This window comes from Delphinus delphis, chromosome 3 (genome assembly GCF_949987515.2).
Source record: "Delphinus delphis chromosome 3, mDelDel1.2, whole genome shotgun sequence".
NCBI classification, from domain to species: domain Eukaryota; kingdom Metazoa; phylum Chordata; class Mammalia; order Artiodactyla; family Delphinidae; genus Delphinus; species Delphinus delphis.
The window spans coordinates 4,360,670-4,483,614 of record NC_082685.1 but is presented as its reverse complement, the minus strand read 5'-3'; the positions used below and the strand labels follow the sequence as shown (position 1 = coordinate 4,483,614).

The 122,945-nt window shown below is 44.1% G+C and overlaps 4 protein-coding genes and 1 pseudogene across 4 annotated transcripts; 4 read left to right on the top strand and 1 right to left on the bottom strand.

Annotated features, from left to right (window-relative positions):
* The first annotated feature begins 21,971 nt into the window (after nt 1–21,971).
* LOC132422620 (zinc finger protein 555) lies at nt 21,972–36,317 on the top strand. Its single transcript, XM_060007431.2, is given in 5 exon segments — nt 21,972–22,054; nt 32,520–32,646; nt 33,079–33,262; nt 34,039–35,441; nt 35,444–36,317. Coding segments are annotated over 5 exon segments (1,758 nt in total). The 5' UTR covers nt 21,972–22,051; the 3' UTR covers nt 35,485–36,317.
* A 6,422-nt stretch (nt 36,318–42,739) lies between these two features.
* On the bottom strand, nt 42,740–53,071 carry LOC132422625 (zinc finger protein 709-like). Its single transcript, XM_060007440.1, has 4 exons — nt 52,966–53,071; nt 47,510–47,636; nt 46,598–46,658; nt 42,740–46,207 (listed from the first exon to the last, which is right to left on the bottom strand). Exons 1-4 carry the CDS (start codon nt 52,966–52,968, stop codon nt 45,166–45,168), a joined length of 1,233 nt encoding a protein of 410 aa, XP_059863423.1. The 5' UTR covers nt 52,969–53,071; the 3' UTR covers nt 42,740–45,165.
* A 5,743-nt stretch (nt 53,072–58,814) lies between these two features.
* Nucleotides 58,815–87,160, top strand: LOC132422622 (zinc finger protein 77-like). The gene is made up of 4 exons (XM_060007434.1): nt 58,815–58,922; nt 82,550–82,676; nt 83,727–83,904; nt 84,310–87,160. The coding sequence occupies exons 1-4, from the start codon at nt 58,920–58,922 to the stop codon at nt 85,499–85,501; spliced, it is 1,500 nt and encodes a 499-aa protein (XP_059863417.1). The 5' UTR covers nt 58,815–58,919; the 3' UTR covers nt 85,502–87,160.
* A 5,885-nt stretch (nt 87,161–93,045) lies between these two features.
* LOC132422626 (heterogeneous nuclear ribonucleoproteins A2/B1 pseudogene) lies at nt 93,046–95,140 on the top strand (annotated as a pseudogene).
* A 2,756-nt stretch (nt 95,141–97,896) lies between these two features.
* On the top strand, nt 97,897–114,317 carry LOC132422623 (zinc finger protein 77-like). Its single transcript, XM_069540542.1, has 5 exons — nt 97,897–97,969; nt 108,577–108,703; nt 110,763–110,943; nt 111,359–112,050; nt 114,136–114,317. Coding segments are annotated over exons 1-5 (1,005 nt in total). The 5' UTR covers nt 97,897–97,966; the 3' UTR covers nt 114,138–114,317.
* Nucleotides 114,318–122,945: the final 8,628 nt, after the last annotated feature.

Below are 122,945 nucleotides of genomic sequence, written 5' to 3'. Positions count from 1 at the left end.
GGTTGAGAACCGGGCTCCTGACCCTCACAGGCCTCTGTTGAAGAGTCTCAGAACAACCACCACGTCTGGAAGGGGTTCCGTGTGTGTGTATATATATAGTAACAGCTTTACTGAGGTAAGATTTCCGTAAAGTTAATTACACGTGCTTAAAGCACACCACTTGGTAAGCCTTGACGTCTGTGTACACTCCTGGAAGCCGCGCCACGGTCACATGACGTGCGCACCCCTTCAGCTGCTGCGTGCCTCCCCAGTCCTCTCCACCCCGCCCATCCCTCCCCACACGACCATTCGTCTGCTTCTGTCACTGGACATTCACTTGAGTTTCCTAAGGTTTTATAGAAAGGAAACCACACAGGATGTCTTCTTTACTAGGTTTTGTCTGGTTTCTTATGCCGAGGACAATTATTTTGAGAGACGTCCAGGCGGACCCCCTTTTCTTGGTGAGCCCTATTCCGTAGTAGGGGATACACGTCTGTTTATTCACTCCTCTGGTTTGCCCTGGGGTGGGTTCCAGCTTGGGACGATTATGAATTAAACTGCTGTGGACATTTGTGTACATGACCTACACCTTCATCTTTCTTGGGGAAATCCCTGTGTATGGATTTTAGCCGTTCTCAGGTGTGACACGGCATCCCGCTGTGGGTTTACTTTGCTTTTCCCTCTTGACACGTGGTGCTGAGCACCTTTCCATGCGCTCGTTTGCCATCTGTGCATCTTTGGTGAAATGTCCGAATCTCTTATCCATTTCTATATACTAACAGTAAGCACTTGGAAAAGGAACTATTTACATGTTTAAGGTACCGTTTAAAATAGTATCAAAACCATCAAACACCTTGGAATAAGTTGGACAAAAGACGTACAGCTGCTTGACACTGAAACTCAAAATATGGTTGAGGGAAACAAAAGAAAACGTGAGTGAATGAAGGGATACGATATACCCATGGAGGTGGAAGGTTCACAAGATGTCAGATCTTCCCCAAATGGATCTACAGAGTCAACGCAATCCCAATTAAAATCCCAACAGACGTTTTTTTTTTTTTGGTAGAAACTGACTAAATGATTCTAAAATTTATATTAAAATACAAAGAACCTAGAATAGCCAAGACAATCTAGAAGAAGAACGATACATTTGGAGGACTTACACTATTAGATATCGAGACTTTTAGAAAGCCGCAGTAATTAAGGGAGTGTGGTTTTGGCCCAAGGATGGACAGGCAAGTTGACTGATGGAACCAAAGAAACAGACACACATGTGAACGGTTGCTTAATTCACACAGTGTGAAAGGCAGAACACTAAAGCTTTTAGGAAAAAACTAGGGGAATGTCTTCAAGACCTTGGCACTTGGCAAATATATTATAAATGGAAAGTAAGGAATATTATACATCAGCAGAAAGACTGGACGTTGTAAAAGTTAAGAACTTATGTACATCAAAATATACCATTAAGAGAGAGCATAGGCAAACCACAGAGGGGGAGAAGAGATTTGAAACATTGACCAGCAAAGGACCCATAGCCTTGACAATTAGAAAAAGGACAGACACACCAATAAGAAAAAGACAACCATTTTTTGGTTTAATGGGCAAAAGACACTTCGGTAAAGAGTCAATCCAAATAGTCACAACCTTATGAAATGGTATTCAATGTCAATTGTCATTAGAGAAATGCAAATTAAAACCACAACAGAATATGCCCTATATGCCCATCAGAAGGTCTAAAATTAGACAGTATTTTGTGCTAATGGAACAATTTACACTTCACAAAACTTCGGCTGCATCCACCCAAGATGTTGTTCCGTTTGTACAACACAAGACTACACGACAAGGACAGACAAGGACCATATACAGAGCTGGGCTGCCAACAGGGAGGAATCTCACCAACGTTGCTAAGCGAATGAAACCAGAACAAAAAGAGGACGTACCGTAAGCTTAGATGTCTGTGAAATTCAAGAACAGGCAAAGACCTCACCTATAGGCTCTTCACAAAGCTAAACATAGAATTCCCATACGAACTAGCAACTCCACATCCAAATATACACTCCAGAGAACTGAAAGCATTTCCCCCCTCAAACAACAAGAAATCTCGAGATGGGCAATTCAGGGCTGCGGGTGCCGGTGCCCCTGTTCTTGGTGGCATTTGTCCTCATGGTTGCAAGGTGGCTTCTGCTCATTCAGATATTGCAGCTGTATTCCAGAGAGGGGGAAGATGGAAAGACAGAGGCAAAATGCACGTGCCAGCTTTGTCTTTTTTTTTTTTTAATGTGGAAAACAATTGCTTTCCCAGAAGCACCACCCGTGGGGCATCTGCTAACTCAGAGTTGGCCCCTCAGCTGTGGGGTGTGTCCATGAGGGTGATGCAGTGACAGAGTTGTCCCCAGTATCCACAAGACATAGGGAAGCCTGTTTGCAGTGGGAAGCAGGGTTAGCTCAAGACAAGGAAGGGGAGGGGATGAGGGATGAGTAACCTCGGCTGTCACCTTCCTGGGCTTCAGTTTCCTCAACTGTCAAATGCGGCTTCAGAAGCTGTCTGGCCCCAGCAGGAAAGTGAAGAGGAAAGCGTTTGGAAATACCCCAGGGAACATTTGCACCTGCTTTGCTTTGCACATGCGTGTTCATGGTCCCCTCCCTCCCTTTCTTCATGCCCCCACTCAGATGTCAAATCCTCAGATAGATCTTCCCAGACATCCCTGGCTACAGGTGCAGCTCTTCTCTCTGTAGGTCCCGTATTCTCCTTTCTATCCCTCCACACACGTATCACCCCTGAACCTATGACATATTCACTCATGCATTTACCTGTATCCTGTGAACCTCCAGCCCCACCTGCCTCACCTCGTATGTGGTCTTAGTGGGTTCAGTGCTGCATCCCCCCCTGGCACTGAGCCTGTTGTCAGTGCATAGGGGTTACTCAATGAATATTTGCAAAATCAGTGAACTGAGAAGGCAGGCTGCAGTACTGGATGTGTCCAGCAGGTGGCAAGGCCTCACCACAGGTCGCCCTTCCAGGCTCATCCAGAAGGTACCTGGATGAAAGTCATCCTACGATATAGGACAGGTGTCCTGATCTCCTGGACCAGTGCCAGAGAAATACAACATGGACTATGTGTCAGTCTAAATCTAGTAGCCAAGTGGATGGAAACAGGTGACATCAACGTTGACAATGTGTTTTATTGAACCCAGCTTATCCCAAACATCATTTTAATGTGTCATCACTATAAAAAGCTATTGGGGGCTTCCCTGGTGGTGCAGTGGTTAAGAACCCGCCTGCCAATGCAGGGGACGCGGGTTCAAGCCCTGGTCCAGGAAGATCCCACATGCCGTGGAGCAACTAAGCCCGTGCACCACAACTACTGAGCCTGCGCTCTAGAGCCCATGAGCCACAACTGCTGAGCCCGCGTGCCACAACTACTGAAGCCCGCGCGCCTAGAGCCCGTGCTCCACAACAAGAGAAGCCACTGCAATAAGAAGCCCATGCTCCGCAACGAAGAGTAGCTCCCGCTCACAACTAGAGAAAGCCCGGGCACAGCAACGAAGACCCAACGCAGCCAAAAATAAATAAATTAAATAAATAAATTTTTAAAAAAAGAGTAGCCCCTGCTCGCCACAACTGGAGAAAGCCCGTGTACCAGCAACAAAGACCCAATGCTACCAAAAATAAATAATAAATAAATAAATAAAAATCATATTAAAAAGCTACTAATGAGATTTTTTTAAATAGTTAGTTAGTTGTGCCGGGTCTTAGTTGCAGCACGTGGGCTCCTTACTTGTGGTAATGAGATATTTTGTATTCTTTTTTGTTCCTGAACAAAGGCCTCAGAATCTGGTATCTATTTTATAACACTCACAGCATAGCTCAGCACAGAATAGCCACATTTTTTTTTTTTTGGGCTGCACTGTGCGTCATGTGGGGATCTTAGTTCCCTGACCAGGGATCAAACCCACACCTCCTGCATTGGGAGTGCAGAGTCTTAACCACCAGAGTGCCAAGGAAGCCCCTGGAATAGCCACATTTCAAGACTCAATAGTGCCGGCTGTAGTGGACAGCGCATTACTGGAAAAAAAGATGGCAGATGAAACCTCAGACTTGAAGGCTGTCTCTGCAGATACTGGGCCGAGCCACGGCTCGGAGGGAACGCTGCTTTGTCTCTCCCTGTGCCCTGCTTCCCCTGTGTTGTAATGTGGATCTGCCTGTAATGCCTGTGTCTCAAACCCAATGTGTTGAAGAGGTCCCTGATGATATGACCCACTTTGGTGGGTGGTGAGGTCCCCCATGGGTGGCCTCACCAAGTCACTGAAATGGACGATAGGGTGAACTTGTCTCATGGATGATGTTGATGAGAACTTATTATTTTTTTTTTTTTTGGCCGCGCTGCTTGTCTTGTGGGATCTTAGTTCCCTGACCAGAGATCAAACCCTCGCCCCCTGAAGTGGAAGGGTGGAGTCCTAACCACTGGACAGCCAGGGAAGTCCCGATGAGCACTTGAAATAATTAACCCCAGGACCATGGCTCTCTCCATGTCCTGTTAAGGGATATAACAAATTTCCTCCTTAAAAGGATAGTTTGAGTTGGGCATTGTGTTTCTCATAGCTGCAAACTACAACCCAACACTATTGCATATTTTATCAGTCACCGAAAGGAATGGACCCAGAATGACGCATCCAGAGAGGGTTAGAAGAAATCACATTTGCTAAATGCTGCTTGGAACCCTATTTATCTGCTGAATGAAAGGATGAAAAGACAATTGATATGGTCATTACCAAAACAATACGTTTCTTAGGCAGAGAGCATTGGATTCCTTCAGTGAATCTCTGCACATCACCTTTGATTTAAAAATTCAACATATTCAATTAACTTTGAATCACTGCATAATTTTACATTTGCCCAAATTTGGAATCACAAGTTTGTTCTTTAAGTATGATGAAATAAAATTTATATTTTAAGGCAGGATGAGAAAACTTATAAAATTCTCTCTGTGTCCATTTGGGCCTCCTCCCTCCCTTCCATCTGCATTACACATGAACCAGACCTCCTCAAAGATGGAAACACCTGCTCAGCCTTAAAGATCAATTTTTTTCTTGCTTCTGTCACTCTCAATGTAACTTCTTAAAAGAATAGTGTTCTTTCCCAACTTTGTAGAGAAGGTCATGATGACTTACTACTCGCTTTGTATGTGCTTACCTAGACTATGTGTCTTTGGTGAACTTTGTATAAAATGTCATTATGTCATTTTGATGTACGATCTCTTGTCTTGAAAACGTTATGTGACCGTGCCTTCCACTTTAACAGGTGGAACAATCCTCACAGCTTCTGAGAGTCTGTCTCCTGGGTTATAATCCTTACTTTGGCTCGAATTAAATTCTTTTTTCTTCTTAACTTGACTGTTAATTGAATTTTCATTGCCAACTACATAAATATTCAAAGCTTTAATTTGGCAAATGTCACCATACACAGGTAGAAGAATAAAATGAAACAATATTTTCAGATTATATAGTAGGGAGGATGGTATTTATAAAGAGTTGTTAAAATCAACAAGAAGATGACAATACTCTGATAAAATATGAAGCATCGGTTGGGGAATTTAGCTAATACATATAGGAAAAGATATTCAGCCTCACTAATAATCCAGGAATGTGCTATAAAATGACGGCATACCATTTTATTAGCAAAAGCTGTTTACAATTGCAAACCCTAGTGGTAAAGGGATGAGGTTTTTGGTAAGTAGGTACAAACATTTGAGAAAGCAATTTGGTAAAATGTATCGTAGGGCCTTGAAATGATGAGTATGTACATATGCAAATGACTCAGCAATTGCATTTATAGGCATTTATCCTACAGAAAATCAAAATGTGTTTTTTTTAAACTTTTTATTGGGGTATAGTTGATTTACAATATTGTGTTAGTTTCAGGTGTACAGCAAAGTGAATCAGTTATACATATATCCACGCTTCTTAAGATTCTTTTCCATTATACGTTATTACAAGATACTGAGCAGACTTCCCTGTGCTATACAGTAGGTCCTTATTAGTTATCTATTTCATACATAGTAGTGTGTATATGTCAATCCCAATCTCTCAATTTATCCCTCCCCCCTTAGCCCTTGGTAACCATAAGTTTGTTTTCTACATCTGTGACTCTATTTCTGTTTTGTAGATAAGTTCATTTGTACCCTTTTTTAAGATTCCACATATAAGTGATGTCATATGATATTTGTCTTTCCAAAATGTTGTTTATACACTATTGGCCCAAGTGTGCAAAAATACATATACAGGGATAGTCACTGTATCCCTCCCCTTCACTTGCAATGAATTTCCAGTCTTCAGTTCTAATTCCCTCCTACGAGTGCACCACTCATGAAGTGACTGCTTAAGCATGCAAATCTGATGATGCAATTGTTTAAAATTGATCCTATGTGCTTCTGGGTAGAGTTCACACTCTTTAGCCTATAGCAGGACATGCATTTTATCTACTTGAAATCCTCCAAGCTTGAAATGCTCCTGGCTCATTCCCTCCCCTGTGCCCTGGCACATGTTTTTCTCTGACTCGAGTCTCCCTCTCTGTTCATAAGGGTGTCACTAGAAAACAGATGGCACCCTTCAAGAGAGTGATGGAAGAACGTTCCCTGAAAAGACTATGTGCAAATACGTGGATACTTTTAAAGAAAGCCAACAAAGGATTCTGTGGCATTCTGCAGTGGGCAAGAGTGGGAGCGGTTACTACCTTTGACCTCAAGGGGAAAAAGGGACTAAATCATGGAACCCAGCAAGACCTCAACATGACAGCAGCTGAAGCTTTCACTAGACCAAGAGCCATGGCCAAACCATGACCCAGCGTGGAGGGAGACAGGAAGACATATCTCTTAATTATTTCCCCTCCCTGCCGATCTTGTGCTGCCGCTCCCAGTTGGTCAAAGCCAAATGGAAGTCAGGAGGCAAATGACCTTGGTTGGTGTGATCCATAGAAGTCAGTTTCCCAGGGTAGAGGGTGGGGCAGAAACACGTGTACAGTAGGTCTGGCGGAGCAAAAGTTTTCTACTTGGCTTCAAAAACTCAGCTCAAACTACATCTCCTTTGGGAATCATTCCCAGATCTTTGAAGACTGTCATGTTCAAGTTTCTTGTGCAAGCTTCTTCTCATCTAGCCTTTTGCACGGTGGTGAAAGAATTTGTGTATTTGCCATGCTTCATTCATTAGACTATAAAATTTCAAAGACCGTGTGATGTAGTTGAAAGAGGAGATTTTGAATTCTATAGACTCAGAATGAATTCTGCACTCTGCCGCTTACAAAGGCTTTGCTTTTAGACGTACTTCCCAATTCTTCGCGTAAAATGCTGGTCATGATAGGACTCACCCCATGGGGCTGTTGTGAGGACTAGACAGCAAAAGTTTCTTTAAAATAACTTACGTGACTGAGGAGATTCTCAGTGAGTGAAAGTGTATTGTATACGTTATACTGGCGGCTGGGCATAAATTTGGGATTAACCTTCCTGTGTTTGGAGAAAGTCAAATCTTACAAAAGCCAGTCTGACTGGAAAGCTCCCCATGTGGGTGAGTGGTGCAATCAGCACAGCAGATAGGCTTCCCCTCCTGAGGGGTTTTCATGAACCCAGGACCACAGCCCTAGCTGCACACAGAGTGGGGAATCAGAACAAGAGAAGTTCTGACAATAAAAATGTCTTATTAGCAGCAGGTGAAGTATCCATGGATCACAAGGAGAATGATAGTGGCTCTTAATCTTTGCACTTAGAATGATATTTCATTGAGTTCAAAGTACTTTCTATTTTCCGTTTTTTTTTTTTTTTGCGGTACACGAGCCTCTCACCGCTGCGGCCTCTCCCGTCGCGGAGCACAGGCTCCAGACGCGCAGGCTCAGCGGCCATGGCTCACGGGCCCAGCCGCTCCGCGGCATGTGGGATCTTCCCGGACCGGAGCACGAACCCGTGTCCTCTGCATCGGCAGGCGGGGACTCTCAACCACTGCGCCACCAGGGAAGCCCTCTAATTTCCGTTCTTGTGTCTTCTTTGGCTCCTGGTTTATTTGGATGTCTGGTATTTAGTTTCCAAATATTTGTGGGTTTTCCAGAGATCTTTTTGTTATTGATTTTAAATTTAATTCCTTTGTGATCAGAAAACATCTTGTATAACTTGGATCCTTCTGAGGGTATTGAGGTTTGTTTCTTTCATGGTCCAGAATAGTCTATCTCTGCTCTGTGCACAATCGGGAAGCACGTGTATCCCGCTGTTGTTGGGTCTAGTGTTCTATAAACATCAGTCAGGCCAACGTGGTTGGTAGTGTTTTCCAAGTCTATATCTTTGCTGATGTTCTGCCTACTTGTCCTATTAATTATTGAGAGAAGGGTGTGCTGGTTACTTTTTTGTGTCTCCTTGACTAGGTTATGGTACCCAGTTGCTAGGTCAAACATCAGTCTAGATGTTGCTGAGGTCATTTTTAGATGTGATTAACATTTAAGTAAGTTGACTTTGAGTGAAGCTGATTGCCCTCCATATTGTGGGCGGGCCTCATCCAATCAGCTAAAGGACTTGAGGAGAAAACAGGCTGATGTCCTCGAAGGAAGAAGGAACTCTGCCTCCAGAATGCCTTTGGGTCTTCATCTGCAATACCAACTCTTCCCTGGGTCTCCAGGCTGCCTGCCTGCCCTGAAGACTTGCCAGCTCCCACAATCATGTGAGCCAATTCCTTAAAATCAATCCCTCTCTATATCTCTGGAAACCTTGACTGATGCAAGGAGTACTGAAATATTCTCCAACTATAATTGTGGATTTATCAATTTCTCCATGAAGTTCTATCCATTTTTGCTTCATGTATTTTGAAGCTCTGTTATTAGGTGCATAAATGTTTTGGATTGTTATGTCTTCTTGATTAATTCGAACCTTTTATCATTATGAAGTGACATTTATCCCTCGTAACATTCCTTGCTCTTAAATTGACTTTGATAATAATATAGCCAATTCTACATTCATTTTGTTCTTTTGCAATTTTTTTTGGGGGGGCCACACCCCTTGGCTTGTGGGAATCTTAGTTCCCTGACCAGGGATTGAACCCGGACCCTCAGCAGTGAGAGTGTGGAATCCTAACCACTGAACCACAAGGTAAGTCCCCAAATCTACCTTCTTTTGACTAGTATTGACATGCTATATCTTTCCATTTCCTGTATTTGGTCTTCATACTTAAAGCACATTTCTTGAAGCCAGCATATTTTTGGGTCAACTTTTTTCTCTGACAATCTGTGACTTTTTTTTTTTTTTTTTTTTTTTTGGCTGTGCCACCACACAGTAAGCGGGATCTTAGTTTCCCACCAACCAGTTATCAAACCCAGGCCCTTGGCAGTGAGAGCATAGAGTTGTAACCACTGGACCGCCAGGGAAGCCCAACAATCTCTGACTTTTAATTGAGGTATTTATACCAGTAACATTTAATGTAATTTTTACTTTTTTTCTCCCTTTCTAAATTTTTATTTTATTTATGTTTTATTTAATGTTATTTTTAATATGGTGATATTTGAGTCTATCATCTTGCTCTTTATATGCTACTCACTCCATCTTACCCTTTTCTCTCTTTTCCTGCCTTCTTTTGGAGTAATTGAGTATTTTATTTATTTATTTATTTGGTTGTGCCTGGTTTTAGTTGCGGCTTGCTGGCTCCTTAGTTGTGGCATGTGAACTCTTAGTTGTAGCATGCATGTGGGTCAGTTCCCTGACCAGGGATTGAACCCATGTCCCCTGCATTGGCAGGCGATTCTTTCTCTTTTTTTTTTTTTTTTTTTTGGCAGGTGGATTCTTAACCACTGCACCACCAGGGAAGTCCCTGTAAGTGTGTTTTGACATTTTGTTTGTCAGCTACTTTAGGACTTAGAGTACATGTCTAACTTGTTACAGTCTATCTTCACTTGAAATTATAGGACTTTATGTGTAGTATAAGAACCTCACAATAGTGTTATACGTTTCCATTTCTCCCCTTCCTGCCTTTAGGCTATTTTTTTGTTTTGTTTTGTTTTTGTTTTGGTTTGGTCTTTTTTGCGGTACGCGGGCCTCTCACTGTTGTGGCCTCTCCCGTTGCGGAGCACAGGCTCCGGAGGCGCAGGCTCAGCGGTCATGGCTCACAGGCCCAGCTGATCAGCGGCATGTGGGATCTTCCCGGACCGGGGCACGAACCCATGTCCCCTGCATCGGCAGGTGGACTCTCAACCACTGTGCCACCAGAGAAGCCCACTGCTATGATTTTTTTTTTTTTTTTTTTTTTTTTTTGCGGTACGCGGGCCTCTCACCGCTGCGGCCTCTCCCGTCGCGGAGCACAGGCTCCGGACGCGCAGGCTCAGCGGCCATGGCTCACGGGCCCAGCCGCTCCGCGGCACGCGGGATCCTCCCAGACCGGGGCACGAACCCGCGTTCCCCGCATCGGCAGGCGGACTCCCAACCACTGCGCCACCAGGGAAGCCCTAATTGAGGTATTTATACCAGTTAAGTCAGTCTGAAAAAGCGGGGTTGGAAAATTGTTCAACACATCGTCCTATACCATTGGGGATGCTCTAACGATTACCATGGACTGGGTGGCTTAACCACCAATTTGCTTTTCACAGTTCTGGAGGCTGGAAGTCTGAGGTCAGGGTGCCACCATGGTCAAGTTCTGATGAGGAACCTCCTCCAGGTTTCAAACAGCTGACTTCTCCTGTGTCCTCACGTGGTAGAAGGGGAGAAGGAGCTTTCTGGGGTCCCTTTATAAAGGCGTTAATCTCACTAGTGAGGGCTCTACCCTCATGACCTAATCACCTCCCAAAGGCCCTGCCTCCTAACCTATCACATTGGGGATTTGATTTCAACTTACAAATGTTGTGGGGTCACAAACATTCAATCTATCACACACATCATGTTTATTATTGAGTTGGCTTGGGCCATATGTCACACAAATTCATACAAACATCAGAGCTTTCTAACCGGATGTTTATTCTATCTAAACCAAAGCTTGAAACAAGTAAAATGTAACTTTAGAGAAAGGATCCTAATCCATTTTGCCCAAGAATCGGTTGATCATATGGCAAAGTCACAATGAGAACGTTTATAATTACATAGCACATAAACACCATCAAGTGCCAGTGGTCATCAGTTGTAACGGAGGAAGCACTGTCAACTTCTCTGCACTTTCTGGGGACTTCATTTCTTCTCTAACATAAAACATGCTGTAGGGACTTCCCTGGTGGCGCAGTGGTTAAGAATCCGCCTGCCAAAGCAGGGGACATGGGTTCGAGCCCTGGTCTGGGAAGATCCCACATGCTGCGGAGCAACTAAGCCCGTGTGCCACAACTACGGAGCCTGAACTCTAGAGCCCGCGAGCCACAACTACTGAAGCCTGCGCGCTCTAGGGCCCGTACTCTGCAACAAGAGAAGCCACCGCAACGAAGAGTAGCCCCCGCTCACTGCAACTAGAGAAAGCCCGCGCGCAGCAACGAAGAACCAATGCAGCCAAATAAAACAACAAAAACATGCTGTAGGGGAGAGGACTTGGGATATTGCAGAGACAGCATCATATAGAGAGAAAAAGAGTGAGAGAAGTAGTATCAGGGAAGAGAGATAACACATTATGGCTTGGTCCAATAGTAACAATAATAATAATTTAAATACATAAAAATATTTATATAATTTATTAAAAATAGCTATTGTTTTATCAGTGAATGATAACATTTACTATATTATATAATATATAATTTAATAATATATTATATTGTTTTAAGAATATATTACCAACCTATACTATATTAATTATGGTAGTTTTATTATTTAACAGAATATTATTAACATAAATCAATATATTAATATTACTAATAAATACACATTATCATTAAAACAATTTTACTAGGTATATAATGGATTATACACTTATTAATGTGTTAATAAATAATACTGGTTATTATTATTGTTTTATTGGCAAAGCTATGTTTTGGGCGTGGCGCTGAATATACCGTATTTCCTCCCTTATTTAAGAAAAGGCCGCTCATGTGTTGTAGTTTTTCTTAGGACAGGGCCGAAAGTCAGCTCACCACACGAGATGAATTGTGCCGAAACACAGCAGTAGAGGGCTGCCGCTCGCTCAGGCAAAACAGCGCCGTCTGTCCTGCTGTGGTAGCTTTTATTTAAGCATTATCTATGTTTACATTTTAAGACTTGTTTTCTTAACATTCCAGAAGTGCCAAAGCAGCAACATATGCTTTTATTGATTATACAAGCAATAATGGGCTTTCTTGAAAACATGCCGTGCTTCGTCCTTGAGCGCAAAAGCAGCACAAGGACATTGCCTTGTGTTCCCACCATTCTGATTATACTGAGGACATCTCATGGATCAGTGCCCAAAGCACTCAATGCTTATTCGCAGGTCCCCGGTTTGCCGGGGGCGCTCAAAGCAATCAGGACTGTTTGCAGTTCTGGCTTATTCGCCGGCCCCCAGTTTGCTGGGGGGGGGGGGGCTCATGGGTCACGTCTCCTTTCCATGTCCTCAGTTATTCCACTACACTCATGCGCCTGAGCTTCTCAGGGAGCGCGCGTGTGCGCCTGGGACCGGAGGAAGTGCTCAGCTGCAGGAAGCATCTCAGTCCTGAGGAGACACCGCCGGCCCTCAGAGAGAGCTGTGACTCAACTCGCTGCCCCCGGAGGGACGGGGACCCTGGGTCGCGCCCGGAACCTTCTGGGACTTGTAGTTCACGGCCTCGTGGCGCGCAGGCGCACTGCCGGGTCCGTCCTGGGCGCGCGTCCGGGGGCGGCGGCAGCGACGTGAGTTAGCTGGGGCGCCAACGTGGGGCGCGGGCGGGCGGACGGGGTGCTGACGGGTATCCGGGACAAGCTGCACCGAGGGCCTCCGCCGCGGCGGGACCCGGGCAGGACCCGGCGGCGCCGGAGCGCTCCCCCACACCTGGGGCCGCAGCACCCGGGCAGCGTTTGTCCGGGCCGCGCAGCCGCGCTGGGATGCAGACTCCGAGCCTGGCCCCCGCTCCTGTGCGGGTAGTTAGGCGGGCGTGGGTTTGGACGGGGTCTGGGGCGGGGTCCCGGGCGGGAGGGGTGGCCTGGGGTGTTCCCCTTGGGTTTGCTCCGCCCGTCACTCTGCAGGCGGCAAAAGAGAGGCAGAGAGGTCGAGCAGCTTGCCCGAGGCCACCCAGCACCCAGAATGGCAAAGTCCGAGCCCTGCCCTGTGGAAGTGCCCCTGGATGACAGGTCCATGGGGCAAACTCTGTCGTGAAGTAAACGGAGTTTCCAGAGGCCGGACGTTACAGGGAAACGAGGTAAACCGAACGCCCGGAATCCAGGGTGTAGACTTAGTGGGCACTTGGGCTAACCCAGGGGTTCTCACTTGGGGTGGTTCTGCCCCCAGGCGGACACGGGGCGGTGTCTGGGGACATTTGTGGTTATCATGACTGGGGGGGGTCTCCTGACATTGAGTGGGTGGGGGCCGGGGATGCTGCTCAACACCCTGCAGCGCCCAGGATGGACCCTCAGAGAACGATCCAGACCCAGGTCGCCCGTGCCAAGGGGTCTTACACCTTAGCATTGTGATTCTAGTGATAAGGTATCAAGAGTCCACTCCATTGATTCCTGACACACCTGCTCAGGAATGAGCTGACCATTCTGCCAATGTCCCAGCAACAAGCTCACCGACCTCTCCCCTTCCCTGGGGTTGATTGCACTTTTCCCTGCCAGGAAGTCCTCATCAGCCCTTTCTTGTGGAGAAAGGATGAGTTTCAGTGGTTTGAAAACTGAAAGGGAAGACCCTGAACCAGGTGCCACAGGCCTGGGTGAATGAGGGTCCAACGGGATCACTGACATCAACCACGAGGGACAGAGGGTCCTGCAAACCACCCAAGGGTGGGAGAGGATTGGTCTGGAAGAGCTAGGAAAGGACGGGGGTCCTGGACCCATTGCCATCAGCTGCAATTTAAAGTCCCAAGAGCAGAGAGATCAGGGTGTCCCAGGGCTCTGCTCCCTCTGAAGGCTCCAGGGGAGGGTCCTTCCTGCCTCTTCCAGCCTCTGGTGGTGGCCGTCATGCATCACTCCAGTCTCTGCCTCTGTAGTCACATGGCCTTCTCCCTGTGTGTCTGTCTCTCTTTTAAGGACACCAGTCATATATCGCATTAGGACACTCTCTGCCCCAGTATGACCTCATCTTAACTAATTACATCTGCAAACAGCCTTTTTGCAAATAAGTTCCAATAGTAATAGGGTCAGGACTGGAACGTATCTTTTAGGGGACGTGATTCAGCGCATGACAGTCTTAGCAGCAGATGTTCCCCCTGTGTCCTCGGGGTGCATCTGGTGCAGTTTGGGGGCATGGCTCGGCACAGCATTGTGCGCCCACAGTTCCCACCACCCACGTGGAATGAGTCAGAGCCAGCTCTCGGGAAGAGAATTTGCATCAAATCCCCTCTGGTCCCTCGGAAGCTTAGCGAAAGCTGCCGTCATTTTTAGATTTTTAAACTTTTCTATTTTATCTCGATTTTATTTCGAGAAGCTGACTGCACATCACGTTTTCCTTGATACTTTTCATAATTCCAGGTCCTTGCTGGAGGTAACCGTGATATCGTTTGGTGTCTATCCTTGCTGGCTTTTTGCTGTATATTTACACGTGTGTGTGTGTGTGTGTGTGTGTAGTTAGATTATGTCTAACTCTGGAGCATTCCATCACCCCAAAAAGAAACCCCGTCCCCATCAACAGTCATTCCCCTCCCCCTCCCCAGCCCCTGACAACCAGGAACCCACTCTCTGTGTCTGTGGATTGGCTTGTACTGGACATTTCCCATCGATGGAATCACACACTGTGTCCTTCTGTGTCTGGCTTCTCTCACAGAGCGTCGTGTTCTCAAGGTCCATCCACGTTGTAGCGAGTGTCAGGGCTTCTCTCCTTATGGCCGAATAATCTTTCATTGTGTGGATGTGCCTTATGGGGATTATCCATTCCTCACTTGATGGACATTTGGGTTGTTTCCACCTTTCACCTGTTGTGGGTTATGCTGCTGTGAACATGGGTGTACAGGTTTTTGTGTGGATGTGTTTTTTTTTTTTCTTTTCTTTTGAGTAGATACCTAGGAGTGGAACTGGGTCTTATGGCAACTCTAACCATTTGAGGAACTGCCAGACTGTTTTCCACAGTGGCTGCACCATTTTACATTCTCACTAGCAATGGGTGAGGGTGCCCTTGGCAACACTCATTATTGTCTGTCTTTTGGGGCTTTTTGTTGTTGTTGTTTTAGACAAAGGGGTAATGTGCTATTAAAATTTTATTATAGTGCAGTTTTATTTCTTTGTGCGTGAGCTCTTTACATTTTATTACACCTCTCTTTATTTATTTATTTATTTTTATTGGAGTCTAGTTGCTTCATTTGTCTGTCTTTTTTTTTTTTTTTTTTTTTGCGGTACGCGGGCCTGTCACTGTTGTGGCCTCTCCCGTTGCGGAGCACAGGGTCAGCGGCCATGGCCACTCCGCGGCATGTGGGATCCTCCCGGACCGGGGCACGAACCCGTGTTCCCTGCATCGGCAGGTGGACTCTCAACCACTGCGCCACCAGGGAAGCCCTTGTCTGTCTTTTTGATCCTAATCATCCTGTTGGGGAGATGAGGTGCTATCTCAGTGTGGGTTTGATTTGCATTTCCGTGATGGCTGGTGACCATGAGCATCTTTTCATGTGCTTATTAGCCATTTGTATGTTGTCTTTAGAGAAGTGTCAATTCTTTTTTTTTTTTTTTTTTTTTTTGGCCTCGCCCTATGGCTTGTGGGATCCTAGTTCCCTAACCAGGGATCAAACTCAGGCCCTCGCAGTTGGAGCGCAGAGTCCTAACCACTGGACCACCAGGGAATTCCCTTCTTTTTTCTTTTTTTGGAAGTGTTTATTGCCAGGGTGGTACGGAGAGTTCCCATGTACCTTCACACAGCTTCCCCTTGGGCAGTGTTCTTAGCCTTTAAAAAAATTATCACCCCCTTTTTAGGCATTTTTTCCCTAATCAACCTTTCCTATGAAATTCTTTTTTTGGGGGGGGAAACTACTATTTTTTAAAACTTTAAATTTTAAACAAATTACGGACTCATAAGAAGTTGCAAAGACAGGGCAGAGTCCCATATAGCCACCGCCCTGCCTCCCCCTCGGTGGCAGCTCATATAACTATAGAAACAGAGGGCAGGGGTTTTCACTGAAGTCACTTAGCAGGGTTTTTGCCAAAACTGTGCAATGCAGAGACAAACTCGGGAGCCCAAAGGTCGAAGCCTAGTTGGGACGAGGGATCCGAGGGGCCTAACGTTTGGTCAAGGACAGAGTCCTGTCACTGTGGAGAATTCCAGAATCAGCACAGCCCAGATCCACCTGGAGCTCTCACGCTGGAAGGCAGGGGGTCCCCTGGGTATGTGGGGAGCTCAGAATTCCCCGCGGGCATTCAGGGCCACGTGCTCCTGTTTCTCATAAGGTGGGGCAGGCCCATCTAGATCCTTCCTGCTACAGCATGGAGCAGTTTGGGCAGTTTGACCTAAGAAAGGAGGGCGGAGAGGGATTCGGCTGTGGGGAGGAAGAGGTGAATCTGATTGCTGCAGAGCCTGGGGATGGGGGGTCTGAACTGAGCCTTCCAAAACGTGGGCCTGGGAGGTCCTACTGGTTTGAATTGTGTCCCATGCCCCCAAATTCACGTCCACCCAGAAACTCAGAATGTGACCTTTTTTGGAAACAGTCTTTGTAGATGTCATTAGTTAAGATGAGGTCATCCTGGAGTGGGGTGGGGGGGGTCCCTAAGCCAGTGGCTGGTGTCCTTATAAGAAGAGGAGAGAGATGCACAGAGACAGAGGAAGGGGAGGCAGAGACTGGAGTGATGGGGCCACAAGTCAAGGATGCCTGGAGCCCCCAGAAGCTGGAAGAGGCAGGAAGGACCCTGCCCTGGAGCCTTCAGAGGGGGCACGACTCTGCCACACCTGCATCTCAGGCTTCTGGCCTCCAGAACTGAGAGAAAATAAATTTCTGAGGTTTTAAGCCCCCTAGTGTGTGGTGATTTGTTACAGCTGCCCTGGGATGCTAATACAGAGCGCTTCACAGTAGAACTTGTGTGCTTCCAAGACCTTCTGTATCTTCATCCAGAAAATGGAGCCATTAAGGCCCCTGGCCTGTCCTGGCTTCCATGACCATCCTCTGTGGCGGGGGTCATCTCAAGTGGTGGAGGGGATTCTGGGGTCTGGGGACAGGCTGGGTCTGGTCTTCACTCTGCCTTTCCTCTCCTGCAGCCCTTCCTGCCCGGGAAGCTGCTTTTGCCCAGGAGGGTGGAGAGGATGGCTGCTGGGTACCTGCTCCCCTGGCCCCAGTGGGGTTTCCTCTTCCCCCGAAAGGCACCCAGCATGTCCAGAGGGAACACACCTGTCAGAAGCGGAGTGCCCTTGCTTTGTGGGAAAGGTGGGAGAGTTCACCATGAGTGTCTAGGTCCAGGCACTCAGGCTCCTCCTAAGTGTAGGGAGAGGTGCACTGTATCCCCAGAGGAGGGCTGTGCTTCCTTCCCAGGGTCTGGAACATCTCTGTACCACCTGAAGACCCTGCAGTTTCCCCCATAGGGCAGGGAGGGCCCCCCCCCGCAAGGTGCCATCCTCTTTAAAACATATTTTTAAAAATTGTGGTGAAATACACATAACATTAAATTTATCATCTTAACCATTTTTCCTCTTTCAAAAAAAATTTTATTGTGGTTAAATACATATAAAGTTTACCATTTTAACCATTTTTAAGTGCACAGCTCAGTGGCTTTAAGTACATTCACACTGTCGTGCAGCCATCCCCACCATCCATCTCCAGAACTTTCTCATCTTCCCAAACTGAAACTCTGTTCCCATGAAACACTGACTCCCCACCCCTCCCCCAGCCGCTGGCCCCCACCATCTACTTCCTGTCTCTGTGGATGTGACCCCTCTAGGGACCTCTTGTGAGTGGAATCAGACAGTATTTGTCCTTCTGTGTCTGGCTTATTTCACTGAGCATAATTATTCTCCACATCAGAAAAACAGGGCTGGTCCACAGTTCGGTTTCAGGTCCCCTAGGGAAACAAGCCCTTTCTCGTGGACATTTGCAAGTCTCCCAGATGGTCCCCGCAGCATCCGTGAGATTCTCATAGTTAGAAACCTTGGTCAGGTGTCCTGGATCTGCTTTGGTCCTTGAGTCGAAGTCCTGGTTTTTGCGCCTGGACCCGCTCTCAGGTCAGCCTGGCTGAAACAGCCCACACGGACACGGTCAGGTTTCAGCGCGGAGCTTTGCAAAAAGCAAAGAAGTTGTGTCCCACTAAGACTTTTTTTCCCACCTTTCCCTGATTGGAATGATCACTCTGTTATGAAATTATAATAATTATATCATTTATTATAATAATCAGAATAATGGATTATAATAATACTATAATGCTTATACTTATTGTAATATATTATTGTATTTAATAAATGCAAACCAATAACATTTCACACTAATTTTTTATTATGCATCCTATGTTAAGAGCCATTCAATACAGAGCCATTGACATTTTTTTCCTTGCAAATTCACTCAACCCTTTCAGTGATTCAGCAATTGCAGGGTTAACATTAAAGCCGCCAGCTGGAATGCAGGGGGCCCTGGGGGAGGTTGTAGCAGCTGCAGCCACTGGGGGAAAAAGGCTGTTTTTTTCTGCTAGGAGGAATAGGCAACATGGACACTGAATATGTTTTGTCCACTTCCACGCCACCCTCTTTGGGAATGTCTGAGCCCTTGCTCCTCCTGGAAGAGGGAAAAGACCAAAGGCATCACCAGTACTTGCTTTTTCTTTTTTCTTTTCTTTTTTTTTAATTAAAAATCCCCTCATTTTAGCCCGAATGGCCCAAACCTGCCAGGGGATCCAGCACTCCAGCACACCCACTTTCCTGAGGTCGGGTCTGTCACTGTCCAATTCCACAGGTAGTTTTCCTTCTCAGGACAGCCAGCAGCCCAGCCAGCCAGGTACCATGCATCTGTCATCCCCCGCCCCTTCATCCTCCCTTCCCCAAACTCGGCTCTCCCCGAGTATTTCAGGGAGCAGGTGAGTCTGGGGCAGGTAGCAAACCCCACTCCTTACCCCTCTGTGCTTTGTGACGTGGAACTCCAACTCATGGCACCAAAGAACCAGTATCTACGGACCTCAGGTTTGGGGTGAGGGTCTCCCTGGTCAGACAGATTGCTCGGTGTGGCTTCTAGGCTCTCTGGCTCTGTGGGCAGCAGAGGCCACGACCCATGTGAACTCATGAGCCCTCATGACCGCCCTGTGAGGTTGTCCAGGAAGAGTCAGTAATAGACCCTCCATCGCATGACCCTAGAGCAGATCGATCACGAAGAAGCAGGAGCAGCTTCTCAAGTGGGAAGGTCATATTCACGGATCCAGAAGGTAGAATCACCAGTTCAGCAAGAAATGGGGAAAGCATTCCCGGCGGCCCGCGTGCTGGTGGTCCGTGCTGCATTTACTGCGGGCCCAGCGTCTGTCGGTCCCTGAGCTGTAAGCCAGACAGGTACCCACCAGGCACTAGTGGAGTCTGACTTCTGGTTCTGCTGCGTCTGAACTCCCTCCTCTGGACGTTGGTTGGGAATTCCCCCTTTTTTTCCTTTTGGCCGTGCCCTGCTGCATGCAGCACCTCAGTTCCCCCACCAGGGATCGAACCCAGGCCCTTGGCAGTGAAAGCGCCGAGTCCCAACCACTGCGCCACCAGGGAAGCCCGCAGCCAGTTTATTCTCATTACAGTTCTGCAGGGCAGAAGTCCAAATTCAAGGTGTGGGCAGGGCCGGTCCTTCCGGAGGCTCCAGGGGAGCATAGGTTCCCGCCTTTTCCAGCTTCTAGAGGCGCCGCATCCCTGGCTTGCGGCCCCTCCTGCATCCTCACAGCCAGCAGCGCAGCATCTCCCGTCTCTCTCTGCCTCTGACCCTCCCGCCTCCCTCTTATAAGAACCCTGTGATGACACTGGGCCCCCCGGGGAATCCAGGGTCATCCCTGTCTCAGGGGCCTTAATCCCACCCGCAATGTCCCTTTTGCCACCTAAGGTGACAGTCACAAGTTCCAGTGATTAGGATGTGGACATCTTTGGGGACCTTTAATTCTATGGGCTGAACCAACCCACAAACCTTTTGCTTTGTGATGTGGGTGAAAACGCTGCAAACCGCATTTCTGCTTTGCCAGCAGCTTCTGCCAACTGGAGGGGGGACGGAATCTGGAGGAGGGAGAGGGATTGGCCCCTCTCATTCCTTGCGTGGTTGAGGATGTCTTTGTTACCTCTGTGCATGAATAATATCCCAGCGTGGCCTAAATATCTTGCATCGCCCCTCCTTTCCCTCAGATGGCTACACGTGTTACTCTGCTCTCTTGTGGCAATGGGTGTTTGGTGAAGAATTCAGAAACCAGCCTCATTTTTCACCTTAATACATGAAATGACGTGTTCTTTATGTGTGAGGCTCACAGGATAGATCTCTGAGCACATTATGGCAAACAGACAGGAGTGCTTGAGGGCCATGCCAGGACCCGATCTTAAGGCAGACTTCTAAATTCCATGCTGATTTATTGAAACTCGGCATGCATTATTAACCCATATTTTTAAAAGTATATATTTTATCTTTAATAGTTTATAAATCCAATGAGTAACTTATTTTTGCCTTGAAGCTTTTTTATATGTTAATTCTCTAAACACTCATTTTAATGAAAACATCTAAAACCTTTTTGAAAACCGTAAAAAATAAAATTTTATTTTATTTATTTAGTTTTTTGGCTATGCCCCACGGTTTGTGGGATTTTTAGTTCTCCGACCGGGGATTGAACCCGGGCCCTCGGCAGTGAGAGCTCGGAGTCCTAACCACTGGACTGCCAGGGAATTCCTAAAAAAGGAATTTTCAAAGTTCTGTCTGTAAATAGAATGACAAACGATATCAGAATTTGGGCATCCACTTAATGTCAAATGAGAGAATGTTTTCTAAAAGAAGCAGGCATATTAAATGCAGTCGGTGTTTAGCCCCCATCTAGTAAGTGTACTAAGAGTTCTTAGGTCCATCCTAAATTTATATAAGCTTTTTTTGTTGTTGTTTTATATAAGTTAAAATAGGAATTCAGGGACTTTCCTGGTGGCGCAGTGGTTGAGAATCCCCCTGCCAATGCAGGGGACACGTGTTCCATCACTGGAAGGGGAAGATCCTACAGGCCGCGGAGCATCTAAGCCCACGCGCCACAACTACTGAGCCTGTGCTCTAGAGCCCGCACGCCACAGCTACTGAAGGCTGCGCACCTACAGCACGTGCTCTGCAACAAGAGAAGCCACTGCAATGAGAAGCCCGCGCGCTAGGGGGCTTAAACAAATATATGTTTCCACGGTGACCTCGCCCCCGGGCCGACTGCTGACCCCGGAAGTCACTAGACCCTCTCCTCCCCCGTCCCATCCTGTCCAGTCCCGGCTCCGGACAAGGGACGCTCCGCGTGGAAACTGAATCAGGACTTCCCGGTCCAGAAGGAGGACAAGGAGGGGCCGCCGAACTGCGGGAGGACGCCGGGTTCGACCGCCCGAGAGCAGGTTCTGCTCGGGGCCCACGTCCCGCGCGGGCGGGTCGGTCCACAATGTGTTACGAGGGCCTGTCACTCAATAACCAGAGGGCGGGCCTGGGAGGAATGTCCAATCAGATGCGACGGGGCGGTGCCCGGAGAACAAGCAGGCGCTCGCGGGCCGGGCCCAGAGAACTGTCCAATCAGGGGCTCCAGGGGCGGGTCTCGGGAAACCGTCCAGTCAGGGGGCGGGCCTCGGGAAACCGTCCAGTCAGGGGCCCGGGCAGTAGCAATGCCCGAAGCACTGTCCAGTCAGGACGGTGGGGCGCGAAGCATCTCCCAATCAACAGCCAGATGGAAGAGAGTGCCAGGAGCACCGTCCAGTCAGAGCACACTCCCAGCCCGTGAGCGGGTAGTTCTCGGCCAGCCGTGCCGCTCCTGCGTACCTGCGCCGCGTGGGCCCAGGTGTCGGTTCCTCGTACCTCTCACCTGCGCGGGCTGCGGCAAGGACGCCTGGGAGAGCCGGGAGCCCGGCAGAGATGGTGAGTCCGCGGGACCGGGGCCCGAGACCGGGAGGGGCTGTTACGAACCGTCCGGAACCGGCTGGAAGCGGTCGCGGGGTGGGGTCCCGGCGTCCTGTCCGGCCCCCGCTTGTGGGGCCGGTGTCTCAGGACTATCTGGGTGACCTAGATGTGCACAACTGCTCTCCTCTCGGGGGTCCGGGAACATCAGTCCCTGGTCGGCTCCTCCCAGCCGACAGCCTGCGGGGGCGGGCGGGGAGCCTGGGGTGACCTGCTTGGGGGCCCTGGGCTGGGAGGGCGTCTCCCGGTAGGTCCTCCGTCCTAAATGACCCCAGCCTCAGTTCTCATTCCATGGAGGGACACTATTTGTCAGCTGACTGGACGCCTGAGGGGAAAAGGCGGAAATGATTCCTGCCCCCTGGGTTCTCACAAGAACCACACAAGGGAGAAAAACTAACGCAAAGGTCAAGGAAAGCCCACTGTGAGGTGGGGCAGCACCCCTCACCCCCTCCCACCCCCCAAGTCAAATGCACTGGCGACACAGCGGGGACACAGCCGGTGTCCTTTGTTCAGGGAGCACGTTAGCAGTGGTGCCCCTCGTGGTAGCGTGGTTGCACTTGACCCTGAGTCATCTGTGTCTGGGTACCAGTTCAGCACAACCCCTCCGTGGGTTTTTCACCTTGAAAAGATGTATTCACTTACTGGAACCTCAGATTTTCAGCAAGTGTAAAATACATTGAATTAGTACAGCAGGAAATATAACATAAAATACTTTCAAAGGGGTGAGTTTCAGGTAAAAAAAAAAGAAAATGTCATACATTACGTTTGTTAAACATTCTTTTAAAATCTCCTCCTGTCTGTAGTAAGTTTGTCAGGTCTGTCCCTTCCTGAACAGCTGCAGAGAAGTGAATACAGTACCACATAGTGTGGTAGGTGAAATTTCACCAAAAATACCAGTTATTTAATTTGTGACAGTAGATGATACTGTTGTTTTTTATTATCTGCAACACACTTTGCTTAAATCTGCAGTAAATTAGTTATTGCCCATGGAAGAGGTGGGAATACACGGATGTTACTTAGATATCAGTTTGTCCTGTCCCATGTGTGGAAGTGTCTATCATTTCTGCTTGGCTCCCCGTGGGTACCCTGTGGTGAATCAGGTCTCCCCCTCCCCATAGCCACAGGCCTGCCTGGGGCTCTGTTCCCTTCTGTAGATTTAGTCATCCATTCCTTTACCAATTCCGTCCTGTCAGGAGTTGCTGCTGCTTTAAAACCCTTGCAGTGTGATAGACGGATTCCTGCCTGGTACTTCAGAATATTTTGGCTGTTTGGGGGCATTTGTGTGTAAAGTTAGTATTTGTCAAATCCTAAAAAACATCTTGTTTGGCAATTTTATGGAATTTCATAAAGACTCTGTCTTGGGAGGGTTGATATCTTGATAACACTGATTTCTTTTTAAGAACATGTGCCATCTTGTCATTTATTTCATTTTGCTTTGTTATTATCCTTCATGTTTTAAAATTTTTGTTAGGTTCTTTTTATAGCCTTCATTAAACTGATGTTGTACTACTTCAATTTGGTTTTTACCATGGTATGTGTTATCTTTTTTTTTTTTGAGTAATAATTTTTATTGGAGTATAGTTGATTAACAATATGTTAGTTTCTGCTGTATGTGTTATCTTTTTTACCTTTTTTAAAATTAATTTTTATTGGAGTATAGTTGCTTTACGATGTTATGTTAGTTTCTACTGTACAGCAGAGTGAATCAGCTATACATATACATATATCCCCTCTTTTTTGGATTTCCTTCCCATTTAGGTCACAACAGAACACTGAGTAGAGTCCCCTGTGCTATACAGTAGGTTCTCATTAGTTATCGTTATTTATTTATTTATTTTTTGCGGTATGTGGGCCTCTCACTGTTGTGGCCTCTCCCGTTGCGGAGCACAGGCTCCGGACACACAGGCTCAGCAGCCATGGCTCACGGGCCTAGCCGCTCTGTGGCATGTGGGATCTTCCCGGACCGGGGCACAAACCTGTGTCCCTTGCATCGGCAGGCGGACTCTCAACCACTGCGCCACCAGGGAAGCCCTAGTTATCTATTTTATACATAGTATCAATAGTGTATATATGTCAATCCCATTATCCCAATTTTCCCCCCCCACCTCTCCCTTGGTATCCATACGTTTGTTCTCTTTGTCTGTGTCTCTACTTCTGCTTTGCAAATAAGATCATCTGTACCATTTTTCTAGATTCCAAATATATGTGCGTTAATATACAATATTTGTTTTTCTCTTTCTGACTTAACTTCACTTTGTATGACAGTCTCTAGGTCCATCCACATCTCTACAAATGACCCAATTTCATTCTTTTTTGTGGCTGAGTAATACTCCATTGTATATATGTACCACATGTTCTACATTTAGGTTGCTTCCATGTCCTGGCTATTATAAATAGTGCTGCAATGAACATTGGGGTGCATGTGTGTTTTTGAATTATGATTTTCTCTGGGTGTATGCCCAGTAATGGGGTTGCTGGGTCATTTGGTACTTCTGTTTTTAGTTTTCTAAGGAACCTCCATACTGTTCTGCATAGTGGCTGTATCAATTTACAGTGGCAGTATCAATTTATTCCCACCAAGAGTGCATGAGGGTTCCCTTTTCTCCACATTTATTGTTTGTAGACTTTTTTCTTAAGTTAAGTGTTTTTAAAATTAATTAAGTTTTTTGGCTGCATTGGGTCTTCGTTGCTGTGTGTGGGCTTTCTCTAGTTGCGGCGAGCGGGGGCTGCTCTTTGTTGCGGTGCATGGGCTTCTCATTGCAGTGGCTTCTCTTGTTGCAGAGCACAGGCTCTAGGTGTGTGGGCTTCAGTAGTTGTGGCTTGCAGGCTCAATAGTTGTGGCTCGCAGGCTCTAGAGGGCAGGGTCAGTAGTTGTGGCGCATGGGCTTAGTTGGTTCACGGCATGTGGGATCTTCCCAGACCAGGGTTCGAATCTGTGTCCCCTGCATTGGTAGGCGATTCTTAACCACTGTGCCACCAGGGAAGTCCTGTTTGTAGATTTTTTTAAAAAATTAATTTATTTATTTTTGGCTGCATTGGGTCTTAGTTGCTGCGCGTGGGCTTTCTCTAGTTGTGGTGAGCGGGGGCTACTCTTTGTTGCAGTGCGCGGGCTTCTCATTGTGGTTGCTTCTCTTGTTGCAGAGCACGGGCTCTAGGCGCATGGGCTTCAGCAGTTGGGGCTCGCGGGCTCAGTCATTGTGGTGCGTGGGCTCAGTAGTTGGGGCTCACGGGCCCTAGAGCACAGGCTCAGTAGTTGTGGCACATGGGCTTAGTTGCTCTGCGGCATGTGGGATCTTCCCAGACCAGGGTTTGAATCTGTGTCCCCTGCATTGGCAGGCAATTCTTAACCACTGCGCCACCAGGGAAACCCTGTTTGTAGATTTTTTGATGATGGCCATTCTGGCCGGTGTGAGGTGATACCTCATTGTAGTTTTGATTTGCATTTCCCTGATAGTGATGTTGAGCATCTTTTCATGTGTTTGTTGGCCATCTGTATGTCTTCTTTGGAGAAATGTCTATTTAGGTCTTCTGCCCATTTTTTGATTGCAATGTTTGTTTTTTTGATATTGAGCTGCATGAGCTGTTTGTATATTTTGGAGATTAATCCTTTGTCCGTTGCTTCGTTTGCAAATATTTTCTCCCATTCTGAGGATTGTCTTTTCATCTTGTTTATGGGTTCCTTTGCTGTGCAAAGCTTTTAAGTTTCATTAGGTCCCATTTGTTTATGTATGTGTTATCTTTTTAAAGTGAACTTTCCAACTTGCTGTTGCTATTAATTAGAAAGGTAATGAAATTTATTTTTATGTTGAATTTTTATCCTGAGATCTTGTTCAGAATCTTATTGTACGATTATCTTTGTGTTCTGTTGGTGTCATACATGTGCAGCTGTTGAGTTAGGCATTAAGACAAGTGTCTCCTGGCATTGCACATTTGTGCATTTTCCAGATTGGATTGCTAATGTAATGTTGACTGAGAGTCAGGTCATCTGTCCACACTTCATTTGTACCTGATTGTCTTGGAGAAAACAGTGAATTTCATACCATTTATATGTTCTTTGGTCTCGTTTGAATATTCCTTTGTCCATTTTCCTTTATCCAGTCATGCACATTACCATCTATTCCCCATTGGTAAGAGTGTTTTTTTATGTATGACTGTTGAATATTATAAAATGGCTTTCAGCAGCTCTAAGATGATTACAGGTAGATCCTGTGAATTGATTTTAGAGTTTTCTGTTGTATCATATAACATCAGTGCAGGAAAGTGCATGTGACATATGTACAGTTGACAGAAATGTTTAAAAAAAGTAATCCTCTGTTAAATGAAACTCAGCCCTAAATGTAGAACAAGCTTTCTTAAAAGGCTTGAAATGAACCCCAGTGGCAGGCCCCTCTGCCATTCTCCAAATATGACCAATATGTTGAATTACGTGAAGATATATGTAATTATATGTAATTATGTGTGTATATATATGTATATATTTGTTATTTAGATTTTTAGGTGCCAGTTTGCAGTCTTATCTCAAATGGTTATTTTACTGTTCTCCCTTACTCTGCCCTGCAGCCATTCATTCATATATATGTGTATCGATATCAACGTGTATATACACACATGTGAAAATCTCTGCCCCCCCCATATATATATACCCCTCCAAATCCCCTTGCTCTGCCACATTTTCCTCAGTAATTATGTTTGATTTGCTTATTTACTGCTTTCCTCCAAAAGAATTTAAGATCCACGTGGTTCAGAATTTTTGTTTTGTTAGTGCTGTAGCCCTAGTGCCTGCAAGTACTGTAACCTAAACAAATTTTACTAAATGAAAGAGCCAGAGGTCAGGTCTTCAAACAAAGCGTTTTTGCATGGGCACGGGGCTTTGGCAGGAGAAGCAGTGTGAGATGTAAGGATGGAATAGGATGTTTCTGTTGGCTGCTCTCCACAGCGCCCGGCAGAAGCTAGTTTATCTCCTCATCACAGTGGGAAGTAACAGTCACACTAGCAAAACAACTGTGAGGTGTGTGTGAAAGAAGGGCAAGTGTGCCAAGCTGGCATGATGTTATTAATTCACTGTTCTGCATTTCCTCTGCTGTGAACTCGTTTTAATCATGTCTGCTTTACAGAGTTATTATAAATATATTTGTCTTTCTCATATAATGTGTGCTCAATGGCACATTTTAAAAATTAGTATTGTAATATAACAAAAAAATTTTTTAAAAAAGAACGAAGAAAATCTCACAAAAACAAAAGAAAAAAGAAAAAAATTAATATTGTAAAGTGTTAAATATTTGATGGTTTCAAGCTAGGTGTGTTGGGAGTCCCTGTCTTAGTCAGCTGGGGCACCTGTAAGCTGGGTGGCTTATACACAGCAGACCTTTGTTTCTCACAGTTCTGGAAGTCCAAGATCAAGGCACCAGAAGATTCGGTGTCTGGTGAGAGTCTGCTTCCTGGTTTGTAGGTGGCCATCTTCTCACTGTGTCCTCACACAGCAGAAGGGTCCAAGGAGCTCTCTGGGGTCCTTTTTATAAGGGCAAATCCCATTCCTGGCCACCTCCAAAAGGCCCACCTCCAAACACCATCACATTGGGGATTAGGTTTTGACATGAATTTTGGGGGGACACAAACCTTCAGTTTGTAGCAGTCCCCATGACCACTCTAGGTTCAGAGATTCACTAGGAGGCCTCCCAGGCTTCGGTGTATAGTCTGCTCATGGCTGTGATTTCTGACTGCAAGAATAAAGCAAAGTCAACAAGATTGGGTACCTTTCTCCCTGCATTGAGACTGTCCTAATCCCTTCTTGTCTTGTCTGCCTTAGAGTCCCAGCTAAGCCCCTGCTGGGCAATCAGCCTCTGAAGGTCATCCGAAATAGGTTTTCAAAAGAGCTTTTTAGCAAACTGAAAACTTCTACCTAAAATTCCAGAAGTATATCTTTACTTAAAGATTGCCTGTTTTTTCATTTTGTTTACCTCTTTTTTAAAATAATTAATTAATTAATTAATTTTTGGCTGTGTTGGGTCTTCGTCGCTTCATGCGGGCTTTCTCTAGTTGCAGTGAGTGGGGACTACTCTTCATTGCGGTGCACGGGTTTCTCATTGTGGTGGCTTCTCTTGTAGCAGAGCACAGGCTCTAGGTGTGTGGGCTCAGTAGTTGTGGCTCATGGGCTCTAGAGTGCAGGCTCGGTAGTTGTGGCACATGGGTTTAGTTGCTCCATGGCATGTGGGATCTTCCTGGATCAGGGCTTGAACCCGTATCCCCTGCATTGGCAGGCAGATTCTTAACCACTGCACCACCAGGGAAGTCCCTGTTTACCTCTTTTTGAACCTCCAGTGGGTAAAAGTCATAGTAAAAAATCATTTATGGAGACCTAATCTTGTTTCTGATACTTAGGGTTCCAATTCCAATCCAGGCACCAGTTGGAAACAGCAAGGAAGCTGTGTCTCATTTTTCTTAGCACTGATGGGGATGATCTCTCTAGCATTTATAAAATTACAAGCAGATACCATCAGTATCCATTTTTACCATCCAAGCAGGTGCAGTAGCCACAAAACAAAACCATATTAAGTATATATAAAAAAAAAATCCCCCCCCCTTTTTTTCCCTCATTGCAGTCAAACCTTGTGTTCATTTCCGAGGGCTGCCATAACAAATTACCACAATGTGGGTGTTCTCTCACATTTCTGGAGGCTGAAGTCCGAAATGAAGGTGTTGGCAGGGTCATGCTCCCTCAGAATTCTCTAGGGTCCTGGGGTCATTTCCTGTCTCTTATACCTTCTGTATCCCCAGGCGTTCCATTGCTTGTGGCAGCATGATTCCAGTCTCTGCGTCCATCTTCTTCCTCTGCTGTCTTCTCTGTGTGGCTCTGTCTTCACATGGCATTTTCCCTGTCTCCTATGGACACCAGTCATTGGATTAGGGCCCATCCTAATGACCTTATCTTAGTTTGATTACATTTGCAAAGACCCTGTTTCCAAGTAAGGTCACATTTATAGGTATCAGGGGTTAGGATTTCAGCCTATCTCTGTAAACGTATTTAGCGTTTACAGGGATAGCGTTACAGCTGGGAAGATACTGGCTGGCACATGTGGGTGGGCCAGGAGGCCCAGCAGCTAGGCTGAAGAAAGGCTGGCTGTCCCCTCCCCTTTGGTTTGTCTAAAATTTTGTTTCAGCCCTAGGAACTGATTTAACTTTTTTTCTCCTGATGCAGTACAATCTTTTAATATTTTTTGCCTATCCAAAGCTCATTTTTGGGAACTTGCCAGCCCTTTCTCCTCCTGCCTGGAAGAGAGAGCAAAAATCACAGGTGTCACCTGTGCTGAACTTTGATTTTCTTCTCACTTGGCCTCCATGGCCACAGGCAGCTGGTATATCCAGTGAGCCAGACCTCCTGGAGTTGGATTGCTTATTTCTACCTCAGTCAACTTTTTTTTTTTTTTTTGCCCCGGCACAGCTTGTGGGATCTTAGTTCCCCGACCAGGGATGGAACCCAGGCCCCAGCAGTGAAAACGCCGAGTCCTAACCACTGGACAGCCAGGGAATTCCCACACCTCAGTCAACTTTTAGCCTCACACCAGACAGCTGCCCTTTCATACCCTGGATGACTCCATAGCTACCCTGCTGCAAAGGTTTGCCATCCCCTCCTCCTTCACTCTCCCACTTCCCAGACAGTGCTTTTGCCGTATTTTAGTGAATCAGGGTTGCTCTAGCAAATCCCAGTTCTAATGTGTCTGGTGACCCCAAAACCACCCCTAGGTCCTGCAGGTAGGACTCATGTGACAGCGTATCGTTGGAGTCATGACTATGATTTGTTACAACAAAAGAGCACAGCAGAATCAGCAAAGGGAAAAGGCGCATGAGGAGAAATCTGAAGGAAACCAGGTGCAGGCTTTTAAGAGTCCTTTCCCAGTGGAGTCGCACATAACACACCTGATAGCCCCAGCGATGAGTTGTGACAGCATGTGAAATACCATCTACCGGAGGCTCACTGGGGACTCAGTTCACCGGGGGTTTTTATCAGCTCACAGCTGATCATGTGAGCATCCTCTGCGCAACAAGGACCCAAAGCCCAGACTCCCAGGCGAAAAGCAGGTACTCAGCACTAACAGTGTTGTCTGCACAGTCAGAGACAGGGAGTAATAATTAGGGTGATGTGAAACCTTCAGAAAATAAATTTCCCACACACTGGCCAAGGCCAACCTTGCTAGCAGTCACTGCCAAGGATAAAGTTAAGGTTTGCAATGTCAACTCCTTTCCTGCACACTAAGTAGAGGAAACAGTACAGATAACTGTACAGAGAGCATCTCACCTCCAGAAGCTCCAGAAGCTCCTGTTGTTCCCTGTACAGTAGAGATATTCCTGTTATGCTGCTACTCTGTTGAATATGTACTAAATACTGGCATCAGGATTATTATATGAGAGTGTTTTCTTTCCCATGCTCATGGATGTCAGCGGGTTGATGAACTTTTTAAAAAACCATGGCTTAAGGGAGACATGCAGCTCAGTGGTCCCTGTGCTTAGGGGTTGGCCTGACACGCTCATGTGCCCACCAGGGGAGGGACACGGACGTGAGAGAAATTGAGAATGCAGCCTCTAGGATGGTTTGTGTGGAATCACTGTCTCCTGGAATTTGAGGCAAGGGAATGTTTCCTTTGTAGGAAAGCACTGCTGAATCCTCTATATATTTTATACTCAAGGCTAAATTTGCTGTCAGATGTTTTCTTTCTTAAATTAATTAATTAATTTCTTTTTGTCTGTATTTGGTCTTCATTGCTGCACGTGGGCTTTTCTCTAGTTGTGGTGACCGGGGGCTACTCTTCGTTGTGGTGCGTGGGCTTCTCATTGTGGTGGCTTCTTTTGTTGTGGAGCACGGGCTCTAGGCACGCGGGCTCAGTAGTTGTGGCGCACGGGGCTTAGTTGCTCCGCGGCACGTGGGATCTTCCCAAACCAGGGCTCGAACCTGTGTCCCTTGCATTGGCAGGTGGATTCTCAACCACTGCACCACTAGTGAAGCCCACTGTCAGATGTTTTTGATGTTAAAGTCCTTTGCAAAGTACGGCTCTTAACCTTATCCTCAAGGTCAGCAAGAGTACTCTTTTATGGGTCTGGTAGAAGAGCTGTTTTGGCATCATGTAATGTGTGTGTGTGTGTGAACTCAGAACTGGTGGGCAGCAGCACTGGCTCAGGAGTGTAGGGAACATATGCAGTTCTGACTTCCTATTTTCATGAAAATACACAGAGGAAAAGAGTAGAAACTGAGCTGGTGATAACTATTACACAAAAATGTTAAAATAAATACTTCTTCAAAAGAAATATTTCATTCAGCCAGTTGGACTGTCCTGATGGCCTGGAGTTCTTTAAGACAGTATGGCTTGGATGGACCTAGAGTCTGTCATACAGAGTGAAGTAAATCAGAAAGAGAAAAACAAATACCATACGCTGACACACACACACACACACACACACACACACACACACACACACACATATATGTATATGGAATCTAAAAAAAAAAGGCTCTGAAGAACCTAGGAGCAGGACAGGAATAAAGATGCAGATGTAGAGAATGGACTTGAGTACACGGGGAGGGGGAATGGTAAGCTGGGACGAAGTGAGAGAGTAGCATGGACATATATACACTACTAAATGTAAAATAGATAGCTAGTGGGAAGCAGCCGTATAGCACAGGGAGATCAGCTCGGTGCTTTGTGACCACCTAGAGGGGTGGGTTAGGGAGGGTGGGAGGGAGACGCAAGAGGGAGGAGATATGGGGATATATGTATACATATAGCCGATTCACTTTGTTATACAGCAGAAACTAACACACCACTGTAAAGCAATTATCCTCCAATAAAGATGTTAAAAAAAAAAAAAAAGACAATATGGCTAGCAGGCCCTTGCAGCAAGTTGGGTTCCCACAGGCCCATGGGCCTCTCATATTTGGTGGTGGAAAGAGAAGGAAAAGTTCCCAGTCCTTCATTGTGTTTGTATTCCTTAAACCTCATCCAGGTTGACCTTGGGCTTCATGTGCTTATGGATGTTGTACAGTAGGAAGGAGCTAAAGTCACTTGTGTCACAAAGGATTGATGGGTCTTAAAATGCAAATATTATTTCATTTGTATAGCATTTTTTTTCATTTCTCCAATGTGGTCTAAACCCTTTGGTTGGAGAAGAATAAGCCTTGAATGGTCACAGTAAAAGTGTAGAGATAAGTTCAGTGTGTTAGTGCTGTTAACTAACAGCAATGTTAGTGCTGTTATCTATGCTGTTATCTATGAGGATAATCTATGATTGTGGACATAAAGTAGCAGGTGTGATGACTGGATCACAGAGTAGATGTTAGATGACCATGGAATCTTATTTGAACTTCCTGTGACTTGAGTCCAGTTGTTCAATGCTGTGAGTCTCACCCATGCACCTGCACATATCTTGGGTGTTTCAGAACTCGGTGGTCTTTGAGGATGTGGCCGTGGACTTCAATCTGGAGGAGTGGGCTTTGCTGGATTCTGCTCAGAGGGAGCTCTACAGAGATGTGATGCTGGAAAACTTCAGAAACCTGGCCTCAGTGGGTAAGAATGACATTATTCCTTCACTTAGTCATTTAGAGACAAGCATTTCTGGCACATCACTGTTCCAAGAATTGGACCGTGGAAAGGGAATATGTTAACTAATAAGACAGACATGGTCATAACCATCAGAGACTTAGAATCTAATAGTTTCTCCCCATGAGACTGAGAATCTGTATTAAACTGAGTTCTTCTTTCTGTAAAGAAAGCTCCCTTAGCATCATTGGTGGATATAGATTTCATGGGGCCTTAAGGGGCCCAGTGAGGTCTGTTTTTGAACCATATGAGAATTTTACTGTGTTTGTTAAAGTGCTTACCATTTTGACCCCTTATACTTGTTATTGATGAAGTCTTGACATAGCTAAACTCCTCCGTGTCCTTTTTGGCTAACAGGTACCTCCTTTCTTGTAAGATTTGTTACCTTTTTGCTTTCAGAGGATGAGACTCAATTTAAGGCCAATGGGTCAGTTTCTCAGCAGGATATTTATGGGAATAAAATATCCAAGGAGCATAAAATATCAAAGTTCACTGGAAATGATTCCTTGGCCTCCGTCTTAGGAAAAATTTGGGAAGAACTCAGCCTTGAAGATCAGCACATAGATCAAGGGAGACATCTGAGGTGAGTTGCACTCTTGAGAGAAAGCAGTATTTCAGGAGGGAATCTTAGTATGTCATAAAGTTTAAAAAGCAAACAAAACACTTGTAAGCCTAGATCAAATTTGTTTATTCATAGAGATTTTCACGATGATTTTTTTCTTAAATGCGACATTGATGTTGAGTGATAGAAACAGCTGAAAACAATCAACAGAAGAGCCCATGTTTAAGAAACATTGTTTTTGTAATCGTTGTGGTTGAGCCCCCTTCTGTGGCATTGAGTTCATTCCATTCATTCATTCCATTCATTCCACTTTAAAAGTAGTCAGATAGGGCTTCCCTTGTAGCACAGCGGTTGGGAATCCTCCTGCCAGTGCAGGGGACGTGGGTTCAAGCCCTGGTTGGGGAAGATCCCACATGTTGTGGAGCAACTAAGCCTGTGTGCCACAACTACTGAGCCTGCACTCTAGAGCCTGTGAGCCACAACTACTGAGCCTGTGTGCCACAACTACTGAAGCCCGTGCACCTAGAGCCTGTGCTCTGCAGCAAGAGAAGCCACCACAATGAGAAGCCTGTGCACCGCGACGAAGAGTAGCCCCTGCTCACCTCAACTAGAGAAAAGCCCTCGCACAGCAATGAAGACCCAATGCAGCCAAAAATAAATAAAATAAATTTATTTTTAAAAAAAAGTCGGGGAGAAAATCTATCCATCCACTGAAATTGGTGAAAATGTAATTCTCGTACTTACTAATAAATCATTATTAATCAAGCCATTGATAACATGCTTCTCATTTTTAACAGAAATCACGTGGTGGAGAGACTCCATGAAAGTAATGATCAATGTGGGGATGGCTTCAGCCAGACTCCAAATCTTAACCTGTACCAGAAAACTCTTACTGGAGTAAAAAGGTATGAATGCAGTACACGTGGAAAAGTCTTCACACATCATTCATCCCTCAAGAGTCACATCGCTGTTTGCACTGGACACAAACCGTATCAATGTCAGGAATGTGGGCAGGCCTACAGTTGTCGTTCACACCTAAGGACGCATGTGAGGACCCACAGTGGAGAGAGACCCTATGTGTGTAAATTATGTGGAAAAACTTTTCCTCGTACTTCTTCCCTCAACCGGCATATAAGGATTCATACTGCGGAGAAAAGCTATGAATGTCAGCAATGTGGGAAAGCCTTCATTGATTTTTCAAGTCTTACTAGTCATGTGAGAACGCATACTGGAGAGAAGCCATATAAATGTGAGGAATGTGGGAAAGCTTTCAGTTATTCCTCAACTTTTCGAAGACACATGATAACACACACTGGAGAGAAGCCCTATAAATGTATGGAATGTGGGGAAGCCTTCAGTTACTCCTCAACTTTTCGAAGACACATGATATCACACACTGGGGAGACACCACATAAATGTAAGGAATGTGGGGAAGCCTTCAGTTATTCCTCGGCTTTTCGAAGGCACATGATAACACACACGGGGGAGAAGCCCTATGAATGTAAACAGTGTGGGAAAACCTTCATTTATCTCCAATCCTTTCGAAGCCATGAAAGGATTCACACTGGAGAGAAGCCCTATGAATGCAAGCAATGTGGAAAAGCCTTCATTTATCCCCAGTCATTTCGAAGGCATGAAAGGACACATGGTGGAGAAAAACCCTATGAATGTAACCAGTGTGGTAAGGCTTTCAGCCACCCCTCATCCTTTCGAGGACACATGAGAGTGCACACTGGAGAGAAACCTTACGAGTGCAGGCAGTGTGGAAAAACTTTCAACTGGCCCATATCCTTGCGAAAACATACAAGAACACACACTAAAGAGAAACCCTACGAATGTAAGCAATGTGGAAAAGCCTTCAGTTTGTCCGCTTGCTATCAAGAGCATGTGAGAATGCATCCTGGAGACAAATCATATGAATGCAAGCTCTGTGGGAAAGCTTTCAGTTGCCACATCTCGTTACAAAGACACATGAGAAGGCACACTGCTGAGAAGCTTTATGAATGCAAGCAATGTGGGAAAGCCTTCAGCTGGCCTGAACTTTTGCAACAGCACGTGAGGACGCACACTGCAGAGAAACCTTACAAATGTAAGGAATGTGGTAAAGTCTTCAAATGGCCCTCATCTTTACCAATACATATGAGAATGCACACTGGAGAGAAACCATATGAATGTAAGCAGTGTGGGAAGGCCTTCAGTTGTTCCTCATCCTTAAGAAGACATGTGAGGATACATACTACTAAGAAACACTACATATGAAGCTCGGGAAATCCTCCTGCAAATGAATTCATGCACAGTGCTTCAGAAAATTCACATCAGGAGAGAAATCTTACAAAAGTTGTAAACCTGGTATTGCCTTTATGAGTCCTTCATCACTAAAGTGGACCCATAGGGAGTGTATTTCCAGTTCTTTTGCAAATAAACATTTAGATGAAAATTAACTGTTGAAGTACTCTTTTGGCTACAGTACATAAATTTTGCAGGAAGTGTTTTTTCTTATGTTTTAGGAAATAAATCATCTTTACAGTTTGTTGGACTCATGGGTGATTTGAAGTGTGTTTTTAATATATAAGTAGTTTTAATATGTTAGTTCTTTAAATTGTCCTTAAAGGGGTTATTGGAACAATGACGGTGTGGTATTTGTTTGTATTTTCCTACTGGCTTAGTGTGGCAGATACTGGATAATCAACCATTATATGTTTTCCACCATGGATTGAGAGAATATTTGTTTATTTAGGCCAGTGGAATCTTATTCTGTTTTTCTTCTAAATATTTGGCAGAAATTTTTAATTATGCAGAGTTCTTCCAAGTGTACAGTCTCATGTGAATTGTTACTTTCAGCTTTTGCCCTTCGCTTTGTCCTTGCTTGTGATAGCGAATTAAACAGTGGGTTTTTACTTAAGAGACGCTTGTGATGTGATCATGAGATACAGAGTTCTGGATTGTGTTACGTCAGCATGGGTAATGTTAGGAGCTACAGTTCCCAGAATCCCTTCCTTTTATGATTCTGTGTTCGAATTTACCAGTAGCCTATTGGCATGAGATTTGGAAGGCAGAAATAAAGCCATTACTAAGTTTTTGCAGCCACATTAAAGTATGAGAGAGAGATGCATAGGGGCTACTTGGAAACCAGCTTTCAGCCCGTTTTCCTGATTGTTGGCCTTACCAATCAAGAGTATCATCAAAAGAAATGCCAAGTACTTGATTTCTATTTTTCTCAGAGTTATAGGCTTCCATAAATACCTCCAAGAGCTTGGTGTCAGGGATTCAGTCATGTGGTCAGGCACTCACAATTTGGATTTTCCTACAAACCCTAACATGTCTTGCAGACCACTAATTCAGACTCATGTTTAGTGATCTCTGATGCTGTGACTCCACTCTTCTCTAGATGTTAACATATTTTACAAGGTCTAATTTGTATAGCAGACTCTTTGTTCTCAAAACTTTTAGTGACTCTCTGATCGTGATTCTACCACAAAAGCTACAATGTTGTAGGAAAACAAAACAACCTGTGGGACTTTGTTAAGGTATTGTATTTTTTTCCTTTTTTCTTTTTTTTTTTTCCGGCTGCATCATGTGGCACGCAAAACTTCCCTGACCAGGGATCAAACCTGTGCCCTCTGCAGTGGAAGTGCAGAGTCTTAACCACTGCATCACCAGGGAAGTCCTACTGTATTTTTAAATGCGCTGACTCAGTCCTACATGAGAACAAACATACTCCTCGTGAATTTGGGGAGATGTCTGTTAGAGCTGAATGCAGTTCCTTGATATGGGTTTAATTATTTATGTTTGATTCTAAGTCACTAAAAACAGTGTTTATTTTCAAGAAAAATCTTCTGTAGGTATGTCTTAGAAATATCTTGTTTACTGTGTTTCCAAATCACTTGTATACAAACTGTATTAGTTTCCTAGGGCTTCTGTAACAAAGCACCACACAGCTGGGTGGCTAGGGCAACAGAAATTTTTGTCTCACAGTTCTGGAAGCAGAAGTCCAAAGTTAAGATGTTGGAAGGACCATGCTTCCTCTGAAAGTGCTAAGGAAGGATGTGTTCCAGCACTCTCCAACTTCTGTTAGCTCATTGGCTTGCAACAAGCATAACTAATCTTCTCATGGGGGCTTCCCTCGTGGCACAGTGGTTAAGAATCCGCCTACCAATGCAGGGGACACGAGCCCTGGTCCAGGAAGATCCCACATGCTACAGAGCAACTAAGCCTGTGTGCCACAACTACTGAGCCCACATGCCACAGCTGCTGGAGCCCATGCACCTAGAGCCAGTGCTTCACAAGAGAAACCTGCGCACTGCAACGAAGAGTAGCCCCCGCTCGCTGCAACTAGAGAAAGCCCACGTTCAGCAACGAAGACCCAACGCAGCTCCCCCCCCCAAAAAAAAAATCACATGGCATTCTACTTGTGCATGCCTGTCTCTTCATATGGCGGCATTCTTTTTATAAGGACACCATACATATTGGGTTAGGGCCCATCCTATTCTAGTATGACCTCATCTTAACTATTTATATCTGCAACAACCATATTTTCAAATAAGGTCACATTCTGAGATACTGGAACTTTTAACATATGAATTTTGGGGGGAACACAGTTCAATCCATAATACAAATGTTATTATTTTTCATGTACTGAGAATATGTTAAAGTATTCCATTGCAATTATGGATTTAAATCAACTAATATTGTTAATTTAAGCATTATACAGTCTGAGACAATATTAGCTGGCATATACAAGTTAAGGTGGTTTTTGTCATATAAACATTTTTATTGTTACATACTTCAACATCTGTCATTAAATGGATTGCTTATTCTTTGTTAATAATAAAAGCTTAAATAATGGTTTTGTCAATGGTCTCTAGCCAAAAGCCACAAGGACCACATTGGTTTGACCAAAGAAAATGGATGTATTGAGTTAAAGCAATTTGAATGAGTGCACAGACAGTGGGATGTACCAGTCAGAGGTTGTTTGGAAGAATATATTTTCCGATTTGGGCTGGTGCTTGGTGAGTGTAGAAAGCATAAGTAGTTGAGGTTGTCTAAAACTAATTGGTAGAACAGAAGCAGTCAGTTATTTTTATTAAAGAGCAGTTGATGTCTAATCTCTAATTTTTTTTCCGTGCTAACTTAGGTTTTCATAGCACTCCATAGTTTGATGTGATTTGACCATCATCTGTACCTCCTTCCCTCCTATCATTCAGATGATGACAAGCACGGGGAGCACAGAGTTGCCCAAACTCACGTAGCTCATAAAAATGGAATGTCACGTTTGAAGGTTTTAGTTTTGCTTAATCTTTATTGGGAAGTGTTGGACATTTAACACTGGAAGGCAAGTGTGATTTCTGAATTTTAGAAAAATGGCATCAAGTTTTACAAAAAGACTCCTAACAAAGGAAGGCTTTCCTTTTATGAGATGTGGATAGGACAAGAGTATAGGAAACAAACACGTCAGTGATTATGGATGGGGCATTTGAGAACAAATGGGCACCTGTTCTTTTCAGGGTTGATGGCGTGTTCATTTTGACTGTTGGTGTTATCTCTGCACTTATAAGAACTCATGGTGCTTCACTTAAAATAGTGAATTTTACTGCATGTATATTAAAAATAATAGAAAAACAAAGCCTTCGTTTGCTAAGGGAATTTTAATACTCCTGAACCTTGACACCCAGCCCACCTCCATCTTGGGATCCTCAATAAATGCTGAAGGACCTGGAGGGGGCCGGGAGAAGGACTTGGGGCCAAACAGATTATTGGAACTCGGTCTAAAGTTAGGAAACACCCGCAAGGACCATGTCTGTCCTTAGCCTCCCACAACAGGAGAGAAGTGAAAGGGCTCCTGGAATCTTTCTCCGAGTTTATGCTAGCTTCCTCCAGTGAGATCTCTGGGAATGCTCTGGTCTGAACCATAAAAGTGCCCCTACAGTTCTCTCCAAGAGACCTGCCTGGGGGCATCTTAATCTTTGGGCATCAGCGTCATGCCTTTCCTGGGCCTGTCTGGAGGCCATTCAGCTCTAAAATTGCATCAGGCCGGGTCCTGTGACTTCTTGCTGGGAGACGTCATGAGGGTTCTACACTCCCACATGTGGAACGTTGCGGCAGCCGCATGGGTCTGGGAGATGACAGAAACACAGCAGTAGCAGAACCTGCGACAAAGCGACAGACGGCCTGTGGCCACAGCAACCCCCGCTTCCTCAGGAGCATCAGCTCAGTGCCCACAAGCTCCAAGGCGCACACCAGTCTCAAAACCTCCAGGGACGTCAAAGGGACATCCAGCCATGGCCCGCCCGTTGGCGCCCACGCGCATACACCCACTGCCCCACGATCATCCACCACCGGAGGATTTAGGTTGCAGGTGCACCAATCCCGCTCAAACTTATCACTTCCAGTCGCGCCTCCTCCGCACCTCCCCTCTGGGTCGTGCCCCACTGCGGTGCATGCGCACTTCTACCAACGCCTGCCCTGAGCGTAGTCTCAGCCGCTGTGGCCTGTGGGAAATGAAGATCTCAGAAGCAGACGCCCAGAGCCCCGCCCCCAGACTCCTCCCGGCATGCGACTGCCTCTTAAACACCGCTGGACACCAGGGATCGCAGACTTCGCAGAAGTGCGCAGGTGCTCGTGGGTGGGGCGACTGAGAGGCCGCCCAGGGAAAGATGGAAGTCGGGTCACCACGTCTTGCGCATCAGCAAGACTTACCTCTGTGGCCTGCAGATGTGTGGTCCATGCTCCCTAAGCGCCCATCCTCGGAGTCTCCAGGAGGACATTGGGGCCACCCAGGGTGGACGGAGTGGAGTCTACGGGCACATGAGACCAGCAGAGAGCGCTGCCGAGGGGACCACAGTGCAGGACACATGGCTGCCAGTCGACAAGACAGACACCATTGCTGCCCGCATTGAGTTTCCAATTGGAAAGCAGAGTGACAACGGGTAAAGGTAGTGATGAGTGTGTTGCTGGTAGAATCCTCAGCAGTGTGGGGGGCTGGAACATCATAACCCAAGCCACGTTGGGCCCCTGACACTTCTTCCACAGGTTGGGTTCTTGTGGTTCTTAGGGAGAGAGGCGTTTTGTACTGTGCAGGTTCAGGAAGTGTGAAGTTCCTGTTCCAGGAGGAGAGATAACAAGTGAAATAGATGACGTATCTGATGTTGGTTAGTTCTTAGTAAAGAGAGCTGTTGGGGAGTGGGGGAGTCGCAGACACTGTAGGCTGTGTATCTCTGGGAGTGTATTAGTTTCTCTGGAGGCATCATCTTTGCCAGTGTGTCTGAATTTATGTGTCTGTGTCTGAGTGTGTCCACGTGTATGTCCCAGTGACAAAGTTAGTGTGATTTTGTCATGCCACCACATGCATTTGTCTGGGAAGTTTCAGGTGTTTGAGTAGTGGTTCCTGTGTCCTGACAGGAGTGCCGATTGTCTATGCATCTCACTGCATGGATGACTGTAGTGTTTCTCTGTCTCTGGGTTTTCCCCAGTGTGTGTGCTGAAGTTTTTGAGATCTGCTCTCTTAGGAACTTTTAAATACACAGTACAGTATTATTAACTATAGTCACCTTGCTGTTCATTACATCCCCATGACTTTGTGTGTGTGTGTGTGAGTATGTGTGTCTATTCATTGCTGCATCTCCAGCATGTAGAACAGGACCTGGTACATAGGGGATCAATAAACGCTAGTTGAATCACCAGGTTTAGATACTTACATATTCACACACAAACAATGAGGGTTTTGTTCAAAGCTCATAACAGACCCATACAGTTCTCACCCCCTTCCCATGTGGCAGAGTGATGTCCCTTGGCACTCAAAACAAATCCCAAAGGAGGGTCTTTCAGCCGACCTGGTGAGGGAGGGGACCTCACAATGATGAGCCCTCACCGTGCATAACATTCGAAGGCACTCACCATAAGAAACTGCCAAGGGGACAGCACCACCACATGATAAGAGCCTGAGGCCCTGAGAGTCAATGGCCAACATCCCTTGTCAAGGATGCTCCAGCCAGCCACTCTGCTTTAGGTCTCTTCCAAGAACAGGCCCCTCACTACCTGACAATACAGAGGGTTTTGGTTGTCCCTTTGATTTCAGGGAGGAACTGCATTGGGGCTGCCAAGGTGTGCAATCCCTCTTTAGCTGTTGTATCCTCTACTAAGTCTCTCAGCATCTGCTGTGGTTTCCTTAGCACCTAGTTGCCTTCCCAGTGGCAGCCATGGTCGGGGAAGGAAGGGAGGTTGAAGCCTCAGGAAACCTCCCAACCCCTCGCCTGGCCTCAGTACCTGGTTATTGGCTGGAGGCGGAAGTGAGGTCCAGTGAGGCCGGAGTAGAAGGCAGAGATTTCTGCTACCTTCGGCCCTGCCTGGCATCCTTTCGGGCTTTTCCGGAAAACCAGAGGCCACAGCTACCAACACGGGAAGGATAATCCACTTGAACCTGGGCAGTCGACAAAGGTCAGAACGGCCAGCAGCCTCTGGGGGCAGCTGGTGGGGCATGGAGGCCGCGTTGTGTGCTGGAAGCAATGAGGGCCTGGAATCTAGTCTGTGGGCTGTCTTTCTTCCAGCTGCATTTTTCAAGGGGCTCAGGTTCCCTGGGGTGGTGTCCCAGGAAGTGAGTGAACTTGGAGGACAAAGGGGAGGGCTCTTTAAAGCCAGTCTGGAGCCTGCGAATGACTAGGGAGCCAGAGTCCAGGTGGCTCTAGGTGTGGACTGCGCATGTGCAGCCCTGAGCCCCAGCCCCGATTGCTCCTGACGCATGGTGGTCGACTGCGACACAGGGGCTGTGATTGCGCATGCGGCATCTGTGGGTCCAGCGTCGAGGTGGTGGTGAGACTGAGGTAGGCGTGGTGACCCTGGTACTTGCTGCAGAGCTGAAGATGATCAAGAGCTGGTTCCTCTGCCCTTGGCCCAAAGTTTGTTAGTAACTGTCCTGGGCCCTGGTTGCCCTTGTTTTCTGTTCCCACTCACTGCCACATGGCATTGCTTAGGGGAAATATTCCCCAAATGGAGACAGGTGTGGATCCCTTAATGAGGTCTCTCAGCAAAGACATAGAAATGGGCTTGGGAAAGGAATTTGAGAGCTGAAATGGATTTATGATGTGGAAAAATCCTGTCACTGACCGCACTTTTCCTTGCATCTACCGGGGCATTTCCGAGAGCTTGTATAGGTATCATTCTGCTCATAGGAAAAGGCACATGCTAGGGTATAGCTGTGCAAATGACCATATTCCTTTTGCAAATGAGGGGGCAACTCTGATTTCCAGGATACAAAACTCATTGGACTATACTATAATAGCAAAATGATAATGCCAAATATATAATCCAATTTACAGTTCTTTCAAAAGGATTATAAACAGCCACACTATGTGGCCCAAATAAATGATGGGACACTGATGACAGAAACCCTTTCCAATTCCTAAGTACATGTCACATGAGCTAGAGCTTTTAATTACTGCAAATTGAACCATGAGTAGAATTTTATTTTTCAAATTTTATTGAAGTATACTTGATTTACAATATTGTATTACTGCTGTACAGCAAAGTGATTCAGTCATATATATATATATTCTTTTTCATATTATTTTCTATTGTGGTTTATCACAGGATATTGAATATAGTTCTCTGTGCTATACAGTAGGACCTTGTTTATCCATCCTATATATAATAGTTTGCACCTGCTAATCCCAAACTCCCCATCCTTCCCTTCCCCACCCCCTCCCCCTTGGCAACCACAAGGATTTTATTTTTATGGAGACTCATTATTCTGCTTCCCTTGAGCATTTCCTTTAGTAGTATTTACTTAAGACACTAGATGATGAAATTATAAGTTAATGAACACATCCTCACTCACTGATGCCCCCCTGCCTTTCAGAGGAAAAAAAAAATACAGACTACACCCTCCTGCTTTCCCTATTATCTCTCTTATCATGGATTATTTTCCTCCAAGACACATATTTCCATCTTTGATGCCAAATCAGAACTGCAAGCACTTGTTTCCTGCTTCTGCATTGAGAGTCTACCATGTGTGCCATGATTGGGCATAATTTTGTTTTGAGCTTAGAATGGCTGGTGTATTAAGGAGGTTCAAAGACTAACATGCAGTGAAGAGCATGGTCTTAGGGCTAGAAGGTTTTGTTTTGAATCCTGATCCTGTCTTTACCACTTGCTAGCTTTGTAATCTGTAGGCCCCAGTTAACTCACAAAAGGAGATTAGAGTATCTACATTATAGTTTTGGAGGATTACCTCAACTTACATTAACTGAACTAATTTATGGGAAACAAAACAGTGGCAGATATATAATAAACATACTAAAATGTTCACATAGTGAGAAAAAAGAATCAGCCCTTGAGACGGGGATCTACCTGGCCTGGTCTTCACTCCTAGGCTGTGGTGTTCTGCTGAACAGAAACCTTTTTTTTTTTTTAATTTCTTGGCCATGCCACGTGGTGGCAAACAGGATCCTAGTTCCCTGACCAGGGATCGAAACTGCGCCCCCTGCAGTGGAAGTGCAGAATCTTAGCCACTGGACCACCAGGCAGGTCCCTTAAACAGAAACCATTTTAAACAACACTGTCATCAGACAAAGCCACTGGGTGTTATGTTATGGAGTAAGGCACAAGCAAGAGCACTCTGTGATCATGTCGTCACACAGGATCAAAAGAATTATGCAAATCACAAAAATGATGAAACTTTCTCCTAGTCTAGCTAACAAAACTGACTTGTTTCCTTACAAGTTAATTTTAGCCCCAGTCCCTTCGTTTTGCCTTCTTTTATTTTGAATTAATTTATTAATTTATTGGCTGTGTTGGGTCTTTGTTGCTGCGTGCAGGCTTTCTCTAGTTGCGGTGAGCGGGGACCACTCTTCATCGCAGTTCGCGGGCCTCTCACTATCGCGGCCTCTCTTGTTGTGGCCTCTCTTCCCTACGCCACCAGGGAAACGCTCTTTTTTGCCTTCTAAACAAGAAATATTAAAATTCCCAGTCAGGGACTTCCCTGGTGGCGCAGTGGTTAAGAATCCGCCTGCCAATGCAGGGGACATGGGTTCGAGCCCTGGTCTGGGAAGATCCCACATGCCGCGGAGCAGCTAAGCCCGTGCGCTACAACTACTGAAGCCCGCGCACTTAGAGCCCGTGCTCCGCAACAAGAGAGGCCACCACAGTGAGAAGCCTGTGCGCCTCAACGAGGAGTGGCCCCTGCTCGCCGCAACTAGGGAAGGCCTGTGCGCAGCAATGAAGACCCTATGCAGCCAAAATTTAATTAATTAATTTAAAAAATTAAGACAGAAATTGGAATGATGCATGGTTGTGCCTACGGGGACTTTCTGGCAGTCCAGTGGTTGGGACTCTGTGCTTCCACTGCAGGGGGTGCAGTTTCAATGCCTGGTCAGGGAACTAAGATCCTGCATGTCTCACAGTGTGGCCCAAAACATAAATAAGTAAATAAATAAATGATGGCGTCCACAAGCCAAGAACACCAGGGATTGCTGTAGCCACTGGAAGTTTGTAGAGCACGTGGATCTGATTCTTCTTCAGAACCCTCATGAGGAACCAACCCTAATAACGCCTGATTTCCAATTTCTAGTACCCAGAACTGAAAGAGGATACATTTGTTTCTTTAAGCCACCAACTTTGTGGCAATCTGTTAGGGCAGCCCTGGCAAAGTAATACTTAAAGAATTATTATCTCCTAGCTGTTATCCTCATAAAGAACTGGAAATAATGTGATAGGGATCTACTTTAAGAATAAGGCACTAATAAAGCCAACAGTATATCCAAGACCTTTGTAAATATTTTCCAATGCTATGCAGTTTGTGGTGCACAATACATGTAAACTGCATGCAGGCCTTCCATCATTGGAACTGGCATGGAGTTTCCTTCCTTCCTGAGTTTCCATGTGTTTTCTTTAAGGATAGGGGAGTATAGAAGGCTTTCCCACACTGCTGACATTCAGAGTTTCTCCCCAGTGTGAATTCTCACATGTCTTTGTAAGGATGAAAGCCTACTGAAGGCTTTACCACATTCCTTACATTCATACGGTTTCTCTCTACTGTGAGTTCTCAAATGTCCTCGAAAAGATGATGACCAACTGAAAGCTTTCCCACATTGCTTACACACATAGGGTTTTACTCCAGTGTGAATTCGCACATGTGTTCTAAAGTACGAAGGACTACTGAAGGCTTTTCCACATTTGTTACATGCGTAAGGTTTCTCTCCAGTGTGAGTTCGCAAATGTCCCTTAAAGGATGAAGGAGAACTGAAAGATTTTCCACACTGTTTACATTCATAAGGCTTTTCTCCAGAGTGTGTCCTCATGTGAATCCTAAGGTCTGAGGGCCAGCTGTAGGCTTTCCCACATTCCACACATCTATAGGCTTTCTCTCCAGTGTGCATCCTTGCATGTATGATCAGGTAAAAAGAATGAAGGAAGGCTTTTCCACATTCCTTACATTCGTAGGCTTTTTCTGCACTGTGAACCTTCACATGTTTTCTAAGAGAAGAGGGAGAAGAGAAGGATTTCTCACATTCTTTACAAGCATAGGGTTTCTCAACAGTATGAGTTTCTCTATGTGTCCAAAGGTTTGAGGGAGATCTGAAGGTTTTCCCACATTTTTCACATTCATAAGGCTTCTCTCCAGTGTGAGTTCTTATATGGACTCTAAGTTTGGAGAAATATATAAAGGCTTTTCCACATTCTTTACATGCGTAGGGTTTCTCTTCAGTGTGAGCTCTTATGTGTGCCCCAAAGGATGAGTAAGAAGTAAAAGTTCTCCCACATTCCTTACACTGATAGGGTTTTTGTCCATGTTGAGATGATGCTATGGGACTCTTGAGGGTTGAAGAATCCATGATGGGTTTTTCAAACTTATTGTATTCATAGGATTTTACTCCAGTAGAAAGTCTCTTATGTACAATAAGATTGGAAATCTGGTTGGTTTCTCCACATTGATTACTTTCATTATTTTCTGAGGGTATCTCCACCACACGCCATCTGTTAAAAATAGGAATCATATTACTAATGATTTGTTAACAATTCATTACGGTTTTTAATGATTAATATGATTACACTTTTACCATTTTCAGTGAATGTGTATGTTTCTTGCCCTGTTAGAATTGTTTCAAAGTGATATAAGCTGAGTGCTCTGACAGGGGGCTCAACCTGAGGTACCATTTTCACTGTTCTTTATATATGGGATTTTGTTTCCTGACAATTGTTTACAACTGAACTACGTCTCAATCAGCCAACATCTGTATCATGTTTATAAAATTGTCTTGTGAAAATTCTCTGTGAACGCTTAAGATCTGACATATATCTACACACTTATTAATATCATGGCACTCTCTCCTGAGACCTACTTTCTCTAATGTATGTGTCACTCACCTCAAATGTGTTCCCTGGTTCTTGTGCTGATCTTCAATGCTATGGCATTTCCAGTTTTCTCCTAAAATGGAGAACCAGGAATCATTTCTTCTGAAACTTAACTATATTCTGTTCATTTCATACTTCCCCAAACATTCACTGTAGAGGACTTAACCCATTGATTTTAATTTGAGTGCCATAATACGAAAAATAGTAACAAGTTTACTTTCTTTGGAATGAACTCGTGGGATTAAGGCAAGAAAATAAGTAGGAAACATGTACATTTCTTTCCAAGAGCAACCCAAGAGAAATTTTATAAGGAAAAATGCACTTTTGAGTAAAAAAAGAATTGGAGGAGTTCTGGCTACTTGAGGACTTTAACAATAATAAGGACAAGAAGACAAAATGGTGGGCAATTTACTGGAAATACTTCCATGAAGACTGAGACTTCTGGTGACATAAATGCCCTATTGTCAGGAAGCAACATAGGACGGAATTGGACAAAATGCATATGCCCAAATATAAACTTTCAAAGAGGAAATATGGAAGGTCTTTCAATGTGGGCAAGGCTATTCATGAGGATGGATGAAAAGAAAAAAAGGGAAGCTAGCGCATCTGCAAAATTCAGCTTCCACAGAAAGAAGTAATTTCTTTTTCTAATTAATATTTCCAAATGTAATGTTCCCCAACAAGGGCTGCTCCTCTTAAGGAACAGTTATAACCCTTACAGAGGCTAAAAACATTTAATGAGAAAGTAGTAGGTTTCATACATACATGAGAAAGCTGTTAGACTATATGCTCCATAGTAATGTGACCATGTCTGTCTTACTTAGCAATAAATTCCCACTGTTCAGCCCAAGTTCTAGAGCAAGCTCAATAGCTTGGGGATACCTGTCCTCTAGAGAGTCAGTAAAGGAATGATGTCATCCTTACCCACTGAGGCCAGGTTTCTGAAGGTCTCCAGCATCACATCTCTGTAGAGGTTCCTCTGAGCCGGATCCAACAAAGCCCACTCCTCTGGGGTGAAGTCCACAGCTACATCCTCAAAGACCACTGACTCCTAAAACATCCAACAAATTCTGGTTTAACGAGGTACCACTCTCCACCTGTGTGTGCAGAAGGAAGGGGGAGGCTGACAGCATTGGGGAACCAGGACTCAATTCACAGCAAGTTCATCCATGGTTCTGTGGTCTCCCATCAACTCTAGGGTTCTGTCATCATCTCTTCCCCTCTCTTCAGCGCTGACTTCCTCTGAGATGCCAGCCTGCCTCATAGATTTAACACCCATCTCTCTAGTTTGACTCTGGCTCCTTCCACTCTTCCCCTCCATCTGAAGGATCCAGAACAGTCCACAATACATTGGAGATATGGAAGAAATACTGTACAAATAAAACAATTATTTTATCTTTAAAAACATCAGTTCCTTGTAATGAAAATGATTTCATCTCCTTCTTCATGGTCCAATACAGGCCAAAGCGTGATATGAAACCAAGTCAGGCCTGGATGAGGTTTTAATGAATTAAAACACAGTGAGGGTCCAGGGGCATTTCTTGCTTGCCCCCTCACCAACAATTTGATTCTCAAGAGGCCTGATTATGCCCAACCTTCAACCCAGGCCCTGAGATGGATATAGTTCCTTGGAAAATTCCAATCCATCATAAACTGGCAGGTCCACCTTTATGCGAAGCATTAATATTTACTTATCTGTCTCCTGTTCTTTTATAAAACAGCACCTTTCTCTCCATGCTCTCCAGGAGGCAGTCAGTGTATTGACAAGTTGGAGCCCAGCCAAGAGAAGGGAAGCCTAAGACTTCAGACCTCACGACAGTGCCTGCATTCAGGGGCCTGAGTGCTGACAATTATGAGTGATGTCAAAATTATGGGTGGTGGGTCTTCCTCAACTGATGTCACTGATGTCACAAGACACCAGAACAGCCTTGCCTTCCCCAGAAATGAGTGCCCTGGTCCTTCCTGCCTGTGAAGAGGCAGTTCTGAGCCCACTGTGGAAATGAATTAATTGAAGTCCAGAAGGGTTTGGCTGTGAATCTGCCCAGATCATAAAAGGTATAAAGGGATCAGGTGGCACCTTCCTCCCGAAGGACATCTGCTCCCACTGAAAAGCCAGAGGCACTGACTTATACACCAGCCTCCTAGGGGCACTACACACAGCAATCATTTCTGCACCCCGTGGCATGCAGACAGGCATAACTGCCCAACCCCTGAGCATGGAATCTGATGGCTTGCAGGGTCCCCCAACAGCCTGGCTTTTGAGGAAGTGCATCACTCCATCAGCTTCCACACGCAGAGGTGTGAACATAGGCTGCCACACTCCAATGCAGGGGATACGATTTACCTGTTCAATAAACAGCAGCAGAATGAGAATGCTTCAGAATGGGAACACTCTCTCATGAGGCTGGTAAGTAAAGTCAGCTGCTTTGGGCATCCCTAATTACTAATTACCAAGGTACTCTGGTATGTAGCACTGTCTCAAGACAAACTTATCCACAGATAAAATTCAACTAACTCTTCCACCACTGTGTATCAGGTGACATTTAAAAGCCATCAAAACCTGTAACAGTCTCACAACAGCATTAATAAGAAAATGTGCTATTTGAGCAACCATGATGTGTGAAATATTTTGCACACCTGAGTTCATTTATGTCTCATAATAAATCTCACAGTAGATATCATTACAATCAGTATGTAGCAGAGGAAACTCAAAAGGACAGAATCAATTAATAATATGCTCAATGTTACCCAATTAGAACCTTGTATGTAGGTCTGACTGCTTTAAAAGCCTAAATGTCTAGCAGCTGCATTTCTGTACATACATGTTACAGGATGATTATGCCCATTATTCCTCAAAATGTGTACAATGACCTAGAGCAGAGATCAGCAGACTTTGTCTGCAAATGTCAGAGAGTACATTGTTAGGCTTTTCTAGCCACGTGGTCTCTGTTACAACTGCTCAGGTATGCCTTTGTCACACAGAAGTAGCCAGAGACAACACGTCAAAGAATGGATGTGGTGGTGTGCCAATAAAACTTTATTTATGCAAGTAGGTGGCAGGCTGGGTTTGGCCTGTGGGCTGTAGTTTGCCAACCCCTGATCTACAGCAGTGCCATTAAATAGGAAGACAATACAGACAACATATCCAAATTTGAATTTTCTTGTTGCTACCTTATAAAAATGTCGTATTGAAATTTTTAATATTTATTTACCTATTTATTTATTTGGCTATGCTAGGTCTTAGTTGTGGTACGTGGGATTTCATTGCAGCATGCGGGATCTTCACTTGTGACATGTGGGATCTAGTTCCCCAACTAGGGATCGAACCTGGGCCCCCTGCATTGGGAGCATGGAGTCTTAACCACTGGACCACCAGAGAAGTCCCTGTATTGAAATTTTAATAATTTTCATTTTGCCCACTAAATACAAGTATACAGATCGTTTCAGTACATAACCAACATAATTACTGAGATAGCCTATGTTATTTTTGTCATACTTAATGCTAGAAATCTGGTATGGATCTCACACATGCACCCAACTCAATTTTGATAGCTGTACAAGAGCTCAACAGCCATGTGTGGCCAGGGGTGCTCTAGTGGACAGTGCAGATCTAGACTCTGCCTGTCTCCTGGAGAGGACAGTGGAGACTAGAAAACTGGAACATTCTCTTCACATCAGACATCCTTGGGCTCTTTCTACTGGCAAAGCCCTCTGTCTCAGGCGAGTTGCTTCTCTATACAGCTGTAGCTCTGACTCATTCATTTGCTGAAAATCTGTTTAGGTGATAATTCCTACTACATGCAGTTATAGAGATACAGCACTTGAGAAAAATTCTGAACCACATGGATCTTAAAATCTCACAGTGGAAGACAATAAGTAAATTGAATATTATCTAGATGAAGGGGTAAGTGCTGTAGGTAAAATACAGGACAATGAAGGCATTTGGAACTAGGAACATGAGCAAAGGGACTGGGGCAGAATGAAATCATAACAGTGACATAACCATCTGGGTAACATTGGAAATGGATACCGTGGCTTGGTTTTTTGTTTGTTTTTAATGCCACTGCGTTTTTAAACTATAGGGATTAGAAACAGAATGTGATTTCACAAAATCTCTGGAAAGGTTTCAAGTGCTTGTTAACTTCACCATGTCCCACTGGAGAGAGACTAGAATCAAAGTGTCCCCAGCCAAGAGCAGAAGCACCATCTACTCCCAGAAAAAGAAAGAAAGAACTAACAGTACCAATGGGCTAAAAATGAACTCAAGAATCTGGAAAAAGAGAAGCAGAATAAAAGAAGAAAGCACAGAATGAAATGTGAAGGGCAAAATGAACTATATAAAAGGGAGGCTAAAAACACATCTCTTGGGAATTCCCTGGTGGTCCAGTGGTTAGGACTCTGTGGTTTCACTGCCAAGAGCCTGGGTTCAACTCCTGGTTGGGGAACCAGGATCCCACAAGCTGTGCGGTGAGTCCAAAACAAAAAACCGTACAAACCACATCTCTTAGAACTGATCAGATTGCAACCTCTGACAGTTTTTTTCAAGAAAAACAAAGCATGGGCAAATAAAGTTACAAATGAAAAAGCAGGCATAATTAGGGATGTTCTAGGGATTAAACACGAGAGGAAGGGAATGGTCTAAAATAAAATTTTAAAATATGAGTACTTCCATACTACTCAGTAGTCGAAAGTAATTTAAAGATAATAAAAGGGTATTTTCAAACATTCACAAAAAGGAAACAAAAATCCCAAATTGTTTTACAGGCTAGTTTTATTAAATATTAACGAGATCAATAATTCTGTGTGCAGAAAACAATTCCTTTTTCAGAGACATGCCAAGAACAGAATAGTACAAACGAAAAAAATAAACTATCATTAACAAACACAGGTGCAAAGTTCTATTAAAAATTAGTTCCCTAAATAATGAGTAATGTGCATAATCAAGCACAACCAAGCTTTTTTTTTTTTTTTTTTTTTTTTGCCGAGCCATGGGGCATGTAGGATCGTAGTTCCCAGACCAGGGATCGAACCCGTGCCCCCTGCAGTGGAAGCATGGAGTCCTAACCACTGGACCGCCAGGGAAGTCCCACAACCAAGCACATTTTACTCTAGGAATGCAATAATGTTTAAAAATTAATCCATTTTATAAAACCAGGAACTCTACTCAGTGCTCTGTGGTGACGTTAATGGGAAGGAAATCTAAAGAAGAGGGGATATATGTACACGTATAACTGATTCATTTTGCTGGACAGCAGGAACTAACACAACATTGTAAAGCAACAATACTACAATAAAAGTTAAATAGATTTTATTGTAGTTTTCAGTATACAAAAGTTAATCCATTTTACTATATAATAGAAATGCAGAAAAATCATAATTCGTTGCCCTCAAATCCAAAACAATGACTATCATTAATGGACATAAAAATTTAATACATCAGAACTAGAAGGAACATGGCTACCTGGGGAAGATGGTGCATAAAAACACTGCAATGTTAAATGAAAAATCTGAAATAGTAAAACAGCTCTCTTGTCAAGAAGACAAGACACACAGAGTACCTTATTCTACACTGGACAGGAGGTCCTGGGAATCATTTAAAAAGAAAAGAAAAAGGTAAAATGACAGGACAAGAAAAAAGCTGAAGTATAATTATTTGCAGGTAAGATTTTGTAAGTAAAGATTCAAAGATTTTACAGATCAATAATTAAAATCTATGCTTGCACCTAACAAAGACATTAAGAAAAATGCTCAAAAATGAGTTTACTTCTATGTACCAGGAACAGTATTTTTTTTAAGATACCATTTAAATCAGCATCGACATTACATGCAGAACAAGTCTAACAAAGGTTTTGTAAAACATGACGAAAACAGTAAAACATTATTAAAGGAAATTAATGGAGAGACATACCAAGACCGTGGATCGCAAAGTTCAATACCGTAAAAGGTGTAGATCCACCCTCGAATTCATCTACAGGTTCAATGTAATTGCAACTCATTCTTTGTACTTGAAATGCTGACTCTAATCCTAGTTTTTTACATGCGAGAAACTCAATCCCATGGGCACCAGAATCCATCCATTTAATGAAAAATACCTTGAATGTCTAATAAGTGCTATATACCCTCCCCCCTGTGGTTGCGATAAACGAATGAGAAATTAAAAGATCCCCTCATTTAAAGCCTCATAGTTTAGGAAGCTTGGTGAGTCACTAAAGAAAAAGCAGGGGATACAGGGGGACCCCCCCACCCCGCGACTAAGGGCGGGGACTCTGGCCGGGACCCTGGGGGAGGGGCGTGGAGACCCCAGCCCGCGTCAGCTTCCAGCTGGTTCCTGCCGGTTCGAACCAGCCCCTCGCAGTCTCCGACCCGGTCAGCGCACTCACCATCTCCGCCCCGCTCCGGACTCTGCCGGAAGTCCTTCCCGCGGTCTCGCGGCCCCGCGACCTGGGCAGGTGAAAGCGATGGGGAAGATTAACCTCGGGCTGCGCGGGGTAGCGCACCAGCACCACTGCCGGCCGAGAACGACCCCCTACATGGGCTGGGAGCGTGCCCGCCCCCCGGCCCTGATTGGACGGTGTTCCGGGCCCCGCGCCCTGATTGGATAGAATTGGGATTCCCCGCACTCTGATTGGACGGTTCTCCAGGTAATCCCTCCCCATGGGACTCTGATTGGGTAGTTTCCCGAGGCACGCAGCCTGATTGCACAGCGCTTCGGGCACCACTTTTGGAGCCTCTGAGGATAGTGCTACAGGCCCCGGTGCCCCTGATTGGGCAATTTGAGTGTCTGCACCGACCCTGCCTGGGAGATGGGCGGGGGCAGGGATCACGTGGAAAAGCCGGGCGGAAACGTGGATTCTCAGCTTCTGCCCTGTCTTTACCCGGTCTTCTACCCTGGACGCGGAACTGCCTTCCCGGGATGTGGCCTCCGAGCGGAACTTGCTCCGGGCAGGTCGGACTTGGCGTCAGCCCGCAGCTCGACGGCCCCTCTTCGTCCTCCTTTCTGGTCTTGGATGTCCTGACCCAGTTTCCACGCGGAGCACCCCGTGTCTGGAGGCGGGACTGGACAGGACGCGGGAGACTGGTGACTTCCAGGGTCAGGGGTGGACTTGGGGCTTTAGGGACCACGACCTCTAGTATATCAGCACCTATACTGAAAATTGATATCATTGTGTCTGAGTTTTCTGGGAAACCGTATTTTTTCCACTTTGGTCTCGAAATCTGATTTTTTTTTTTTTTAATGCACTTAGATCTGATTCTGGTTTGCTTCTATAAGATTTCATTTCTATCATTTTAGCGTATGATTAGGATTTTTCTTGTCAATGTTCCCATTTATATTCTTTGTCCTTCCCTCCGTTATTTTCTCTATTATTTTTCCTTTGTTTCGCCGCGCGGCTTGAAGGATATTAGTTCCCGGACCAGGGATGGAACCCATGCCCCCTGCAGTGGAAGCGCCCTGTCCTAACCACTGGACTGACAGGGAATTCCCTTCCCTCCGTTATTTTGTTTAAAATCTGTGCGGAGGCACCCCTACTCCCCCAGCTTCTGTTGCCATAGGTCTGCGGGGGTCCAACACCACCCTCTCTCCATTCTGCAGATCTAATCCATCAATTAAAAAATCAGTGACATTTTCCCTGTAAGAAAACATCCCCTCCTCTCTCTCCCCACAGTCGGACACCTCATGTTCTACTCCTTGGTCTCAGTGTAAAGGTCTCTCTCTCATGTGACCTTTTGAGGCGTCCCCCCGGAAGCATTATCTCTCCTTTTGTTAATTGCTCTAATAGGAGTCTTTCTTGCATTTATACTCCCCATTTTCTGTGAGTTTATTTGGTGCTTATTGTCTGTCTCCCCGACGTAATTTCAGCACTATTGGAAAGAAGTCTGTGGCCTTATTTCACAATCTTAGCTGCTAGAGACACTGCCATTATTATTATTATTACTAAATTTTCTCTGATCGATTTTAGGCAATGACTGCCGGGCCAGGCTGCGACTCATTGAAGGTGTTTGAGAGCAGGAAGTAAAGAGGAACTGATATCAGTAGGACTTCCGACTGAAAGGAACAATCAAACAAAACAAATATGTCTATTTTCACCTCAATTATTTATCATTGCTTTAATTTGTAATAAGATCATGTCAGAATAGACAATGAGCCCTGTAAAGGATAGGAATAAATATTGTGATTGGAGGTGATAACATTGCTTTCTTGAGAAACTAAAGATGAAACAACTATAAAACTGTTAGAACTATTGGCAATTTACTAGTTACTGATTAAATATATATGATTTACATCATAAAATACATTATTGGACTAAAATTGCATTTTCTGGGAAACTACATATTAGATATTGCAGGATAGGCTTAATGCCATGTGCTGGATCCATATAAGAATATTTAAAAGTGTTTCCTGATGAAGTGACAAAGGTGTCACCTTCATGGATATATAAATAACATTGTTGGATTGAAGACTCCTCAGTTCAAAGATGCAGGTCTCTCTAAACCTAGCCATAAAATTTAGAGAAATTTAGAGAAATTTTAGAAATTTAGAGAAACCAAATTTGCATCAAGAAGTACTTTATGCCTCATAATAAGATAATTATAAAAGAATTTCTGAAAGTAGTGCAAGGAGTAGGTAGTCAAATGTAAATGAAGAATGAGGAAGAACTTCTGATCAGATCACCAGTTAAAATAACAAATGAGTACAAATAATTGAAATGGCCCTCAGAAACAAGGAATTATCTGACTCAAAATAACAATAGTGCCATTGTTGAGAAATCTTGGAATGAACATATACACCCTTGAGAGTCTATAAACAGACACAAGGATATAATAAAATACTGTATATGATGATTTATGGCAAGAGATGATTCAATCTCAGCCCTCTTTCTACTTACATCCACATAAATTCCAGATGAGATAAAGATTTAAACTTAAAAAAAGAGGGACTTCTCTGGCAGTCCAGTGGTTAAGACTCCATGCTTCCTCTGCAGGGGCACAGGTTCTATCCCTGGTTGGGGAACTAAGATCCCACATGCTGCAGGACATCTAAGCCTTTGTGCTCTAAAGCCCGTGCGCCGCAACTAGAGAGCTTGTGTGCCACAAGTACTGAGCTTGCATGCTCTGGAGCCCATGCGCCACAACTAGAGAGAAGCCCATGCTGCAACAAAGAGTCTGGGTGCTGCAATGAAAGATCCCGCATGCCACAAGGAAGGTCCCACGTGCCGCAACGAAGACCCAATGCAGCTAAAAAAAAACAAAAAACTAAAAGAAAACATCAGTAAGTATTTCTGTATACTTAGGGAGTGAAAGTCACGACATCCAAAGAAAAACTATAAATAGAATGATGACAAGATTTGAAAAAAATAAAAAACATCATAAATGATAAGATGAAAGATATAATAACTTGGAAATGTTTTCAATGCTGTCATAGCAAAAATGCAATATCGTTAATAATTTTTTTTTTTTTTTGGCTGCATTGGGTCTTCGTTGCTGCGCAGGGGGCTCTCTGCATTTGGGGCGAGCGTGGGCCACTCTTCTTGCGGTGCACGGGCCTCTCATTGTGGTGGCTTTTGTTGCGGACCATGGGCTCTAGGCACACGGGCCTCAGCAGTTGTGGCTGGTGGGCTCTACAGCGCAGGCTCAATAGTCATGGTGCACGGACTTAGTTGCTCCGTGGCATGTAGGATCCTCCTGGGCCAGGGCTTGAACCTGTGTCCCCTTCATTGGCATGCGGACTCTTAACCACTGCGCCACCAGAGAAACCCTAATTAATAGTTTTAAAAGCGCTTATAAATCAGAAGCAAAATGTTGAAGTCCAAGAAAAATGTGCAAAGCCTGTGCACAGAAACTTACAAAATCATAAATTACAAAATGCCCTATAAAAATAACGAAAATAGATTAGTTCCTCAGGCTCAGGATGGATTGTAGAAATAGATACACTTACTAACCACTAAAATTACCATTTTGGTTTCCTTGAGGCATATTGTTGGGGAAAGGTCAAAGAGATGCTTCTAGAACTGTTCCTTAAGATAGTAAGCCTGAAGCAACACCTCACTCATGGAGGAATTTCAGAAATTAGTATTGCCATCAATATACTGAGAGATGCAGGGACTGTTTCTTTAACTACCTTTTCTTTAATTTGAATGGTTGTTATAAAAGCTATGGAGGTTGAGTTTGGAATATCACAATCTTTTTTTTTAAGGTTTTTAATTTTATTGAAGTATAGTTGATTTACAATGTGTTAATTTCTGCTGTACAACAAAGTGATTCAGTTATATATATATACATTCTTTTTCATATTCTTTTCCATTACGGTTCATCACAGGATGTTGAATACAGTTCCCTGTGCTAGACAGTAGGACCTTGTTTATTTTATCACTGATACATTGTTATTGACTAAAGTCCATGCAGGCTAGTGCTGGAGTTCCAACCTCAGAATACAACCATAGGTATTTTAATTGGCAAACAACCTGATACCTTATGAACCACATACATCCAAATCTGGTCATATGATTTAAAACCTATTTGCAGCAGAACCATCTCATCATCCTTCTGGGCAACACCTTGGACTGTTGGGAGCTTCTAGATTCAGCCACCCATAACTGAGGCTTTAATTGTGCCAGTTAAGTCCAATGATGGCAGATTCAGAGAGGCTGCCATCACCCTTGCTAGCTGTGCACCTTGATTTGAAAGGTATTTGCAAGTCAAGCTCCCAGGCCCACAATTGCCATTGAATTCTGCAAGTGGCTCAGCCACTATGGCTCTACCATCGAGCCACAAAAATTGGATGCATGTCAACCCAAATGGGTATCCACTGGGAAAGGATATCCCACTGCCATATCACCCTGGGCAACATGGCCCTAGAACCAAGCTCTCAGGAAGCTGCAGGATTCATCATTTTAAAAGTATGTTTATGGGATTTCTCTGGAGGTCCAGTGGTTAGGGCTCCATGCTTCCACTGCAGGTGACACGGGTTCGATCCCTGGTAGGGAAAGTAATATCCCACATGACCCATGGTGCGGCCGAAAAAATAAAAGTATGTCTAATAAAAAACTAATCTATACTTAAAGAGAAATTTTATTCACAAAGATTGTTGCAACAGGGCTGAGGCTCGGATCTCAGCGATGTGTCAGCCTCTCCAGCCACAAAGAAAAGGGCTTTTCTCGTCTATGTGAGAAAGGGAGGAGGGAAATTGGGCGAGTGAGGGCGGTGCGTGGACTGCGGGTCAGTGTGGCTGGACTGGACAGGGCTCCCTGGGTGGCCTATTCCCTGGAGAAGCTGACCAAGGACTTGCTCTGAACCTCAGGGTTGCTCAGACGTGGGGGCGACCCAACGGTACCCCCCTCCTGTGGGGAGGGAGCCTGATGCTGTGGGGTAAGAAATGGGACACAGAGAACTTGGTCAAGCCAAGATATGCGGGCGGGTCAGGAGGGCGGTAGGTGTCAAAGGTCACACGTCAAACCCGGCCGGATCCTGCCTTACAGGCGAACGTTTCTTTGTTCTTAAAGGGCACAGACACATGGTGACCTTTGATCCCGGGTCGACCATTGACCCTGGAGGTCACCAGCCTCTCCCGGCCCATCTTGTCCAGTCCCGACTCTGGACAGGGGTCTCTCCGCGGGGAAACTGAGTCAGGACGTCCCGGTCCGGGTCCGCCTGCCCGGGAACAAGTTCTGCTGGGAGCCCACGACCCCGGGCTCGAAAACAGCACTTCTGACCGGCTTAGGGACCTGACCAACGTCCCAGCTTATCAGTGAGGCCTTAAGGACTATAACACTGTCCAATCAAGGGAGACGGGGGCGGGGCCCGGGAAATAATCAGAAGCGCTAGGGTGGAGCCCGTGAAACTGGGCGGAGGGACGGGGAGGGTCTGAACAATTGTCGAATCAGAACCCGGAAGCTTGTCGCGCACTATACATACAGAGTCCTCAATAGGGTGAGCGCCTGGAGTACCGTCCAATCAGAGCGCCGGTTCCCGGAGAACAATCCAATCAAGGATTGCGGGGGCCGGTTCTGGAGTCCTTTTCTAAAAGGCGCCGGGGGCGGGTCACGGAGTAGCGTACACTCATAAGCCCAGGGGAGGGGAGTGCTTGGAGCACCGTCCAATCAGAGGGCGGAAGCCCGGAGCTCCGTCCAATCAGGGTCGGGGTGGGTGCCCTCCCAGCCCTCCCAGCCCTCCCAGCCCTCCCAGCCCTCCCAGCCCGCGCAGGCGTCGCTCTCGGCGCATCTCGGCGCGCCTGCGCACCTGAGGGGCGCGGACCCAGGTGTCCAGTGTCTGTGGCTGTCACCGGCCCAGATTGCGGGGCCGCGGGAGGACGCCCTGGACGCCCAGGACCTGGGCGGAGATGGTGAGTGCGCGAGCCGGGGCCAGAGACGGAAGGGGCTGATTAGGACCGCCTGGGAGCTGAGGCAGGCCCGGGTCTTCCGCGCCCGCTCCCCTGGATTCCGACCCGAGTCTCCCCCTCGGCCGCGGGGTGGGGTCCCGGCGTCCTGTCTTTCCCGTCCTCTCGTGGGGGGCGGGGGAGTCCCGACCTGAGTATGCGTCCCTTGGGGGTCCCAGGGAGGACCAGATGACCCGGGCAGTGGTCAGGGGCGGGGGTGAGGGAACGCGCCGTGACCTGACAGATAAAGTCAAACCCTTATTGGGTAAGGAGAAACTTTATTCCCGTTAAAAAACAGAATCCAACTGAGTACATTTTGAAGCTCTTACGTCTGTATGCAACAATTCATGAATCTGGCAGCTTCCCATCCAGCATATCTATAAGGGCGCTGCCAGGAGCTGTACGGAATGAAAGTCTTCCGTAGGCAGAGGGAGCGGGACAAAGAAAGTAGCGAAAAGTGGATTGTCTGTGGCCAGGTTACTCTACGGAGGGCAGGGGTCTGTCAGGCAGATCACTTCACTGTGCTGACCAGGTAATTCCTGACTGACTAGTTTCAGATTCCGTTTCTGGGAGAGGCTGAAACTGTAATTAAGTCTCTGTTTGGTGATTTGGGACTTAGAATAACCGATTCCGTTTGGGGCTGTGGTCTTGTTTTTAATATTCCAAAGACTTGGAATAGGGACAGGGCTCGGATACCACAAATGTTCCAGGGTCTCAGACTAAACAGAAAAGGGCTATGGGTGAGGAGGGTGAGAGCAAGGCTGTTTGACAGAATGGGGCGTCCCTGTGGTCAGCGCATTCTCAGCCCGGGGTCGGGGAGGGGGGCCGAGGGGAGGGTTTGCTCTGCAGCTCAGTGCTTCTCAGTGGAGGCCGGGGGGAGGGAGTGGTGACTCAAAGTCAGGGGCCTGTGGGTAGACAGGAGCCTAAGTAAAGTTTGAGTAAGAAATGGGTAATTGTGAACACTGGGTCAAGCCAGTGTCAAATAAAAATCCAAATTTCCTAAAGGCAGACTTTCATTCAAATGATTTCCTGCAGGGGAGAAGGGTCTGCTGCATGAGGCACAGGGGGCTTTGCAGGAAGGGGGACATCTGACCCCAAGATCTGCAAGCGTCTCAAGAGTTGGGCAAAGAGTTTCTTTTACACAGACGCTTAAACAACACCAGGAGGGACCAGGTGTGATGCTTGGATAGCAGATCCCTGAGGCCAGCCTGTCCTTAGGGGTCTGTCAGCTGGCTGCGGTGAGGCCAGGTCAGGGGGAAGGAGAGGAGCTGAACCAAAGTTTGGCCAACAAGCATTTGTTCTGTTTGGTCAGTGGGGGGAACAGTTCTGCTAATCACTGATGAGGTGGAGATGGGGCTTTGAGGGGACTGCGTCTGGCCTCGTCCTGGATAAACAAGGGGCCTCCGTGTGAGTCTTATCTGAGTCAGGTGGGGCACGGGGGTGGTTTCTTGCAGCCTGCTGTTTTCCAGAAGAGCAAAGGGTGGGGGGTCCTTTCACCTTCCATCGAAGTTTCCAGGAGCACAGGGCTCAGGGAGGGTTCAGCATTGTCCCCTGACACCTGTGAGCAGCCTCCTCTGGGTCCAGCTCAGCACTAATAGCTTCCCCTGATCCAGCTTCTGGTTTCAGCAAGTGTAAAATTCCGCATTCTTTTGCCTGGTTTCTTCTCCTTAGTGAGGGTAGTAAGCGTCTCAGGTCTTTGACCTTTCCTGCTGACTTGTATTATTCTGGGCCTTTGGGCCTTAACCAGAGATGCCTCTGGGGAGAAGTGTCTCAGTACAGAAAATGTTTTCTCTTCCATTAGAATTTCAGGAAATACAGGCAGTCCCACCCCTTCATGTGAAATGGGTGGAGAGATGGATTTAAAAGATTCAGAGAAATTGTAATGACTCTTCCATGCAAAGTGCAGAATTCTGACACTGTCTGAATCTGGTCCACTAACTGTTATTACCTGGACAACAGAGGTGAATGGAAATTCTGTGGAATGTGACCAGTGCTACTGAGACTTGCTCACTTCTTTTTAGATGAGTTACAGCTCGTCATCATGAGGATATTAGTGAACTGATGCCTGTCTTCTGAAAGGGATGAACAGTATCCTGTTCCTCAAATCATAAAAGTGCCCCAGAATTTCCCTCTCCTACATTATCCGTGAACGCAGGAGGAAGCAGTGATCCTGCAGGTTCTCATTTACACACTGAGACAGGGGTCTTTGTCTCCTGTGAATGACCCACAGTGCTTGAAGTGGATGTATCCCCTGGGGTGGGGACAAGCTGAGCCTATGAGGGAGGTGAAGGAAGGTGCTCTGGGCCCTTGCTGCCACCCCTCCCCACACATGTGGCCTCCAGACTGTAGAACCACCACAGAAGGAGGTGTTTATGGCATGAGCATGGGGTAGGGGATCCACCTGCAGAAGGGCTGGGGGTGGTTTGTCAGCCGAGGTTTTGTTGTCCTCAGCTGTTTCCTGACCTTTGCTTTTGGCCTCATCCAAGGAGTTGGTGGATTGAGTGTGATGTGTGCACCCTGAGTGAGTCTGTGAAGGTCAGACGTGGGGAAGGCTCCTTGGGGTCAACTGCCGCTGAGAAGGTTGATGAATTGGAGAGCTTCTCTGGGTCAGAACTTCAACTTGAGTGTTTCCTCTTGGGTGAGAATTGAGGTCCTCAGGAGGGGGCATTTCCACACTGATCTCAGGCGCTCAGTCCCTCCCCCTGCCCTGGGGGCGCCCAGCCAGGCTGTGTGTCAGCAGGGGGATCCCAGCCCCCCAGCTCGGATGGCTTTGACCTTCTGACTTGGGGTTTCCTTGTGCACCGTGGGCAGCAGGCCGCTGATCTGAGCGGCTCACACTTGGCTGCTCTTCCCTTTTGTTTCTTTGATGGAATCTTGTGTCATGTGACTCAGTGTGAGTACTGAAGACTTTTGTTCCATTACTTGAAGGTGTAGATATTTATTCCCTTGGTCAGTTGGTAGCACTTCGCAGTGAGCGGCCCCCAGGGTGCCCATCATCCTGGTCTTTTTGGTATTCTTTGCAGCTTTACACCTGTTCCTCATCACCGAGCAGCGTTTTGATTTTGCTTCTGCTGAATCTGCAATAAGTGAATATAACCCGTACCACACCAGTAATGGCACACAGAATGCTTCTACGTGGTTCTTGGCCCCAGTCTGTTTCACATGTGCTGGTTTCAGAGGAAGGGAGTCACCAGGTGGTATCCTCCATCCAGTTCTGTGGGGATTGGGTTGTTTCATGGTTAGTTTTGATTTATCAGCCGTGCTATTATTTATACTCCTTGATTTTTGTCTCCAAATGCCAGTGCAATATAAATTTTTACACGTGGAAGGAAAATTGAAGGACTGTAGCTTATGGATATTTTCAAAATACTAGGAAGTGTGGATGGAGGGCTGGAGTCTAGTGTTGATTCTACGCCATTTCCAGCACTTGGAGTATTACCGACCAGGGTTCTTGGACTTGAATCAACAGAAGTTGATAAGAGGCCAGACAAGAAATTCCAATCAAGGCTTTATTGGGGCTCCTGCGGCAGCAGGAGGGAGCGAAAACAAGCAACAGGTTTCCTTGCTCACTCTCTGAGGACGGGGTGGGGGTGAGCTGCGTTCTGTTATATTGGGTGGGGGGACTCTAGTCCAGCAGCTGTGCCGGAGGGGTGGCTTGGGTAGTGTGCCCACCCCCTTGGTGGTGCTGTGTGCCAGGTGCATGGGCAGTACCCTGCTTTTGCTCCGGACTCCTCAGAAGTGGCAGTTGGATTATTTGGTCTTTTTGTATCTTCTTGTTCCTAATTTGCCCCAAGCCTGCCATGCAGTTTTTTAAGTCCCTTATAGTCTCTTTGTATCTTGTTGCTGGAGGAGATGGTTGTCCAGTTGCAGGCACTGCAGCAAAGCTTCCAGGTTCCAGCCTAGCTCAGGAGTATCCAGCTTAATTTTGTCCATCATAATATGCGAAGTGGGATCTCCTTGTGATTGTATATTGGTTTTTACTGTTAACCATTGGGGTTGAGCACTTCTTATAAATGGTGTTCGTCTTCTGTGAAATAGTTTTCAGTCATTTTCTCACCTGTAATTCATTTGTATATTTACTGATTTATTATACTTTCTTTACATACTCTGGACATTCAACCTTTTTCATTTCTCGGTATGGCAAATATGTTCTCTCAGATTGTGGTCCATCAGTTCTCTCTATTCTATTTGATGGACACGTCTTAACTTTAATAGACTTGACATTCTCCATCTTCCTTTGTAGCTTACTCTATTTTTCCTCTATAAGAAAACTCCCCCGATTGTCGAGTCATAATGCATTTACCTGTAACTTCTCAATGTGTTCTACTTTTGTGTCTCATAGTTAAGCCCACAGTGAATTGGTTATTGTATATGCACTTATAAGGAAAAAGATTTCTTATTCCCCTGTAGATATCCAGTGGTCACTGCCCCATCAAAGTGTCATCATCTGGCCCCTGCCCAGCATCAAGTGCTCTGGCATAGATCCACATGCTGAAAACATGTGGGTCTCTTTCAGTGTGTTGTGGTTTTTTCTCCACTGGTGTATTTGTCCATCCCTCTGTTAACACCATCCTGTCCTAATCACTGCAGCTTAAGAAGTTTCAATGTCTATTAGGGAAAATCCCACCACCTTGTTCTGTAGAAAGTCTTGGGTATTTTAGAAGTTTGTCTTCCATTTCAGTTTTTAAAGGTAGTTTTTCTTAAGTTCACACAAAACAGAAACAGCCCCCAGACCAAAACCCAAAGCAAACCTTCAATGGAATTGAAGATCCAGTGGAATTTTCTTAAACTCTTGACCTGTTTGGGAGAAGCCGACGTCATGGTGACATCAAGTCCCCTTACTGAGAATGTGCCCATCTCTCCATTTATTTCATTTTACTGTGGGGTCATTTGATAACATTTTGGACTTTATCCACAAATCAGCTTATATCCTTAATTAGACATAATTTAGGACTTAAAGAAAATTAGTTTTGTAGCAATTAGTTTTAAAGGTCTAATATTTAAATATTTTACTTTTTTTTTTTTTGGCAATACCGTGCAACATGTGGGATCATAGTTCCCCAACCAGGGGTCGAACCCTCACCCCCTGCATTGGAAGCATGGAGTCTTAACCACTGGACTGCCATGGAAGTCCCGAAAATTTTTACTTTTCAATTGCTTGTTTCTAGTGATTCAAAATACACCAAGATTTATTTTTATGAGTTTATATACTGGAAACTTACTAAAAATCTCATTCTGTGATTATTTTCTTATTCTTTTGGGGCGTGACATACACAAACATTTGAGCAATGAATAAAGGTAAATGTTTTCTTCTATTACAGTATTTTTTTCCTGGTGAAACTTACTCTATTAGTGTCCCCTATTAACAGTTTTTTAAAATCAAGCATGTACTACAGGTCAGCATTAGAGAGATTTCTGTGTCTATTATTATTGAGAGATCAGGGTGATAAATACATTTGAATACTTGAAAAGATTCTCTGAAAAGAAACAAAACTTGAAATGTGGTTTTATGACAAACCATTTAGAAGACCTCAATTATTAAACAACTAAAAACACAGAACACAGATTTCCTTGGTGGTCCAGCAGTTAACACTCTGCGCTTCCAATGCTGGGGACACGGGTTCAATCCCTGGTCGGGGAACTAAGATCCCACATACCACGCGGTGCAGCCAAAATAAATTAATTAATTAAAAGTAAAAAAAATAAAAATAAAAACACAGAACAGAAGATAAACAGGCATTTACCAACCTCATTGTCTCCAGCACATGACATGTGACATATTAAGGCATCTTTTGCTCCCATCCTGGTATATGCAGGTTAAGAGACAGGCTTTAAATAGGAACCAGCACTTCTGCTCAAATGCATTGGGCAGATTTGTTTTTTATATTCTCCCATTCCACACACCCTGAAAGCTTTCGTGATGAAGCACATCTTGACCCAGAGCAACACAGTGGTGTACACAGATATCTGTTTAGTAAAGAGGAGCAGTTCCCCGTTGAACAGTAGGAAGGAAGGAAAAGCAGATTATGTAAAAAAGTTCCAAGACTGGTATTTCAGTTGCTCTCAAGAAATTTATGCTTCAGTGATAAGGAGAGAGACGAGATGAAGACTTGATTGACGATGAGATTCACTTAACATGGATCCTCCTGGGGAAGAATTGTTCATTGGTATTTTGCTGCACTGGGATGAGAGTTTGAAAAGCACTTCATACGCCTTAAAAAACAAAAATCACATCCACTAGAAAAAGATCATTTAACTTAATACTGATTATTTATTATTTCCCGTATTTGACCATTTTCAAAGCTCAACAGGCTCCATAAAGTACATAGACGAGTGACCTGTTCACCTGTTTTTTTTGTTTTGTTTTTGTTGTTTTTTTTTGCGGTACGCGGGCCTCTCACTGTTGTGGCCTCTCCCCTTGCGGAGCACAGGCTCCGGACGCGCAGGCTCAGCGGCCATGACTCACGGGCCCAGCCGCTCCGTGGCATGTGGGATCCTCCCGGACCGGGGCACGAACCCGCATCCCCTGCATCGGCAGGCGGACTCTCAACGACTGCACCACAAGGGAAGCCCATGTTCACCTGTTATTAAGGCAGGTGTGTGAAAATAGTGTACTAGAACTACATCTTTCATGAACTGTCAGCTTGCAACATTTATTTATTTATTTATTTATTTATTTATTTATTTATTTATGGCTGCATTGGGTCTTCGTTGCTGCGCACGGTCTTTCTCTAGTTGTGGCGAGCGGGGGCTACTGTTCATTGTGGTGCACGGGCTTCTCACTGCAGTGGCTTCTCGTTGCGGAGCGTGGGCTCTAGGCACGTGGGCTTCAGTAGTTGTGTGGCTCACGGGCTCTAGAGAGTAGGCTCAGTAGTTGTGGAACATGGGCTTAGTTGCTCCGTGGCATGTGGGATCTTCCCGGACCATTGCAGTAGCTTCTCTTGTTGCGGAGCATGGGCTCTAGGTGCGCGGGCTTCAGGAGTTGTGGCACACAGGCTCAGCAGTTGTGACTCGCGGGCTCTAGAGAGCAGGCTCAGTAGTTGTGGCCCACGGGCTTAGCTGCTCCGCAGCATGTGGGATCTTCCCAGACCAGGGCTTGAACCCATGTCTCCTGCTTTGGCAGGCGGATTCTTAAGCACTGCGCCACCTTCATGAGGGAAGTCCCTCATGAAGCATTTTGAACCCAGTTTCCTTTTTTCTTTTAAAGACTTACTACTTACTTACTTACTTATTTTATTTATTTTTGGCTGCGTCAGGTCTTAGTTGCGGCATGCGGGATCTTTCGTTGTGGCTCTCGGGCTCTTCGTTGTGGTGCTCGGGCTCCTCTCTAGTTGTGACGCACAGGCTCTAGGGCGCATGGGCTCTGTAGTTTGCGGCACGTGGGCTCTAGTTGAGGCGCATGAGCTTAGTAGTTGTGGCTCGTGGGCTCTAGAGCGCAGGCTCAGTAGTTGTGGTGCGTGAGCTTAGTTGCCCCGCGGCACGTGGGATCTTAGTTCCCTGGCCAGAGATTGAACCCGTGTCCCCTGCATTGTAAGGTAGATTCTTTACCACTGGACCACCAGGGAAAATCCCCCATTTCCTTTTGAAAGGACGCTCTTTCCTTGCTTTCAAGTCTGAGGGCAAATCATCACATTTAGGGCCAGTTGTGTTTAAAGACTTACGAGATTATAGAAGATATATGTTGGTCTCTGCCCCTGGCTCCTGACACCCCTCTAATCTCCTGGGTCATAGAAGTGCCTTTTGTTCTAATGAGATGACTCTGGGCTCATGGATGCCTCCTGGATGAGGTCAGGTCACTGGAAAGACAAGCCATAATAAGAAGCTTGGAACTGTCAGCCCCACATTCTCTTAAGGGAGAGGGCTGAAAATGGACTTAATGACCATTCCTGCCTCTGTGATGAAACCCCCACAAAATCCCAGTTGTTTGGAGTTCAGAGAGCTTTTGGGTTGGTGACCAGGGGTAGGTGTGGGGAGGGTGATGCCCAGAGAGGGCATGGAAGCTCCGTGCCTCTTCCCACATTCCTCACCCTACTTGTCCCTTCATCAGGATGTTCGTCTGTGTCCTTTATCGCATCCTTTATTAAACTGGTGAACGTGGGTAAGCGCTTCCCTGAGTTTTGTGAGCCACTCTGGAAAATTAATGGAACCCCAGGAGAAGGGGTCGTGGGAACCTGTGATCTATAGCTGGTAGGTCAGAAGAAGCACAGGTGACAGCCTGGTCTTGAGACTGGCGTCTGAAGTGTGTGTGCGTTCGGGGGTTGGGGTCAGTCTTGAGGGACTGAGCCCTTAACCTGTGGGATCTCTCCAGGTAGAGTGTATCAGCACTGAGTGAAAGCATGGGAAACCCAGGTGGAGTCACAGAGAATTGCCTGGTGTGGGGAGAAACCGCCACACACTGGAGACCAGAAGTGTCTGAAGTGAAGTGTTCTCTGTGAAGGAAAAGAGACACACAGGGAAGAAACACACAGTAGGGAAAACTGTTTTTTTTCCCCCAGCACAGAAGAAGGAAAAACTACTTTTCCCTCTACGAAGCTTCACCACATCATCAACCCAGTCCGTCCTCAGGGAGGTTCTCCTGGCTGACTCCGTGTATCTGCCAGCTCTCGATTCTGGGCTTTTGAAAGTGGTTCTTTTTGTCTTTTTTCTTACTTGATGCAGCTGTGATAGGAGTTTCAACAATGATGACAAGGCTTATGGATGGTGCAGGGTAATGGGCGGACTCTTCTCCAGGAACTGTCCTTGGCAGATACAGACAATACCTAGGTGGTGGCGGTTCCTAAATGAGCCTGGCTGACCTGCTCTGCTTTAAGCTGGCACATGGAGGAGTCTGGGGCCATGTTTCTATTCAGGAAGCCTCTATTATTAAGGTAGCTTTGGGATCACCATTTTCACTCTGTTGTATTGAAAGGAGACCAGGGACTTCCCTGGTTGGCACAGTGGTTAAGAATCCACCTGTCAATGCAGGGGACACGGGTTCGGGCCCTGGGCCAGGAAGATCCCATATGCCGTGGAGCAACTAAGCCTGTGGGCCACAACTACTGAGCCTGCGCTCTAGAGCCCACGAGCCACAACTACTGAGCCCACATGCCACAATTACTGAAGCCCACGTGCCTAGAGCCTGTGCTCCGCAACAAGAGAAGCCACCGCAGTGAGAAGCCCGTGCACCACAATGAAGAGTAGCCCCCACTCGCCACAGCTAGAGGAAGCCCACACGCAGCAACGAAGACCCAACGCAGCCAAAAATAAATAAATAAAATAAATAAATTTATTAAAAAAAAAAAACAGAGTTACAGATGTAGAAAACAAACTTATGGTTACCAGGAGGTAAGGGGAAGGAGGGATAAATTGGGAGACTGGGATTGACATATACACACTACTATAGATAAAATTAACTAATAAGGGCCTACTGTATAGCACAGGGAACTCTACTCAATCCTCAGGAATGGCCTATATGGGAAAAGAATCTAAAAAATAAAGAGTGGATATATGTTTATGTATAACTGATTCACTTTTCTGTACACCTGAAACTAACACAACAGTGTAAATCAGCTATACTCCAATCAAAATTTTAAAAAGAGGGCTTCCCTGGTGGTGCAGTGGTTGAGAATCTGCCTGCCAATGTAGGGGACATGGGTTCGAGCCCTGGTCTGGGAAGATCCCACATGCCGTGGAGCAACTGAGCCTGTGAGCCACAACTACTGAGCCTGCATGTCTGGAGCCTGTGCTCCGCAACAAGAGAGGCCGCAATAGTGAGAGGCCTGTGCACCGCGATGAACAGTGGACCCCGCTCGCCGCTACTAGAGAAAGCCCTCGCACAGAAACGAAGACCCAACACAGCCAAAAATAAATAATTTTTTAAAAATTCTAAAAAGAAAAAAAATTTTTTTCCCTTGTGACAAGAACTCTCAGGATTTACTCTGTTAGCTTTCATGTATAACATACAGCAATGTTAATTATATTAATCATGTTGTACATTACGTCCTGGTGCTTATTTAACTTGTAACTGGAAGTTTGTACCTTTTGACCACCTTATCCACTTTCCACTCCCCCAACCCCTTGCCTCTGGTAACCACAAATCTGATCTCTTTTTCTATGAGTTTCTTTGTTTCTTGAAGTATAATTGACCTACAGAACTATGTTAGTGCCAGTGCACAAAATAGTGATTCACTATTTCAGTTCATTACAAAATGATCACCACTGTAAGTCTAGTTACCAACTGTCACCATGCAAAGATATTATTATTGATTATATTCCCTACACTGTACATTTTATCCCAGTGACTTATTATTTTATAACTTATAAAGGAAGTTGTTACCTTTTTTAAATTAAATTTATTTATTTTTGGCTGCATTGTGTCTTCGTTGTAGTGCGGGCTTTCTCTAGTTGTGGTGAGCGGGGGCTACTCTTCGTTGCAGTGCGCAAGCTTCTCATTGTGGTGGCTTCTCTTGTTGCGGAGCACGGGCTCTAGGCGCGCGGGCTTCAGTAGTTGTGGCTCGTGGGCTCTAGAGTGCAGGCTCGGTAGTTGTGGCGCATGGGCTTAGTTGGTCCGAGGCATGTGGGATCTTCCCGGACCAGGGCTCGAACCCATGTCCCCTGCATTGGCAGGCAGATTCTTAACCACTGTGCCACCAGGGAAGCCTGGAAGCTGTTACTTCTTAATCTTCCTCAACTATTTCAGTCATCCTCTCAACCCCTTCCCCTCTGGCAACTGCTATTTGTCTGTGCATCTCTGACTCTGTTTTGTTATCTTTGTGCATTTGTTTTGTTTTTTAGATTCCACATATAAGTGAAATCATATGGTTTATGTCACAAATGGCAAGATTTCTTTATTTTATATGGCTGAGTAATATTCCATTATATATATATATATGTATATATACATATATATATATATATATCCATATCCATTCATCTATCAGTGGACACTTAGGTGGCTTCCATATCTTGGCTATTCTAAATAATGCTTCAATGAATATAGAGGTACCTGTATCTTTTCAAGTTTGTGCTTTTGTTTTCTTTGGAAAAATACCCAGAAGTGGAACTGCTGGATTGTGAGGTAGTTCTATTTTTAATTAAAAAACATTTTTTTAATTGGAGTATAGTTGATTTGCAATGTTGTGTTAGTTTCAGGTATACAGAAAATGAATCAGTTATAAATATACATATGTCCACTTTTTAAAAAAGTTCTTTTCCCGTAGAGGCCATTACAGAGTATTGAGTAGAGTTCCCTGTACTATAGAGTATATTTTTAATTTTTTGAGGAAACTCCATACTGTTTTCCGTAGCAGCTACATGAATTTGCACGCCCACCAATAGTGCACAAGGGTTCCCTTTTCTCCACATCTTCACCAACACTTGTTACCTGTTTTCTTTTTTTTTCTTTTTGCGGTATGCAGGCCTCTCACTGTTGTGGCCTCTCCCGTTGCGGAGCACAGGCTCCAGACGCACAGGCTCAGCAGCCATGGCCCACGGGCCTAGCCACTCCGCGGCATGTGGGATCTTCCCGGACCGGGGCACGAACCTGTGTCCCCTGCATCGGCAGGTGGACTCTCAACCACTGTGCCACCAGGGAAGCCCCACTTGTTTTCTTTTTGATAATAGCCATTTGACAGTTGTGAGGTGATATCTCCTTGTGGTTTTGATGAGCATTTCTCTGATGATTAGTGATGTTGAGCACCTTTTCATGTGCCTTTGGGCCTTCTGTGTGTCTTCTTTGGAAAAATGGCTGTTAAGGTCCTCTGCTTATTTTTCAATTGAGTTGTTTGTTTTTGTCTGAGTTGTGTGAGTTCTTTATATGTTTTAGATATCAATCCCTTACTAGACATATCATTTGCAAATGATATGTCATTTTCCCAGTCAGTAGGTTGCCTTTTCATTTTATTGGTGGTTTCCTTCACTGTGCAAAAGCTTTTTAGTTTGATGTAGTCCCCATTTGTTTATTTTTGCTTTTGTTTCCCTTGCCTGAGGAGACATATCCAAAAAATATTGCTAAGACATGTCCAAGAGCATCAAGCCTATGTTTTCTTCTAGAAGCTTTATGACTTCAGGTCTTATATTTAAGACTTTAACCCATTTTGAGTTTGCTTTTGTGTATGGTGTGAGAAAGTAGTCTGGTTTTGTTTTTTTTGTTTTTTTTGCATGTAGCTGTCCAGTTTTCTACTTATTAAAGAGGCTATCTTCCTCCCCGCCCCCGTTGTATATTCTTGCCTTCTTTGTCATATATTAATTGACCAAATAAATGTGTGTTAATTTCTGGGCTTTCTATTCTGTTCCATTGATGTGTTTGTTTTTGTGCCACTGCCATACTGTTTTCATTCCTGTAGCTTTGTTGTATAGTTTCAAATCAGAGAATATGATACCTCCAGCTTCATTCTTCATTCTGAAAATTGTTTTGGCTATTTGAGGTTTTTTGTGTTCCCATACAAATTTTGGAAGTGTTCATTCTAGTTCTGTGGGAAATGCCATTTGTATTTTAGTAGGGATTGCCTTGACTCTGTAGATTGCTTTCAGTAGTATGGTCATTTTAACAATATTTATTCTTATAATCAATGAGAACAATAAAACTTTCCATTTCTTTGTGTCATCTTCAGTTTCATCAGTGTTTTATAGTTTTCTATGTACTGTTCTTTTACCTCCTCAGATTTATTCCCAGGTATTTTATTTTTTGATGCAGTTGTAAGTGGAATTATTCTTAATTTCTCTTTTTGATAGTTTGTTGTTAGTGTTTAGATACTGAACAGATTTCTGTATACTCATTTTATATCCTGCAACTTTACTGAATTCATTTAATCTAACAGTTTATTTATTTATTTATTTAGTTTTGGCTGTGTTGGGTCTTCATTGCTGCGTGCGGGCTTTCTCTAGTTGTGGCGAGCGGGGGTTACTCTTCGTTGAAGTGTGCGGGCTTCTCAATGCGGTGGCTTCTCTTTTTGTGGAGCATGGGCTCTAGGCACATGGGCTTCAGTAGTTGTAGCACACGAGCTCTAGAGCACAGGCTCAGTAGTTGTGGTGCCCGGGCTTAGTTGCTCCGTGGCATGTGGGATCTTCCCGGACCAGGGCTTGAACCCGTGTCCCCTGCATTGGCAGGCAGATTCTCAACCACTGTGCCACCAGGGAAGCCCCTAACAGTTTTTTGTGTGTGTGTGGCATCTTTAGGATATTTTCGTATAGTATCATGTCATCTGCAAACAGTGACAGTTTTACTTCTTTCTTTCCAATTTGGATTCCTTTTATTTATTTTTATTGTCTGATTGCTGGGGCTGTGACTTCCAATACTGTGTTGATTAAAAGTGGCGAGAGTGGGCATCCTTGTCTTGCTCCTGATCTTCAAGGAAATGTTTTCAGCTTTTCACCATTGAATATGATATTGGCTCTAGGTTTGTCATATATACCTTTATTGTGTTGAGGTATGTTCCCTCTATACCCACTTTGTTGAGAGTTTTCATCATACACAGATGTTGAATTTTGTCAAAAGCTTTTTGTGAATCTACTGAGGTGATCATATGATTTTTAACCTTCAATTTGTTAATGAGTTCTATCATGTTGACTGATTTGCAGATGTGGAACTATCCTTGCATCTTTGGGATAAACCCCACTTGATCATAGTGAATGATCCTTTTAACGTATTGTTGATTTTTGTTTCCTAGTGTTTTGTTGAGGATTTTTGTGTCTATGTTCATTAGTGATATGGGCATGTAGTTTTCTTTTTGTGTGTAGTATCTGTCTGATTTTGGTATTAGGGTGATGCTGGCCTCATATAACGATCTGGGAAGCATTCCTCTTCAATTTGTTGGTATAGTTTGAAAAAGATAGGGATTAACTCTTCTTTAATTGTTTGGTAGAATTCATCTGTGAAGGTATCTGGTCCTGGACTTTCGTTTGTCAGGAGGTTTTTTTTTGTTTTTAAATTACTGATTCAATTTCATTACTAGTAACTGGTCCACTCATGTCTTATGTTTCTTTTTCTTTTCTTTTTTTAAAAAATATTTATTTATTTGGCTGCCCCAGGTCTTAGTTGCAGCATGCAGGATCTTTGTTGTGGCATGTGGGATCTTTAGTTGCAGCATGTGGGATCTTTTAGTTGTGGCATGCAGGGTCTTTAGTTGCAGCATGTGGGATCTATTTCCCTGACCAGGGATTGAATCCAGGCCCCTTGCACTGGGATCAAGGACTCTTAGCCACTGGACTACCAGGGAAGTCCCTCTTATATTTCTTTCTGATTCAGTCTTGAAAGATTGCACATCTAGGAATTTATCCATTTTTTTATTAGTGAGTAATTGTTTGGCGTAATCTCTTATGATCCTTAGTATTTCTGTAGTTTTGGTTATAATTTTTCCTCTTTCTTTTTTGATTTTATTTATTTGGGCTCTCTTTTTTTTTTCTTGATGAGTGGGCCAAAGGTTTATCAATTTTGTTTATCTTTTAAAAGAAGCAGCTCTTCATTTCATTGATCTTTTTTGTTGTTTTTCTTTAGTTTCTATTTCATTTATTTCTGCCCTGATCTTTATTATATCTTTCCTTTTACTAACTTTGGATTTTGGTTGTTATTCTTTTTCTAGTTTCTTTAGGTGTAAGGTTAGATTGTTTATTTGAGGTTTTTCTTGTTTCCTGAGGTAGGATGTGTCACCATGAACTTCTCTCTTAGAACTGCTTTTGCTGCATCCCATAGATTTTTGAAACACTGTGTTTCTATTTTCACTTATCTCCAGGTATCTTTTTATTTCCTCTTTGATTTTTTCAATAAACCATTAGTTGTTTAATGGCATGTTGTTTACCCTCCACATTTTTGTGGGGTTTTTGCTGTTCTTTTCTTATATATATATATATATAAGAATATATTTCTCATACTGTTGTGGTTGGGAAAGATGCTTGATACAATTTCATTCTTCTTAAATGTATTGAGACTCGTAGTCTAGCATGTGATGCATCCTGGAGGATGTACCATGTATACTTGAAAAGAATGTGTATTCTGCTGCTCTTGGATGGAATGTTTTATATATAAAAACTCTAGTGTGTGTGTGTGTAATTTAAAGTCCATCTGACCTAATGTGTTGTTTAAAGCCAGTGTTTCAGTACTGATTTTCTGTCTGGATGATCTGTCCATTGATGTATGTGGGGTGTTAAAGTCCCCTGCTATTGTGTTACTGTCAGTTTCATTCTTTATGTTTGTTAATATTTGCATCATATATTTAGGTGCTCCTATGTTGAGTGCATATATAATTACAAGTGTTATATCTTCTTGTTGGATTGATACTTTTTTCATGAAATAATGTCCTTCTTTGTCTCTTGTTACAATCTTTGTTTTAAAGTTTGTTTTGTCTAAGTATTGCTATTCCAGCTTTCTTTCTGTTTCCATTTGTTTGGAATCCCTTTTTGCATTTCCTCACTTTTAATCTGTGTATCTTTAGATCTGAAGTGAGTCCCTATGGGCAGCATATATATGGGTCTTGGTTTTGTATCCATTCAGCCACTTTGTGTGTTTTCTTTTTTTAATGATTTTTTTCTCTCTAACTGGTATTTCATTTAAAAAAAAATTTTAAATCTCCCCAGAATGTGAGTCATTCTTTTTTGTTCAATTTGTTAATTTTTTTTAATTTTATTTTTTATACAGCAGGTTCTTATTAGTTATCTATCTTATACAAATCACTGTATATATTTCAATCCCAGTCTCCCAGTTCATCTCACCATCACCACCTGCCCAACACTTCCCCCCTTGGTGTCCATACGTTTGTTCTCTATTTGTTTCTCTATTTCTGCCTTGCAAACGGGTTCATCTGTACCATTTTTCTAGATTCGACATATATGTGTTAATATACGCTATTTGCTTTTCTCTTTCTGACTTACCTCACTCTGTATGACAGTCTCTAGGTCCATCCACGTCTCCACAAATGACTCAATTTCGTTCCTTTTTATGGCTGAATAATATTCCACTGTATATATGTACCATATCTTCTGTATTCATTCATCTGTCAGTGGGCATTTAGGTTGCTTCCATGACCTGGCTATTGTAAATAGTACTGCAGTGAACACTGGAGTGCATGTATATGCCCAGTAGTGGGATTGCTGGGTCATATGGTAATTCTTTTTTCAGTTTTTTAAGGAACCTCCATACTGTTCTCCATAATGGCTGTATCAATTTACATTCCCACCAACAGTGCAAGAAGGTTCCATTTTCTCTATACTCTCCCCAGCATTTGTTGTTTGTAGATTTTCTGATAATGTCCATTCTAACCAGTGTGAGGTGATACCTCATTGTAGTCTTGATTTGCATTTCTCTAATGATTAGTGATGTTGAGCATCCTTTCATGTGTTTGTTGGCCATCTGTATATCTTCTTTGGAGAAATGTCTATTTAGGTCTTTTGCCCATTTTTGGATTGGTTTGTTTGTTTTTCCGATATTGAGCTGCATGAGCTGCTTGTATATTTTGGAGATTAATCCTTTGTCAGTTGCTTCATTTGCAAATATTTTCTCCCATTCTGAGGGTTGTCTTTTCATCTTGTTTATGATTTCCTTTACTGTGCAAAAGCTTGGAAGTTTAATTAGGTCCCATTTGTTTATTTTTATTTCCATTTCTCTAGGAGGTGGGTCAAAAAGGATCTTGCTGTGATTTATGTCATAGAGTGTTCTGTCTATGTTTTCCTCTAAGAGTTTTATAGTGTCTGGCCTTATATTTAGGTCTCTAATTCCATTTTAAGTTTATTTTTGAGTTTGGCATTAGGGAATGTTCTAATTTCATTCTTTTACATGTAGCTGTTCAGTTTTGCCAGCACCACTTATTGAAGAGGCTGTCTTTTCTCCATTGTATATTCTTGCCTCCTTTATCAAAGATAAGGTGACCATATGTGCATGGGTTTATCTCTGGGCTTTCTATCCTGTTCCATTGATCTGTATTTCTGTTTTGGTGCCAATACCGTATTGTTTGGATTACTGTAGCTTTGTAGTATAGTCTGAAGTCAGGAAGTCTGATTCCTCCAGCTCTGTTTTTCTCCTTCAAGTTTGCTGTGGCTATTTGGGGTCTTTTGTGTCTCCATACAAATCTTAAGATTTTTTTGTTCTAGTTCTGTAAAAAATGCCATTGGTAATTTGATAGGGATTGCATTGAATCTGTAGATTGCTTTGAGTAGTATAGTCATTTTCACAGTACTGATTCTCCCAATCCAAGAACATGGTATATCTCTCTATCTGTTTGTGTCATCTTTGATTTCTTTTTATAGTTTTCTGAGTACAGGTCTTTTACCTTCTTAGGTAGGTTTATTTCTAGTTATTTTTTCTTTTTTTGCAGTGGTGAATGGGATTGTTTCCTTAATTTTTCTTTCCGATCTTTCATTGTTAGTGTATAGGAAAGCAAGAGATTTCTGTGCATTAATTTTGTATTCTACAACTTTACCAAATTCACTGATTAGCTCTAGTAGTTTTCTGGTGGCATCTTTAGGATTTTCTATGTATAGTATCATGTGATCTGTAAACAGTGACACTTGTACTTCTTCTTTTCCAATTTGAATTCCTTTTATTCCTTTTGGTTCTCTGATTGCCATGGCTAGGACTTCCAAAACTGTGTTGAATAATAGTGGCGAGAGTGGGCAACCTTGTCTTGTTCCTGATCTTAGAGGAAATGCTTTCAGTTTTTCACCATTGAGGAGGATGTTTGCTGTGGGTTTGTCGTATATCGCCTTTATTATGTTGAGGTAGGTTCCCTCTATGCCCATTGTCTGGAGAGTTTTTATCGTAAGTGGGTGTTGAATTCTGTCAGAAGCTTTTTCTGCATCTATTGAGATGATCATATGGATTTTATTCTTCAATTTGTTAATATAGTGTATCACATTGATTGATTTGCATATATTGAAGAATACTTGCATCCCTGGGATAAATCCCACTTGATCATGATGTATGATCCTTTTAATGTGTTGTTGGACTCTGTTTGCTAGTATTTTCTTGAGGATTTTTGCATGTGTATTCATCAGTGATGTTGGTCTGTAATTTTCTTTTTGTGTAGTATCTCTGTCTGGTTTTGGTATCAGGGTGATGGCGGCCTTGTAGAATGAATTTGGGAGTGTTCCTTCCTCTGCAGTTTTTTGGAAGAGTTTGAGAACGATGGGTGTTAGCTCCTCTCTAAATGTTTGATAGAATTCACCTGTGAAGCCATCTGGTCCTGGACTTTTGTTTGTTGGAAGATATTTAATCACAGTTTCAATTTCATTACTTGTGATTTGTCTGTCATATTTTCTATTTCTTCTTGGTTCAGTCTTGGAAGGTTATATCTTTCTAAGAATTTTTTTTTTTTTTTGGCTGTGTTGGGGCTTCTTTGCTGCATGTGGCCTTTCTCTAGTTGCGGCAAGCGGGGGCTACTCTTCATTGCGGTGCGCGGGCTTCTCATTGTGGTGGCTTCTCTCGTGGAGCACAGGCTCTAGGCCCACGGGCTTCAGTAGTTGCGGCATGCGGGCTCAGTAGTTGTGGCGCACGGGCTTAGTTGCTCTGCGGCATGTGGGATCTTCCCGGACCAGGGCTCAAACCCGTGTCCCCTGCATTGGCAGGCGGATTCTCAACCACTGCACCACTAGGGAAGCCCCTCTTTCTAAGAATTTGTCCATTTCTTCCAGGCTGTCCATTTTATTGTCATAGACTTGCTTGTAGCAGTCTGTTATGATGCTTTGTGTTTCTGTGGTGTCTGTTGTAACTTCTTTTTCATTTCTAATTTTATTGATATGAATCCTCTCCCTCTTTTTCTTCATGAGTCTGGCTAAAGGTTTATCAATTTTGTTTATCTTCTCAAAGAACCAGCTTTTAGTTTTATTGATCTTTGCTATTGTTTTCTTTGTTTCTATTTCATTTATTTCTGTTCTTATCTTTAGGATTTCTTTCCTTCCACTAACTTTGCGTTTTGTTTGTTCTTTCTCTAGTTACTTTAGGTGTAAGGTTAGATTGTTTATTTGAGATTTTTCTTGTTCCTTGAGGTAGGATTGTATTGCTGTAAACTTCCTTCTTAGAATTGCTTTTGCTGCATCCCATAGGTTTTGGATCATCGTTTTTTCATTGTCATTTGTCTCTACCTATTTTTTGACTTCCTCTTTGATTTCTTCAGTGATCTCTTGGTTATTTAGTAGCGTATTGTTTTAGCTTCCATGTGTTTGTGTTTTTTACGGTTTTTTTTCTTGTAATTTATTTCTAATCTCATAGCTTTGTTGTTGGAAAAGATGCTTGATGACGACTTCAGTTTTATTAAATTTACCAAGGCGTGATTTGTGACCCAAGATGTGATATATCCTGGAGAATATTCCATGTGCACTTGAGAAGAAAGTGTAATCTGCTGTTTTCAGTTGGAATGTCCTATGATATCAATTAAATCTGTCTGGTCTGTTGTGTCATTTAAAGCTTGTGTTTCCTTATTAATTTTCTGTCTGGATGATTTGTCTATTGGTGTAAGTGAGGTGTTAATGTCCCCCCCTAATTTTGTGTTACTGTCAATTTTCTCTTTTATAGATGTTAGCATTTGCCTTATGTATTGAGGTGCTCCTATGTTGGCTGCATATATGTTTATAATTATTATACCTTCTTCTTGGATTGATCCCTTGATCATTATGTAGTGTCCCTCCTTGTCTCTTGTAACAGTCTTTATTTTAACGTCTATTATCTGCTATGAGTATTGCTACTCCAGCTTTCTTTTGATTTCCATTTGCATGGAATATCTTTTTCCGCCCCCTCACTTTCAGTCTGTATGTGTCCCTAGTTCTGAAGTGTGTTTCTTATAGGCAGCATATATATGGGTGTTGTTTTTGTATCTGTTCAGCCAATCTGTGTCTTTTGGTTGGAGCATTTAATCTATTCACATTTAAGGTACTTATCAATATGTATGTTCCTATTACCATTTTCTTAATTATTTTGGGTTTGTTTGGTAGGTCCTTTTCTTCTCTTGTGTTTCCCACTTAAGAGAAGTTCTCTTAGCATTTGTTGTAGAGCTGGTTTGGTGGTGCTGAATTCTCTTAGCTTTTGCTTGTCTGTAAAGCTTTTGACTTCTCTGTCAAATCTGAATGAGATCCTTGCTGGATAGAGTAATCTTGGTTGTAGGTTATTCCCTTTCATCACTTTAAATATGTCATGCCACTCCCTTCTGGCTTGTAGAGTTTCTGCTGAGAAATCAGCTGTTAACCTTACAGGAGTTCCCTCGTATGTTATTTGTCTTTTTTCCCTTGTTGCTTTTAATAACTGTTCTTTGTCCTTAATTTTTGTCAATTTGATTACTGTGTGTCTCAGTGTGTTTCTCCTTGGGTTTATCCTGCCTGGGACTCTCTGTACTTCCTGGACTTGGGTGGCTATTTCCTTTCCCATGTTAGGGAAGTTTTTGACTATAATCTCTTTAGATATTTTCTTGGGTCCTTTCTCTCTCTCTTCTCCTCCTGGGACCCCTTTAATGTGAATGTTGGTGCATTTAATGTTGTCCTAGAGGTTTCTGGCTGTCTTCATTTCTCTTTTCTTTAATCTGTTCCTCAGTAGTGATTCCATCATTCTGTCTTCCAGGTCACTTATCCATTCTTCTGCCTTGGTTATTCTGCTATTGATTCGTTCTAGTGTATTTTTCATTTCAGTTATTGTATTGTTCATCTCTGTTTGTTTGTTCTTTAATTCTTCTAGGTCTTTGTTAAACATTTCTTGTATCTTCTCAATCTATGCCTCCATTCTTTTTCTGAGGTCCTGGATCATCTTCACTATCATTCTGAATTCTTTTTCTGGAAGGTTGCCTATCTCCACTTCATTTACTTGTTTTTCTGGGCTTTTATCTTGTTCCTTCCTCTGGTACATAGTCCTCGGCCTTTTCATTTTGTCATTCTTTCTGTGAAAGTGGTTTTCATTCCAAAGACTGCAGGATTATAGTTCTTCTTGCTTCTGCTGTCTGCCCTGTGGTGGATCCACTCTATGTCTTTTGATTGGAGCATTTAGTCCATTTACTTAAAGTGATTATGGATAGGTATGTACTTATTGCCATTTTGTTAATTGCTTTCTGGTTGTTTTTATAGCTTTTTTTTTTTTTGTCTTTTATTCTTCTTTTGCTCTCTTGTGATTTTATGACTATCTTTAGTGTTATGTCTGGATTACTTTCTCTTTTGTGTGTATCTATTATAGATTTTTAGTTTGTGGTTACCATGAGGTTTATACATAGCAGCCTTTCTATATACATGATTACCTTAAGTTCTAACAGCCCTGCATTTTTAGTCCTCCCACTTGTGTTTAATTTTTTTAACTTTATTTATTTATTTATTTTTGATTGCATTGGGTCTTCATTGCGGTGCACAGGCTTCTCATTGCGGTGGCTTCTCTTGTTTCAGAGCACAGGCTCTAGGCACGTGGGCTTCAGTAGTTGTCACTCGCAGGCTCTAGAGCACAGGATCAGTAGTTGTGGTGCACCGGCTTAGTTGCTCTGTAGCATGTGGGATCTTCCAGTACCAGGGCATGAACCCGTGTCCCCTGCATTGGCAGGTGGATTGTTAACCACTGCATCCCCAGGGAAGTCCTTTAATATTTTTTTGTATCATATTTTACATATGTTGTTTTCTGTATTCCTTAACTACTTATTATGGATATAGATAAATTTACTAGTTTTGTCTTTTAACTTTCCTACTAGGTTTGTAAGTGGTTGATCTACTACCTTTACTTTATCTTTGACTTTACCAGTGCAACTTTTCCTTTCTGGTTTTTATATATCTAGTTGTGGTCTTTTCCACTTAGAGAAGAACATCATGAAAAGGTGATGTTCTAACAGATACTTTTCCTGAGTCTATTGAGGTGATCATATGGTTTTTGTTCTTTGTTAATAAGGTATTTGATACCAATGCTTTGTTTCTTTGAACCAAACTTTTTATTCCTGGGATAAATCCCTCTTGGTGATGGTGTTTAGTACTTTTTATATCTCTCTAGATTTGGATTGTGGATATTTTTGAGTAATTTTTTTGTCTATATTTATATGGAATACTGCTCTGTAGATTTCTTTACATGTGATGTCTTTTTCTTGTCTTGGTATCAGGGTAATACAAGCCTCATAGAAGGGGTTGGGAAATGTCTCCCCACAATTCAATTTTGTATATGGATCACCAATTACTCATGCTATTGAGCCTCTTTTCATATGGTTATTGGCCATTTGTATATCTTCTTTGGAGAATTGTCTATTCACATTTATTGCCCCATTATTTAACTGTATTATTTGTCTTTTATATTATCTTTTATTTTTTTTATTGTTGTCATATGAGTTCTTAAAATATATTTCTGATACAGGCCTCTCATCAGGTGTGTGATTAGCAAACCCAGTTGCAACCCTAGTTGAAGTAACCTTGCCTTCTTTGTAGCTGATATTGTGGGGATTTGTTTTTCCTTCAGATTTTGAGACCATATTTGTTGTTTTAAAAAATCTCTAATTTTTATTTTTGTCATTGTCTGTTTATATCATCAGTGCAGTGTGGTCCCATATTTCTTTTTTTAAAAAATTTTATTGATTTTTGGCTGTGTTGGGTCTTCATTGCTGCAGGCAGCCTTTCTCTAGTCGTGGTGAGCAGGGACTACTCTTTTTTGAGGTGTGTGGACTTCTTATTGCAGTGGCTTCTCATTGCAGAGCGTGGGCTCTAGGTGCACAGGCTTCAGTAGTTGTAGCATGTGGACTCAGCATTTGTGGCACGTGGGACCTGGAGCACTCAGGCTTCAGTAGCTGAGGCACGTGGGCTCAGTAGTTGTAGCACACAGGTGCAGTAGTTGTGATGCATGGGCTTAGTTGCTCCGCGGCATGTGGGATCTTCTGGGACCAGGGCTCAAACCCGTGTGCCCTGCATTGGCAGTTAGATTCTTAACCACTGTGCCACCTGGCAAGTCCCCAATATTTCTCTAAAAATAATAATTAGGTTCTTTTTCTCCCTGTTAAAGTCAACTTGACTCCATTCCCATTAGATCCTTCAATAGCTCTTGTTTGTGGGGCCTGTTCCTTGAATTCCGAGCACTCTGTTATTAATTTGAGAGGCTCCACTGGCTTGACAGATTCCTGAGGAACCAGGCCTTTGCTTACCCAGTGGATGTGCCAGGCCCTGGGCCCTGGACTGCCTGTATACCCCTGGTGTCCATCTCATCTTGGCAGGGGGTCGTATCTCTGCCTCTGTTGGATATGAGGGGGCTAGACCAGACTCCCTGCTGCTTTTGCCTTCAAGTTAAGTGTTATTCAGATCCAGCAGCACTGACGTTCTGTTTCCGGTTCTTGGAGGTGACAAGGTAGTAATAACTTTTGACCAAGCCAGGTATCCATTTCCATGTTATCTGAATGATGATTTCATTTTTCAGTCTTTATCATACCTTAGGATATACTCTTTCAGTAAAAACAATTCTTTCTAATTATGTGTGTGTGAGTATTTATCAAGTATTGCTGTTACACTTTGCTTCAGTTTCCAGCACTTAGCATCACTGAGTAAAATGCATTTGATTGGCTTGTGTGTGTTCATTTCCCACAAGAGAGTGTAAGCTCAGGAGTTCTAGGAATTGAGTCCAGTTCCCGACTTTCGGCCTCCCCATCCTCCCACACACGGGGGTGAAGAGGGAGCCTTGCTGACAGAACCTGTGGCTGTTTCAGGACTCGGTGGTCTTTGAGGACGTGGCTGTGAACTTCACCGTGGAGGAGTGGGCTTTGCTGGACCTGGCTCAGAGGAAGCTCTACAGAGACGTGATGCTGGAGACCTTCAGGAACCTGGCCTCCGTGGGTGAGGATGGCTTCCTCCCTGCACTTAGTCTTTAGGGAACAAATATTTCTTAAAATTGTCCTTTCTTATTAGGGACAAGGATGAGAACATGTTGGAAAAAAGACAGACACAGTCCAACCTTTCATGAAACCTACCTAGGGTCAGGTAGCTTTTCCATGAAAACAAAGTTTACTGTATTGATTGACTTTTTGTCACTCTTGATTAGAATCCTGAGAGTCCCGAATTTTATAAATGTGAGCATATTCTGCAGTGTCACCTAGAGCAGTGGGAGCAGCGTTATGGTTTTCACCCTGTGAAAGTTACACTGTGATCGGTATACATTTGACATGATAATTTTGCTGCAATTAAACCCACACTTACCCATTGTCAGTGACTTGAGGACCAGAGAATTGGCCCATCTCATGGATGGCTTGTTGTCCTTCATCCTCCCCATGAGGAGCTTTTCTCCATGAGCAAGACAGCAGCCACACACCATCCGATCTCCCAGTGGCAGCTGGGTCAGTGGAGATAGGCTTTGTCTAGGGCCTCTGTGCCTGCGATCACCAGGAGGGCACACGTCTCGGGAGGAGAAGGTTCTGGATCAGGGAGTGATATTTGGACATACCTGTTAGAAATATGACTCTGTCTTTGAGAAGGTGATGTTTGTCATTAACCTGGTTTCCCTCTTGGAGTTTTCATCCATCCTTGCCCACTTGGGAAGTCTTTCTGTAGCTCCTCTTACAAAGGGAGCACTTGGGAATGTGCATTTTACCCAGTTCCATCCTACTTTACTTTTCTGAAAATACTGATCTCGACATCAGTCTCCATTCTTTTTGAAGTATCTCTTAGTGAACAAGCTGCCACTTTGACTCATTTTTCTTACTATGGCCAAAGTTCCAAATAGCTAAGGGTCCTCAGAGTTTTTCTTTGTTCCCATGTCCATTTTTCCTTATAAAATGTGTTTACATTTTTGGGTCAGTATATGGAAAGAAATCTGCATATGGTCTCTTTTCTTTCCTTTATCCCACCATTTCTTTCCTGGGGGTTTAGTTTTGTTACCAACTGTTACAGGTTCTTGCCCTCAAGTTAAAACCAGTGGATCAAGTCCTCAGTGGGATATTTTGGAGAATGAACTATGCAGTGAAAAGAAAATAGTAAGATGCACAAGAAATGATTCCTGTTCTGTTTTTGGAGAAAACTGGATATTTCATAACATCCGAGGTCACCAAACTCAGGAGAGGGATTTCAGGTGAGTGGCACAGCTACAGGGGAAGGCAGATCTCTGCAGACTGTTAGACTAACTTGAAACTAAAGAAAAGGTATAAACCTAGCTAAACAATTTTTTACTTAGAAAATTTTCACAAGAGAATACTTTCATAAATGTGAGGTATCTGAAACATAATTCAGTTGGAAACAATGACCAGGAAACCCTGTATGTAAGAAACACAGAACGTTATGGCTCTGTCTGAGCCCTCAGACAGAGCATTAAGCTTGTTACATGTTGTCACAATGCAGACAGTGCCTACAACATACCCATTCCTTGAAAATGGCAAATACATAGTGAAAATAATAATGAACAACCATCAATAAATCATTAATGAAGAAATCAGTTATAATCATTAATCCCTAACACTGTTCTTCCCATTTTGAACAGAAATGGTTTGGTGGAGCATCTCTGCAAAGGTAATGAAGGTCATCAATGTGGAGAAACCCTGAACCAGATTACACGTCTTACTGTGCATAAGGGTTATCCGACTGGAATTCAGCCCTATAAATGCACTAAGTGTGGAAAAGCCTTCAGGGATTGTTCTTTCCAGAAGAATCAGCAAAGATCTCACCCTGGACACAAACCTTATCCATGTGAAGAACGTGGGGAAGCCTGCAGCTGTGTCTCGTGCCTAAATCCTCCTGAGGAAACACACATTGTAGAGAAACTGGAAAAACATCAGGATGCTGGGAGAGCATCTAAGAGATACGTGAAGAGTGGCAGTAGTAAACAGTCTTTAGAGTGTAAGAAGTCTGGAAAAGCTCTCACTTGTCCCTCATCCTTTAAGGGACGTGAGAGAGGTCACCATCGACAGAAAATCCATGTGTGTAAAGTATGTGGGAAATCCTTTATGTATTATTCCTACCTTGCACGGCATGTGAGAACTCACACTGGAGAGAAGCCCTATGAATGTAAGGAATGTGAGAAAACCTTCCGATATCCTGCATCCCTGGGAGGACATGTGACAATGCACACTGGAGAGAAACCTTACGTGTGTAAGGAATGTGGGAAAACCTTCAGTTGTCCCAAATACTTCAGAAGACACATGAAAACACACAGTGGCATGAAACCCTATGAATGTATGGAATGCGGCAAAGCCTACAGTTGCTCCTCATCCCTTCGAGAACACGCACGAACACACAGCGAAGAGAAACCCTATGAATGTCAGCACTGTGGGAAAGCCTTCAGGCATCAGCGATATTTTAAAAAGCATGTTAGAATGCACAGCGGAGTGAAACCCTATGAATGTATGGAATGCGGGAAAGCCTACAGTTGTTCCACATCCCTCCGGGAGCATGAGAGAACGCACACTGGGGAGAGGCCCTTCGAATGCCAGCACTGCAGGAAAGCCTTCACTCGCCACGCCTCCCTTCGAGGACACATGAGAACGCACAGTGGGGAGAGAGCCTACAGATGTACACAGTGTGGGAAAGCTTTCTGTTGGCCCTCGTCCTTACGAAAGCACGTAAGAATGCACAGTGAGGAGAAGCCCTATGAATGTCAGCAATGTGGGAAAGCCTTCTGGTACCCCGCAAACCTGCGAGGACACATGAGGATACATGCTGGGGAGAAACTCTGAATCCAAGGACCGTGGGAGAGACTTCATTCTCTCTTCAAACTTGTAATGTGAGCAGCACACTGTAGAGAAAAACTTATGAAAGGGAAAACGTGGGAAAACCTTCAGCACTTCACTTACTTTGTACATGAAAACTCAGAGCACAATAGAAATCTTTTAACAGAGATAAATATGGTTTTGCCTTGGTAAGTGCCTCATCCTGAATAGGGATCCCAGTGTATTAATTTCTAGCTCATATTGCTGATCTGAATACTGAAGATAATAACTATCTCTCTATGTCTACTTCATCTGTACTACTTATATTTTGTTATCTCCAACTTTAAATAATCATACAGTCATATAAAGCTTGCCTCATTTCCATTACAGTGTCTTTTTTTTTGGTTGCCCTGCTCAGCCTGCAGGATCTTAGTTCCCTGACCAGGGATCAAACGCATGCCCCCTGCAGTAGAAGCACAGAGTCCTAACCACTGGACTGCCAGGGAACTCCCATTATGATGTCATTTGAACCCAGGGGTGATAAGTGGTTTTCAGTTTTTGGTTTTTTTTTCATGTGTAACTTGGTATAATTTTTAGGTGAAAAGCTTTTGATTCTTACTTTGCATTATCTTCCTAATATGTGATCATGATATGAGGTCTGTATTGTTGAAATGTCTTTCCTGGTCCACTGTTACAGATACTGGAATTTTCTGACTCAATATTTACCCTCCCCTTGCACCTTCATTACCGAAAGGTGTGTCTTCCAAGTTGTTTGTTGCTAGCAGATACCATATCTTTGTTTCTCACAGAAATTAGTAATTGTGGAAGGTCTTGGAAAATAACATTCTCATCTGATTATGTTTGTAATTTGGCCTCTGTTCATGTCCATGATCTTGGTTGGAAATCAGACATGATAATTGAGTTAAGAAGTGCAACTTGCTGGCATGAAGATGAAAGCTCCTGTCCAGACGGTTCTACTGAATTGTGTTGTCAGCTTGGGTAAGGTGGGAAACTGTATATCCAGGTCCTTCTGTTAGTGGTTCTGAGTTAAAGTTCTTAAGATGAGGAAGAAGCATGAGGTCTGGAAAGCAGAAGTGTGGAAACCATGATTCTCAGGTCTTCTGTACCATCAGGAGACAGAGATGCATGGCAACCTGGTGAGCCTGAGTTCCAGCACCGTTTTTTGACTTCTGGCTCTGCCCATGTGGAACAGTCCCAATCAGACATGTTTGATGAACCCAACCCTGTGGATTTCTGGCTACAGAATCTGATCCATGATGGGGGTTTATAGAGGTTACGTGTGGAAGCCAGGACCCCTAGAAAATGGAAGAGAAAAAGTTGGCATCTGGTTTGATTACTTACTTGTGATCACCAGCCAGGTCAATCAAGTAGTGGAACTCAGGCTTGTGGTTGCCCCACAAGCCCCTGTGCATGGTCTGTCTGTATATGGTGGTTCCAAACCCTGGGAGGAATGATTTCTTCACTGGTGCCTTCCAAATCTCATATGAGTTAAGCTGTTGGTGAATTGTAACCTGGAATCGTAAAGGCGGGGATCCTGGGAAACATACCTCCCAGCCTTACCCTCAGTGAAACAACAATTCAGCAGAAACATATCTACCTTTAGATTTCATTGACCTTTCACAGTAGTACCAAGAAATGTAGCACAGTGGGGATGAGAGGGATATGGCGATGGATGTTTCATTCATTCATTTATTCCAGGGAATATTATAGCGGAAGTTTAAACTAACTATTTCAGATAACACTGGAAGTTGATACCTAAATGGATTATTAAAATATATACAAATGTGTGGGGCTTCCCTGCTGGTCCAGTGGTTAAGACTTCACGTTCCCAATGCAAGGGGCACGGGCTCGATCCCTGGTCAGGGAACTAAGATCCCTCGTGCCACACGGCACAGCCCCCCACATAAAATACGTACACATATACTGACTTAAGTAGTGTGTCCTCCCCTGCCCCACCACCGATTTCATGTCCACCTGGAATCACTGACACAACCTGATTTGGAATAAGGTCTTTGCAGATGTAATCAGGATGTGGTCACATTGGATTGGTGTCGGTCCTAATCCAATGATGTGTATCCTTATAAAAAGAGGGAAATTTGGGCACAGAGACCTGCACAGGAGACAGACATGTCTTCACCATGTAAAGACAGAGCAGAGATTGGTGTGATCTCTGTACAAGCCAAGTCATGCGAAGGATTGTTGGCAACCTCCAGAAGCTAGAAGATATGCCTAGAACACGTTCCTCCTCAGAGTCTCCAGAAGTAGCCAGCCCTGCTGATCACTTCATTTCATACGGCCAGCCTCCTAAACTGTGAGAAAATAAGTTTCTGTTGTTTAAACCACCATGTCTCCGGTGCTTTGTTAGGGCAGCCCAAGCAGACTAATGTAGTTCCTAAGGAGGGTGTGGGCCTTGGATATTTGAAGGACATCCAGAGGCCAGTGTTTCTGGAGCAGAGTGAGCTGGTGGCAAGAACAGCAGAGGTGAGAGGAGAGCAATGACGGTGGGTAGGCACATCATGTCCTGATGCACTGACATGCTGTGGTGCACTGACACTGGCCATGAGTGACAGAGCCTAAAAGTGGCCAGATGAGGGAGCTTTACAAAGTCCCTGTGTTACCTTGAGAATAGACTCTAGGGTGTTGTCACTTAAGGTGGTGGATCAGATGGGGTTGGTAGCAGTGGCAATGATGTGCCAGGTTGGAGCCCGGATGTAATTTGAAGTAAGAGCCATCGGAATTTCTTGATGGCTTGAAGGTGGGGTGAGAGGAAGAGTCAAGAGTGGCTCTATTATTTTGTGCAGGAAAAACTGGCATGATGGTATTGCCATCAACTGACATGTAGGTCGTGGGCAATGGAGAAGAATATTGCTGGAGTGTAAGGAGTTGAACTTGGAGTGTGCTGAGATGAAGATGAGATCAGGGCATACTAAGGCAGAAGATAAACTTATGAGAATTTTATTACAATTTAAAAAATATTTTAGGGACTTCCCTGGCGGTCCAGTGTTTAAGACTCTGAGCTTCTACTGCAAGGGGGTGTGGGTTTGATCCCTGGTCTGGGAACTAAGATCCCACATGACCCGTGGTGTGGCCAAAAAATAAAAATAAATTAAAAAATAAAAACATATTGTAAGAGAATGTTATTACAAACATTGGTCCCAATGGCAAAAATGTGGGGAAAAAAAGCTCCTACCAGTTGAATCATTTCATGAAAATGGTATAGTCCTACAAGCATAAAAATAGATTAATAAAAGTGCATAAATTACCAAGCTGTGGACGGCAAAACATTTTTGAACAAAAGACACTTGATAGGAACTTCTCTGGTGGTCCAGTGGTTAAGAATCCACCTTCCAATGCAGAGGACACGGGTTCGATCCCTGGTTGGGGAACTAAGATCCCACATGCCAAGGGGCAGCTAAGTCCGAGTGCCACAACTAGAGAAACCCTTGCGCCATAATGAAGACCCAGCACAGCTAAAATTAAAAAATAAATAAAATTTAAAAAGTGGACTGTTAAAGCTGATATTTAAAAACAAAGACATGATATAAAATGATACATACCATTTGACTCTATTTACATGCAATATAAAACAGGAAAAATGATTGATGAAACTAAAAGTAAATGAAAGGAAATGATTTTTAAAAGTTTGGGATATTGGTAACTGTGAGAGGGCAGGGTGGGGCTTCTGATGGGGCATAAACCCAAGTGGGATGTGGGGGGTGTGACAGCAGCCTCCCTGTCTTGTATGGATTATGACACCATGTGTTAAAAAAAAAGGAGACATAGGGCCCAAAATGTAGTCACTTGTGCTGAATCCCATGTCAGCAAGCCAAAACTTACTACCTAGCCAAATTGCACTTTCAGTCTTTCCCAGGAGTGTGACCTTTAACCAGTCGATCTGGGTTTTCCTGCTCAGCACTAGTGAGGTAATCCCCTCAATAGGCCCCCTCCATCCCCCTTAGGAGGGCGGCATTGCCTGAAACCATGCATTCTTTGCTAATAATTTCCTTTCCACTTTTGAAAACCTTTCCTATTCTGAAGCTCAGTGGTGTGCCTTTCTACTTGCCAGACGGGACACTGCCCAGTTCATCAATTGTTCAATAAAGCCAATTTGATCTTTAAATTTACTCAGTGAATTTTTGCTATTTAACAGATGTGGTGGCAGCAGTGGGATCAAAGGATTTTCCAACGGTATTCAGAGATGACCAGAAACAGAGGCATGGGGGACTTCCCTGGTGGTCCAGTGGTTAAGACTCTGCACTTCCACCACAGGGGGCACAGATTCATCCCAGGGAACTGAGATCCCACATGCCATGTGCCATGCAGCACAGCCAAAAAATAATTAATTAATTTAAAAAAACACACACACAGGCATGGTACCAGCAAACCTCTTTTCGAGTTCACTGTCTTTCTCACCATTTCTGAGGGTTGTGGATAAGTTCCTCTCATTTCTGAGCTCTGCTCTCTGTTGTACTCCCAATCGAATTGACTTTCCAGTCAAGGGTTTAGTGGGTCAGCTTGAGCTGGAAGATGGTTCCATCCAGAACCCTAGTCCCTAGTTCTTAGTTCAGTCTGCAATCTCCTGCTTGTTTGGAATCCCTTTCACAAGTTGCACCCTGCATTTCCCCTTTACTGGGGTTGCTGATACAGTCCTTTACCCAGTTCCAGTCTATTGATCCCATTTGCTGGAGTCTCCTTATTTAGTCCATGCTGGGATTTTTTTTTTTTAATTTGGCCATGCCCTGAGGCATGCTGGATCCTAGTTCCCGACCAGGGATTGGACCTGTGCCCCCTGCAGTGAAAGTGCAGGGTCCTAACCATTGGACTGCCAGGGAAGTCCCCCATGCTGGGAGTTACTGGTGGTGTACATGGACTTCTGCAGCAGTGTGTCTTGGTTGCTGCTGGTTTGTTTTGGTGAACATGTTTATCTTGTTTTGTATAGATAAAGGCTACTGCTAACATGGATCTCAGAAACCAAAAAGCCACAAAACTTGGTGGTCACAGATCAAGAATTTAAGAACTGTTAGAACACTTGCCACCTAACTCAAAGACTTCCATGTTGGGATAAGTTGGTCACAGAATGGGTTGGAATGGTGCAAGGTCCCTTGCCAAACTCAAGAAAATTTCTATGCAGTGTAGTACATTGTAAACTACCACAGTTTCCAACTGAGTGGCATGTCCCTTTTAGGTATTAGTTTGACTCCAAGTGACCGAAAGTATAAGAAAGAAATAGAGGGAGGGAGGGAGGGAGGAAAGAAAGGTACATACATACATAAATAAATAAGATCCTTAAATCCACATGGTTAATAAGCATGCCACCTTCCAGTACACCTGTTAGGAACTGTGGTCCCAGAAGCTATAAATATCTGTAAAAATGGCAAAATCTTACTGACAACAACCTACAAATTTTGTGTCTTGAGAACACGGCTTGGGAGCCCCAAAATATGGCCAAACAGAAATGTATATTAATCTCCATTTGCAGCTAGGGTCCTACCAAACTGCTCTCATTCCTCAGGGAAATTAAAACCTAGCGTTACAATGGTTGTTATAAGGAACATTCCAATTAGATAAGATCATTTAAGAAGTGCACTTGGGCTTCCCTGGTGGCGCAGTGGTTGAAAGTCCGCCTGCCGATGCAGGGGACACGGGTTTATGCCCCGGTCAGGGAAGATCCCACATGCCGCGGAGCGGCTGGGCCCATGAGCCATGGCTGCTGGGCCTGCGCGTCCGGAGCCTGTGCTCCGCAACGGGAGAGGCCACAACAGTGAGAGGCCGCGTACCGCAAAAAAAAAAAAAAAAAAAAAAAAAGAAGTGCACTTACTAAAAATTTTTAAAATAATAAAAATTTTTAAGAATTAAAAAGAAAGTGCACTTAAAAGTGAGGGCTTCCATGTGAAACAAACAGAATGAGATTAATTGGCATGTAGGGGCCTCCAAAAGTCAAAAAAATTTTCTTAAAAATTCATTACAAAAGGCTAATAGAAAATTAAAGCTATAAGAGGTACCTAGAACAAAAGAACTCATAAAGACAACACTGAACATAGTGGTTATTTTGACAAAACATGTCCACCTTTTATAGTCTCTTATTATCACGAGCAGACCACTAGAAAAAATATTCATTCTTTTAATAGAACAACCAATTTTTACTTTTGCACTAACTTACTTGTCATATTAAAACTTGTTCACCTAAATTTATTCCAATTTAGCCAGTCCTGATGACACAAAAAAATCCTTTCTAAAGATTCCTTTTTTTCACAAAACTTTTACAAATTTCTATGTCCATTTTACCTGTCCTTTGTTTTCTTTCCCGTTTAGAAATAAGTGGCTTTAGGACAAAGTCACTTCGTTTTCCCTTAACAAAATGCATTCCCATTCCTTATACATTTTTCTTTTAATTTTCTTGCATACAAGGATATATTCCTTATTAATCTTAGTAGTTTTAGAAACCTTAATTTATAATGAAACTAAGAAGTAAGCAATTGTGAACTGTTTGTTATACCAATATTTCTTTTCCAATTCAGTAAAAAGTATCTTATTAATAGATCCAAATATCTTTTGTTTTCTGTAATAAGGCAAAAGTAGGTACACTTAGACTTGTTTAGTATTGAATAACTAATGTTTCAGTATTTTGTCTTACTCAGAAATGACATAGACATTCAATGAATTCCCATCATTCAATTTAACGTAGCAAACTCTAAGGGTGTAAATTACCCCCTCAAAATTGGTAAGCTATTCTAAATAGATCTAACATAAAACAATTATCACTTAAAACTTCACGTAGGGAAAATGGCGGACTAGGAAGACGCAGAATTCGCGTCTCTGCACAACTAGGGCACCTACCAGGCACCAGTGGGGGACCACAGACACCTAAGGGGATGGGAGGAACCCCCAGCGACTGGTTGTTTCAATTATATTTTTATTTTACCTAATATATTTTTCATCTTTCTAATTTTATTTTGTTCTTTGATATTGTACTTCTCCCTTTTTTCTTTCTTTCTTTCTTTCTTTCTTTTTTTTTTTTGCCACACCACGCAGCTTGCAGGGACCTTGGTCCCCAGGCCGGAGGTCGGGCCCGAGCTCCTGTGGTGGGAGCTCCGAGTCCAAACCGCTGGACTAACAGAGAACCTCAGACCCCAGGGAATATTAATCGGAGTGAAGTCTCCTGGAGGTCCTCATCTCAGCACCAACACCTGGCTCTATCTGCCTGCAAACTCCAGTGCTGAACGCCTCAGGCCAAACAACCAGTAAGACAGGAATACAGGTACTAGCAACACAAGAAACAAATAGATAAACTGGAGCTTATCAAAAGTAAAATCTTATATATATATATATATATATATTAAAAAAAAAAGTAAAATCTTTTGTGCATCCAAGGACACTATCAAGAGAGTGAAAAGACACCCCACAGAGGGAGAACATATTGGGAATCATACATGCGATAAGGTTTTATTATCCAGAACACATTAAACAGCCTTTCATATCAATAATAAAAAGGCAAACAACCCAGTTAAAAAATGGGAAAGAAGTTAAATAGACTTTTGTCCAAGAGTGATAAACAAATGGCCAATAAACAGATGAAAATTTTCTCCACATCGCTAATCATCAGGAAAATGCATGTCAAAACCACATGAGATAACCACTTTGCACCTACTAGGATGGCTAGAATCATGGCCAGAAGTGTTGTCGAGGAGAAAAGCAGCGGCGGCGGCTCTAGCGGCAGTAGCAGTAGCGCCGGGTCCAGAGAGTGGAGGTGCTCCTAGAGCAGCGGCAGTTCTGACTACAGCGCAGGGACGAGTCCGGTTCGTGTTCGTCCGCGGAGATCTCTCTCATCTCGCTCGGCTGCGGGAAATCGGGCTGAAGCGACGGAGTCTGCGATGGAGAGAGAAAAGGAACAAATCCGTAAACTCTTTATTGGTGGCCTGAGCTTTGAAACTACAGAAGAAAGTTTGAAGAACTACTGCGAACAATGGGGGAAAACTTACAGACTGTGTGGTAATGAGGGATCCTGCAAGCAAAAGATCATGAGGATTTCGTTTTGTAACTTTTTCATCCATGGCTGAGATCGATGCTGCCATGGCTGCCAGACCTCGTTCAACTATGGGAGAGCGGTTGAACCAAAACATGCTGTTTGCAAGAGAGGAATCTGGAAAGCCAGGGGCTCATGTCACTCTGAAGAAGCTGTTTGTAGGTGGAATTAAAGATGCTGAGGAACATTATCTTAGAGATTACTTTGAGGCATACGGACAAATTGTTACCATTGAGATAATTACTGATAGCCAGTCTGGAAAGAAAAGAGGCTTTGGGTTTGTTACTTTTGATGAGCATGATCCTGTGGATAAGAGTGTGTTGCAGAAATACCATACCATCAATGGTCATAATGCAGAAGTAAGAAAGGCTTTGTCTAGACAAGAAATGCAGGAAGTCCAAAGTTCTAGAAGTGGAAGAGGAGGCCACTTTGGTTTGGAGATTCTCGTGGTGCTGGTGGCAATTTTGGACCAGGACTAGGACCAGGACCAAGTTTTAATATGATAACTTAAGAGGAGGACCTGATGGGTATGGAAGTGGTCCTGGATTTAGAGATGGGTATGCTGGGTATGGAGGAGGGCCTGGAGGTGGCAATTTTGGAGGTGGCCCAGGTTATGGAGGAGGAGGATATGGTAGTAGAGGTTCTGGATCTGGCAACCAGGGTGAGAGCTCCTGGGGTGGGTATGGCATCTATGGAGGAAGAAATCGTGGAAGTGGAAATGGCAATGATTTTGGAAATTATAACCAGCAACCTTCTAACTACGGTCCAATGAAGAGTGGAAACTTTGGTGGTAGCAGGAACATGGGGGGGACCATATGGTGGAGGAAACTATGGTCCAGGAAGCAGTGAAGGAAATGGGGGTTATGGAGGGAGAAGCCGATATTGATCTTCTTCCTATTTACCATGGGCTTCACTGTATAAATATGAGAGGATTAGAGCCCAGAGGTAACAGAACAGCTTCAGGTTATGGAAATAACAATGTTAAGGGAACTCTTATCTCAGTCATGCATAAATATGCAGTAATATGGCAGAAGACACCAGAGCAGATGCAGAGAGCCATTCTGTGAATGGATTGGATTATTTAATAACATTACTGTGGAGGAAGGATTGTAAAAAAAAAAAAGTGCCTTTGAGACAGTTTATTAGCTTTTTTTTTTGTGGACCTCTCACTGTTGTGGCCTCTCCCGTTGCGGAGCACAGGCTCCGGACCCGCAGGCTCAGCGGCCATGGCTCACGGGCCCAGCCACTCCGCGGCATGTGGGATCATCCCGGAGCAGGGCATGAACCCACGTCCCCTGCATCGGCAGGCGGACTCTCAACCACTGCGCCACCAGGGAAGCCCTCTTAGCTTTTTATTTGTTGTTTCTTTCTAGTGGTCTTTGTAAGTGTAGAAGCATTCCTTCTTTGATAATGTTAAATTTGTAAGTTTCAGATGACATGTAAAAGCTTTTTTAAGATTTTTCTCAAAGTTTTGAAAAGCTATTAGCCAGGATCATGGTATAATAAGACATAACATTTTTCCTTTAAAAAAATTTAAGTGTGTCTTAGAGTTAAGAAGCTGTTGTACATTTATGATTTAATAAAATAATTCTAAAGGAAAAAAAAAGAAGTGTTGTCAAGGATATGGAGAAATTAGAACCCTGTACACTGCTGGTGGGAATGTAAAATGGTGCAGGCACTGTGGGTAAGAGCTTGGTGGTTCCTCAAAAAGTTAAACATGAAATTAACCCTGTGAGCCAACATTTCCACTCCTGCCTATACTGAAACAGATGCTCAAATATGTGTACGTGAATGCTGGTTGCAGCACTATTCACAATAGCCAGAAGGTGGAAATGTCCTGAATGTCCATCAGTGGCTGATGGAAATGTCCCAAATGTCCATCAGTGGCTGAATGGATAAACTAAGTGTAACCTGTACATAGGATGAGAATAATAGTCATAAAAAGTAAGGGAAGGGCTTCCCTGGTGGCACAGTTGTTGAGAGTCCGCCTGCCGATGCAGGGGACACGGGTTCATGTCCCGGTCCGGGAGGATCCCACATGCCGCGGAGTGGCTGGGCCCGTGAGCCATGGCCGCTGAAAGAATTTTTTTTTTTCTTTCTTTGTGGTACGTGGGCCTGTCACTGTCGTGTAACAAAAAAAAAAAAAAAAAAAAAAAACTTTCTGTCTGTGAATTCCCTGGCAGTCCAGTGGTTAGGACTCTGCAGTTTCACTCTTGAGGGCCTGAGTTCAATCCCTGGTGGGGGAACTAAGATCCCAGAAGCTGCAAGGCATGGCCAAAAAAATTCTTAAAAAAAAGTTTTTTTTCTGTATTTGGATTTACCTAGTCTGGACATTTTATATACCTAAATGAAATCATACAATATTGGTCTTTTGTGTCTGGCTTTTTTCCTCAGCATATTTTCAAGGTTTCATTCATGTTGCAGCATGTGTCAGAGCTTCCCTTACTTTCTTTTTTTTTTTTTACCGGTACGCGGGCCTCTCACTTTTGTGGCCTCTCCCATTGTGGAGCACAGGCCCCGGACGAGCAGGCCCAGCAGCCATGGCTCACGGGCCCAGCCGCTCCGCGGCATGTGGAATCTTCCCAGACCGGGGCACGAACCCGCGTCCCCTGCATCGGCAGGCGGACTCTCAACCACTGCGCTACCAGGGAAGCCCCCCAAAAAGTATTTTAGTGGTGACCAAGAGGTAGGGTTATCATGGCTATAATCGCCTTATAATTTGTTTTTAAATGAGTATACAGTTCATATACCATAACGTTCACACTTTTAAGTGTGAAACTCAGTGGCTTTTTGTACATTGCACAGCTGTCCAACCATCACTATACAGTGTGAAAAAGGAAATATAACTTCTTACATTTCAAAATTCACAGAGACTGACTAAAAGCTGATCTGACATAAATTTCCCTGCAGTATAAAATGCACACCTGAGAACTGTGACATCTCAGAGTCTGTGCTGAGACCAGTTCTGCAGAGAGACTGGGATCTCAGGGTCTGACTTCCCATGGGGTAAAGTTCCCTGGGCCTTGGGTAGCTGACCTCAAGCCCCAGCGGTGGGAGCTTGGACTAAGGGCAGAGCCTCCTGCTGTTAAAGGTCACACATGGACCAGGCCTGACCCTGCGTTGCACATGGTGGGTGGTGTCACTGAGTCTTTGTTCTTAAAGGGCACGTTTCCACCATGACCTTGCCCTGGGCCATGCCCTGACACTGGAGATCACCAAGCTGATGAAAGAAATTTTCACCTATTGAGGTATGGGGAAGTTATTCGGACTTATACATGATTCAACTCGAATTTTATACCAATTAAAATGGCCTGTTTGTGGCCTATCAAACACATTGTCTGTCTGCTTTAATTATTAAAGGACACATTGACCAGAACAAAAGATGTCCGTGTTAAAAATAAAGACTAGATGTCTCCCTTCCTGGGACACCAATCCTGGTCCTCCTTCGATAGCTACTCGTTGCCTCCTGCTGCAGCCTATGTGCTGATCTGTTTGTTTGTTTGTTTTTGTTATTGTTGTTTGTTTGTTTTTGCCGTTTTTTAAAAAAATATTTACTTATCTGGCTGCACCGGGTCTTAGTTGCAGCACGCGAGATCTTCGTTGTGGCATGCGGGGTCTTTAGTTGCAGCATGTGGGATCTAGTTCCCTGACCAAGGGTTGAACCCACGTCCCCTGCACTGGAGGCACGAAGTCTTAACCAGTGGACCACTGGGGAAGTCCCTGATCTGTTCGTTTTTGAAACCTTGGAGGAATGTTTCCCTGCATTGTTTGCTGTTAAGAGTTCTTACAAGACAGAAAACGGTGCTAAAAACCATGCTTTTCCTGAGCAGGTCGTCTGAGTTATCTGAGAGGCCGTCTTAAGGGCTCTAGTCTTCAGTTTGGCTCAAAAGATTTTTCTATTCCTATTATAGATCGTTTATTTTTTATTTCCATCAACAAAGCCCTATGACCCGTATTTTCTCATCCTCATTCCGGGTATGGAGCGATCCCCGGGGAAACTGAGTCTGGACTTCCAGGTGCAGGAGGAGGACACCGAGCAGATGCCACAGGGTGTGCCGCGCCCAGAGCCCGTTCTGCGCGGAGCCCAATTCCCAGGCCGGCGTATCAGCCACGCGTGTCCCTGTGCCCTGTCATTCGGATGTAGGGGCGGGGTCTGGTTGAACTGTCCAATCAGCGGCGACTGGGCGGGGTCCGGACAAAGCAATCAGGATAGAGTGGGACTAGGAGGACTGTCCATCAAGGCAGGGGCGGGGCAAGGATTACTGTCCAATCAGAGCCCGGGCCCCGAAGAGGGCGGGCGGCGTGCGCGTTCCCAGCCCGCGGAAGTTTTTCTGCGCTTGTGCGAACTTGTCCTGCGTGGCTTCAGGTGTCGCGTCCCCGTCGGTTTCACCTGCCCAGGTCGGAGGGTCGCCCCGAGGACACTTCGCAGAACCCGAAAGGAGGCACAGATGGTGAGTGCACCGCTCAGGGCCCTAACACGGAAAAGGCTGGTTCGAACGGTCCGGAACTTGCCGAAAGCGACGGCCGGGCCAGGGTCTCCCCGCCTCCCACCCACCCCGGAGTCCCGACCCGAGTCTCCCCCTCGGCCTCGGGGTGGGTACCCGGGATCCGGACCCGAGTCTCCCCCTCGGCCGCGGGCTGAGGACCTGCCGTGTTGCTCCGTCACTGCTCGGGGTCCGGGGGCGTCCGGACCGAGTCTTTGGCCCCGTGGGGGTCGGAGGGAGGACAGGACTATTCCCGACGCGGGCCGTTAGGCGCTGGGGCGTGGGGGACCCGCCCTGGACCTGACAGATAAAGTCAAGCCCGGACTTGTCAAGGAGACTGTATTGCAAATACTGTTGCGATAGCGCCGAGGCTCGGATCTCAGAGATGTGCCAGCATCTCCAACCACACAGCAAAGGGCTTTTCTGTGTGAGGAGGGCGAGCAGGAGGGAAGTTGGGCGAGTGAGGGCGGTGCGCGGAGTGCGGGGCCAGCGTGGCTGGACTGGACAGGGTTCCCTGGGTCACTTATTGCCTGGAGAAGCTGACCAGGGGCTTGTTCGGAACCTCAGTGTTGCTCAGACGTGGGGGCGACACCCCGTCCAGGAACCTGTGGGGAGAAATCTGACGATGTGGGGTAAGAAACAGGACACAGAGAACTTGGTCAAGCCCAAATGTGTGGGCAGGAGGGCCGGATCTCCTGGTGTCAAAGATAAAATGTCAAAGTGGGGCTGGCCCCTGAATACATGCAGGGAGCATCACAGAGTGTCTTTGTACTCTGGGAACAGATTCACAGTGACCTTGCTCCCAGGCCGACCCCTGACTCGGGAGGTTCCCCAGGCCCTCCTGTGTCATGTGGAACAGTAATCAGTATTGAGCTTATTTGAGGTCTTAGGAATTGCAACTTGGGGGACCCAGATTTGAGTTGATGGAATACAATTTATGTTTTTGAGGCATAAGAAAGAAAATTTAAGCATAACATTACTCTCTGCCCTTATTGGGCCCTCCCTAATGTACATTGTGCATCTGCATTATGCATTAAACAGACCTTCTCAAAGGTAGGAATGTCTGCTCCACCAGAAAGATCAAATTTTTTACCTCGTTCTGCCACCAGCAATGTAACTCCAAGATAACGTAACTTTCCTAATCCTGTCAGGGGTCATGCTGATCTGCTGCAGATCTAGACTATGTATTTTTGGTGAACCTTATGTGAGATGTCATTGTGTCATTTTGATATATGCTCCTTTGCCTCAAAAATATATATGATGGTCTTAGACTTCTAGTAAGTGGAACAGCCCTCTGAGTTTTATGAGAGACTGTCTCCTGGGTTATAATCCCCTCATAGGCTTAAACAAAATTTTCTATTTTCTCTTTTAGATCGACTATTCATTAATTTTTCATCAACAGCGTAACACTGAAAGTGTTGTAGGGAGGAGGAAGAGTAACAGACTTATTAAAGGAAAAGCCACAGGGTTGTTAAAGTTGCCTGGCGTGAATTATGATAGACTGACACAGGGAATGAAGTATTTGTCCTTAAGGAATAGGCTGTCACAAGTTATTTAGGGGAAGGGTCCAATAAGTATCTTGACTTTCTGGGTCATTGGGCAGATGTTCTGGATGCCTGCGTTAAGGCAGTAAGTGGTCAAAAGTTCAGATTCCATCTGGGCTGAGACCTGCATAAGCCCTACATCCTCAGTGGCCTCCTGCCTGCATTTTAGAGTGCTCTCTTAGCAATACTGACTCCATTTTGATTTTCCTTTCACACCTGTCCCCTGCTGTCCTGGCTCCCGGACTTAGGGGGGCAGCCCTGGACAGGGGGCACTGAGGGGAACTGAGTGGCACATTTCTGTTCAGGAGAAGGGGACTGCAAGCTGTGGGCTGATGCTGTGTCTGTCTGGCCAGCAGTACATTCGGCTTAGAGTCCACCAGGGCAGCCAGGTCTGGCGCCCCATAGAAAGCCAGGCAGTAAAGGGCTGAAGCCAACCACCCGCACTTCCGCCCTGCTCCGTCACGTGACCTACAGCCTGCCCTTCACTCAGAATGCAGGCCTGCACTCGTTGTCAATCAGGGCCCAAGAAGGGGGTGTGCCTAGAGACCCGTCCAATTAAGGTGCGAAGGCTTGGAGCCTCATCCAATCAGAGACGGGGGCGGGCGCATTCGCTTACGTTGTGACGTCGCTCTTAGCCGCCCGGGCGTTCCGTCGCACCTACTTTAGCGGACCTCAGGTGTCCCGTCGCTGTTGCTCTAACCTGCCGGAGCTGTTGGGCTGCAGGGCCGCGGGGAGGACGACCTGAATGCGCGGAGAGGGGCTGAAATGGTGAGTGCGTGGGGCTGGCGCCGAGACCGGCTGGGGCTGGTTCGAATTGGCCGGAAACGGCAGCAGGATAGGACTCCCTGACTCCGGTCCAGACCCTAGTTTCCACCCTCGACCGCGTCGCGCGGTCCCGGGGTCCTGTCCGGTCCTCGCGCGGGGTCTCGTGTCCCAACTCGGGTCTCCGCCCTCGACCGCAACTTGGGATCCCGTGAGTCCCGACCCAGTCCCTGTCCCGGTGGGTGTCTGAGCGAGGACGGGACGAGCCGCCGGAGCGGGCGGTCAGGCGCTGGGGTCCCGCCCTGGACCTGACAGATAATGTCAAGTCCAGGGTTGGTCAGGGAGACTGTTTTGCAATTAATGTTGCGATAGGGCCGAGGCTCGGATCTCAGGGATGTGCCAGCGTCTCCAACCACACAGCAAAGGGCTTTTCTCTTCTGTGAGAGGAGGGTGAGAGGAAGGCGGATTGACAGAACCAGAGGTCCTGTGGTCAGGGTGTCCTCGGCCCAGGTGAGAGGGGTTTTGTTCTGCAGCTCAGTGATGCTCAGTTTGGGAGGTGTAGCGGGGTCAGGGGCATTTGGGAAGAAGCCTGAGTAAAGTTTAGGTAAAAAAATGGATGTTGAGCTTAAAAATAACAGTTATTTACTAGGAAAAATGGATTTATTTGGGAACAGCAAAAAATTGCAATTCGGGACAGACAAGGTATAGCAAAAGCCATAGGCAAGTCCAACAGACTTATTTATTGGAGAAAAAGGAGGGAGTTGGGAGGGGTTGTATTGATGTAAAGTCCGTGGAGAGATGGAGAATTCAGGTTGATGCTGGTTTCTCATTGGCTAGTTGCTGGGGTAGCCAGTTTCTTGAGAAGATGCAATGTATGTACATCTTTTTCTGTTGGGGCCTGTAATTGTTGATTCTTTCGTGTTTTCAATTTTTCTGTTCGGGGCTGTAATTGACACTTCTTCCTGTAATTGATGTCAAGTGGTTCTGGGTGAGGCTCTCCCTTCTGCACCCACCCCCACTTCTTTTTAGTGCGTTTTCTCTTTTTTAATTTTCACAAGGGCCGTTGAGAACACTTGGTCAACCCTGTGGCATTAAAAAAATTACAAACTTTACAACAAGAGACCTTTATTCAAATGAGTTCCTGCAGGGGGAGAAGGGTCTGTTGCACCAGGCACAGGGGGCTCTGCAAGAAGGGGGACATCTGACCCTAAGATCTGCAAGTGTCTCAAGAGTTGGGCAAAGAGAGTTTTTCTCTTATACAGAGGAATAAACACCACCAGGAGGGACCAGGTGTGATGCTCGGATAGCAGATCCCTGAGGCCAGCCTGTCCTTAGGGGTCTGTCGGCTGGCTGCGGTGAGGCCAGGTCAGGGGGAAGGAGAGGAGCTGAACCAAAGTTTGGCCAACAAACATTTGTTCTGCTTGGTCAGTGTGGGGAACAGTTCCGCTAATCACTGATGAGGTGGAGATGGGGCTTTGAGGGGACTGCATCTGGCCTTGTCCTGGATAAACAGGGGGCCTCCGTGTGAGTCTTATCTGAGTCAGGTGGGGCACGGGGACGGTTTCTTGCAGCCTGCCGTTTTCCAGAAGAACAAAGGGTGGGGGGGTCCTTTCACCTTCCATCGAAGTTTCCAGGAGCACAGGGCTCAGGGAGGGTTCAGCATTGTCCCCTGACACCTGTGAGCAGCCTCCTCTGGGTCCAGCTCAGCACTAATAGCTTCCCCTGATCCAGCTTCCGGTTTCAGCAAGTGTAAAATTCTGCATTCTTTTGCCTGGTTTCTTCTCCTTAGTGAGGATAGTAAGAATCTTAGGTCTTTGCCTTTTCCTGACGACTCGTGTTATTCCAGGCTTTTGGGCCTTAACCAGAGATGCCTCTGGGGAGAAGTATCTCAGTACAGAAAATGTTTTCTCTTCCATTAGAACTGCAGGAAATGGGACTTCCCTGGTGGTGCAGTGGTTAAGAATCCACCTGCCAATGCAGGGGACACGGGTTCAAGCCCTGGTCCGGGAAGATCCCACATGCCGCGGAGCAACTAAGCCTGTGCGCCACAACTGCTCAGCCCGCGAGCCACAACTACTGAAGCCTGCGCGCCGAGAGTCTGTGTTCCGCAACAAGAGAAGTCACTGCAATGAGAAGCCTGCGCACCGCAATGAAGAGTAGCCCCCGCTCGCTGCAACTGGAGAAAAGCCCACGCGCAGCAATGAAGACCCAACACAGCCAAAAATAAATAAATAAATTTATTTTTTATAAAAAGGAAGAAGAATTTCAGGAAATGCAGGCAGTCCCACCCCTTCATGTGAAATGGGTGGAGAGATGGATTAAAAAGAATCATAGAAATTGTAGTGACTCTTCCATGAAGGGTACAGAGTTGTGACGCTGTCTGATCCTGGTCCACTGTTACTACCTGGTCAACAGAGGTTAGTGGAAATTCTGTGGAATGTGACCAGTGCTACTGAGACTTGCTCACTTCTTTTTAAATGAGTTACAGCTTGTCATCATGAGGATATTAGTGAACTGATGCTTGTCTTCTGAAAGTGATGAGCAGTAACCAGTTGCTCAAACCATAAAAATGCCCTAAAATTTCCCTGTCCTGCATTATCCATGAACACAGGAGGAAGCAGTGATCCTGCAGGTTCTCATTTACACACTGAGACGGGTCTTCGTCTCATGTAAATGACCCACAGGGATCATCATGATGCAGGTGCATCATCTGGGTTGGGGACAAGCTGAGCCTGTGAGGGAGGTGAAGGAAGGTGTCCTGGGGTCTTGCCCCACCCCATCTCCCCCATCCCCCCATTGCAGGTGGCCTACAGACCATAAAACCACCACAGAAGGAGCTGTTGATGGCACGAGCATGGGGCAGGGCATCCAGCTCCAGAAGTGCTGGGGGCGGTTTGTCCTCTGAGGTTGTGCTGCCCTCGGCTGTCTCCCGACTTTGCTTTTGGCCTCATTCAATGAGTTGGTGGATTGAGTGTGATGTGTGCACCCTGAGTAAGTCTGTGAAGGTCAGACGTGGGGAAGGCTCCTTGGGCTCAACTGCTGCTGAGAGGATCGATGAATTAGAGAGTTTCTCTGGGTCAGAACTTCAACTTGAGCGTTTCCTCCTGGGTGAGAATTGAGGCCCAGGGAGGGGGCATTCCTATACTTAGGTGGAGCTCAGTCCTTCCCCCTGCCCTGGGGGTACCCATCCAGCTCGGATGGCTTTGACCGTCTGACTTGGGGTTTCCTTGTGCACCGTGGGCAGCAGGCTGCTGACCTGAGTGGCTCACACTTGGCTGCTCTTCCCCTTTGTGTCCTCCTCAATGCAGTGTTCTGCCCTGTGACTCAGTGTGCAAGCATGTAGGACATTTTTATTCCATTACTTGAAAGTGTAGGGTTGTTTGGTTTTTATAGATTTCACCAATTTTATATGTATGTGTATGTGTGTGTGTACCGTTTTATCATGTGTACATGTGTATAGCCATCACCACAATCAAGATACAGCACTATTCTATCACTACAAAGATAGTTCCTGCTATCCCTTTATAGTCACACAAACCCCACTTCCTTCTTACTCTCATCCTAACTTCTGACAGCCACTCATCTGTTCTTCATTTCTATAATTCTTCTAGTAGTTTTTTAAAATTTTATTTGGTTGCACTGGGTCTTAGTTGCAGCAGGCAGGCTCCTTAGTTGTGGCATGCAAACTCTTAGTTGCGGCATGAATGTGGGATCTAGTTCCCTGTCCAGGGATTGAACCCGGGCCCCCAGCATTGGGAGCACGGAGTCCTATCATCTGTGCCACGAGGGAAGTCCCTCTTCTAGTAATTTTCTATTGCATACTTTTTTCCACTCTTTCTGAGACTCCAGTGATACTAGTGTTTTATCTTTTGTGTTTGTCCCACAGGTCACTAAGGCTCTTTCACTTTTTTTTGGTCTATTTTCTCTGTTGTTCAGATTGGGTAAATTCTGATGTTCTACCTTCAAGTTGACTGATTCTTTCCTCTGTCATATTCATTCTGTATTGAAACCATCCAGTTTTTTAGTTCAGTTATTGTATTTTTCAGTTCTAAAATATCCATTTGGTTCTTCTTTGTATCTTTTCTTTCTTTGCTGAGACTTTCAATTTTTTATTTGTTTCAGGTGTGTTTGTAATTACTCACTGAAGTATTTTTCAGTGGCTTTAAAATCCTTGTCAGATAATTCCATGTGTGATTTTGATGTTGGTGTCTGTTGATTGTCATTTTTTGTTTGTTTGTTTTATTATTATTTGGCTGCGTCGGGTCATAGTTGTGGCACACGGATCTTCGTTGCGGCACGGGGGCTCTTCCTTGTGGCGCGCAGGCTTATTTGCCCTGCAGCATGTGGGATCTTAGTTCCCCCACCAGGGATCCAACCCTCATCCTCTGCATTGGAAGCCAGATTCTTTACCACTGGACCACCAGGGATGTCCCTTGCATTTCAGTTTTTGTTGCACTTTGCAGATACTGTGTTGTTTGCAAATTGAAGGTGTTGTGCAACACTACATCTCAGCAAGTCTGTGGGTGCCATTTTCAAAAAGTATTTGCTCACTGATGGTCAGCATTTTTTAGCAATGGTGTTTTTGCTAATGTATGTACAAGGTTTTTTAGACATAAGTCTATTGAACACTTAAAAGACTATGTGACTTTTACCTGTACAGGGAAGCAAAAAAATTTGTGTAATTCACTTTATTGCAATATTTCCTTTATTGTGGTGCTCTGGAATTAAACCCACAGAGTTGCCAAGGCCTGCATGTATTATTTCCTGGTAAAATGACGCCATTAGTTTCCTCTATTAATGATTTTAAAACTCAAACATGTACTGCAGGTCAGCATTAGAGAGATTTCTATGTCTATTATTACCAAGAGATCAGGGTGAGAAATACATTTGGATACTTGAAAAGACTCTCTGAACAGAAACAAGACTTGAAATGTGGTTTTATGATAAACCATTCAGAAGACCTCAGTCATGCAATACTAAAAACACAGAACAGAAGATAAAGAGACACTAAGCTATTGTCTCCAGCATGTGACACATGACACATGACATATTACGGCATCTTTTGCTCCCATCCTGGTATGTGCAGCAGAGAGAGAGGCTTTAAATGGAAACCAGCACTTCATCTCAAATGCATTGGGCAGATTTGTTTTTTATATTCTCCCATTCCACACACCCTGAAAGCTCTCCTGATGAAGCACTTCTTGACCCAGAGCAACCCAGTGGTGTACACAGATATCTGTTTAGTAAAGAGGAGCAGTTCCCCGTTGAACAGTAGGAAGGAATGACAAGAAGATTATGTAAAAAATTTCCAAGACTGGTATTTCAGTTGCTCTCAAGAAATTTATGCTTCAGTGATAAGGAGATAGACGAGATGAAGACTTAACTAAAGATGAGATTCTATTAATATGGATCCTGCGGGGGAATATTGTTCATCGGCATTTTGCTCCATTGGGATGAGAGTTTGAAAAGCACTTCATATGCCTTAAAAAAAATCATGTTTACTAGAATAAGATCATTTAACTTAATACTATTTATTATTTCCCATATCTGTCCATTTTCAAAGCTCAACAGGCTCCATAAAGTATACTGAAGAGTGACCTGTTCACCTGTTATTAAGGCAGGTGCGTGGAAATAGTGTACTAGAACTACATCTTTCATGAACTGTCAGCTTGCAACATTTTCCCCCCAAGAATGGTATCAAAAATTGTGCTTTATGGAAACCTCCCTCCATACTAGGGAAGACTATGAAAGATTTTGAGCCCAGTTCCTTTTTGAAAAGACAGTCTTTCCTCATCTCCAAGACTGAGCATCGTTCATCATCTTTAGGGCCAGTCGTGTTTAAAGGCAGTTTGGGGAATCATCATTTTCAGCCTGTAGTCTTGAAAGAAAACCAGACTGAATTTTTGTCTCCTGTAGAAATAGAACATCATGTATCAAGTTCCATCTCTGGGCACTTGTTGCATCCTTGACAATTGGTTTGTGATATCTCCTCAACCTACTGGATCTCTGAAACGTTTGTAACTTTGTTCCTTAAGCAATTCATATTCTTTTATTTGCCCAAGTTGTGGTGCTTTTGAATAAAATTGCCATTAGATTAAGAAGAACATATTTTTAGCTAGTCTGAATCTATTTTTTTTTCTTTTTTTTTTTTTTTTTTTTTTTTTTTTGCGGTACGCGGGACTCTCACTGTTGTGGCCTCTCCCACTGCGGAGCACAGGCTCCGGACGCGCAGGCTCAGCTGCCATGGCTCACGGGCCCAGCCGCTCCGCGGCATGTGGGATCTTCCCAGACCGGGGCACAAACCCGTGTCCCCTGCATCGGCAGGCGGACTCTCAACCACTGTTCCACCAGGGAAGCCCTGAATCTATTTTTTAAACAGTTTTTATTGAGGTATAATTTATGAACCGTAAGGTTTCCTAGTTTAAACTGTAAAATTCAGAAGTGTTAGAATGTTTACTGTATTGTGCAACCGTCCTCATATTCTAATTTTAGATATTTTTATCACCCAAAAGAACTTGTACCTGCTGGCAGTCACCTCTCATTCCAAGCCTCCACCCGCCCTTCGTCTAGGCAGTTTATTAATCTAATTTCTGTCTCTATAGCTTTGTTCATTCTGTACATTTCACATAAATGATATGATACTGCCTGTGGGCTTTTGTGAAACCTGTTAATGTTTTTAAAGTTCATTGATTTTGTGTCGTGGATTACTACTTCATTCCTCTTGTTGCAAATAATATTCCGTTGTGAGATTACTGTGTTTGCTTATCCAAATCAGTTGATAACCTTTTGAGTTGTTTCCACTTTTTGGCTGTTATGAATCATGCTGCTGTAAACATCTGTGTATTACATTTGGGGTTTTAAAAAATATTTATTTATATATTTGGCTGCATCAGGTCTTAGTTGTGGCACGTGGGATCTTCTTCGTTACAGTGCACAGACTTAGTTTCCCTGCGGTGTGTAGGATCTTAGTTCCCCGACCAGGGATCGAGCCTGTGTCCCCTGCACTGGAAGGTGGATTCTTAACCACTGGGCCACCAGGAAAGTCCCTGTGTATTAGTTTTTGTGTTGGTGTTTGCTTTCGCCTCTCTTGGGTAGATAGATACCTAGGGTGGAATTGCTGTGTTATATGGTGAAACTGTGTTTATCATTTTGAGGATCTGCTGGACTGTCTTCCAAAGTGGCTTCATTTTACCTTCCCACCAGCAGTTTGTAAGGTTCCAACTTTCCCACATCCTCGCCAGCATCGGTTTGTCTGTCTTATAGCCTTCTTAGTGGGTAGGAAGAGGTATCTGCTTGTAGTTTTCATTTGCATTTCCCTGATGACTAATGTCCCATATTTTCAGGTGTGTGATTAGCAAACCCCAGTTGCAGGCCCAGGTGAGATAGCCTTGCCTTCTTTGTAGCTGATGTAGTGGAATATTTTATCATTTCAATTTTCGGAATATATTTTTAATTAAAATTCTAATTGATAAAGATAGTTTGCTTTATATTTCAAGGGTGTAGAGTCATACCATATTGTCCTAAAAACATTAATTCGGTGATTTTTCTCTGTGTTAAAGTCATCTTTGGCTCTAATGCCATCAGATCCTTCTATGACTCTTCTTCGTGGGGCATTATTCTTGATTTCTTGATTATTTATCTGAAAGGCCTTGCTGGCTTGACAGATCCCTCAGGAACCAGGCCTCCTCTTACACCACAGGTGTCCCAGGCCCTGGGCCCTGGCCTGCGTCTGTGCCCTCAGTGTCCACCTCATCCTAGCAGGGGGTTCGTATCTCTACCTCTGTCGGATATGAGGGGACTGGCCCAGGCTTTTACATGCTCTTCAGTCTAGGCGAGAGTTGTTCAGATGCAGCGGCCCTGGAAAATCAGTGTTCACGACCTCCTGACAGTCTGCTCCAGTTCTAGGAGGTTCAAGGAAATAACTTATGAGCAGGCCAAGTGTCCATTTCCATGCCGTCTGAATGATGATTTCATTTTCAGTATGTGTCATACCTCACTGTCTGCTCTATCTCAGTAAAAACCGTTCTTTTTCATTATGTGTGCATGAGTGTTTATCAGGTATTGTTGTTACATTTTGTTTCAGTTTCTAGCACTTACCATCACTGAGTAAAATGCATTTGATTGGCTTGTGTGTGTTCATTTCCCACAAGAGTGTAAGCTCAGGAGTCCTAGGAATTGAGTCCGGTTTCCGACTGCCAGCCTCCCCATCCTCCCACACATGGGGGTGAAGAGGGAGCCTTGCTGACACGGAACCTGTGGCTGTTTCAGGACTCGGTGGTCTTTGAGGACGTGGCTGTGAACTTCACCGCAGAGGAGTGGGCTTTGCTGGACCTGGCTCAGAGGAAGCTCTACAGAGACGTGATGCTGGAGACCTTCAGGAACCTGGCCTCCGTGGGTGAGGACAGCTTCCTCCCTGCACTTAGTCTTTAGGGAACAAATATTTCTTACAATGTTCTTTCTTACTGGAACCAAGGAATAGGAATATGTTGAGAAACAGGCAGACGTGGTCCCCACCTTTATAGAACCTACCTAGAGTCAAATAGCTTTTCCATGACTAAATATTTCTATATTGAATTGATTTTTATTGCTCTTGATCAGAATCCTGAGGCTCCCTAATTGTATAAATGTGAACGTGGTCTCCAGTGTTACTTTGGGGCAGTGAGAGCAGCGTTACGGTTTTCACCCTGTGAAAGTTACACTGTGATCAGTACACATTTGACATGATAATCTTGCTGTAGTTAAACTCACACTCACCCATCCTCAGTGACTTGAGGACCAGAGAATCGGCCCATCTCATGGAGGGCTTGTTGTCCTCCATCCTCCCCCTGAGAAGCTTTTCTCCACGAGCAGGACAGCAACCACGCACCATCTGATCTCCTAGTGGCAGCTGGGTCAGTGGAGATAGGCTTCGTCTAGGGCCTCTGTGCCTGCGATCACCAGGAGGGCACACCTCTTGGGAGGAGCAGGTTCTGTATCAGGGAGAGATATTTGGACATAACTGTTAGAAACATGACTCTGAGAAGGTGACGTTTGACACTCTGTCTTTGAGAAGGTGACCTGGCTTCCCTGTTGGACTTTTCATCCATCTTTGCCCACTTCAGAAGTCTTTCTGTAGCTCCTCTTACGAAGGGAGCATTTAGGAGTGTGCATTTTGCCCACTTCCTGCCTGCTTTGCTTCTGTGAAGTATCTCTTCTGAAGTATTTCTTAGTGAACAGTCTGCCATTTTGACTCATTTTCCCTATGATGGCTAAAGTTCCAAATAGCTGAGGTCCTCAGAGTTTTTCTTTGTGTGTGTGTTAAGTTTGTTTTGGACCCAATTCCAATGTGTGTGTGGGTGTGTGGGTGTTAATTTTGTTTTGGACCCAATTCTAATGTGTGTTTGTGTGTGTGTGTGCACGCGTGCACATGTGTTAAGGCACCTCACACCAACAAACAATTATTGGACCAGCAGCACATCATAGAATTCAACTCAATCCTGACACCATCTACCCAGTGATAGCCACAGATTCCACAGCTTAAGGTTTCAGTCCTTCAAGACTTACTCCATATTCTCCCACTTCAGATGCCAATCTCAAGTCCAGGCTTTTACCTGTCCTCCTGACCAACTGGCTATAAATCAGAGGTTCCCATGACTCTCTCCTTGGGTTCAACTAATTTATTAGTGTAGCTCAGAGAACTCAGAGAAACATACTACTTACTAGATCACAGGTTCATTTTAAAAGGATATAATTCAGGAACAGCCAGATGTAAGAGATGCATAGGGTAAGATTTTGAAAAGGAGTTTCTGTGCCTCTCCAGGTGCCAGTCTCCCCACATCTCCACGTGTTCATCAACCAGAAGCTCTCTGAACTTTTTTTTCATGCCTTCATTACATAGGCATGGTTGATGAAATCATTGGCCATTGGCAGTGGATTTGATCTCTAGCCCCTCCCCCATCCCCAGAGGTGTTGGGGTGTCTGGGGGTTTGGGTGGGATTGAAAGTTTCAACCCTTTAATCACATGGTGTCTCCATTGGCAATGAGCCCCCATACTTCTTTCTAACAATTTTTTTCATTAACATAAACCCAATTGGGATGGAAAGGGTTTTTATGAATAACAAGACACCTATTTCACCTTTCTGATCCTGAAGCGTTTTCTGGAAATGAGCACAAGAGACCACATATTATTCCATTGCTTTTACTGCTCAGGAAATTCCAAGGGTTTTAGGATCCCCGAGCAGGAAACTGTGGATAAGGACCCAATTTTTCTGAGAAATATATGTTGGTCATCTGAATGACCAAATATATATATGTTTCTGATAAATCACAATATCACACATCTTCTTCCTTCCTTTATAAAATTATTTTACATTTTTGAATTAGTCTATGGAAAGAAATCTACATGTGGTCTCTTTTTTTTCCTTTATCCCACCATTTCTTTCCCATGGATTTAATTATGTTACCAATTATTGCAGGTTCTTGCTCTCCAGTTAAAACCAGTAGATCAAGTGCTCATTGGGATATTTTGGAGACTGGACTATGCAGTGAAAAGAAAGTAGTAAGATTCACAAGAAATGATTCCAGGTCTTTTTTGGGAGAAAACTGGGCATTTCATAACATGCAAGATCAGCATCTAACTCAGGAGAGGCGTTTGAGGTGAGTAGCACTCCCACAAGGGGAGGGGGAATCTCGGCAGAGTATTAGACTCACTTAAAATTAAAGAAAAAGTGTAAACTTAGCTAGACAATTGTCTATTCACAGAATTCTTACAAAACTACTTTTATAAATGTGTTGTAGATATGGAGCTCCTAAAACTTAATTCAGTAGGAAACACTGGTCAGGAAACCTCGTATGTAAAAAACACTGAAAGTTATGGCCCTGCTTGAGCCCTCAGCTGGAGCATTAAACTTGTTGCACTTTGTCACAATGCACAGAGTGCTAAAAACATGCCCATTCATTGAAAAGGGCAAATGTGTAGTCAAAATAATAATGAATAACCATCAACAAATCACTAATTAAGAAATCACTTATAATTATTAATCCCTAATACTGTGCTTCCTATTTTGAACAGAAATAATTTGGTGGAGAGTCTCTGTGAAGGTAAAGAAGGTCATCAATGTCTAGAAATCCTGAACCAGATTATAGATTTTACTGTGCATAAGAGTTATTGGACTGGAATTCAGCCCCATCAATGCATTAAGTGTGGAAAAACCTTCAGGGACCATTCTTTCCAGAAGAATCAGCAAAGATCTCACCCTGGACACAAACATTATCCATGTGAAGAATGGGGGCAAGCCTGCAGCTGTATCTCGTGCCTAAGCCCTCCCAGGGAAACAGACATTGTAGAGAAACCCGATAAACATCAGGATGCTGGGAGAGCATCTAAGAGGTGCATGAAGAGTGACTGTAGTGAACAGTCTTTAGAGTGTAAGAAGTCTGGAAAAGCTCTCACTTGTCCCTCATCTTTTCAGGAACATGAGAGAGGTCATTATGGACAGAAAATCCACATGTGTGAAGTATGTGGAAAATCCTTCAGTTATTATTGCCAACTTGCACGGCATGTGAGAACTCACACTGGAGAGAAACCCTATGAATGTAAAGAATGTGGAAAGGCTTTCACTCGCATCTCACACTTCCGAGAACATGTGAGAATGCATACTGGAGAGAAACCCTATGAATGTAAGCAGTGTGGCAAAGCTTTCAGTTGGTGCACTTACCTTCGAGAACACATGAGAACACACAGTGGAGAAAAACCCTATGAATGTAAGCAGTGCGGCAAAGCCTTCCCCTATCTCAAATCCCTGCAAGGACATGTGAGGATCCACACTGGAGAGAAACCTTATGTGTGTAAGGAATGTGGGAAATCCTACAGTTGTCCCAAATACTTTAGAAAACATGTGAAAACACACAGTGGAGTAAAACCCTATGAATGTACAGAATGTGGGAAAGCATTCATTACTTCCTCATCCCTTCGGGAACATATGAAAACACACAGTGAAGAGAAGCCCTATCAGTGTCAGCAGTGTGGGAAAGCCTTCAGGTATCCCAGATCCCTGCAAGGACACATGCTAACCCACAGTGAAGGGAAGCCATATAAATGTCAGCAGTGTGAAAAAGCCTATAGGTGTCTCATATCCCTTCAAAGACACATGAAGACACACACTGGCGAAAAATTCTGAATAGAAAAACTATGGGAAAGCCTTCATTCTCCCTTAAAATCTTATAAATGGAGCAGTCACAGGAGAGAAACATTATGAACGGAAAGAATGTTGGGAAACCTTCAGCACTTATTTTATACTTGAAAACTCAGGGTAGACAAAATTTTTTAATGGAAAGAAATATGATTTTTCCTTTTAAGTGCCTCATCCTGAATAGGGATCCCAGTGTATTAATTTCTAGCTCATGTTAACTGATCTGAACACTTAAGATAATAACCATGCCTCTATGTTCCCATCATCTTTGCTACTTATGTTTTGTTATCTTGGACTTTAAATAGTTATACAGTCATATAATACTTGTCTCAATTCCATTACAATGTCTTTTGAACCCAGAGTGAAAGTCTTTTTGGTTTGTGGTTTTTTTCATGTGCAACATGGTATGAGTTTAGATGAAAAAATTTTGTTTTAATGAATTTATTTATTTTTGGCTGTGTTGGGCCTTCGTTGCTGCGCGCAGGCTTTCTCTAGTTGCGGTGAGTGGGGGCTACTGTTTGTTACAGTGTGTGGGCTTCTCGTTGTGGTGGCTTCTCATCACACAGCACGTGCTCTAGGCACACGGGCTTCCGCAGCTGTGGCTTGTGAGCTCTAGAGTGCAGGCTCAGTATTTGTGGCGCACAGGCTTAGTTGCTCCACGGCATGTGGGATCTTCCCTGACCAGGGCTCAAACCTGTGTCCCCTGCATTGGCAAGAGAATTCTTAAGCACTACACCACCAGGGAAGCCCCTAGATGAAAATATTTTTGATTCTTACTTTGTCTTATGTTCCTAATATGTGATCATGATGTGAGACCTGTGTTGTTGAAATGTCTTTTCTGGTTCCTGAACAATACTGGAATTTTCTGACTCAGTATTTATGCTCCCCTTAGTTTATATTACTAAAAGGTGTGTCTTCCATGTTTGTTGCTAGTGGATACCATATTTGTGTTCCTCACAGAAATTAGTAATTGCGGAAGGTCTTGGAAGACCTTCTGTCTCATCTGATTATGTTTATTAATTTGGCCTCTCTTCATTGTCCATGATCTTGGGTAGAAATTGCACACAAAACATTGAGTTAAGAAGAGCAACTTGTTGGTGTGAAGTTGAAAGCTACTATCCAGGTGGTTCTATTGAATTTTGTTGTCAGCTTGGGCAAGATGGGAAGCTATGTATCCCAGAGTCCTTTTGTTAGTGGTTCTGAGTTAAAGTGTAGAGAAGAAAAAGATGCGTGAGGTCCAGGGCTTCCCTAGTGGTGCAGTGGTTAAGAATCCACCTGCCAATGCAGGGAACACGGGTTCAAGCCCTGGTCCAGGAAGATCCCACATGCTGCGGAGCAACTAAACCCGTGTACCACAACTACTGGGCCTGCGCTCTAGAGCCCGTGAGCCACAACTACTGAGCCCGTGAGCCACAGCTACTGAAGCCTGCACACCTACAGCCCGTGCTCTGCAACAAGAGAAGCCACCGCAATGAGAATCCCCCCCACCACAACGAAGAGTAGCCCCCGCTCGCTGCAACTAGAGAAAGCCTGCATGCAGCAACGAAGACCCAATGCAAACAAAAATAAATTAATTAATTAAAAAAAAAAAAAGATGTGTGAGGTCCAGAAAGCAGAAGTGAGGAATCCATGATTCTCGGATCTTTTGTACCATTAGGAGACGGAGATGCATGGCAACCTGGTAGGCCTGAGTTCCAGCACCATTTTCTGACTTCTGGCTCTGCCCATGTGGAACAGCCCCCAACCAGACACATGTTTGGCATTTGGGGACAATGAGAAACACAGGTATGGTACGAGGGAAACCCTTTTGAGTTCACTGTCTTTCTCATTGTCTCTGAGGACCATGGGTAAGTTCCTCTTGGTTCAGATCTCCAGTCTCTTCACATTGAGCTTCCCACTCTACTTGGCTTCTCAGTTTGTAATTTTCAGGTGTTTGGAAAATCCCAACCTTTTTTCTGTCCCAAGATCCACATGGGAACTGTTAGTGGCAGCTTGCAGTTCCCCAACCATGTGGAGCCCTGAGTCCACAGTCCCTATTTGTTGAGGTCTGCTGGGTCAGCACTTCCCCTAGTCCAAGTTTCCACAGAAATTGCTGGTGGTGCACACGGGGCCTTTTCTTGGGAAGTCTGCAGTAATTTCTAAGCCCCAGCCCTTGGTTCTGTTCCCAGTTTCCTTACTGGGATCTGCTGGTGGTTTAGTGTATAGTTCCCTATGTATTAGAATTTTCCCCCACAGTCCACATTGGGAACTGCTGATGGCAAGTGCAGTTCTCCATTTGTTAGGAATGAGTCCACAGTGCCCATCTGTGAGGTCTGCTGGTTTAATCCTTTCCCTGTCTCTAGTTCTTTGGTTGCTACTGGTGTCCACAGCTCCATTTCCTTGGTTACCATTGGATGCTGTTAATGTGCACATGAGGTAAAGACTATTTGCTACATGGGAATTTCAGAAGCCATAGCCACAGAAGTTGGGCAAGGGATGCAAAGTTCAATGCTGTTAAAGCACTTGCCACCTAACTCAGACACCCATGTTAGGTTAAGTTGGTTACGAAATGGGTTAGATTGATACTGGGTCACCCTCAAACCTCAAGAAGATCAATTCTCATGTAGTGAGGTACAGCGTAATACATCCCACATCTTCTAACCCAGCATCATGTCCCTTTTAGTTATCAGATTGTCTCGAGAGACCCAAAAGCTTAGCTAAAAATACAAAACCAGTAATACAGTGGGATCCTTAAAATCTAAAGAATCAAGTGTATCCCCTTCTGGCACACTTGCTTTTTTTTAATATCTAAGAACGGCGGTCCCAGAAGCTGTAGATATTTGTAGTAATGGCAAAATCTTGCTAAGCTTGTTTTGTTTCCTGAGAACTTGGCTTGGTCACTGTCACGTTGGGGGCCCCAAAACATGGCCAGACTGAAATGTGGGTTGCACCTAACCTAAGAGACTAGGGTCCTACATAACTGCTGTCAGCCCCCAGGGGAATTGCAATGCCCATTAGAAGAACCTCTCTAATTGGATAAGATCATTTCAGAGATGCACTCAGGAGTTCCCAAATGAAACAAACAGAATGGGCTACTTACTTTAACTGGTACCCAGAAGCTCCCAAAAGGCTTCAGAATTCCAAAAATACCTTCATTAAAAGCTTCCTTGCAAAAAGCTAATGAAAAATTAATGATATAAAAGGCAACATAAACCCAACAAGTTAACAGCCTCATATACACCCTCATACCTACCTTGAAAGGAGGATCCCTCCCAGAGTTGATGAGACTCAGAGATTTTCTGGTAAACTGCTGCATTATTCTCTTTAACAGCCTAGGGGAAACTAAAATTAAAATGAATTTAAAACCCTAGCCAAATTCTAGTAAAAATCAGAACTATGCTCTCCACTTTCTACCCCACTCAGAACCTGCAGATGTGATCCTGGAAAAACTGGCAAAATCAGCTAAAGGTGAAAATTCTTATCATAGCACTCCCAAATCTCTGTACTGCCCAGTCAAGAGAGGGAAATAACATTTCACAGCTGTTCCTTTCCAAAATCCATGCCAAATGGTTATTGGTCCTTTCTCTCCCAGGGATAGATTTGGTTCCTTGCATGTCTTGTTTTATGTCGTAGGAACTTGGCTGGGGGACTTCCCTTGGTGGCGCAGTGGTTAAGAATCCGCCTGCCAATGAAGGGGACACGGTTCGAGCCCTGGTACGGGAAGACCCCACATGCCGCAGAGCAACTAAACCCGTGCGCCACAACTGCTGAGCCTGCGCTCTAGAGCCCACGAACCACAGCTACTGAGTCCACATGCCACAGCTACTGAAGCGCACGTGCTTAGGACCCATGCTCCACAACAAGAGAAGCCACCATAATGAGAAACCCACGCACTGCAACGAAGAGTGGCCCCTGCTCACCACAACTAGAGAAAGCCCACGCACAGCAATGAAAACCCAATGCAGCCAAAAGTAAATAAATAAATAAATAGGAAAAAGAAAAAACTTGGCTGAGCTTTCTGCTTTCCTGGGACATACAAGTTGATGGCGCTTTCTTTGGCTATTTTGTGAGTGACTCTAGATATCGTGAAGATAATATATTTTGTACCTCTTTGGGGACACTTCTTGAATCCAAGACGTTGTTCATATTGCCAAAAATATTCACTGCTCCTGGCTGAAACCTGACACGACATTTGAAAGGACTTAATAACTTTAAACCAGAAATTTGGCCAGATTAGAAGCTGATATGCAGAGCCTGAAAGAAAAAAATTTCATTAGGCCTTTTACCTTAAGTTAAATGTACCCATAGGGAAAGAAGAACATTCCAGCAAAGGTGGAGAGGTGGAGCAACGCATGATATCATTTACACTACAACCCAATTCTTTGAGGAACTGAGAGCAACTGTACTTATCTTAACAAATAAAAAAAAAACAGCTGTAGAGGCAATCCAACATCTATTTCTTTTTACCAATCCTAAAACCTTCCCTATTTATCTCAAAAAGCTTTTAAGTTATTGGTCTTAGGAAGCCAGAGTCCTTCTTAGAGGAATTTATATCATTTCCCTGTGCCTTTGAGATAAAAAATGTTAACTCCTAATCTAGGCCGTATGTTTAAAGTACAAACTTCAGGGATGTATTTGTAATGAGAAGTAAAAGGAAAGGGGAAAAGTTATTTTCAACTTAGAAAAACAAGAAACCCTTAAAGTGTCTTCTAAGGTCTCTGTTTGGATCTGTGTGTTTGTGTATGTCTATGAATGTACATTAAAGATACGGTGTTTTTTTTACCTCTGGATGGTATTGACAAAATTAATTTATATTGTAAAAGGAGCTCTATTTAATTGCCTTAAAGAAAATAAGCACTTATATAAATTAAATTCCCAGAACTGTAGTGGAAACTAACCAAAATGCTTTTCAGGTTCACGTCATCTGGGAGAATATTCACTAGTGAAGCTAATTTACATTTGTTGGTTTAATTAAAATAGGCATGTCTTTAGAATTATCAGCATTAAATATAAAAATTTTACTTAGAGGGGAGATATGGGAACATATATATATGTATAACTGATTCACTTTGTTATAAAGCAGAAACTAACACACCATTGTAAAGCAATTGTACTCCAATAAAGATGTAAAAAAAAAATTTTAGACGCAAGAGGGAGGGGATATATGTATACATAAGCTGATTGACTTTGTTATACAGCAGCAACTAACACAACAATGTAATGCAATTGTACTCCAATAAAGATGTTAAAAATTTTTTTTACTTAAGTTTACCTAAAGTCAAGTAACTTCAGTTTATCTCTTACAAAATTTGTCAGGAAAAAAAGTAACGATTTAATTAAATTTTCAAAACTAATCGAAACATAATAGTTGAAAACAAACAAATAGATTGCAAGATAAAAAGGTTTTAGGTGAATTTTCCAAAAGACTCCCCAAGTCTTTTGGTAACCTAGAATCTTAAAGTTTTCCTAAGTTAAATGATGATTTAAGTTAAATACATGGAATATCCAGATCATTTCCAAATAAGAAAAAATACTGAAACATTAGTTACTGAGCATAGGTTTATCCACTTTTTGCTTCCTTTTATGGAGGAATTAAAGATATTCCATTGGTAAAAATGAGAAATTTTCTATGAAACAGCACGTTTCTAGAAAGTATAAACAGTTCTTGTAAGTTTGACAATTCTCCAAATGTTAATGTAAAGACAGTTGCTTACTTCTTAGTTCTAACTGTTAAGAATTCTAATTAATACATGTAATTAAAACTACTAAAAATAATTAGGGAAATAATTCTATTTTCGAGGAAAGTAAGATATGTTTTTTGTTTAGAAACAGTATGAGGTATGAGGGAAATGAAAGTGATTTTGTCTTACGGGACTTCATTGGCGGTCCAGTGGTTAAGACTCCCTGTTTCCACTGCAGGGGGCATGAGTTCCATCTGTGGTGGGGGAACTAAGATCCTGCATGCCGTGTGGCACGGCCAAAAAAAAAAGAAAAACAATTAAAAAAAAGAGAGAAAGTGATTTTGTCCTAAAGTAAAGCTGGTTATTTCCAAGAGAAAGAGAACAAGGGATAAACTAAAATGGACATAGAAAATTACAGAAAATTTATAAGAATGGAATCGGGGAAAATTTTTGTGTGTGATCGATAAATAAATATAAGAATTTTTAAAATTAGCTTTAATATCAATAGTGTACTTTTGTAAAACTGGGACTTCATTTAAATAACTAAGTTTGCTCAGAACTGTAATAGAGCGCTGCAGTGTGCAGCCCTTAGCCCTAGGCCGTTGCTACGAGCAGTTATCCCCCACCACCCACCACCTCCACCCTGTTACCAGGCAACTGTTACCGGGAGACCATTAACGCGGGAAGGTTAGAGCCACGTTAGAGGTCACGCTCAGCCATTGGTCGGCACAGTGGGCCCCGCCCCAAGCTAGCAGCTGTCAATGAGCAACCAGTGGAGGGGCATCGAGCCAAGGGTCGCCGGAGTGGTGGTCGTCAGGTGGAGAGTGGGGTAAGAGGCAGATCCTGGCCTTCTCCCCGGTGCCCTCCAGCTCACCCGGCCTCGGGTTGGCGGGTGAGCTGGGGGGCCCAGGGAACAGGCTGGGGGTGTGTCCTGCAGGGTTCCAGAGCCCTCACCAGGACCACCCACTGGCCGGGCCCAGGTCCTGAGGGGGCGGTGAACCTCTCCCCCATCCCCGCCTCTGCGACCTCATGGCAATGGTAGTCTGCGTGGGACACAGTCTGTGGGACCTGGCCCCCGCTGTTTGGGTGGCCTGAGGAGCCTGAGGGCCAATTGGGTCATGGGTGCCTTGCTCCCTCAGCGATGACAGCTGGGCAGGGTCTGGGGACCTGGCCCTGAGGGAGCCACCAACCGAGATCTGCCTCCTCTTAGCCAGCACCTGGACCTCAGAGAGTGAAAGTTGTGTCTTGGGACCTTGCCTTTTCTTGTCAGAGCAGAGAGTAACATTTGTTTGGTGGAGGTTTACAGGAATATCGTGACCTGACCGTGACCTGATCTCAAGAGCAAAGGCTCCGACACCAAGAAGTTGGCAACAACTAACTACGCCCCTCCCTCACTTTTCTTATAAAAGGGCTTTGCTGAAAGCTTTCGGGGAGTTTGGGGTTTTTCAGGCATGAGCCACCCATCTCCTTGCATGGCCCTGCAATAAACCTTTCTTTGTTCCAAACTCCAGTGTTTTGGTATTGTTTAGCCTCACTGTGCGTTGGGCACACGGACTTGCGTTACGGTAACAGTTCTCCTTGGGCCTATGAATGCTTGAATGGCTACCGCATAGCGGGCAATGCCTCTCACATTATCTAGCTGGGCTGCCACCTGTTTACAAACTTACTGAGACACCTTATTGCTCAACTCCCCTAAATTTACATTGTTAATTTAGAAAGGATTTTCCAGGAGGCGTCGATGACTCAGGATTTGCTTCCTTTGGCAGGACCCTACTTCCTGGTGAGGAATAAAGGTGAATGACACTTGATCAGGAACTGCCCCATAACTTCTGAAAGTATGGCAGAATCCACAGCTGCCCAACAAAGAACCTTAGACACTCTGGCCGGAGTTTTTCCTGATAATAGGATAGGCCTCGGTTATCTTATAGCTGAGCAAGGAGATGTGAATGCTGTGGCCAGCACCACCTGCTATCTGGATTAACACCTGGGAAAGTTGAAACTCAGTTACATGAGCTCACTGAGCAAGCCCCTTGGCTGAAAGAGGTGACTCTTTCGGTGGGGTCTTTCTTTGACTTACTTGATTTTCGATGGTTTGGATCTTGGGGAACATGGCTCTGAAGTGCACTCCGAACATTGGGCATTTTCCTGCTTATAATAATAACAATCATCATCATCATCGTCGTCGTCATCATCTTTCTGGTGCACTGTATTCATTCAAGAGCTTTATTATGTTTTATTTTTTTAATTTTAATTAATTAATTTCTAGTTGTCTGCAGTGAACATGGATTACTTGTAAAATTAGAAAGAAAACAATAAATGTCATTAAAAACAAAAAACCTGGGCATTAACTATCCCGCTACGTCCCCTTCATCCGTACTGCATATATTTTGTTATCTAGGTCTTTAACTAATTGTAGTTATATAAAACTCGTCTCATTTCCATTACAATGTCTTTTGGCCCCAGGGATGATAAATCGGTTTTGATTTGGGGTTTTTTTCTTTTGCAATTTGGTATAGGCTGACGTCCTTTTAGTGCACGTCGCTTTTTTTTTTTTTCCCCTCCCACCCCCGCGCCCAAAATGCACATCGCTTTAAGCCCATTGCAGATACTGGCGTTTTTTTTAATTTTTTTTTTTTTTTTTTTTTTACAAATTTGTTTGTTAACACCAAAATAGTGGCTGGCAGTTGAATCAATACACGAAAATGGTATAGTCCTAGAAGGATAATAATAGATTAATAAAGTGAATGAAGGGCTAAGCGCAGGAAGATTGTAAATATCTTTGAACAAGAGATATTTGATATAAAATGATACATACTCTTTGATTCTATTTACGTGCAATATAAAACAGGGAAAATTATTGTATACTTAGGTGATGAAACTAGAGGGAGAAAGGAAATGACCTTTTATAAGTTTAGGATATTGGTGACTAAGCGGGCAGGTGGCTCTCCTGACAGGTCATCATAACCACTGGGATGTGAGGTGTAGCCGCAGCCTCTCTTTCTTGTCCAGTTTGTGATGTCATGATGTTTATTTTGTCATATTTCTGTCGAGTGTACATTTTGTGCATTTTTCTGCATTGCGTTTTCAAATATAAAATGCTGTGATATCATCAATATAACTCACCATAGTACCACATTTATAAAAAGCTATCTCAAATAATCTCAATGCATGGATAAAAAGTGTTTTATACTATTTAACATCCATGACAAATTTCTTACTAATTTAAGAATAGATGAGAACTTTCATAATCTTTTGAAAGGCATCTTCAAAATTTTTTTTCATGATAGAAAGTACACATAAGTAGTCAAAGGTCACTTATTCAATAAAATTGCATACCCATCACCCCTTTAGCAGTCTCCTAGATAGCCTAGCTGGTGCCAGGAGAAATAGGTATTTGAATTATAAAGGAAGAAAAAAAGTATCTTGTTGCTGAAACAGTTGTGCATATAGAACCTCAAAACCACATGGGGGTAACCATAAAAACGAAAGTGATTAACAGGTTTTCAGAATGCAAACCATATAAAAATAAACATCAATACCTTTCTAATCGTTACCAAAAAGAAGTTGAGTGTATAACTTAAAAGTTAACATGTCCAAAGGTAAAAATGAAATTATTCAATTATCAAAATAAGTCTAATTAATGAAACATATAGAGAGAACCATATGCAAAACATGTTTAATTATATTGAATGACATCAAAGCAGACTAAAATAAACGGAATGATGGAAAGGGTTCTAGGAAAGGAGAGAGCCATGTCACCACAATGTCAATATTTCACAAAGAGCTGTATGGTTGGTTTTTTTATATGTATACATTTATTTTATTTATTTATTTTTGGCTGCGTTGGGTTTTTTTTTAATATATAAATTTATTTATTTATTTTTGGCTGAGTTGGGTCTTTGTTGCTGTGCGCGGGCTTTCTCTAGTTGCAGTGAGCGTGGACTACTCTTCGTTGCGGTGCGCAAGCTTCTCATTGTGGTGGCTTCTCTTGTTGCGGAGCACGGGCTCTAGGCGCGCGGGCTTCAGTAGTTGTGGCGCACGGGCTTCAGTAGTTGTGGCTCGCGGGCTTAGTTGCTCCGCGGCATGTGGGATCTTCCCGCATCAGGGCTTAAACCTGTGTCCCCTGCATTGGCAGACGGATTCTTATCCACTGCGCCACCAGGGAAGTCCGGGGATAAGGTTTTATTGTCCAGAATACATTAAAAACCTCACAGATCAGTAACAAAAATGCAAACAACCCCGTTAAAAAAACAACAAAGGACTTGACCTGCTGGAAGTCAAAGGCACAGTAATATATTTTCAATTTCATGCATCAAAATGACATACTGATATTTTACGTGAAGTTCACCAAAGATACACCGTCCAGGTAAGCATGTACAAAGCAACCCCGTAAGTAACCATGACCCCTTACAAAGTTGGGAAAGAATGCTAATCTTCTAAGAAGCTACGTTGTTAGGGTCAGAAGAAAGGAAAAAAAAAAAAAAAGGATCTTTATGGTTGAGCAGGCATCCCATCTTTGAGGAGGTCTGGTTAATATATAAGGCAGATACTGCCCACTAAAGGGGAGGGAGGGAGGAGGCCAAAAAGGACAGAGAGAAATTTACATTTAAATTTTATTGTCCTGCCTCAAAATATACATTGTATTTCATAAAATGGATAAACAAAATATAGTCTGTACATAGGATGGAGCAGTATTTAACCATAAAATGGAAGAAAGCTCTGATATGCTGCAATGTGAATGAACCTTGAAATTATTATGCTGAGGAAAAAAGCCAGACACAAATGGCCAATATTGTATTATTCCATT

Bases quoted from the DNA above. Each gene is read 5' to 3' on its own strand.
- LOC132422625 (XM_060007440.1), bottom strand. The intron at 46,659-47,509 runs GTAAGGATGACA...TCTCCATTTTAG, and splicing joins CAGAAACCTGGCCTCAGTGG to GAGAAAACTGGAAATGCCAT. The intron at 46,208-46,597 runs GTGAGTGACACA...TATTTTTAACAG, and splicing joins AACCAGGGAACACATTTGAG to ATGGCGTGTGGTGGAGATAC.
- LOC132422622 (XM_060007434.1), top strand. The intron at 82,677-83,726 runs GTGAGGATGGCT...CAACTGTTACAG, and splicing joins CAGGAACCTGGCCTCCGTGG to GTTCTTGCCCTCAAGTTAAA. The intron at 83,905-84,309 runs GTGAGTGGCACA...CATTTTGAACAG, and splicing joins ACTCAGGAGAGGGATTTCAG to AAATGGTTTGGTGGAGCATC.
- LOC132422623 (XM_069540542.1), top strand. The intron at 108,704-110,762 runs GTGAGGACAGCT...CAATTATTGCAG, and splicing joins CAGGAACCTGGCCTCCGTGG to GTTCTTGCTCTCCAGTTAAA. The intron at 110,944-111,358 runs GTGAGTAGCACT...TATTTTGAACAG, and splicing joins ACTCAGGAGAGGCGTTTGAG to AAATAATTTGGTGGAGAGTC.